Source organism: Notolepis coatsorum, assembly GCF_963971535.1.
Source record: "Notolepis coatsorum genome assembly, chromosome: 9".
Taxonomy (NCBI): domain Eukaryota; kingdom Metazoa; phylum Chordata; class Actinopteri; order Aulopiformes; family Paralepididae; genus Notolepis; species Notolepis coatsorum.
Window position 1 is genome coordinate 122,592,555 of NC_140173.1, and position 125,101 is coordinate 122,717,655.

Genomic DNA, 125,101 nt, shown 5'->3' on the forward strand with positions numbered 1-125,101 from the left:
GAAAAGTTACCAATAGCCAGGAATGACCCGGATACCAAGATACTGATACCTGCCAAGATACTGGCCTGTAGTGCGGTCTCTAGAAATTGCCTAAATGTATTTACAGACAATATACATTTTACAAAAAATGAAACGTCCTCCATTGTCATCTTTTGCGCCATATATAGGCATCTATTTAGCTGTAAAAGGAAAACAGGGCGTTATACTACTACTGCACTTTAAGCACTTTGAACTGCAACCTCTGTATGAAAAGTGCTATACAAATAAAGTTATTATATTACTGTGTAAAAGAACATGCAAAATGTTGAACCATTTCGATTGTTTCTATGTGTGCGAGAGAGATGAAGCCCCCCTCCGAGTATTGTGATGCGTGTAAAGTATACATTCCTGAATATCAGTGAGTTTCCATAAGTATGCAGATTGCACACACACACACACGCACGCACGCACGCACACTCCACGCCGCTACACTCCCTGACTCCCTCCTCTGCCAGTCCGATTCAACCCTCCCGGCTCTGACCCACAGCCCCCCGATGCTGTCGTGAAGTGTAAGTATTGGCTAGTAGTCGGTCATATGCAGATTTAGTCGACATCGGATCCGGAGGAGGAATGGAGGTTGGGCCAACGAAATGCTACGTGTCTTGGAAAGTCTTGTTTAAAAGCCCTCGTCCATCGATGAATATCGCTAAAGTTGTCAAATAAAGTCGAGCAAGCGACACATTTGTTGGATCCAGACAGACGGAGCTATATCTATGCCAAGGGTCCAGAGTCCACTGGGGCCAGAACACTAGAGCACAATGTCTGGAGTCAAGAAACTAAGAACGGTAAGTTGTGCTGGAGGTTAGATTGCCACCGGTAATTGAAAAGACACTTATTTAAAGTTGTCATCTGGCAAATATAGTTCCTGACTAAAAGGAGAGAAAAGCGCAATGTGTAAATGTTAGAATAAGAATCACCCCTTGATGTGAAGTTCTTGCAAGTGTCTGGTTCAGTTAGTTAACGGTTACATAACAACAAGTGACTTGTGTGGAGAAAGTGCTCTAGTCGACATACTGTAACGAATGTATTGTATTGAGCTGTAGCCTACTGTACTGTCTGTACCCATTCTGCAATCTGTTAAAGTTTTCAATCAATCAATCAATCAATCAATCAATGAATCAACATATCCGCTACATTTTATTTCATGATGCTAATAAGACAACGGATGCGATCAGCGAGTGAGTTAATATGGAATCGGAGGAAAAAATACACTCACCCTCTTTTCCTCGAAGGCAATCAATAGTCTATTCATAAAATAAAATAAAATGCATATCAAATTGTTTAAATCTTCACAGCATACCGCTCCTCCAGGTGAGTATGGTCAGAACCCTGGTTTTACAGAAATGTCTGCAGTGCTGGATTTAGCAGATTTTTTTTGTACTTGTCTGGCATGGGGCAAAACCCAGTCATTAAAACATAACTGAGAGGCCTGCTCTAATAAAGTGAGGACCAACCAGAGAGAGGCCTGCGACCCATAGTTTTAAGAAACCCTGCAGTGGAGAAGACTATGCTTGCTCAATTTAAAGGGAAAGTCCAACCTAAAACAGAATTTACATTGTGCTATTATTACCGGACTGTCATTATTGTTGTTATTATTATTTCTGTTATTGTCCTGTGAGTTATTGTTGATTATTACTGTTACTGTATTGTTTGTCTTGTTTCATGTAAAAAAAAAAAGAGAAAATAAAACATTTGATAAAAAAAAAAACATTGTGCTATTCAAATGATCTTGGGACAGTTAACACCTGTCTCCCTAAGATGGAAGTCAGTGCACCAGGAGTTGCATTTGTGATGTCATCAAGTGACACTTTTTGGCGTTGGAGACCCCTGACTTTGTCGGGTCATATAATGTTGTTTGGCTATTCCATCCAAATTAGTTGTGTATTATGTTAGTCCATGATCAAAACGACAAAACCAGTCCGTGTCTACATATGTGAGCACTGCTGCTTTGATTTCAGCCATATCTTGAGTCCTCTGCTGAAGACGTTGGCATTGGACTCCAGTTTTAAGCCAGTAGGCAGAGACTTCCATATGTTTGCCCTGTTAACAGAGAAGGCAGACGAACTCTTGCACATGGGAACAGTACAGTCACCATAATTGGAAGCTTGTGTGTTTGCTCTACTAGAGCTCCAACGTCTAACCACCAGTCCAGAAAATAATGATGATACATGATTGTGCAAACATTTAAAAACTAGTCTAAAAATATTACAGAAAATTACAAAATTGTCAAACGTGAAAAGATGTATATTTGTTAGCTGGCAAACTGTCTGAGCTAACTATATTTATTGCACACACAAGCACACCCCTAAGCATAAGATTTGTGACATGAGATCAAGAGAGAACTAGAGGGGTAAAAAGCAAGGATGACATAGAGTGATGCTCTGTTGTGAGGAGAAGATGACTTTTGACCTAAATCTAGCAAAGTTGTTTAACCTTCCAGTTAGGTACATCGTGCCAAGGTTGATTCTCCTAACTGGGCCATTTTCATCTGCTTGAACAATCTTATCACACTTTTTACTGTAACCTTGCTATTTACATTTTTTATTTTTATGCTCGCTTATGCCTGTATTTTTTACTGTTGTTGTATGTCCGTTCTATTTTATAATTTTTAGACTAATTTTTAAACTTAATCATTTTAAACTATTTTATTATTTGTATTACTGAATAGAGAGCCTATTAGGATGTTAGATCCTAATGTGAAACACTGTGATTTACCATACCTTGCTATGCTAGCTCATGCCTGGATTTTTTTTTACTGTTGTGAAGCACTTTGAACTGCAACCTCTGTATGAAAAGTGCTATACAAATAAAGTTATTATTATTATAACAGAGACTTGTGGGGGACGGGGCAGAGACCTGTAGGTAGAGTTGTGTGTCAGAATGAAATGGCTCAGCAGTTGTGGAGACGGAGCTCTAAGAACAAGATTCAGCAGCTCACAAACTCACAGGTTCAGCATGTGGTACATCGTGTCCATATGACTCTAGGAAGGAAGGAATCTTATGTTAACCCTTTCACTGCCACACGACAGACGGTTAGCCCTTTACTATCACACAACCGACGACGATGCTCCATCATTAGCATCATTAGCTCCGCATCCGCGGAGCTAATGATGCTAATGATGGACCATCGCCGTCGGTTGTGTGATAGTAAAGGGCTAACCTTCTGTATTGTCACAGTGAAAGTTAACCGGCTGTCGTGTGGCAGTGAAAGGGTTAAACAACAGTATTTGATGGAGGCGGGAGTCTTCGGTGTTGGCTGGACTAAAAAGTGGGTGTCTACGATGGTTGAGTGAATACTACTATTAGTTTAAGTCAAGAGGTGTGTGTGTGTGTGTGTGTGTGTGTGTGTGTGTGTGTGTGTGTGTGTGTGTGTGTGTGTGTGTGTGTGTGTGTGTGTGTGTGTGTGTGTGTGTGTGTGTGTGTGTGTGTGTGTGTGTGTGTGTGTGTGTGTGTGTGTGTGTGTGTGTGTGTGTGTGTGTGTGTGTGTGTGTGTGTGTGTGTGTGTGTGTGTGTGTGTGTGTGTGTGTGTGTGTGTGTGTGTGTGTGTGTGTGTGTGTGTGTGTGTGTGTGTGTGTGTGTGTGTGTGTGTGTGTGTGTGTGTGTGTGTGTGTGTGTGTGTGTGTGTGTGTGTGTGTGTGTGTGTGTGTGTGTGTGTGTGTGTGTGTGTGTGTGTGTGTGTGTGTGTGTGTGTGTGTGTGTGTGTGTGTGTGTGTGTGTGTGTGACAGAGCACGCCATCATGCTTTCTGTGGTTTAATCTGGTATTTCTTTTAAGAGCAATGTGTCACCTTGTAAGTGTTGCCTATATGGCTACAAAGCCAACTTTACATCCTCATCAATTTCAGCCTATAATGTCTATAAAGACTAGGCATGCCTACTTAAGCTGGACCTGGCCACGACAGTCAATCAGTGAGTCAGTTATGGATATTCCCTATTGTAGGCCGGCATAGTTTCCATGTCCAGCAAAAATCACGTTTTCTTTTTTTTGAAATGTAACGCACTTCTCCTCTGTTGGTTGAGGCATAAAGTGGTGTGTGTGTGTGTGTGCGTGTATATGTGCTCACTTACAGCAAGTCGGCAAACTAACCGATCCTTCCCATCCTGAAAGAAGACAGGGTTTTTTTGTATGTGGTCCTCTCGCCACACTCCTGACAGAAACACACCTTTATATATGATGGCTGACAGCCGCAGATGGTGGAGGGGGTTGGCTGGGTGTGGGTGTCCATGAGAGGGAGAGGAGAGAGGGACCTCTGTTTAGAGCAGGCTGACGGGGGATTGAGAGTGACCCGTGAGGGCTAATAACAGGAGCTTGTGTGTGTAACCAGTGCCAGTGGGATGGGTGGGGTGAGAAACATTTCATAGGCAGAATTCAGTACACTGCAAAAAGTATTGGTAATTTCCTCTTGTATTATATCTGCCAGTGTGGCAAAATGATTTCCCTTTTTTCGATACGGTTCTCAAAACGAGCAACATCATCTCAAAACAAGTGGGCGTGATCTGCCTCATTGGAAGAGACTCGTCAACCTGTTTTCAAGAGATTTCCTGAAACGAGTGACTCGTCTTTTAAGCTTTCTTTTTAGATTCGATACTGGATTATAATAACTTTTTGAGATGGAGATATTTGCTGTGTTGAGAGACCTTTTTTACAGGCATAAGGGGTTTTGAGAGGGAGGAGGTATAGTGCATGGTGGGAAGGAATGGCTGGAGGGATGGAGGGCGAGCGGTTGCACAGGACGAGCATGTGGGCACTGAGTCTGCCACATCATCGCTGGGCTCCAGGCAACACACTGGTCACATTGTCCGGTCCCCTCCCTCCCTCCCTCCCCCCCTCCCCTGCCCTCCCGCCTAGAAGCCAACGAAGCCCCAGTGAGCTGCTGGACCATCCGTATAGGAACAGTCATACGTAGTCTGAGCTGGCTGGATGAATGGAAGTCTTGTGCCATTATCAGTGGTGGAAAGTAACAGAGTATTTTTTACTCGAGCGCTGCAATTAAGTACAGTTTTGAGGTGATTGTACTTTACTCGAGTGTTTTAACCCTTTCACTACCACACTACCAACGGGTTAACCCTTTCACTGAGGCAATACAGAAGGTTAACCCTTTGTTGTGTGGCAGTGAAAGGGTTAACCTTCTGTATTGCCGCAGTGAAAGGGTGGCAATATTATATTCGACATACCACAGAAGGCTTGTATTATTGCTTAAGTGGTATGTGGTCCAGTTATGCTGGTTTACATCCTCCTGAAGTTGGCGGCCTTCAAATTTGAAAGTACATAACTGTGAGAATGGGTTTTAAGCAGAGCCCAATCGCTGAACACAGGAGAGGAGAGAATGGAGCGTTTCAGGATATTTAATAGTATTCCCCAAGCAGACAAGAGTTACATCCAGAAATGTACAACAGACAGGAATTGGGAATGTTCTTGGGGCAAAGAGAGCAGGTGCACTCCAGTGCTCCTGCGGACGGAAGACACAGGTCTGTGTCGAGAGAGTGAGCAGGAACTCCTTAGTAAAGCTCCAGGGGTCCAGACAGGGGCTCGCTGGAACGGAGGTCCTGGGCACAAGAGAAGGAATGTTAGAACAGGGAATAATCACACGAGAGTGTCTAGCAGGTCTTCGGACTGAGGCGTCGTACCTAGGTAATGATAATAACACCACAACGACTTCTGGTCAGCATCCTCCGGTAGAAGTAGGGTCTTGGGATACAGCTGTGAAGAGTGAGGTGTCTGGCAGCGTGTGAATCAGGAGATGAGGTGCAGCTGAGTTGAGTGACAGGGGGTGAAGGAGTGCTGGCCATATATGGGCGTGAGGCTTCCGTGGTGGATGGAAGGGAGGATGAAGAGGAGTGAGGAAGGTGTGTGGTGAATGTGAAGGGGGGATGAGGAGGAAGAATGCTCTTGCTGTGATTATGACAATAACCGGCTTCATACATTTAAAAATAGTTCCTAAAGATGTCTCGTTGCTATGGAATTTCAAATGGAGTAGGCTATCAACAAGCTTGACAAGGCAAGCTAATGACGTATTAGTCTAATGCAAGCGAAAGTCGGAGAAAGTCATCAGCACCTTGGACAGTTCCGGGAGTTGGGCCAGTTCAATGCCCAGGCCGCGGACTTGGTGGCGTTGACTTCAGTGCCGGTAGATGTAGGCCCGTCCTCTTTATCTATCCACTCGTTTATGGTTAACGGGTACGTTAAATCAAACGTAACGTTGTCCGCGGAGTAGGTCATGTTGACACAGTTTCCGTTTGATGAATGGCAGTTGAAACTTTCTACAACATTCTAAAGCCAGCGCAGTAGTATATTCATGGTGATTTAACCGTGAGTATATCATGAATATACTCACTGTTTAGAACGCTCTCGACCAATCACAATGCGTGATCGGAACTACCTGTTGTATAATTCAACATAACCTTTAGAGGTCAATGGTTCTGATGACTAAAGCAATATTTACACTCAAACATCTGGTTTGACAAGTGGTAACACTTTGGCTACAGCCGTTAGCAGTGTAGGCCAAAGAGGTATGGCTACGTGCAGCTGGCCAAAGATTTTACTGCATGTCAAGCTGACAGGTGACCATTGTCAGGGTAAATGGTGCCACTTAAACACGTTGGAAGTTACCATCTGCATAAAAACACAGTATTTTTGCACTTTTCTTTCTGTTGTGTAAATGGAAAGTAGTCTACATTATGCACTTTGTTTTCACTGTATCTCTGATCCCAATTAAGTGTTATCTTTTGCAATAATTTCTCTTCATTTTGTCCTAGACTACTGTATATGTTATGTAATTGTGTATTACATTGCAGATATTATTAATATATATTACTTTTTTCAAGTAACTTTTAGTTACCAAACTATATTTCTCCTCAGGGTAGCTATTGATGTAGGTCAACTTCTTCCAGTGTGAAGTCATTGCTAGCTTGTAAAGCTATGGTTTCAGAGTAGCTTGCCCCGACATTGACTATGTGAGGTCTACTTAGTCTCTACATTATTCTGTGCTAATGGATAATTTAAATGTTTTCATACTCATCCAGGATTTACATTTAGTCTTGGGGGGAAATGCTTTGCAAGAACATTAGCATAGAATTTTCTTCAACTGTTTATTTAAAACATAGTGAAAAGTACTGCTAAGCCTCTGGTAAGTCTCTCCATTCATCAGAAGTCATACACAAGAAAATCTCCTCTAAGCCAGGGTAGAAAACCAGTCTGCTGAGTTTGAATTACAAATTAGAAGGGAGAGAGAGGGAGAAGTACAGACGATGACATCAACGTTGTATTTACATGGCATCTTGAGGGTTAACCCTGTCCTGTCACCTGTTTGTCGTGGTTTTACGTGAGACAGGAACAGTTTACACAAGTAAATCACAAGTCCGCTCCCCCACAGTCACATTGTCATAATGCCTGAGACACTGGGGAAATGACCACCTCGCTTTGTCATCACATATCAGTATAGAACTCATTTTTACTCACTGTACTTAGATTGTACTTAGGCTGTACTTTTGATTGTATATTGTATTTTATATTCCTCTTTTACTTACTTTTTTACTGTATGAAGCACACTCTCAGGGGCTCATACAGAACCAAGCATTTCACTGTAAAGCACATGTATTTTATTGTGACAACTAATAAACGAACTTGAGAACCCCATCGCTTGCTATACTCTTTTTGTTAAGGCTGACATCTGTTTGAGAGGTAAATAGTGGGGTACATCCTAGACTGAATATGTCATGTTTTCTATGTGTTCCTTTTATTCCAGGACCTCAACAGATCCACCAACGTAGTGTACCAGGCCCACCATGTCAGTCGCAGCAAGAGAGGACAGGTGGTGGGCACCAGAGGAGGCTTCAGAGGTTGTACCATCTGGCTGACAGGTAAAAATATCCCCACTGTCCTGTGAGGATGTGGTACGTAAAGTATCCCTTACAACTTGAAAAAGAAACAGACAAAAAAACGATCAAAGATGTGTTGATGTTGTTGGGGCATTCAGATTCAGTACAATGAAAATCTTGTTTTTCAATCTTGTTGCATTTTCTAACGGAAGGTTTGTTGACATAATATGACCCAAAATGTTAGAACTTTTGCTGATTAAAGCCCTTTGATCTCTGTCGTCCCCCTGGATATCAACCAAATCAATCAGATATCCAATCTGCTTCCTTTATGTTTCCTCCATAATATACACGGGTTACTCTGTGATTGGCCCATCAGTCACATCTCGCTGAGTGACAGGACGCTGAGGACAGTGGTGCATCTATGGTGTCAAGTGAACAGAAGGCCACACCCCCCCAGCCTGCTGAGAGAGGGTGCACTAAAACACTTCAAATGAATTAAAACAATCTGAAGCTGACTAAATGATGCTCATAACATTAATATTCCACAATAAGAAATGTATGCCTGAATTAAAACATCATTGTACTGGGCGGTCAGGTGGCGTAGCGGAGATTGTGTTCGTCACCAACGCCGGAGACGCTGGATTCGCCTGTTCTAATCCAGCTCCCGGTGTTGTCACCAGCTTGGCTGGCCGTTCACACTAATACAATTGGCAGTATTAGAGGGTGGGAAAGCTGACGGGGTGGGTCCGGGTCGTTGTAAACAGCGACGCCTACAGTTCGGTCGGGGCGCCTGCTCAGCGCGGATAGGATCTAAGGGGGGTAGTGTGATCCTTCCACATGTTACACCCTCTCAGTGAGAGTCCGCGCTGCCAGGTGAAAAGAAGCGGTTGATTGGCTAGACGTGTGTCGGAGGAAGCATGTGATAGCCTCCACTCTCCCAGACCGACTGTGGGGGGTAGGTGCGCAGCGACCAGGAAGGGGATTGGGAATTGGCATAACGACTAACATTGGGATGGGGGAAAATCGGAGGAAAAAGGAGGGGGGGAAAGATCAATAGAAAAAGAAAAAAAAACATCATTGTACTGGATCTTTAAGCAATCGGGACCTTAGCTAAATGTAAAAGGGACTCAGTGTCTCATTCGTAAACCATTTATACACTCGTTGTCATCCCTACACACATCTCAACCGCCATGTCCCACCCCAGGTTTGTCTGGTGCTGGGAAAACCACCATTGGTTTTGCTCTGGAGGAGTACCTGGTGTCCCACGCCATCCCCTGCTACTCGCTGGACGGAGACAACATCCGCCAAGGCCTCAACAAGAACCTGGGCTTCTCTGCCGTGGACCGCGAAGAGAACATCCGTCGAATCGCTGAGGTGGCCAAACTGTTTGCTGACGCTGGCCTAGTCTGCATCACGAGTTTCATCTCTCCTTTCACCAAGGTCAGTGGCCGCTCAGAAGATATCTCCATAGCTGTCCATCGGTTTGATACGATATAAGAATTCATATGAGGTGATGATTTATTTAATTTAACCTTTTATTAACCAGGCCACACTATTTCTATTATTATTATCTATTTTGGGAGGGTGACCTGGAGCCAATGATGTAGTTGGTAGAAAGTAACTGGGGCAGCGGTATCCCAAAATATATATTTTTAAAAAGGCATTGGATTCAAAAAGGCACTGACTAAATAATGGTTACACATTTGCTGAAGGTGGATATTAGACAGCTGTTAGTATAAATCCTCATTCTTAATTAGCTCAGTTATACAGCCTATTAGCGCAAGGTTATTAACAGATCATGTATCTCTGATGACATTTAATTGGTTGGTTGGTTCATTGGCCGGTCAGTCCACAAAAACGTCTCCACTCTATAGCCACAGGTTTCACCCTAAGAGGCTGAATGTGTGTGTGTGTGTGTGTGTGTGTGTGTGTGTGTGTGTGTGTGTGTGTGTGTGTGTGTGTGTGTGTGTGTGTGTGTGTGTGTGTGTGTGTGTGTGTGTGTGTGTGTGTGTGTGTGTGTGTGTGTGTGTGTGTGTGTGTGTGTGTGTGTGTGTGTGTGTGTGTGTGTGTGTACAGGATCGCGATGAGGCTAGGACGTCCCATACGAGGGCCGGACTCCCTTTCTTCGAGGTGTTCATCAATGCCCCTCTTGAGGTGTGCGAGAGCAGGGACGTGAAGGGACTCTACAAGAAGGCTCGCGCTGGAGAAATCAAGGGTATGTCCCTCATGTCCACCTCAGTATACTTTATACCAGGCGCCAGCAACCATCTTGATACACAAGTGCCATTATAAAATGTTCTTGTTAACCAGTGTGCCATATCAACATTAACACATTCAGCGCCAATCACGACTATAGTCGGGTTATCTCGCCATGCGTTGAGCGCCAGGACCCCCGAAAACCAGAGTATACTCGGGTTTTCATAATTTTTTCTTTTATTCGATTTTAATATTCTATACAGTCTCACGGACCTCGGTGTATCATTGGGACTCATTCTGAGACCTCGAGATTGCAATGCCAGCCGAATCCTGCTAGGTGGCAGTATTGCCTACCCTTTGAAACCTGTGTGTTACATTTTGGTCCGGGTGGAGAAATGGGACCCGGTTAAGTGAAAGGCTTCATTCGAGCCACATGGAACGTGTCCAGCACACTTGATGCATAGTTTGTCCCATTTCATGTCAGGGACCCGATGGACATCAATACTGGAAATCGCGATCAGACAATTGGAATATTCATTTTGGAATACCTCCTAGCAAAGGTAAGGACTATATGACATCAAACCTACTTTGATCCTACAATGATTTCACATCGATCGCAACGATCATATGTCACATACTCCAAAACGTATGCCGTTGCTGATGATCAGAGCATCACAAAATGACCCCCCCCCTTTGATGCCTTCATAATGAAACATAATACCTATTATATACCTTTGATTTGGAAATAGTATCGTGTCCAGGCGAGCAACGCGAACGACTTTAGCAAAATGCACATATCGCTCCATAACTCCGCTTCCAGGAATTAGCCCGGATCACTCTGAAACTATACAATATTCACCACGGGATAACACGAGAACGTATACATGAAAAAATTTACTATTTTTTTTTGCACGTTGGACGAGAGATGGTGACTGTCAAATGAGCCATAGTATTGTCTCCATAGCTAGAATATAGATATAGCTCTGCAAACATCGTGAAGCACCGTGAAAATGACCATCTTTTTAAAGCGTGGCCCACGGCAGCGCAGATGGGGATTTAGCGTGGCGCTGAAAGTGTTAAGGTTAACATTAAGTTTAATTATGACACTACATCAAAATGTAAATCTTCAACAGATCTGTAATTCTATTCCATCCATATAGGCAACGTGCATAGCAATAGTTTTAATAAACATTTTCCTCTCATAATTATATAAAAGCGCTATACAAGAATGCTGTCGTCTTTATGAGATGCTTGCTTGCCATACCTGGACACATTCAGCCTGGTCTGTATCATCCTTTAAAAGTTGTCTCATGTATGGTCTCATAATGGCGTTTAACACTCAATGTTCGGCAAACAACAACAACAACAACAGACTGACCCTTCTGATTGGCTCTGACCCTGAAATATCCCTGATATATCAGTCAACCTACCATAAATAACAGGCCAATGGCTGTGAAAGAGGTAACTCTGCATGGGGATAAGAGGACACTTCAACATTTCCAAAAAGGTTCCTCTCTTACACACTTGCTAGCGTGCCATTGGTTAGGATACCACGTGCCAATGGTGGCACTCGTGCCTAATAAATGCTGACCTGCTTTATACCATTGTTTTTTAAGGCTCTATCTTACCTCTGGCATGGAAACCTTATAGTCTTCAAACACAATGACACGATACCTAACTCCGTTCACCTGAAGACCCAGTGAAATGACATGGCGGGAAGAGCGCACTTTGCCTCCATGGTGTCTGAAGGCAACAGGATGTTTTGGGGGCTAACATTGGGTGGGACAAGATTGTGGAAAGATAAAGTAAAAGTAGAGGAAGAAAACGGTGTGTTAAATAAATCAAATGTATTTGTAAGGAGCAATCACACGTTAATATCCCCATGGGGCTGGACAAGTCTTCTTTAAACAAGTCAAGAAGAAACATCACAATAAATCAAGAACAAAAAACCCATGAAATCCAAAACAACACTGATTGATTGATTGATTGATTGATTGATTGATTGATTGATTGATTGATTGAAAACTGTATTAACAGATTGCGGAATGGGTACAGTACAGTACAGCTCAATACATACAATTGTTAAGGGGACACTCCCAGACATACCCCAGTGAAGGTAAGGAAAAACTCACTAAAAACCTAGCAATAGGAAAAAAGCACCACAGGCAATGTGGAGGAGAGAAACCTTAGAAGGGCCGTTCAAGGAGGGATCCCCCGTGGATGTAGGTGATAGTAGTGTTGCTATGGATGATCGATGGATGGAGAATAAAACATGCAAAATAGTTGGTATGTATGAACATATACCTGTAATAAAACACAAATATGTACATGCTATAGCAACTGGGGTACATAAGAACATTTTTGAAAGAACAACAACAACAAAAAAGAAGTGTTTTTCAAGGACATTGCCTCGTTGTGTTTTTCAGGATTCACTGGTATTGACTCAGTTTACGAGCGGCCTGAGGCCCCAGACCTGGTGTTGAAGACCGGAGAGCTGACTGTGAACGAGTGCATCCAGCAGATGCTGGAGCTGCTGAAGGAACAGGTGTGCATGACAACGTGTCTCCTACACAAACCTCTGAAATTAATCAATCACTAAATAACAGTCTTTGTCGTCATTGTATTAGTTAAGACCATTTGTTATATTTGTTAGCTGAATGTTATATACGGACATTTGTGTGCATATTGGGATTTCCGAGGTCCTGACTGAATTCGATTGTTAAAGAACCCAAGACGCCTATCCCAAAGAGTAGGGGGTTCCCCGACGTTCCTGGCCAAATTCCCAAATCAGGTCTCTGACATCAAGGCCACCTAATCATCCCTCCCCCTTAATTGTCTGATATCAATCCCTGTCTCCTGAGCCGTTCAGCCATTGTGTAGTGTGATGTGTGCCTGGTGCCAGTGTATGGCAGCCATTGACATTTACATTTACATTTACATTTAGTCATTTAGCTGACGCTTTTATCCAAAGCGACTTACAAGTTCTGTACGACAAGCCATCAGGAAGAGCACAACTCTATCAGCTGAGTAACAATGTTCATCAAAGTGTTGAGTGCTACAGTGTAGGTTAGTTTATTAGGACAAGTGCATGACAGTATGGTTAGTTAGGGTTAGATTTTTTATTTTTATTTTTTAATTCAGATAATGGTTGAAGAAGTGAGTCTTTAGTCGACGGCGAAAGATTGGACGTGTTTCGGCTGTCCTAACTGGGGTGGGTAGTTCATTCCACCATTGTGGGGCAAGGACTGAGAATAGGCGACTTCTCTTTGATGACCCTCCCGGAGCTTGGATAGGAGTAGGTCTGAGGCGGCCAGAAGATGCAGAGCGTAGGGGTCTTGAGGGTGTGTAGTTAGAGACCATTGACCGGAGGTAGGCGGGAGCAGTTCCCTTTGCCGCACGGTATGCTAGGTCAAGGGCCTTGAAGCGGATTCGTGCAGCAATGGGGAGCCAGTGCAGGTCCCTAAGAAGTGGGGTGACATGGGCCGACTTCGGTAGGTTTGAGATCAGGCGGGCCGCTGCGTTCTGAATGAGTTGAAGAGGCTTAGTGGCAGTGGCCGGGAGGCCAGCGAGCAGTGCGTTGCAGTAGTCGAGGCGGGAGATGACTGTTGATTGGACGAGGAGTTGGGTGGCTTCTTTTGTCAGGAAGGGGCGTATCCTTCTGACGTTGCTCAGGAGGAATCGGCAGGTTCTGGTTGTCGCTGCGATGTGAGCAGAGAAGTTCAACTGGTCGTCGAGGACAACACCAAGGTTCTTGGCGGTCGGGGACGCGGTCACAGCTGCATTCTCGACTGTGATGGAAAGGTCGGTCAGGGGGGAGGATTTGGCCGGCAGGTGGAGCAATTCTGTTTTGCTTAGGTTCAGTTTGAGGTGGTTGGTCGTCATCCAGGCGGAGATGTCGGACAGACAGGCCGAGATCCGCTCAGAGACGTGGATATCTGAGGGAGGGAAGGAGAGGAAGAGTTGAGTATCGTCGGCATAACAGTGGTAGGAGAAGCCATGAGACGTGATAATGTTACCCAGTGATTTAGTGTAGAGGGAGAAGAGAAGGGGTCCTAAAACCGAGCCCTGGGGGACACCCGTCCGCAGGGGGCGGGTGGCCGACAGGGTCCCTCTCCATGACACTTGGTAGGAGCGGTCATTGAGGTATGATGACAACCATGTCAGCGCAGAGCCAGCCACTCCCATTCCTGCGAGGGCCGCGAGGAGGATCTGGTGGTTGACTGTGTCGAAGGCTGCAGATAGATCTAGGAGAATCAGGACAGAGGAGAGGCCTTTCGCTTTTGCTAAGTGAAGTGCCTCTGTGACCGCAATGAGGGCTGTCTCATTGAGCCTGCGTAGCCCAAGGTTGGGTGCTACCAGTGGTGGTGAAGGAGGCAATTTCCACCCTACATTGTGGGGAGCGCTTTGAGTGTCTAGAAAAGCGCTATATAAATGTAATGATCATTCATTCATTCAAATATATTCACCACGTATACTTAATATAGTGACATATGCCTATATAGGCAGGCTATTATGTATGTTCTATTACCGTATATGCACATATGTTGAAATATGGTGGAGAGTGACTAGTGCCCTTATCTGACAGGATACAGATTTCTGTATGGGATGTTACGCTTCATTTTTACAAAGTCTCATGACTTATCGAAGTAGACGTTGACAATGCTCGATGCATTAAAGCGGCAATGTGTCTTTTTCTATTAGGTTCTGGAGCGTGTACAGAACAAATTGAGAGCACCGACGCTTCCGATGCGCTACTCACTTTCGCTGCTCTGGCCTCAAATGGTCTGGTGTGACCAGCTTGGCCGGCCTTCTCGCGATACGAGACACAGGCCTATAGAATGCACAAGACTTGAGACTTTCTTTGTGCACAGAACGCGTCAATGGAAAACAAACGTGCAGTCACCTAGTGTAATGTATTGTAAACACAGAGACGGTATCGCTCGCGGCCGGCAGGCACCACAATTGCACATTATCGCTTTAATCCTTTGCATTATCATTCACCAATTGAATTCGTTGATAATTGTAAATTCTGATTTTAAATTGCCATTTGCGACTAAGATCAAGTCATCCCATGCAGATAGTAGTAGTAGTAGTAGTAGTTTTATTCAGTCATCTCACACAATACAATATATATACACCATCATTTAACAATATTTGATTTTACAGTGACTGAGAAGGTACAGACTGAAGCATAATGCTTATATATGCCTGTCCTATATTCTTAACTAAATTAAGACTCCAAAACAGTATTCTAAAAGAAAATAGCACATAAAAACAGTATTATTCACCCTTGTAGTTTTAAAAAATAACTTTACAAACCATTTTCTTAAAAACCAAAAGCGAATTACTCATTCTTAACTGTATATCAGCATTGTTCCACAGCGATACAAACAGCGATATAAACATTGTATTGTACAGTATTGTAACATTGTTTTATTGTATAGTATTTTATGTTTCTCTTTTATTACTTTTTTATATTTTATATTTGCTTCCACCAATGCACCTTAAGTTTGAGTCCCAAATCTCGTTGTATGCAAATATGATGACAATAAAGTACAATCTAATCTAATCTAAACTGATGACTAATAATAATATCATCCTTACATGGCATGCATTCTCTTTGTCTTTTCTTTGGGATGTAGAATATCGTACCCAACGGGATCATGGAGGAGGTGAATGAACTCTTTGTTTCGGAGAACAAGCTGCATCTGGCTCTGGCTGATGCAAGCACCCTTCCCACCATCAGCATCACCAAGGTAACGCACCACTCCAGTATACAGGTGCGTTTTTATTACGGGAATAAATACGAAATATGATGATGAGCTGCTCTTAACCCTGTAAGGCCCAAATTAAATCGACAGTATCAACTTCAGAGCCCAGTATTTTGATCATGTGTTTAATGACCCAGTGCAAATCTCGCTGGGCACCAATAAAGAAATAAACCTACTGAACAACCGCTTGTGATTTGTGAGGGTGTGGGTGAGGAGTGACCTTACAGGACAAGAGTGTCTGTCACATCACTGTTCAGGTCATTGCCCTGGATATGGATAAAGGCTACTCCTGGGCAGAAATTGTTACTCTATAATCTCCATAGATGGTGCTTTTTAATACAGAGCTTGACTTTTAGGCTGTGGAGGAAGGGCCATTTTATACTTGAAATCGCAGTAAGTAGTGAATGCATGCATTTAAAATGCATGGTTGCCCAATTCACACATCTTGGAGACTCATTAATCCCACAGAACAATTGAAACGTGGCATTTTTCGGACAAATGTGAAGTGTATATGAATGGAGAGTTAGACAAGCAGCACCCCTGGAGCAGGCGACACTCAATCGTCTTGACATGGGTGGACTATAAATGAACGTTGCAGGGATCACAGACCATCTGACCCTGGGATGGTCTCTCTAACCACTAGGCCGGCATCCTACGTTACATGCAGCACACGTGCCATACATTTTTTTCCTTTCGCTCTATGCACTATTGAGTGTTTGTGGTTCTCCCCTCCATCTCCAGCTGGATCTCCAATGGGTGCAGGTGTTGGCAGAGGGCTGGGCCAGCCCCCTGAAGGGGTTCATGAGAGAGAGGGAGTTCCTCCAAGTGCTTCATTTTGGGAACCTGCTGGATGGTAAGAGACATGTTGTCTCCTAGTCTCTCATCCCAAGTGTAGTTTACCTTGAATTAAGTCCAAAAGGGCTACGAATACAATTCCTATAAATGATACTCTGGCACGTCATCCTACACTGGAATATCTCACACTTAGTCATCTCCCTGCGGTTCAGGTGGAACTATCAACCAGTCCGTACCCATTGTCCTGCCCGTGAGCACAGAGATGAAGCAGCACCTGGATGGCTGCGCGGCGATATGTCTGGAGTTCCAAGGATCCCGGGTGGCCATTCTCCGGAACCCAGAGTTCTATGAGCACCGCAAGGAGGAACGATGTGCCAGGCAGTGGGGAACCAACTGCCCACAGCACCCTTACATAAAGGTGACTAACACTGATCACACACCTAATGTCAGCTAGCGTTTGTTTACCACCATGACTTATCCACGTTGAAGTGCAAAAAACCTATAATAATAATGATGAATTTAATTTGTATGTGAATACTTAGTGGAATTAAATAGTTGATATTGTGTTTGTAATAGCAATTTCCGTATTCGACACTTTTGCAGATGGTCATGGAGGGAGGTGATTGGCTGGTGGGCGGTGACCTGGAGGTGCTGGAGCGAATCAGATGGAACGACGGGCTGGACCAGTACCGCCTGACGCCACTGGAGCTCAAGCAAAAGTTCAAAGACATACAAGCAGGTTTGAAAATTCCTGGGCCCTCATTTATCAACAATTCTTAGAAAGTGTTCTATTTTAGTACGTAAGCACATAATTTAGAATGTGTGTACGCACAGAAATATCCGGAGTTATCAACCGTGCGTACACGGGTCCTACGCTCCTCCGTGTTGATAAATACCATTAGGTTCCACGCTCGTGCACGAGTTTAAGTATTTGCATATAGCACCGCCCGTAATTAACCATATACGGTAATGGAACACCCCTATGAAATGTGGAAAAGTGGACTAAGCCGAGGGAAGCGTGTTATGGAGAAATATGTGACAGGCTGACAGACATGTACACGTACGGTGATTTCGGATATGATATCTATTAACTTGGGCGGCTACGTGGCGTAGTGGGCAAGGCGCTCGCCACAAATGACGGAGACGCTGGGCTTGCCTGTTCGAGCCCAGCGCTCCACATTGCTTTCAGTTTAGCTGGTCGTTCATACTAATACACATTGGCCGTATTAGGGGGTGGGAAACTGATGGGTGGGGATCGGGCGTTGTGGACAGCGACTCCTACAGGTCGGTTGGTGCGCCTGCGCAGTGGAATCAGGAAGTGTCGGGGGAAGCGTGAGCCTCCCACGCGTTACTCCTCGCCACTGAGAGATCGAGCTGCGCAGGTGAAAAGATGCGACTGCTGTTACCTCAAGTACCGGAGGGGACTTGTGCTATGTATGACTTAGTCCACATTGCAGCCGGCTTGTGGGAGGCAAGAAACAGCGTTCGTGACAGGGGAGGGTTGAATTGGATGATACGAAATTGGGATGGGAGAAAATATATAGAAAATGGGAGAAAAAGTGGATCCAAAAAAGAAAAATTATATCTATTAACTTAAAGACCATATTAACTAATAAAGACCGTGCTGGAATATGACTGCCTTTTTCCGTTTTGTTCGATTAATACCCAGGGATTAAAGTTCTCCTCAATTTTATTCCAAATTGCTACGGATTTTCCGTCAATTTTCTACCTGCTGCATATGATTTCTAGAGGCATACAATCTATTTTGATGTCGGTATTGGGTAGCCTATATCAGTGGTTCCCAAAGTCGGGGTCGCGACCCAAAGGTGGGCCGCGAGCAGCCACGGGTGGGCCGCGAGATGATTTCCAAAAGATAAAAATTTTTTTTGTCAGGCCACTGAACTTAGAAGCAGGCCAGGACAGTGTTTCTAGTTGTATTCTAAAATTCTATTCGATTGTATTCTAAAATGTGACTATATGGTTTTATATTAACTTAATAAATAAACAAAAACGGAAAATCTACTTATTTCAACGAACATTTCAAACTAAATAACAGATTATGCACATAAAACGCTGAAAACAACCGAAGCAACAATAGTATTTTAATGAGGCTATAATTATTATCATTATTATTTTGCAACAAGTTAGCCCTCTCATAAATAGCACATATAAATGAATAACTAACTTGAACTAACTTAATAGGATTGAAGTGATATTTGGCTTAAAAAATCGGCCGCCTGGCAAAAAAAAAAGAAAAAAGAAAGCCTGACGATGTGCATTGGGCCGCGGCTCTCTGACGCCTTATTTTCTGGGTCCCGGCCTGAAAAGTTTGGGAACCCCTGGCCTATATAAACAATAATACGAGAGCATATACAAGAACAATGAATCTCACTGCCATGTATGATGTAGCCTATACGCCATGTGTAGCCTGCCTATATGTGATCGATACAAACATGAACTTGAATTCCATCATGTCTGTGTGCGGGAGCTCACAAGGCTGTTGTCACAATGTAAATAAGAACGTGCACTGAAAAGTTACAGTATGTAGTTGGTTTTTTTTATATTTAAAGTTTTTTATTTTTCTCAAACAAGACAATACATACACAACAAAACAAGACAAGAAATGATAATAATAACAATAACAACAAGGGGCGAGGGGGGGGGGGTAGTTGGTTGATTATTTGTATGACAGTCATAAACCCTTGCAAAAAGTATCCGTTTTATTTAATGAATTGAAAACATGCAGCATGCCTTTCCTCCCGGCAGCAACGACAGTGGAATCCCTTTCTATTCACATAACTGCATTTGTGATGGAGCTTTGACAGCTACATGGGTGGTACAGTAATAACAGTCTATTACTCGATCCATCTACAATATCACGATGGACCGTGCCATGTAGCCTATGTATAGCCTGCCTATGTGATCAATAAAAACGCGAACTTGAATCCCATCATCATATTTATATGTTGTGTCTGTCCACTATGTTTATTATTTTGTTATTTCCCCCGCCTATCTATGTAAAGCGACCTTGGGTCTCTTGAAAGGCGCTATATAAAATGAAGCTATTATTATTATTGTTATTATTATTATTATTATTATTATTATTATTATTATTATTATTATTATTATTATTATTATTATTATTATTATTATTATTATTATTATTATTATTAAATGTTATTATTATTATTATTATTATTATTATTATTATTATTATTATTATTATTATTATTATTATTATTATTATTATTATTATTATTATTATTATTATTATTATTATTATTATTATTATTATTATTATCACGTCTGTGCGTGGAGCTAAAAAAAAAAAAAAAAGACTGTCTTACTTTTAGTCTCAGTGAAGTTTCAACGGAGCGAGGTAATCTATTCTAACCAACAAATTGAAGTAGAAAGCATTTCGTTGTGGCCAATCTTATTTGGAAACATGACACAAAATAATAGTACAGTATGTCGCTTTTTATTTGAAACAATATTTAATCGCGTTTGGAGGTGGGTGTTCTGCGTCTGCCCCCCGTGCCAAACAAGCAGGCCAACCTCTTGTTCGCGCGTGAGCCCGTTATAATTACACTACTGTCGCTATTTTACAATGAACTATAATGAATTACGGGTCATACAGAAGTTGAACACGCCAGTGTTGGAAGTAATGCACGGAAGCTTATTTCCGCGTTGCAGACTGCAATAATTCTACCACCGGGCGCCCAGGTACGCATATATATACGCACAAAGCACAAGTTCAATTTGATAAGTCCCACACTTTGCTTAGAAATGATCGTACGCACGGGTTACGCACATATCTGTCCGTATGCAACGTTGATAAATGAGGGCCCTGGTTCTTACGAGGAGACAACAGGATCTGGGAAACTTACAACTTGCAATGCATAGGTCCAGATGTAACTCACGGCCTCATCCTACAAAAAGTTGTGCTAACCAGAATGAATGTACAGTTATTATTATTTTGCTAGCTGTGTGCTCCTAGTTTCACCATTCTCTGTGCTTTTGTTGTGGGTGTAAGTGTGTATGCATGTTGTAATGTGCACCTGCACAAATGATCCACAGGCAATTTTCGGAGGTCCAATTCACGACAAATGGCCAGTTTCAATTACATGCTATTTATAATGTGTGTGTGTGTGTGTGTGTGTGTGTGCGTGTGTGTGTGTGTGTGTGTGTGTGTGTGTGTGTGTGTGTGTGTGTGTGTGTGTGTGTGTGTGTGTGTGTGTGTGTGTGTGTGTGTGTGTGTGTGTGTGTGTGTGTGTGTGTGTGTATGGTGTGTTCCATATTCATGGTACTATAAGTCTAGGCTTAACATGCCCCAAAAACAAATAATAGTCGTGTTTATCTTTTATCAACTCCCTTTGTAGCTGAGGAGGTGATGCTATATGCGCAAACTACTATGTAAACAAGCGTTCACTTTCCTCTCTCTCTCTCTCTCTCTCTCTCAGACGCCATATTTGCCTTCCAGCTCCGTAACCCGGTCCACAATGGCCACGCCCTCTTGATGCAGGACACCAAGCGTCGCTTGCTGGAGCGCGGCTACAAGAACCCCGTCCTCCTGCTGCACCCGCTGGGCGGCTGGACCAAAGACGACGACGTGCCGCTGGAGTGGCGGATGAAGCAGCACGCCGCCGTGTTGGAGGAGGGCGTCCTGGACCCGGCCAGCACCATCGTGGCCATATTCCCCTCTCCTATGATGTACGCCGGACCCACAGAGGTGAGGATGGCTGAACACCAGCTCATTGTTTCTCATCAAGCCTGTGTTGTTGCACAAGGGTGTACTGAAATAATGTGTGTATTGTAACGTTTACGCAGGTACAATGGCACTGCAGGGCGAGGATGATCGCTGGAGCAAACTTCTACATTGTTGGGCGGGACCCTGCTGGGATGCCTCACCCGGAGACTAAACAGGATCTGTATGAGCCAACCCACGGGAGCAAGGTCCTCACCATGGCCCCAGGCCTCACCTCTGTGGAGATCATCCCCTTCAGAGTGGCCGCCTACAACAAGACCAAGAGGGCCATGGACTTTTATGACAAGGAGCGGTAAGCAAGAGAATATTTTAAAGATTAATATTGATATGCAATGACTAATAATCCATCAACCCCTCTCCTTCGGCGTACGGTACACTTGAGGTCAACAGGAAAGTGTTTGTTAACCGTCTCCCAGTGCTCATTGTAGAATTCACTGTGCGCGGTTTTAACATAACCAGAGTTGCCCAAAGAACGGTCTTGTCATTGTCACTGGTTGTAATGACCTATACAACGCACACACACTGAATCCTCTCTTAAACCTGAAAAGTGAATTTTATAAACAAGATGGAGAATAATACTCTCCCATTTTGGACTAAACACCCAATTAACCAGAGCTGCCAACTCACACAGTGAGTGTGAGACTCAAACAAATAACCCTCTTCACATGATCTCCTTTTTTCTCACTGTCACAAAGAAAAGTGTGTTGGGGTCTCATCGTGCAATGGATTCCTGGACATGTCATCACATGATGAAAGTATAGGAATAATACTATTTTCTCTGTTTCTCTGACATAGAGCATATGTTAGCTAGCCACAAACCTTGCACATGTACGTTTATCACCATGCGCAAGCCATAAAATCGTCTTTTCCTAACATTACTTGAATGACATTGTCAGGAATTCATTGCATGATGATGAGAGACGAGACCAACACACCAGCATGTTAAGTCGAGACCAGCACACCAGCATGTTAATTCAAGACCAACACACCAGCGTGTTAATTCAAGACCAACACACCAGCATGTTAATTAAGTCATATGACCGCCAGTCACTTATGGACCTAAACTCCGGACTGAAAGAGGAGTTTAGGGACACTTTATGCCAAGATTGGCCATCGGCGATTCGCAGAGACAGCAAAACATCACTGCCTGGTATGGAAACAGCAAGGCACAGGACAAGAAGGCCCTACAGAGAGTGGTGCGCTCAGCTGAGCGTACTACAGGTATTGCACTACCACCCCTACAGGACTTATATAACAAGAGGTGCAAATCCAGAGCCTGCAGAATAATGAAAGACCCTCACCACCCCAACAACAGCCTGTTCAAGCTGCTGCGGTCAGGCAAACGCCTGCGCACACCAGCAACTAGGACAGAGAGACTTCGGCTCAGCTTCTTCCCCCAGGCCATCAGAGTCTTGAACACTGAACTCTCCACACACAAGCACACATGAGCACACACACAACACACATACTGTATACCAGTCGCGGACTGGGACCATAATTCCTACCGGGAATTTGACTCAGGCAGGCCCATACCCAATCCATACCCATACCCCCCCCCCCCCCCCCCCCCCCCGGACAAAAACTGCGTTTTGTATCTTGCTGCGTTGTATCACGTGGTGGCACCGTAGAGGCTGTATACACTAGTATAAATGCGACTTTCAGCACCATGGACAGCGACGCTGTCACAAAATGGACCATACAAGTTGTATACACTACACCAACGTGTAGAATAACTACTTTCCAAATAATGGATTGTCCAAATGTTGGGTTATAATACGAAAGTGTCCTTTATAGAAGTTTACCGGTGCACATTACATTATATTTCTCTACTTCACTGTGATCTAGTCGATTCATTATAGTATCACTCACCCTCGCGTGTCAGTTCAACATAATGACGCGCTCCTTATACATCTCTGCGGCTTCAATATCAGCATCCAAATCATCCATCAGACTTATAGCTGTTCTATTTTACGGTCAGGTTCCAACAAACTGTCTTCTTTAACTCCCAGCAGTACATCCAATAAAGTGATCAAGTGATCAACATCCGGAGTTTCCACGTCAATTTCAATGTCCATCTGATTCAAAACTTGTGTAGTAACACCTCTGATTGCGCCCCGCTTTCGTCTCATTCTTTCAATTTTAGTCCGACGTTCGTCTTCACCCATTCTAGAGCGATCCAAAACGTTCATATCTCCCGGGTTTCGGCAGAGGCCAAAGCATAACCACTTCGAAGCAGAGAATATTATGTACAAGGCGGAAGAGCCCTTCGGAGCTAAACCAATCAGAGAGGGTCTTCGCTGTACGCGGGCTAGCCAATCAGAGAGCGTATTTGCAAACTGCGGCTACGAAAAAAAATCACGCTGTAGTCCAAAAAAATCACGCATCCCTGCCTGCTTGCCTGAACTTATATATGCGCAAATAGAAACATGTATACCGACCTGGCCTGCCTCGGAGTTCAGTGGCCTGACTGCGGGCACAAACAAACAAATTTTAAAATAAAAAAAAGCATCTGCCAGGGCAGCCAGGCCATGCCAGTCTGCCAGGCCACCAGGAAAACTCCCGGTGGTCCCGATGGCCAGTCCGCTAGTGCTGTATACACTCACACACTAACAGTCACTTTAGCACGAACACACACACACACACACACACACATGCTGCACACGCTCACACTAAACGGTCACTTTACACAATGAAAAGGTCACTTTAAAAAAAAAAAAAGAAAAAAAAGAACGGGAGTGGTTCTTGTATAGTAATAGATGGATATAGCAAGATAGCATAATGATATATAGTATAACTGTATATTGTATTGTATAGTAGTGTACTGTACATAAGACCCAGTGCCTCATCCGTAGCTTAACACTGTATTGCACTATCGCAGGACCTTAGCATGTCTTTTACCATGCATTTTAAACTTTATGTACATTATACCTGTTATGTCTTATTCTTATTACTTGTATTATTGCACAATCGCTGCGGGCTGCGTTCTCAGGGCGACGGAAACACAGAGGAAAAAGAGGGGGAATTCGGAATAGGTTAAAAAGCTCAGCTTACCGGGCAGCGTTACCATCGATGCTCCTGGCAAATGTTAGATCGCTGGAAAATAAAATGGATGATCTCAGGGCGAGGATTAGATTCCAACGGGACATGAGAAACTGCAATATCTTTTGTCTGACAGAGACATGGCTAACGCCATTAACACCGGATCAAATCATCACCCCGTCAGAGTCATTCTCCGTCTCCCGAGTGGACAGGACAGCTGAATCGGAGAAATCCAAAGGAGGTGGGGTATGCTTCCTTACAAACAACAGATGGTGCAGCCCCGAGGCGGTGAAAACCCTCTCCCGCTCCTGTTCGCCGGACCTAGAACGTTCTTTCTGTGTCGTCCGTTCTATCTCCCCCGAGAGTTCACAGTAGTCATCGTCACCACAGTTTACATCCCACCGCAAGCAGATACCGACAAAGCACTGTTGGACCTCCAGGACTGAACCAACACCAAATCAAATATCCAGACGCGGCCATGGTGGTGGTTGGCGACTTCAATAAAGCAAACCTAAAAAAGGTTTTGCCAAACTTTTATCAGCACATCAAATGTACCACCAGGGGAGGGAACACTTTGGATCACTGCTATACTCCTTACAAGCAGGGTTAAGGCGACCCCGGCCTCTCCGTTTGGCAAAAGTGATCATGACGCCATTTTCCTCATGCCCGGATATAAACAGAGAGCCCGAGAGGCTGTAGTGTCACGAGAGGTGACGCGGTGGTCCGAGCAGACAGAGGCCATGTTACAGGACTCACTGGATGACGTCGACTGGGACATGCTTCAGTCGAGTTCCAGTGACGTCGGTGAATACACGGATGTGGTTGTTAGCTTCATAGCAACGTTAGCTAACAGCGAAGAAACTGGGTTGATAACTCAATCCGTGTTGCCCCGAATGCTCGCACCGCTGCTTATAACTCGGGCAGTGCATCAGGAAATATGGACGAGTACAAGGCGTGTTGGCTGCAAAAAATAGATATGCGAACAAGATGGAGGCACAGATGGCCCAAAATGACACAGGAAGCTTGGGGACTACGAACGACAACTGACTATAAGGTCAGCCCCTCCTCAATCGGGAGTGCCGATGCCTCCCTTGCGAACGATCTTAACTCCTTTTACGCGAGATTCAGGGCAAACAGTGGCGACGTCAGCTCACCGGCTAACGCCATCACTGGTGCGCCGGTTGTCGGGGAGGGGAGGGGGTCCTCCGCGGGGGAAAAGCACACTCTCCAATCAGGGTTTCCGTTAGCCGGTAATTACCTGTATTTGACCGGCAAAATCTGTTGAAGTCCGAATATTTAAATCTCTCCGGTCATAATGTCCGGTGAAAATAATTCCCTCTAAGCACAATTTGATTATTTGAATTGTATTAAAATAGGCTCAAATTAAATAGCCTATGCGATGAACGAAACAATCATTACATTTGTTTCATTGATGCTTCACCAAGCAGGTCTAATAATGACAACGATGTTGTCAGCGGGAGCTTGGTGCTGGATTTGCGAGAGCATGCAGCTGCAGAGCCAGAGAACCCACAGAGTTGTGCCCGCACAGTGCAGTACTCCAATTCAGCCATTGGCAATTCAGCTGTTGGGTGGGGGGCGCTGCTGAGCGGTCCCCAGACCGGACCTGAAAACACAGCTGGCTCTGCGGCTCTGCAGCTGCATGCTCTCGCAAATCCAGCACTGAAGTCGTTGGGAGGTGGAGATAGTCATCACGCAAACCCACGATAATGTTGCCGTCTCTCTCTGTCAAATTTCTCAGTTCTTCGCTTGATATAATTAATACAAATGTCCAATATAACGGAATTCGTTAGTTCATAAAAATGTGATTTATAACAGACTGCTGTTTATTAATGTCGGGCAGACTGCCCACCGACACCTCAAGTCATGTGATTTATAACAGACTGCTGTTTATTAATGTCGGGCAGACTGCCCACCGACACCTCAAGTCGGCAGCAGCACGCAGTCTCGAGGGACTTATTTTATTTGGAATATATTAATGACTGTATATACGCAAAAGTAGCCTAGTTTTAAGTTAAAATATTATAAATGCCTTGATGTCATTCTTTATATAGCCTGCCTATCAATTGTTTTTAAGCTCAATAAACTCTGACCGGAATTGATCCCATTTGTCCGGTAGATTGAAATCTACCGGACACTGAGACCGACAACAATTTTTTCTAACGGAAACCCTGTCTCCAATTGATGGAACACAGCGTGAGGAGAGCATTCTTGGGGGTGAACACTGCAAAAGCTGCAGGCCCGGATGGGATAACAGGACGAATACTTAGGTCCTGTGCCAATCAGCTGGCTCCAGTGTTCACTATATTCAACCTATCCTTGGCCGAGTCCGTGGTCTCTGCCTGCTTCAAGGTGTCCATGCACTATAATCCCTGTGCCAAAGAAACTCCTCCCCAGCAGGCCTAAATGACTACAGACCGGTGGCACTCACCTCTGTGGTCATGAAATGCTTTGAGAGGCTGGTCAAGGATCACATCTGTGCCTCCCTCCCCAGTAACATGGACCCATTGCAATAGATATGCGAACAAGATGGAGGCACAGATGGCCCAAAATGACACAGGAAGCTTATGGCGGGGACTACGAACGACAACTGACTATAAGGTCAGCCCCTCCTCAATCGGGAGTGCCGATGCCTCCCTTGTGAACGATCTTAAAACAGTGGCGACGTTAGCTCATTGCAGGATGTACATGGGATCCAGAACAACTGCACATTGTATAGGATGTACATGGGATCCAGTGCCTTTAAGCAATTTATTAACATGTCTATTTACCATGTCTATTCTAGATATCTTTTTATTGTTATTACTATTACTATTGTTTTATTGCACAATCACAGGGGGCATGGCCAACCACATTTCACTGTATTCCCTGGTATGTATGTGATGAATAAAACTCTTGAATCTTATACTACTACCATCATCATCATCACTATATCGGGTTGGTGGGGATTTCAGTTCTTCTCCTGCATCAGTCTGGACTAGACATAGGCCTCTGGCCAGAGCCATGTTGTGGCTCTGGAACTGAAGTATCACGCTTCATGTATGGAACTCGACTTTTCGATGATTGATCATCATGTATCTCATCAGATTTTGATGATTGATCATCATGTAGCTCATCATATTTTGATGATGGGTCATCCAGTATCATCAGATTTTGATGATTGATCATCATGTATCTCATCAGATTTTGATGATGGGGCATCCAGTATCTCATCGATCTTGCTGTAAAAAGGAATGATTCTGTAGACGTACTGTATTTGTGAAATGTTACTAGCCCTGGTATATTTAGGAGAAATTGCCTAACTGTTTCAGTGCCACAAATTCACGAGGTACATTCAGTTGTATGGTACATTTTTAGGGATGAGAACAATGGCTTGAATCTGGAAGAACTAATAAGTTCACAGAAATTAATAATTATTTCACACCTACGTACAATATAAGAGGATGTTACCCTCACTTAATCTTGAGGAAAAACTCCAAAGACTACATTCAATGTTTGTATCAGTTACATAATTAAAATGTAACATTGACATAACATCTACCGGTAACACTTTATAATAACACTCAGTTATAAGACCTTTATAAGGTATTTGTAGATAATGAACTAATCATGAACAAATCATTTATATACATTCGAATTATTATTAAATCATTTATAACTATATTTGTATAACATTTACAAATTAGTTCTACATTATTTATAACTTGTAACTGAGGGGTACAATTCCCTGACTGTATTACTAGATATGATACTTACTACCACTACCTTTGTACTTAATATTCGGCCACCCAGTACACGGCATAAATATATTATGATGAACACTGTCACGTAGATGAAACGGATCCAACACAAATGTACGAATTAGAAATAGGTCTTTATTTCTACACAGCGATGGTGTGTAGAGCAAGCACTTAATCAAATCAATCACATTTATGAATGGGAATTAGTATGCACTTTTATGGCAAGAGTATTCGTCGGTATATCAATAGAGAATGTCCAATCTCTGAAGGCGCAGGTGGTACATATACGACCTGGAATAGTTAAGGAATAACAGCAATGGTACTTTAATGATTATAGACTGGATACACTAGGGGGGGTTAATCCGGTCGCTTGTAAGCCGACAGGAGTAGGAAGGGGGGGGGGGTAGAATCCAGCTGCCTCATCCGGCCAAGGGTATCCCAGGTGAACCCACTGTAGTGCCGTTCAATGCGCCGGCGATCCTTGGACCACAGATGAAAGCAGGTGGACTCTTTGTGGGCCGGCGTCCTCCGGTCCACGGAGGAGAGACGTGAAGCGACCTCGTCTTGCAGAGCGTCTCCTCACCTTGCGTCCTCTCCAGGGGGGGGGGGGTTCCAACACACGGCAGTGTCGGGGGTCTTTATCCATGGAATAATCAACGTATACAAAGCATAATCCGTGCCGGGGAAGGCGGGCTGTCGTCGGTAGAATAATCCGGTATACAGGTCCACTCGCTCGTCGGCTCTGGGGCTCCTCGGGTGCAGCTTCACGTGGGGTCAACCACCCTGGATAAGCAGCCAGTTCTCTGCCCGAAACGATGGGGTACTGACTACGGTAGTATTCTCACCGCACGAAGCACTATATATTAACAGACTATTATTAGCTTAATAGACTACGTCCAACTCGACGATATAGTGCCAAATATGACTATTCAAATATTAATATACACGATGTCTCAATACCGATGGTAAGCCGAACTTGGCCTTACTCCCACACGTGGCGTCGCGGGGAGGCTTTACGTCTGTGACTCTATTGGAGGGTAAGAAACTGGACTGAAAAGGAAGTCCTACTTTAGTAGCGCAGTATATATACGCACTATGAACAAATAGTCCCATTAGTGGTGCGGTAGCCAGATTCCTACGCGGAACTAGGACTTGTTCGTACATGTTGAGCGGTACGTTTGAACTGGGTCTGGGGGGTATGGCAGCCTGGCACCAAGGTCTCGACCAATAGTAGAATGGAGACTATTATGGGATGTTCAGTAGGCTAGAATGGATATTCAATGCATATTGTACAAGGAATATACAAGGGATATCAGGGAATATTAGAGAATATACAAATACAATTAAATATATATATATAATAAATATATATATTCGGTTTAATCTGGCCCTTCACAACAGCCACCCCCTGATTGGTCCCAGACCTAATCAGTTAAACAGAGACAGATTAATCGCGTTGTCTATTTACACATAAGGGTTTGCTGTAGGGGTCAGTCAACTTCACAAAGTCATAGGGTTATAGGGTCATGGTCATCATCGATTGTGTCTGGGAGTCGGGGCGGTTCTATGAGCCTCGCCACGGGACGGGTGTAAGTGCGCCCCTGGACAAGCACTTCAGCTGCTCGGACCTTGCCGTCGGCACCGGTGATCACTTTGCTTACGCGGCCGGCCGGCCACATAGCTCTGGGCAGTGATTGATCAATAATCATGATGACTGTTCCTTCTGTCAAATTGTCTCTCTCCTTTACCCACTTCTGGCGGGTCTGTAGAGACGGTAGGTAGTGCAGAAGGAAACTGCTCCAAAACTTGTCGGCTAATACTTGGCTGTACCTCCACATTCGTCGGCCGTTCGCTTCTTCAGGCCGGTACATTGTCTGGGGTAACGCGGGATCTAGCCGCCCCATCAGGAGTGTGTTGGGGGTAACTGGGTCGATATCCGCCACATCACTGGAGACATATCCGAGGGGCTTCGAGTTAAGTACTCCCTCAATCTCCGTGAGGACTGTCATTAGGACTTCTTCCGCCACAGTCTGGGCCCCAAGTACTGCGTACAGGGCTGTCTTTATGGAGCGCACTTCTCGTTCCCAAGTGCCACCGAAGTGGGGTGCGTTTGGGGGGTTGAATTGGAAATCAACCTGTGCTGGAGCTAGGTGGGTCTTAAGTTCTGGGCCCATAGCTTGGAAGCTCTCTCTCAGCTCTCTTTCGCCGCCTTTGAAGTTTGTCCCATGATCGGACAATAGGGTAGACGGTCTTCCTTTCCGTGATGTGAATCTACGGAAGGCCATAAGGAATGAGTCTGTGCTCATGGTCGGGAGAAGCTCGATGTGTATCGCTCTGGTGGTCATGCATTTGAATACAATACCCCACCGCTTCTCGGTTCCTCTTCCTTTCTTTATGTGCAGCGGGCCAAAGCAGTCCATACCCGTTGAGTGGAATGGCTTGTCACCGATTCGGAGGCGACATGGAGGAAGGTCAGCCATCCTTGGTATGCTGGGCTGCGCGCGCCACTTGCGGCAGTCTAGACATGTTCGCTGGAAGCGTCGTACCGCCTCTCTTCCTTGTAGGATCCAGTAACGACGTCTGATTTCCGCGAAGACTCTTTCTGCTCCTGCGTGATGTACATCCTCATCGTATTTCTTTATAATCAGCTCTGTGACCTTGTGTCGGCTGTTCAATACGATCGGGTATTTAATGTCATCCGGTAGATTGGGGGCTCTGCGTAGGCGACCACCCACTCTGATGAGGGTATGAGCGTCGCTCTCGGGGGCCAGATGAATTAATCTGCTGTCGGATGGGACGGGCTTTCCTCCCTGTAGACAGGCCAATTCATCGGGGAACGAGTCTCTCTGGGCTCGCTGCAGTAGAAGCAATTCTGCTTCCTCGTAGTTAGCTGCTGACATTTCAGCGGGGGACTTACACTCCGGGTGGTGCCGCAGGAATGTCCTTTGTTGTGCACTCTCTATGGACGTGCAATCGTCTATGTTAGGGTCGGTGGAGGCTACGGTGCTCAATCCACAGAACACAGACTTCTTATTTTCCACCTCCTCTGGACTTGCTTCCCTCGGGATAGGCATGGGCCACTGTCCTTCCGGGAGTCTTAGGAATGCGGGGCCGTCACTGTAAGCATTGTGACGGGTGAGGTCATCCAGGGGCATCCCCCAGGTGATGACGTCAGCTGGGTTCTGTTTTGTATCAACGTAGCGCCACTCTGTTTCTCCGGTTAACTCTTCGGTTAAGTCTTGAATCTCGGTGACTCTGACTCCCACGAAGACTTTGTACTTGCATGAGTCCGATTTGATCCAGGCGAGTACTGTCGTGGAATCTGACCACAGGATTGTTCTAGACACCGGTATGGTGAGCTCGCGTTGGATGAGCGTGGCTAGGTGCGCTCCGGCTAGGGCTGCGCAGAGCTCTAGGCGTGGGATAGATTGTTGCTTGCGTGGGGCTATTCTCGAGCGGGCGAGGACAAATGCTGTGTAGATCTCTCCCCCCCTTTCTTGGGCCCGCAAGTAGGCTACTGATCCGTATGCGACCTCTGAGGCGTCACTGAAGACGTGTAAGTCCATTTTACATGTCTCTGGCCTCACCGTGGGTGGGAAGTAGCTTCGGCGCATATTAACGCCTGGGAGTGAGTGGAGCTCCATCTCCCACTCTCTCCAGGTGGATGCAAGGTGTGCGGGAATGGGGTCGTCCCAGCCCTGGTCCTTGTCCCACAATGCTCGTACAATCATTTTTGCCCTGGTGGTGTACGGTAGAATACATCCTAGCGGGTCATATTGTCGGGCGAGTGTTGTGTACACACTCCGTCTGGTGGTCGGCGCCGCCGCCGGCCTTCCCTGCTCCGTAGTCAGGGGCTTGTGTCTGTAGTGAAGCGAATCTGTTTTGAATCGCCACACCAATCCCAGGGTCATCTCCTGGGCTTCTCCCGGGATTGTGGCCATCCAGGTCTCGCTGCTGGCTGCCTTGTCCTCGGAGGAGAGGCTGCGCAGTACTTGCGGATCGCTGCTGGCCCACTGCCTGAGATCAAAGCCGCCTTTGATCAATGAGGCGCAGAGTTTAATCAGGAGAGCCTCGGCTTCTTCCTGGGTTGAAAGGCTTTGTAGACAGTTGTCTACGTAGAAGCTGTTCTTTACGCTGTGTCGGACCTCTTCGTCCGCTGCTGGGTCCTCTGCTACATGTTTCTGTAGTGCAAATGTAGCACAGCAGGGGCTGCACGTCGTTCCGAAGGGGAGGACTTCCCATTGGTAGATGGCTGGGTGCTCATCTCCTGGCTTCTCTCTCCATAGGAACCGTAACAGGGGCTTGTCCTCCTCTACTAATCTCACCTGCAGGAACATTCCTTTAATGTCCCCGCTGATGGCCACCCTTTCCTGGCGGAAGCGGAGTAGAACGCCGAGTAGGGAGGGGCCGAGTGTGGGACCGGGCAGTAACTCTTTATTCAGATTTTGGGATCCGATCTGGTAGCTGCAGTTAAATACTATGCGGTCTTTACCGTTGTGATGGACCTTGTGGTGAGGCACGTACCACGATTCAGTGGTCTGGTCAGCCTCTTTAATGTCCATCTTTGTGACGTGTCCCGCTGTGATGAGCTTCTCAATCTCAGCGCGGTATACACTCTCTTGGGCGGGGTTCTTGGCTAAGCGCCGCTCCGTGTTCAGCAGGTACCGTTCTGTGGCGTCTGTCTTGGCGTGGAAAGTAGGCATTCCTTCTCGCCGCAGGAGTGGCGTGGCGTATCTCAACACGCCGTTGACCGGGACTCTCTTGGTCCCTGTCTCGAGGAGGTGAATGGCGTAAATGTCATCTTTAGAGCGCATGTCTTTCCTTCCGTTCTTAAAGGGCATTTGTTCCAAGGTCCATAGCCGCTCTACGTGTTGCAGGAGTGCGGTTTCTCCCTCTGTGACTCGGGAGTGGAGACATCTAGTGGCTGTACTTCGGTTGAGAGATTTGGCGAGCGGGCCTTGGAGAGTCCATCCCAAACGGGTCTCGACTGCTGCAGGACAGCCTCGGGGTCCGGTATGAACCCGGTCTATCGGGACAATGAGGTCTGCATGGTCGGAGCCTATCAACAGGGTCGGCATAGCATTGTCTATGAGCGGGATCGGTAACTTGCGCAGATGTGCATATTTCTCCATCAGCTTGGCGATGGGGTATGTGTACCGCGACAGTCCTATTTCTTGGCTGGTGAAAGCGTCTGTAATCTGGTACCGTCGCTCAGGCTGGCCGCTTGCTGCGATAGAGAATGAGACATTCTCGCCCTTTATCGTCTTCAAATCTCGTCTTATTGTCCGAATTGTCATTTGGGTTTCGCTTCCCCGCAGCCCTAGCTGGGCCGCAGCGGAGGCGAGCAGAAGGGTCTTCTCTGACCCGTCATCGAGGACGGCGTAAGTGTCCAGGACTTTATTCTGGTAGCTTAGTGTCACACGCACTACTTTTAGGAGTACTCGGGCTCCACTGCTGCTGGCGGGATCGATGTACATGACGCTCGCTTTGCTGCTGGATGGTGCGGGTGAAGGGCGCCGTCTGTTACTGTCGTGAAGTATGTCCAGATGGGCTCCATCGCACTTGGTGCACCTTTTCTTTAAGCGGCATTCGGCTGCCATGTGTGAGCGCGCACAACGAAAACAGCGCTTGTTGGACTTTATCCATTGACTTGCTTCCTCCGCGTTAAGCTTGGGGAAGGAGTCACATTGCGCTAGCCAGTGTTCTTTCTCACAGTAGGGGCACACTATCTTCCACTTCTCCGTTCTGGAGGGGGTACTGTGGCTCCTGCTGCTCGGTACTGACTCCGATTGGTGCATCACAGTCACCGATCTTCTTCCATCATTTAGTCGTCTGGTTCCTTCTCTGGAGCCAGGGGTGCTCCGTCCGAATGTATCTAGCCATAGGCTGCTGACTTCTCTCGCCAGGAAGTCTGCTAGATCGAGGAGGTTCGGTTCGGGGCCATTCGGGTCGCGGTGGTCTCTCTGCCGCCTAAAACGCTCCTGTCGAGCGGGCGGCAGCTTCTCCAAGATCCTTTCCACATTTGAGTTGGCGTAAAGTTCATGCCTCCCCTTCTCTCTCTGCGCTCCCAACATCCCTACCAGGGACTGCACTCTGATGGACAGGTCGTCCAGTGCTCGATTGTCTATTGCTGGGGGTAAGCGGTCGATGTGTCGGATCTCCTGGATCACGTAATCCCATATGCGCCCATACCTCTGGTCCAATGCTACCAGCGCTGCTGTGTATGGGGTGGTGGAAGTCGCGTAGGCGAGCGCTATATTATGTGCGCGGGGTACCTTTAAGTGCTTCAGTAGGATGGCGTATTTATGGCGTTCATCCAATACATCCACCAACATGGTCTCCAGACACATGCGGAGTTCTGTATACTGGGCCCAGTTCTCTTGGGTGAAGTCGGGTACCATAGGCGTGCCAATGTATGACGCTGACTGTGGATACATCGGCGAGCGTTGGGGGAGAGGCCTCCTAGGCGAGTCTCCTCCCGCTCCTTGGTATGGGCTGGTACCGGCAGTGTACCATGGCCCGCTTGTCCAGGTGCTGTTCCTCGGTGCGGGTCGTGCGTCGTGCTCACCCGTGTATAGAGTCGGGGGTCTGTAGCGCAGCTCCGCGGGAGTATAGCCTGGGCTGTACCGGACCTCCTGGTCCGGTAGAGTACTGTGCTGTCGTCGGGCGTGGTTCTCCTCCTCTTCCTCTTCGTCTTCAGTTAGGTCATCCAGTGCTTGTAGTCTCTGGTTTAGCCTCTCCACAGGATATGCTGCTCCTTCCCGGTTGCTAGGTCTCGCTTGGACCGGTGGGGGGAGGTGGTCTGTGGGGGGTATAGACCTCGTCTGTTGGTCAAGTTCAGGGTTGTTTACTCGGCTAGGGGATGCCGCCCTGGAGGTGTGTCTAGACGAGTTCCTGGAGCCTCTGGCGGAGGGAGAGGGTGTTGTCCGTCTGATCAGCTGTTCTATTAGTTGCGCTTGCTGTCTGTCGCGCTCTGCGTCCCGTAGAGCACCAGCAGCTGCTCGCTGGCTGTCTGCTCGGTCTCGGGCCACATTCTCTTCCCTCTGAATGCGTCTTATTTCTAGACGTATATGCTCTTCTTCGCTCCGCTGCTGGATCTGCAGTCGGTCGCGTTCAGCAGCGGCGTTCAGGCTGATGAGGAAGGCCTGCTGTAGGGTCCTCTCTGCCTCGCTGGGAGAAGGCGGTTGTATAGGGGAGCCTTCCCTCGGGGTACTCCTTGCGGAGCCTTGGAGCTCTATCTCCACGGTGCTCTCCCCGTCTTCTTCCGTGCCAAGTTCTCTCTCGGTAGCGTTGTATTCCTCCCGGGACTCATCGGGGACTACTTCTTCAGTACTGGCAGGGTGTGAAGTCATGTCTGGTTCCCACTGGTCCCCACCGTGAACTTGGTCAGTTACATTAGAACCCGTAGGGGCCTCTATGGTCGGGGTAGTCTGGGCGTTGGGGTTAGACATACTTTTACTTTCTAGTTTTACCGCGTTTACTGTTAGTAGAAGACTAGGTTGTTGACTGACAGCGTAAGCCTCTAAGTACTGAGGGAGCCGTCGTTCGCGCTGCGGGCGTTGGTTAGGAGGATCGTTTCGTGGAGTGTTCATCATAGGCCATTTCAATATTAATAACACTATATTAATATTACACTGATTACCATCCGGCTCGAAGGACCAATTGTAACTGAGGGGTACAATTCCCTGACTGTATTACTAGATATGATACTTACTACCACTACCTTTGTACTTAATATTCGGCCACCCAGTACACGGCATAAATATATTATGATGAACACTGTCACGTAGATGAAACGGATCCAACACAAATGTACGAATTAGAAATAGGTCTTTATTTCTACACAGCGATGGTGTGTAGAGCAAGCACTTAATCAAATCAATCACATTTATGAATGGGAATTAGTATGCACTTTTATGGCAAGAGTATTCGTCGGTATATCAATAGAGAATGTCCAATCTCTGAAGGCGCAGGTGGTACATATACGACCTGGAATAGTTAAGGAATAACAGCAATGGTACTTTAATGATTATAGACTGGATACACTAGGGGGGGTTAATCCGGTCGCTTGTAAGCCGACAGGAGTAGGAAGGGGGGGGGGGGGTAGAATCCGGCTGCCTCATCCGGCCAAGGGTATCCCAGGTGAACCCACTGTAGTGCCGTTCAATGCGCCGGCGATCCTTGGACCACAGATGAAAGCAGGTGGACTCTTTGTGGGCCGGCGTCCTCCGGTCCACGGAGGAGAGACGTGAAGCGACCTCGTCTTGCAGAGCGTCTCCTCACCTTGCGTCCTCTCCAGGGGGGGGGGGTTCCAACACACGGCAGTGTCGGGGGTCTTTATCCATGGAATAATCAACGTATACAAAGCATAATCCGTGCCGGGGAAGGCGGGCTGTCGTCGGTAGAATAATCAGGTATACAGGTCCACTCGCTCGTCGGCTCTGGGGCTCCTCGGGTGCAGCTTCACGTGGGGTCAACCACCCTGGATAAGCAGCCAGTTCTCTGCCCGAAACGATGGGGTACTGACTACGGTAGTATTCTCACCGCACGAAGCACTATATATTAACAGACTATTATTAGCTTAATAGACTACGTCCAACTCGACGATATAGTGCCAAATATGACTATTCAAATATTAATATACACGATGTCTCAATACCGATGGTAAGCCGAACTTGGCCTTACTCCCACACGTGGCGTCGCGGGGAGGCTTTACGTCTGTGACTCTATTGGAGGGTAAGAAACTGGACTGAAAAGGAAGTCCTACTTTAGTAGCGCAGTATATATACGCACTATGAACAAATAGTCCCATTAGTGGTGCGGTAGCCAGATTCCTACGCGGAACTAGGACTTGTTCGTACATGTTGAGCGGTACGTTTGAACTGGGTCTGGGGGGTATGGCAGCCTGGCACCAAGGTCTCGACCAATAGTAGAATGGAGACTATTATGGGATGTTCAGTAGGCTAGAATGGATATTCAATGCATATTGTACAAGGAATATACAAGGGATATCAGGGAATATTAGAGAATATACAAATACAATTAAATATATATATATAATAAATATATATATTCGGTTTAATCTGGCCCTTCACAACATAACTCATTATCAACATTGTTTGTACTTGATTTGTTCATCATTAAATAATGTTGTTTAATGTGTAGTAACACATTTGTAGATGCTTTGAAAAATGGATATGAAAAAACGACTCGTATCACTCACCCGATACTTCCTCTACTCCTCCTGGGTCCTAGGTCCTAGTTACACTATATGTTATGCACATGTATTTTATATGTTAATAAAATTGCATTTATCTATAGTCCTAATTCTGTCACTGTTTGATGTCACAAAGAAGGGTGTATCCGAAAGCTGTCTACAACATTTGTAACAGGTGATGAAAAAGTAAACAAATAATTAACTGTATTAGACATTTGTTAATGATGAATAGGCTTCACTTCAGATTAGGGCACACAATAGCATCTGCAAATGATTTATAGATGTTTTATGAATGTCTTAACAAATCATTTGTTAAACATGAAAAGACAAGTCTGGTAATTGCTTTGTGTGTATTCATAAAAGTCCACAAATAAACACACTTATACATTTGTTAATGATGAATATGCTTCACTTTAGATTAGGGCACACAATAGCATCTGCAAATGATTTATAGATGTTTTATGAATGTCTTAACAAATCATTTGTTGAACATGAACAAATGGAGGTACAGTATAGTAGTTTTTTCATATCCATTTTTCAAAGCATCTACAAATGTGCTACTACACATTAAACAACATTATTTAATGATGAACAAATCAAGTACAAACAATGTTGATAATGAGTTATAAATAATGTAGAGCTAATTTGTAAATGTTATACAAATATAGTTATAAATGATTTAATAATAATTTACAAATGTATATAAATGATTTGTTCATGATTAGTTCATTATCTACAAATACCTTATAAAGGTCTTATAACTGAGTGTTATTATAAAGTGTTACCCATCTACCTTGGAACTGATTTCATGAGTCCATTCGCTGCAACCTTGTGTCATACCTGCTGCCTGAGGCTAATTCCACTACTGTACTTGGAAATATGTATTGCTAATGACCAGCCCTTCAATCTCAGCTAGTATTTTCAGGCATGAAAAGAAAGAAAGGCGCTATATAAATAATGTTTATTATTATTATCTTGTGTTTTAATCTTCTTGTGTGCAATTGTAAAGCAATGTGTATACGCTATTTGTTAGTATTCAAGTAGGTTAGTAGAAACGTAATTTAAAAACGCACACCCAATCAGGTCATCGGTTTGTAAGACTAGACAAAAGAATGTGAAGACTGCACACATCTCTCTTGCAGTTAAAAATATATTTATTGGACTATGTTAGCGTCAGTTAGCATCACCAACATGTTTCGTGGTTCATCACCCTGAAAGCAGAGTCCGAAACATGTTGGCAATACTAACATAGTCCAATAAACATATTTTTAACTGCAAGAGAGAAGTGTGCGGTCTTCACATACATTTTTCTAGCATTCAAGTAAAGGAAACACGAACAATCCATGAGCATGCTTTAATTTCTCCTGGTGAGAGAGCTGAATTAGCCAGTGGAATAAATACATTCTTGGACAATTCCCCAAATTCTAACTATGCATTCTGTAAAGCTCAATATAGCTTAAAAGAGCACGCCAACATTTTGGGAAATTAGCTTATCGTCTTCTCCAGAGAGAGACAAAATAGATAACAGTTTCCTCTCTGTGCGTTCAGTAGAAAGCTATTCTCCACTTGCACAATCTCAAAGTAGCCACTTCCGGCTGACTTCCGGTTGCCAATAGCACTTCCTGTCCCATCCAAATACATTGGTTTTAGCTACTTTTCTCCCCTTATTTAAACAACTTTGTCGTCACAGAGAGGCAATGAAACGTTTGTATTATTATAGTATAGAATGTATTTAATAAGCAAACGTTTGTCAGCAGGGTTTTTGGGCTGTATTTCATGTAAAAACGTTTACTGTTAGTTTCCTTGCTCAGCCAGCATTAGCTAACATAAGCTAGTGGTTAAACAGGCCGGATTAGCTTTGAGCTAACTATCTTTCCCGACCCATGTATTCATTCCATTATTATTATTATTATTTTTTTGTCTTTTTCCCCCTCCATTTTCCTCCGATTTTCTCCCATCCCAATGTTAGTCGTATGCCAATTCCCAGTCCCTTCCTGGTCGCTGCGCACTTACCCCCCACAGTCAGATCATCTGGGAGAGTGGAGGCTACCACGTGCTTCCTCCGACACACGTCCAGCCAATCACCGCTTCTTTTCACCTGGCAGCGCGGATTCTCATCGAGAGGGCGTAGCGTGTGGGAGGACCACACTATCCCCCTCGAGTCCTATCCGCGCTTAGCAGGCGCCCCGACCGAACTGTAGGAGTCGCTGTTTACAACGACCCGGACCCACCCCGCCAGCTTCTCCCACCCTCTAATACAGCCAATTGTATTAGTGCAGACGGCCAGCCAAGCTGGTGACAACCCCGGAGCTGTGAGCTGGATTCGAACAGGCGAATCCAGCTCACAGCTCCGGGGCTGGTGACGAACGCAATCTCCGCTCGGCCACCTAACCGCCCTGTATTCATTCCATTCTAAACATAACGTTAGTTTACAAAACATGACCCGTCTATATAACGTTGAGGAACAAATTATATAGACGGGTAATGTTTTGAACAACTAACGTTACGTTTAGAATGGAATGCATCGGCAAAGATCCGTTAGCTCAAAGCTATTCCGGCCAGTTTATCAACTTCCTGTCATTTAGAAATATGATTTTATAGTGAAAATCATTACCAAAACGTCCGGAAAAACCTAACGGGAGCATTATAGACTGTCATACAAATGTACAAATGCTATAAGGTGGCAAGAAATGCACTATGAACAATACTTTGCGGCGTCGTTTCTTGCGCTAGCCTCTGCTAGCCAGCATTAGCCTTAATAGCTTTGAGCTAACTATCTTTCCCGACCCATGTATTCATTCCATTCTAAACATAACGTTAGTTTACAAAACATGACCTGTCTATATAACGTTGAGGAACAAATTATATAGACGGGTAATGTTTTGAACAACTAACGTTACGTTTAGAATGGAATGAATACATGGGTCGGGAAAGATAGTTAGCTCAAAGCTATTAAGGCTAATGCTGGCTAGCAGAGGCTAGCGCAAGAAACGACGCCGCAAAGTATTGTTTATAGTGCATTTCTTGCCACCTTATAGCATTTGTACATTTGTATGACAGTCTATAATGCTCCCGTTAGGTTTTTCCGGACGTTTTGGTAATGATTTTCACTATAAAATCATATTTCTAAATGACAGGAAGTTGATAAACTGTCCGGAATAGCTTTGAGCTAACGGATCTTTGCCGATGCATTCCATTCTAAACGTAACGTTAGTTGTTCAAAACATTACCCGTCTATATAATTTGTTCCTCAACGTTATATAGACGGGTCATGTTTTGTAAACTAACGTTATGTTTAGAATGGAATGAATACATGGGTCGGGAAAGATAGTTAGCTCAAAGCTAATCCGGCCTGTTTAACCACTAGCTTATGTTAGCTAATGCTGGCTGAGCAAGGAAACTAACAGTAAACGTTTTTACATGAAATACAGCCCAAAAACCCTGCTGACAAACGTTTGCTTATTAAATACATTCTATACTATAATAATACAAACGTTTCATTGCCTCTCTGTGACGACAAAGTTGTTTAAATAAGGGGAGAAAAGTAGCTAAAACCAATGTATTTGGATGGGACAGGAAGTGCCATTGGCAACCGGAAGTCAGCCGGAAGTGGCTACTTTGAGATTGTGCAAGTGGAGAATTTGGCTGCATATTAGCCTAGCTTAGCACAATGAATGGAAGCGGACATGGCCGGTTAGCCTAGGCATTGTCCAACTAACACCTCTCCCGAAGGCTAACCGGCCATGTCCACTTCCATTCATTGTGCTAAGCTAGGCTAACATGCAGCCAGATAGCTTTCTACTGAACGCCCAGAGAGGAAACTGGTATCTATCTTCTTGTCTCTCTCTGGAGAAGACGGTAAGCTAATTTCCCAAAATGTTGGCGTGTTCCTTTTAAGTGTGCTTATAATCTGCTGCATGTTTCCATGCAAGGCGGAGCTTTGGTATTTTAAAATCAGATAAATATCTTGATATAAGCAGTAGAGTATTTCCTTGTCTGTTCCTCTGCCAATTCTACCTGCTCTTCTTACTATCTAACCCTTCCTCTATTATCTCACTTTTCCCAGACATACTGAGTTTGAGTTCATCTCTGGCACCAGAATGAGGAAGCTGGCGCGGAGTGGTGAGAACCCTCCAGATGGCTTTATGGCCCCCAAGGCTTGGAAGGTCTTGACTGAGTACTACACCTCTCTACGGAAGGACCAGTAATGGATGCAACATGGCTCCACAAGCTAACCGTAGTGACCTCCACAGGCGGTTCTTATGATGGTGCAAAAAGTATAATATTTTAGTAATTAATTTCGGTCTCATAGTATGTTTTGTGCCCATCCTCACAGAATCGAAATGACTCAAAACTTTTAATTTTATTATTAATACAATCAACTGATTTGATATGTGAACTGTTTTTTATTGTATGTATTTTATTATACGCTATATATTTTAATGAGCTGAAGGTAACAACGTGAGATATTTCTTTTTGTTTTTTTACATCCCAAATGAACTGGGGATTTTAGTCCAACATTTTAGACGTTTAGGTACTGTAGGCTATGTGACAGAATGTATGTTGCAGATGAGATTTTCCATTTTAACTTATCGCTACCTATATTTTTTATTACATGAAAGGAAATTACTTTATTGGTTATATTATTAGCATTAATGTTTCATATTATTCTGTTAAAAAATATCACAATGGAAGTGCCTTTCTAGATGAATGTAAACAATACTGTAAGTGTCTTGCTCATGTTTACCTGAAATTAGGACTGCCATTTACAGTACGATTGATGCCATATGAGATAACATGTTCTTATGTAATAAAGAGCTGGGGATTCAACTGGCAATGTAGGAAAAAGTTGGGTTGGGGAAATGGAGAGATGGGATTATATTATTTATTACCAATCAATTATCACTGCCTCATTATTGGAAACTGTATGTCCTTTTAATGTATAGGTTTTAAATAAATATTACTCTCTGTGACACTCTCTGGACCTTGTTTTGTGATAGATAACAACAATATAAACGGCCAGTGGGCGGAGGGAGATTATGCGTTTGGTTGCGTGTGTCTGTCTTCCTGTCTGTCTATCCACAGCGGCCGATTAGGATGAAACGTTGCACATACTGTAGGCTGACAGCAGGCCTCAAATATTTTTTAAATCAATCAACGACAAGTCTTTTATTTTAATGAATTTCCATCATTGTCCATTGAAATATTATATTATGTATGCGGTTACATCTCTTGAACACAAGAGCACACAATACTACACGGGTTCGCTGCTTAGAGCCTCCTCTTTTCAACGTGGACATGCCATAGTGAACCTATTGTCGTTGATATACCTGCACATTAAAAGCGTTTATAATTGAATTAATTTCCATCATTGTCTATTCAAATAAGCCCCACCCCTTTTCATATATCATGAACCGGTAGAGACTTATGGCAGTTATGGGAGGTGTCAATGAACTTGGTACAGACTACTACTTGCATTGGTCTACTCTAGGTTAACCACGGCCCCATGCTTAAAGGTGTAATAATACGTGATAGTCATATAGCAGGGCCCTGGATTGACAAAGAAAATTTCACTGTGTCAATGTGGTTAACTGCTTGAAAAGGCACATCACCAATAGTTCTTATTTTTTTTATGAAAAAAAAAAACTTTATGAATCATAACATCAATGTAAGTGATTTGACTTGCACTCTTATAGCCTTCTTGCAGCTATATGTATTGTTTTTTCCTCAGAGCATGGGTTTCATACTGTATCATGGGGTTGATGAACCAAAAGTACAAGTCCGCCATCTGCTGGTGAGATGTTTGGTCAAATATTATGGCTCACTCACTGTCCTTGCAGTTCAAAATCAATCACAGACGCTTGGGGGTGCTCTGACAGTACACACGACAGTTCACACGTAGAGGTTTGATTGATTGATTGATTGATTGAAAAGTTTATTAACAGATTGCAGAATGGGTACAGTACAGTACAGCTCAATACATACAATTGTTAAGAGGATGCAGACCTGAGAAAGACTTTCGTCTTGTTTCCATCAGGGTCCCCCATTTAATTCATCATATGACACACATGACATACAGATAGACAGTACTGCTACATCTATACATTTATGACATACCAGATTTTCAAATACAGTACTGTTTGTGATACTAAAAAAATCCAGAGGAAGAGTATATACATTTGACATAGAAACTGTGCATTGGGGGAGGTTGGGTAGATGGGGTGGGGCTGTACATTGGAGGTGGGGGGGGGGGGGGGGGGGGGGGGACCAGTTATCTGTGGAGATGCCTATATGCTGTGCAGTAATTTAGACCTGCTTCAATAATCCCTAAAACTGACTAAATTGATGAGATACGATGTGCATAAGGAACTTTGATTACTTCCACCCTTCTATTCACACAGTCACAGTCTCGTTGTTTGAAGTGTCCCTCATGTTGGTCTGACATCTGGTGCACATGATATCCAAAGTGCAACAATATGATTTGGTAAACTGGGTCAGTGCATTTTTTTTGGAACAAACATTCAACACCAATACACAGTACTTTGTGAACATGTGCATAGATTGTAAAGAAGCATAAGGACTTGGTTCAGCTCTTGACACTCACATGTTTTGTAACAGCTTGATGGATCAAGGAGATCTTTCTTTCAGATTGGCTTGGAGAGATGGTCCGATGTACTTGAGGCACTGATGAACCACGCCAGTTAAGCTGCTGGGAGGGCTTACATTGCTATGAGATGAGAGTTCTTCCATGAGGAGGACCGGTCTCTCTTTTTTAAGAGCAGGATTTCCAATTAGCATTACAGGGGATCAGATCATTTAATCTGCTGTGTTCCAGGTAACCCTGTTTAAATCTACTAACTGCACCCCTCAGTGCTTTATAAAACCCAACTACATCCAGCATGTCGGTAAGAATGTACCAAATGGTTGTAGTAGGTGTAAATCCCTGAGGATGTAAATTTTATTCTGCAGGTCTGTGGAATACTTTGCCAGTTTGAGATCCCTTTTGATTATATCACAGCATCTCCCCTTTTCAAACTTTTTCCATCTCATGATAACCCACCATACCTCTGCAACCCAAGTCAAAACAGGTGTGTAGTCTTTCAATTGGTAGGAATAAATTATTACTCCAATTTACCCCCCCCCTCCCAAAATAAGACAAAATAAATAAAACAAGGCACCTGCTTTGTATTTTCTAAGGTCAATTTCTTTAGTGATGTCGCTGTGCAGCTGCTGTCCCTGCTTCATGATAGCCTTTGCCTCAGTATACGACAGTCAATTTCTAATAACAGTGACACAGCAACACTTCAAGTTCAAGCTCAAGTTCAAGTTTCGAGTTCAAGTTTCTTTTATTTGTCATAATGTGTGTTCACGGGTCAGCTCAGTAGTAGGAGCACTAGACGTATTTAGAGCACTAATCATATAAAGGGAGAATAAAGTAAATAAACATGGAATAAGTAAGAGATATAACACTATGTACAGAGTGTATACAACAGTATTGCACAAGTGATATGAGATATGGGAGAATGGAATGATATAAATAGAATGTGACACTATATCTGACTATGAGGATTTGTGTAAAACAACGTGCAAAAGTGTTGCACGTTGTATGTAGCAGATACCTAGGTATGTTGCCAGTGCTGTGGGAATTTCAAACCTCAGTTAGCCAGATGCTATTTTTGCAGAATATAGCTTTATTGGTCTGCAGGAGAGTACATAAGAGTCAAGATGTCACCTGAACCATGCAACACTGATGTCTGGTGTCTGGGGGACTCATTCTTGATTGGCGATGGGCCTATAGCCTACTAAAGGCAAATCAGGCCTATCAAAATATGTATAGATTTGAAATAATAATTGGATACTCTTTTGTTTAGAAACGTATAACCTTTAAAAAAAATTGGCTACTTGAAAACACAAGCAGACTGTAAGCTACATTTCCCCTGCCACCAATATTTTGTAGTTGATACATGCCTTGAAGGAGAGCAAACTAGCCTACTGTGGGAAATTGGGACTATAGTGTGTGTGTGTGTGTGTGTGTGTGTGTGTGTGTGTGCGCGCGCGTGAGAGAGAGAGAGGGGGGGCAATTTAATTGCGATATTGATGTAATAACACAAAAAAGGTCTGTGATTAATTACATGTTATGATCTATTTTGTATAATTTATGATTAATTTGCAGATGCTTTCAAAACAGCAACTATTCTATCATTTTTTTTGTTTTTTTCTTTTAGATTAAAGGGATGCAAGAATGACAAGAAGATACATAGATACTTTGTGTGAGTAAAGTTACAGCCTGAAATGACAGTTTAAACCGCGAAAAGTGACATTATGTTGGAAACTTCCCTAATTACAGACACACCACGTGATCACTTTGACAGAAGGGAGCGTTGCATATACGTCCTGACTGTGTGTTCATCCGCTACGACAAAATAACTAACTCCTTTATCATCACCCATTTTTATGATTTAATTTTTTTTAAACAATCACTTGTATGGCTATTTTATTGTCAAATGGGTAATAAATATGGACGAAAATAGCATTTTTTATAACACCAAGCTCTGCTGTGTGGAACTATAATACCCAAGGCGGCGGGATATTGTTCTAAAAATCATAGCCGGCTCTATCTTCTTTTTTCCTCGGTGGGAGCCTCGGCCATGATGGGAGCCTGAGAGTCCAGCTGGAGAGAGAGAGAGAGCGACGCGAGGAGAAACAAGATGATTCCCCGGCGGGACCTAACTGTCAAACGAATCCGTGCCGATTTATTGTGATCTTTATTGTATAGTCAAATATACATTCACGGTGGAGCCTGTCACTTTTTTCCCAGATGTGTTTTTTGGGCAATCAATCGACGACCATGTTGATTCGTTAGGGAGGCTTTTGGATAATAAAAAAAAGGGGGCTAACGTCGTTAGCTATTGTCGCTAGCTTAGCCGTGCTAGCTGGTTAGCTTAGCTAGCAGGCGGAGCTAGCTGCCGTCCGAGTGACTGGAGACGGGCTTCTCTCTCGCCCCGCTGTGTCACAACCACGGCGGCTACACTCGAGCAGGGGGCCCAGTGCTGGAGGACCGTGTCGTCTAACGAGGTTTGCCGGCGGGAGGATAATTGCATGTATTTTCTTTGGACGCGTTTTTTCGGGGGGGTGTGTTTGCAGCAAGACAAGAGATTCCAGGATTTGGGGGAAAGTCGGGCCTCTGCACGGAGGAGCTGCAGCAGCGCAAGGCCCGTCTTTCTGATCCAGAAGAAACCGTTCTAATCCCGACGACAACCCGCCCGTCTCTCTGCGAGGAGCCGCACCATCCAAACCCAGTGAGAGAAAGAGCGAGAAGACGGGTGAAGAGCACTTAGCAACGCACTTCCTTTCACAATTTCACACAACCACCATAAAGACTCCTCTGTCACTTTGCTACAATGGCTGCGATTATTAAAGAAATGGTCAGCCGGAACAAAAGGAGGTATCAGGAGGATGGCTTCGACTTGGACTTGACGTGTATCCTTTATTATTATATTCCTGATTTTCCACAACACTTGGCATATTCGTTGACTATATTTATTCTACGATTATTACACAAGCAAAATGTCATCTGGCACAGCTATAGACCTATAGCTAGTTAGCCCCCGTTGCTACTTAGCCGTCGGTAGCTAGCTGGCTAGTTGATGATTAGACAGCAGCACAGCAAGCATGTTTGAAAGATGGTGGATCTGTCAAAAATGAGCATTAATGTTAGAGAGTCAAATTATTGCCAAAACAGGCTGCCATTGAGCAGGATCTAAATTATATTTAATTCGAAAATACAACAGAGAATGCAACTTGACTGCTGATCACTTTAATATTTACACAGACATGGAATACATAGGTTATGAAATTGTATTTCCCCAAGTCGCAGCAATTAGTCTTATTCCAGAGTTAAACTGAAAAAGCAAGTAGCTTAGTCCTTTCCCCATGTTCCTAGGAACATGCCATCACGTTCAGTGTGTTATGCAGTATAGATATGCAAGCATCAAATATTCTGTTTTAGCACGAGATCATGTCCATAAGTCGGTGAATAGAAGTGGACACACAACTTAAACAAACACAATTAAAATGTTACTTTATTCTTGGCCTTTTACAGAGCAAAGTCCTGTATATTCAGGCAAATAATATGACCCCCCACACTTCTGATATAACGTCATTTCTGAAGTCCCTTGTTTGCAGGACATGTTCATTCCAGTTTATGAATGACTATGCATGATTAATATAGGGTTAACTGAAGTTGGTTCTTCTGCTACATATTGCTTTTCAACCAAACGGGGTCTAGTGTGGCTTACCAATATTATGCATAGTGTAATCTGTGACTAGCCTTGATGGGTACTGTTTGCAGCTTGTATCAGGTGGGCTAGCCACATGGAAGATATTAATGATGTTCATTTGACATAGTATGAGGATATCAGAACACCTTGGCAGGGTGTTTGAGAGACGTTTTTGGCAACAAAGGTCACACTTAGGCGTTTTCTAGCTTGATTGTGGCAAGTAAAGAATTAAGTAGGTCAGAGCACTTATTGGCATTATTTGCTCTGGTCATTATCAGTTTGGCACTATGAACTAGTTACCTAATTCAGGACCTGACTTGTGTTAACGTTGCAGGGATGTCGTTTATTATTTGTCTTCTTTGTATTCATGGGGAAACTATACTATAATAGCATTCAAACAAAAGACAGCCGGATTATCAATGTCACTCTTATGTAGGGAAAGAGAAAAAAACACGATGCAATCAAAGCATGATCTTTGTCTGGCAAGGAGACGGCATGTGAATTACAACACTGCCCTACATCTCTGATCCGTCACATGGTTTTGATGAGTCTGATTGTTGTCACTGGTGTGATTGTTAGATGGGTGTTGCGGTGTGAGAGGTGCGCCATTCAAACCCAAGTGATGCCTGTTTTAGCGGTTGAAGACTAGATTACAGGCGGTCGCTGTGAAAGTTTCCTTTGTTGAAATTTGGGCCCTTTTGGACTATGCTGTTTTTTAATCGTTTTTGGCGTGGTGTCTAAAAACAATATGGGTCCTCTGCAGTTATGTAATGCAGTATCACAGTTCTGGGAATTGCCCTTAAAATAGAGCACCAGTGATCTTGTATCAGCGTTGCTGCCTGAGTGCTCTCTCTCCTCCCTCTCTTTCTCTCTCCCTCCCAACATCTCTCTTGCTCTCTTTCTTTACAGCTCCCACTATGATTCTCTTGCTCTCTCTCACTTGCCCCCTTTTCCTCAGCTCCTCTCCTCCTTTCCTGTCTCCCCACCCCCTCCTCCCTCAGCTCTCTCGTTCCCACTCCCTTTCCCCTTCTCTCCCTTTCCTCTTCTCTCGCTTTCCCCTTCTCTTGCTCTCTCAGTGGTGAATTTGGCGTATATGCACAGAGCTGAGGCAGGGCTGGCTTTGGAGAAAAGGCGTGCCTGAAACGGCAGATTTTTTTTGATTTATTTTTTCCCAAGGAACTTCCGTCGGGGGTCCTGCGTGTGCGTTTCCTCCCAGCTGCAGAGAGCGAGCCCCCTGTGCCCTGGGCCGAAGCTCTCCAGGGAGGACTGGAGCTTTTTAAAAACACTTAGAATAGTCTGACTGGAATCACTTTGCCAGTAGGTCCAAGGATTGTGGCAGCCTATTAAATGGCATAGAGCGCTTGCATTTGGTTCCTAATTAGGTCTTTGAGGCATTAATGTAGTTTATTATGATGCAGTATGTATAGACAGGCTCCTATGTTGGGAGCTACAGGGAAGTAGTGAGGCAGAGGCATTATGCAAATAATAATGCCATAGATTTGCTCCTGAGCTCCTTTGAATTAATGCAATAGTTTGGTATGTTCCCGAAAGCATTAGGATGGTTATTGAATCCATCTGACATTGTTTTATTGAAGGCAGTCATTTGTTCAGTTTTCTTTTCCAAGTGACTCTGGAATTGTATTGATCCTTGTAAATGTGTCCATCTGATCACATGTCCAGCATTAATTAATTTTCTCTGCAGCAGCAGATCTACTGATGAAACTATGCTCTTATGCGTGCAGAGTCTCTTGTGTTCTTGCATCATCAGTGCAAACAGGCGAAGTTGAGGAGATGGCCATTGTAAAATCTTTCCGACTAGTTTACAAAACAAAAAACGTTTTGGCATCGGAAAAAGAAGTTCTGCTGGAAATGAAAAGGGACGCATCCAATTAGAAATGTGGGGCCGGGGGGGGGGGGGGGGGGGGCGGTCAGGTGGCGTAACGGAGATTGCGTTCGTCACCAACCCCGGAGCGGCTGGATTCGCCTGTTCGAATCCAGCTCACAGCTTCGGGGTGTCACCAGCTTGGCTGGCCGTTCACACTAATACAATTGGCAGTATTAGAGGGTGGGAGAAGCTGGCGGGGTGGGTCCGGGTCGTTGTAAACAGCGACTCCTACAGTTCGGTCGGGGCGCCTGCTAAGCGCGGATAGGATCTAAGTGGGATAGTGTGATCCTTCCACACGCTACGCCCTCTCAGTGAGAATCCGCGCTGCCAGGTGAAAAGAAGCGGTTGATTGGCTGGACGTGTGTCGGAGGAAGCACGTGGTAGCCTCCACTCTCCCAGACCGACTGTGGGGGGTAAGTGCGCAGCGACCAGGAAGGGGATTGGGAATTGGCATAACGACTAACATTTGGATGGGAGAAAAATCGGAGGAAAAAGGAGGGAGAAAAAGATAAAAAAAAAAATAAAAAACTGGGGCCGGGTGGTGCAGCGGACTAAGCACTCGTCACCAACGCGTGAGACACTGGTATCGAATCCGGCTGTCAGCGTTGCCTCCGGCTTGGCCGGCCGTCATACTAGCTCAATTGGCAGTCAGCCGAAGGGTGGTAATCTGGTCGTTGTAAACAGCGACTCCTACAGGTCGGTCAGGGCGCCTGCACAGCGAGGAAGGGAGATGGTGAGGGTAGTGTGAACCTCCCACACGTTACACCTCACCAATGAGAGTCCGCGCTGGCAGGTGAAAAGAAGTGGCTGGCTTACTCCGCATGTATTGGAGGGGACATGCGATAGTATCTATCAACCCTCCCTAGACCGACCAGTGGGGGCACATGCGAGCAACGACCAGGAAGGGGAGGGGGGAATTGGCATGACTAAATTGGGATGGGACTATATGGGAGAAAAATACAGAAAAAATGGATGAAGAAATGTTGAGCCGTTTCTATTTCTGACACTGACACAGGAAATGTAAGAAAAGGTTGCCCTTTAGTCAGTGGTTAAAGTGTGGAATCCCACAGCTTATGTCGACGAGTGCACTTCAGTTATAGGTAGGGTGCAGCAATGTCCTGTCGTGTCTACACCTGTGATTGCAGCAATGTCTTGTCGTGTCTCTCTACACCTCTGATTGCAGCAATGTCCTGTCGTGTCTCTCTACACCTGATTGCAGCAATGTCCTGTCGTGTCTCTACACCTGTGATTGCAGCAATGTCTTGTCGTGTCTCTACACCTCTGATTGCAGCAATGTCCTGTCCTGTCTCTACACCTCTGATTGCAGCAATGTCCTGTCGTGTCTCTCTACACCTCTGTATTCTGTGTCCTGGTGTGGGGTCTCCTTGTAGTGCAACGTGTGTATTCAACTTAACCAGTTACTTATGAGAAGACATGCATACCAGCTCCATTATTCTGTTCACTGCATTGAACGCAACGCAATATTGAATTGGTTGTGTGTGTCGGCCTTAAACATCATATGAATATCCCAAAATAATTTGTTACGATGTTTCTGCCTAGCCTGGAATATGGCCCCGGGCTTGGTGATGTAAAGCATCTTTAAAGCATGCTGACAAGGTGTAGCGTGAGCAAGGAGGTGCAGTTGGGAAAGTGATTTGTGGTGGCAATGTGTGTGTGTAGTTTGTCAAATGCAGACATCCACTCATATCTCGTCCATCCCAGAGTGTGTCAAGACGGCTGCAACAGCTGCATTCAAACAAACTAACTAAATTGTGCCTTTATCCCATATAAGTACTCACACTGGTATATCGCGTTCGCGTTAAAGGATTTCCAATCTTTTGTTTTTAAAAAGCGTTCTCAAACTGTGCGGAGACCCTGACGCCTCGCTGCGGCGCTCGCATTCAATCTGTTCGATTAGTCCCTGTGATTTGGCTGAGCTCGCAGGAGGAGAGATAAGCCCAACATTTGCGATCTCAATATAACTTTGGGCTCTAAAAATACATGCAGGTCAAGCAGCGGAGACTCTCCTAGTGCACCCACATGTGGGCCCAGCTCCGCCTGGAGGACTGTACTCTGCCTGCTCTCACAGTCCAGGCCATCTGTCACAACACACACACACGCACGCACACACACACACACACACACACACACACACTGACTGATCAGTGTGCCCCTCCCTCCTTGCCTCTCATCTATCCATATCTGTACAATGACACCCCCTGTATTGACATTGGCTGAAATGCGGCTTTCACATGGCGCTGCACTTGGCCTGTGTAATTATGTTGTAACGGCTCTTCTTACAGCACGCGGTGGTTGTAGCTGCGTGGCAAATCCGGGAATTAATATTATATTAGTGTCTGAGTAGACCTGTGTGTTCGCAGTGTGTGTAAAAAAAAAATAATAATAATAATAATAAAATATATTTTTTTAATTCTGTAGATGTGGAACTCTCAACTGCATCAATCTGTACAGTTAATTGGAATTAATTGAATGTTTGATCTAATCTATAAACTGCTGTAAGGGTTTAGGCAAAACATTTGCATATATAATAATTGCTGGTTAACATTTGTATCCTTTTTAATTAGACTAATCTTTAAAAAAAAAATTAAACTGGTCAAAATGGAAGAATACGATCTGTTGACCTTTTTGACCCAAGTATTCAAATGGGCTCACTTTTTTAATTGTTCCACCCTTACCTACTCTGACCGCGGCGTTGGGAGATGCTGCGTCCGGTGCCTCTGCAAGGTTCAGCAGCCCTGGTGTTATTTGTGATCTCTGAAGAAACAGCTTTTCCTTTTCCGCACATACGATGCACAGTGTCCTTGTCTTGTCTCCTTGACCCTTCGTTAAACAGATATCTATCCAAACATCATTGCTATGGGCTTTCCTGCAGAGAGACTCGAAGGGGTGTACAGAAACAATATAGACGATGTTGTACGGTGAGTTGTGTGTGTGACCACCTCTTCAGCTATGTTTTGGATATTGTCATAGGAGAAATGAAGCGGGTTGAATGTTAGCTAATGAAGGCTGGACAATATATCCATATTTAAATGTATGTCGTATTGTGGCATTTAAATTATTTCTTACATTGTGAATTGTGATTTTATAAAAATTATCAAAATTTCAGGATAAAAAGTTATGTCAAACATGTTAAATTACTCATGGTGTGATCATAAATGGCATCATCTTGCATTGATTTTCTACACCTATAACTCTATTTTGATATACTGTATATTAGGGCTGTTCTTGAAGCCTGTTTTTCGGATTCGAACTTCGTCAGGGTTTTTCGAACGGACGTTCGAACCTTTGTTTTTGATTAAAAAAAAGTTCAAATTATTTTTTAATTTTCTAAATAAATATCCTCAAACTAAATCCTCAATTTGAATAAAGTGATTACCGGTAATCTGATTAAAATTAGTATTTTTTTAAATAAAAAAATTCAAATGTTGATTTAGAATTCGAATGCCAACGTAACGAACAAAGGTTCGAACGTTTGGGCTCAGCCCTACTGTATATATTATTGAGGAGAATAAATCTCTGAATATTGTGATATATTCGATATATCATCCAGCCATACATCAAACTTATCAAGAAAGGTTTGCTTGGGGCGGTTAGGTGGCGTAGCGGAGATTACGTTCGTCACCAACCCCGAAGCTGTGAGCTGGATTCGCCTGTTCGAATCCAGCTCACAGGGGTTGTCACCAGCTTGGCTGGCCGTTCACACTAATACAATTGGCTGTATTAGAGGGTGGGAGAAGCTGGCGGGGTGGGTCCGGGTCGTTGTAAACAGCGACTCCTACAGTTCGGTCGGGGCCCCTGCTAAGCGCGGATAGGCCCTGAGTGGGATAGTGTGATCCTTCCACACGCTACGCCCTCTCAGGGAGGATCCGCGCTGCCAGGTGAAAAGAAGCGGTTGATTGGCTGGACGTGTGTCGGAGGAAGCACGTGATAGCCTCCACTCTCCCAGATGATCTGACTGTGGGGGGTAAGTGCGCAGCGACCAGGAAGGGATTGGGAATTGGCATACGACTAACATTGGGATGGGAGAAAATCGGAGGAAAATGGAGGGGGAAAAAGATCAATAATAAAAAAAGAAAAAAGAAAGGTTTGCTTATTGACTTGTGTGGTGGACGTACCTGCAATGCTTGTTCTGACTGGCTGTGCTCTTCCTTTCTGCGACAGGTTTCTTGACTCAAAACATAAAAACCATTACAAAATCTACAACCTGTAAGTATTTCCACAATATATCCCATGGCCTCTACCTCATGTTTTATTTTTTTTAGATAACTAATCTGTGTGAATGCTAACTGGTTTTTGTCCTCCTTTCAGCTGTGCAGAAAGACACTACGATGCTGCCAAATTTAACTGCAGAGGTAGGCCGTCCCTCACATGCTACACACCACACACTGTTCTACCATCTCACATTTGGCCTGTCCTGAAAGCCTGACCCATTGACCATATTCACATGGTTCCCGCCCCGGGAACAGGGTGGAAAATAACCCAACCTGAGCATGACATTAGAGCAAAATTGCCACCGTGTGAATATGGTCAGTGCAAGGTCGTTTTCTAAGTCTAAACTCCCCTCTGCACTCCTGTCCACTTTCTCACTTTTCTTCCCCAATATGTGGGTTACTTTCTGTATCTCCCGATGTTCTTGCCTACATCATGGTGTCTCTGTGGATTTCCAATCCTGCTGTGTCTCTCCTCCTCGTCAGTTGCACAGTACCCCTTCGAAGACCACAACCCGCCTCAGCTGGAGCTGATCAAGCCGTTCTGCGAAGACCTGGACCAGTGGCTCAGCGAAGACGACAATCACGTGGCGGCCATCCACTGTAAGGCGGGGAAGGGCCGCACGGGGGTGATGATCTGCGCCTACCTGCTCCACCGCGCCAAGTTCCTGGAGGCCCAGGAGGCACTCGACTTCTATGGGGAGGTCAGGACAAGGGACAAGAAGGTCGGTAGTTCATCTATGAGAAGAAAAGAGAAAACGGGCGATTTCCTTTTCCAATTGTAGCAACGGTGTGTTCTGTGGCCATCGCTGTTGCTCTTAACTTTGTTTCTGGTGCCTAGTGGCTAGTGCATCTCGTAGGTTTGAAGCAGTTTGTGTTTGAATTGTGATTTAAAGCACTGCTTCTAAGCGGCGAGTCCTATGCTTGTTGGGAGCTTTTTGAGGAAAAATAGTTGATTTTGCCTAGTTGTGCTGGTTGTGTACTTGCTGTGGTCCACTGTGGCTGAATGAATGTGGTAGAAATAAAATATTTGTTGTTCGATTGTGAGGGAATCCCAAAGTGCGAAATTACCATTGGCTTGATCTTTTGTGCCACTGAAATGGGTATTATGGATGTAAAGAAAAGGATTAATAATGTGGCGACTCTCCACATATTGATTCACAATGGTTGCGTTCTTTTAGTACAAGTACTACTCGAAGCACTTTACAATGGAACGACTGCATAATTCTTCTGTATGGGTGGCCCCAGTCAGTGGGAATCGCACCCCTAACCCTACCAGCGTTGTCGCTGTGCTCGGAGCACCAATCGCTCTACCCATTGACCTACAAAGACGGAAGACCCTCTACAGAAAAGCAGACCCCCTACAGAAAATGTACATTTCCTAAGCTGCCTAAATGGTTTTTGCTGTTTTTGCAGGGAGTGACGATCCCCAGCCAGCGCCGCTATGTCTACTACTACAGCTACCTACTGAAGAACCAGCTCGAGTACAAGCCTGTGGCGCTCCTCTTCCACAAAATGGTGTTCGAGACGCTCCCCATGTTCAGCGGAGGAACCTGCAGTGAGTCACTCTTCATATTCAACGTAAAACTCAGAAAGCACATATCACTGCTGTTGAAATGGAACCAGGGCCTTGGATGCTCAGCGCTGGGCCCACCCACACTACCGTCTAGCACTAGGGCATAGGTCAACTTCTGTAGTTAGTTGTTGTGTGCCAAAGTTGTGAAGCTAAAGTCAGAAGTGCCTTTTCTTAATGATTAGAATGGAGCAACTGTTTTCAATTCTTTACCGCAATCAGAAAGGCCAGGGTTGGTGAAAATAGTTTTTAAGAATAGGGGGTGAATATTGACATTGTCTGAAGCACATGTCAAGTTATCATGTTGGAATTCTCACAACAATAATAATGATTGTCGACCATATCACTTTGGTCTATTCCTTTTTTTTACACCCTCATTCATCCGAATTAAATTTGGCTTAACACCCACGTTATTCATTGAGCTTGGACATTTCCTGTGTGCATTACAGTAGCCTGACTAGGTGTATCCCTTACAGGTCTAGAAAAATGGAATTTGAGCTATATTGTATCATTATCAAAGGGTAGGGCTATATTGTGATTTTAAATTGTGATATTGTTGCACACAATTCTGTCATTTAAATGAGTGAGAATTCATTTTAACTTGTATCCTACATATTAAAAAAAAATTGATCTTCAATATTTGAGGTGATATTATTTGAAAATGAGTTTTGGTTTGATATCACACTTTTGCACGCAATTGGATTATTTATCTTGTGATTTTTGCACAAATATATATATCGGGACGAAAATTCCATTTCTTTCATATCGCCCTGCCCTTTGAATGGAGTACAATGTCCGAACAGATGTTACAAATTGTCTAGTAGCTAATTGAATCTAATAGTCAATATCCTTCATTCCTTGTAATCGAACGCCATGCATGTTTTTTTCCTGTGCAATGTGGCCACCAGCTATATTCTTCAGTGCAGTAATGAAATGAATGTTGCTCCATTTTGGTCCAAAAGGGGGGGAAAAAGAAAATCCCATTTAGATAATCCTGTCGGTCACAGATGCTTTATCATGTATTTGAATATATTGGTGTCGGACATGCACCTCGTCCTCCTCTTTTGATATCTCTGGTCTCTTCTCCTCTAACACCTGAATGTGCTGGACCTGCCCTTGCTGTATTCCCCCTTTCCCCCTCTTAACACTCCCTCTAAGAAGAAGAACCCTATTCTGAGTTTGACCTCTAGACGGACACGTCACTCTGCTAGCTTCCTGCCGTAGCCCACCATGGGCAAAGAACTTGAGGCCTGTTTTTGGAAGAGAAGCTCATTTGATAGCATGATCAGTCTGTTAACGAATGCCTTGACATCTCACGTTAACCGCTTGTTCATTCAGTCAGCACACATTAAATGAAAAATAAAATGTAAATTAAGAATCCTATAAATACATTATTCACCCTTATCTTTTAAAATATGAATGCATCTTCCAATATACCAGGGGCCTTTTTGTTTAATAGATTTGAGTTTGGATGCCTGTCTGATTTAGAACCACATAATATGTCCTTTTTTTTTTTTTTTTTTTTTATATATAAACTGTGTAGGTGTAACTATATAACTGATATCTGTATATATACATACATGTGTTCCTGCCTGCTGTGTTGTGTGAGCCCCCCCCGCGAGGCCGAGCCAGGCCATTTGTGACCATTTCCTTCTCTCTCTCTAAGGGGAAGGTACCGTTAAAAACAGGAGCGAGCCGATCCCTCAGGGCTTCAAGAAAGGGAATTGGCATTGGGGTAAATGAGCCTTTCATCCGTTCTTATATCATCTCATTCATACTCGGCTGTCATTTGGCCCCAGAGCCGCCAGGACCAGCCTGCAGTAGACATGATCATGCTACCTGTGGGGAGGATAAGGAGGTGTAAAACGCTAACGGCTTCCCAGTATGAAGACCCACCAACCCAAGCACCCCTCCCAAGAGGAAGTTCAAACTTTGTAGATGTTGCATTGGTCTCTGGACCAAAAAGCGTGACTTGTCATCAGAATAGGGTCCCCATGTCTTTTGGTGCTGGGTCTCTTTTGGGTGTCATATTTGTGTTCTCTTTACTTTCTCCCTCTCCTCCTTTTTGTAAAAATATAGGTGGGTTGATAAGATGGGTTTTTATTGGGGTTGCTTTGTCCTGTCGAACTCATTATACTAATAGCGGTTTCCCCATCTTGCTCTCTGATTCCCTCCCTGCTCCTCTTTTGTCTGCTTCTACCTTTCTTTCTCTATCTCTACCTCCATCTCTTGATGAACGTGCACCCCCCCTGCATCATTGCAACATTGACCCTTTGCAGATCCCCAGTTTGTGGTGTACCAGCTGAAAGTGAAGATTCATACGTCCAACCCGGCTCACACGCGGCGTGAGGACAAGCACATGTTTTTTGAATTCCCACAGCCACTGCCCGTCTGTGGCGACATCAAGGTGGAGTTCTTCCACAAACAGAATAAGATGATGAAGAAGGTTGGTGGTGTTGTTGTCTCCCCCCCCCCTCCCTCGTCTGTTGAGTTACAGAGGCTCTGATTTGCTTCATTCACCTGGCCGCCATGATATGTCATAATTAAAACAAAACTGGGTTAGGGAAAAACCTAGAATTACAAAGCGATGTGTCGGTGAGAATTTTTTGATAATGGCATCCACTTTTAACACTGGGAGACCAATAATGCTGTAAGAAGTGGTGTCTCCTAAGAACCTTTTCTGTGAGAATATTGAGGCTGCATTGCGTCCTCTACTAAATCTACTGATGCACCAGGAGGGGCTTTGTTCTATTGACCTATCTCAAACCCTGCACTCTTTTCTTGTTCCACGTTGACCCTTGGGGAAGCAACTACTTGTGATTAGACGATTGGGGAAAAAGAGGGTGGCGTTTGAGATGGGTCCATTCTTGTGATACACCAGGTGTTGCTGAGAACTGCATGGACTCTCATAATATGACTGTTGATAATTTCATTAAAAAAGAAATTTACTAAATCAGTTAAATATTTTGGTGCCACTATTTTCATAGATGCCTATGAGCACATGTCAATCAGCTAATCATGTAATAATTACTATATTGTGTTCTCTTTGGATTATTTCGATTCTAGAAGTGTTTATTCATGGCACAGTTTTATGAATGGGTGTCCTAGCGTTCCTATGACACCACTTCATGTGTCCACTAGGGCTGCAACTAATGACTAATTTGGAAGTCGACTAATCTGCCGATTATTTTTTCGATTAGTCGACTAATCGAAAACCAATGTAAACAACAAACAAAAAAAAAGGATTTTTTTTTTTTTTTTTTTTTTTTTTTTTAATATATTACCTATCTTTGTGAAAGTGGCTTCTCAGCTCTGGTCCAGCTGAAGACAGAGCAGAGGAACAGATTGGACATTGAGCATGACCTCAGAGTTGCTCGTCTACCATCACCCCAGACTTTGAGACTCTTGTCAGGACCAAACAACAACATCATAACATGATGATCCCATAGCAAATTAAAATAATGACTCATGAAACATTTGAATTTGGATCTTTAAGCCACTTTAAATGAAAATGTATTTGAAGAACAATACAGCAATCACTCATAACAAGATAAATAAATTAAATAATACAAATTAAAGTGGAAGTGTACTTTAAATAACGTTTGTTTGTGTGTGAGAGGAGTCCGTGTGTGTGTGTCTTACTCTGATCGCTGTGTGAGTGAGAGGAGTGTGTGTACTGTGTAATTTGTGTGTGTGTCTTACTCTGATCGCTGTGTGAGTGAGAGGTGTGTACTGTGTAATTTGTGTATGTGTGTGTGTCTTACTCTGATCGCTGTGTGTGAGTGAGAGGAGTGTGAATGTGTGTGTGTCTTACTCTGATCGCTGTGTGTGAGAGAGAGGAGTGTGAATGTGTGTGTGTCTTACTCTGATCGCTGTGTGTGAGTGAGAGGAGTGTGTATGTGTGTGTGTCTTACTCTGATCGCTGTGTGTGAGTGATAGGAGTGTGTATGTGTGTGTCTTACTCTGATCGCTGTGTGTGAGTGAGAGGAGTGCGTGTGTAATGTATTGTGTGTCTAGTCTGATCATCATCTCCTGCAGGGGAACAATGTTTTCAATGTCCAGAATTTGCTATGGGATCAGCATGTTATGATGTTGTCTGGAACCCTGAGAAGCCACTCTCACAAAGATAGGTAGTGCACAAAAAAAAAATTAAATAAATTTTTTTTTTTTTTTTGAATTTTTTTGAATGACTAATCGACGCAACAATTTCTCGTCGACGATTTTTTATAATCGACGTCGTCGATTATGTCGACTAATCGTTGCAGCCCTAGTGTCCACCAATATATGGCATGTAGTGAGTAGTACAGACTCGTGCAGCAGGGCATTATCTGTAGTAAAATGTCCTTGCTGCAAGTGTATACAATTCCCCTGAATTTTGGTATTATAGGTCAAAAGAAATGCACCTGGTGTGGGGGGGGGGGGGGGGGGGGAGGACAAAAAGGACCATCAAAAGAACTTAAGCTTAAGTTACTGTAGGCCACCAGAGCATGTCATAATTCTATAATTAATGAGATGTTACGTCATTTTTTCAAGGATGTTTTTTGTTATTTTTTTGCTAAATGGCCCCATAAATGCTGAAAGGCTATAGAGAATAGCTCATTTGGGTAACAAAGAAAACGATAGAAATGGTTAATTTCCTACCGTTGTGCAGCCCTAGTCCTAGAAGTCCATACTCTATGATCTGGTGGAGGGGCTTTTGCCACATGTCAGTCACTTAACCTCATTTGATTAATCCATGTCACTGATGACTGCTTTATGTCGATCACAAAGGGGCTTATTTCTCCTTACCCTAATTTCCACGATCTCCATAAGTGCGAACAACATTGTGCAACACTTGTCTAATGTCTGGTTAACCACAGTGATTCAGTGCTTTTAATATGGATAAAGTCACGTGGCACTCATCCACCTCTCTTCCTCTCTTCCCCCCTCACCCAGGACAAAATGTTTCATTTCTGGGTAAACACCTTCTTCATTCCCGGACCAGAGGAGGGTGGGGAGAAGGTGGAGAACGGGACGGTGGTGAACGACGTGGACAGCCTGGCCAGCCAGCAGGCCGGGCCGGGCCAGGGACAGGGACCGCCCCAGAGTGCAGAGCGCAGGGACAGCGACAGGGACTACCTCATCCTGGCGCTCACAAAGAACGACCTGGACAAGGCAAACAAAGACAAAGCTAACCGCTACTTCTCACCCAACTTCAAGGTGAGTGAGGAAGGTCTTTACAGGCTGCAGAGCCGCTCCCCACCCCTGGTTCAAAGTGCCTTACATTTAACATTGGTCAGGGAAAACTTTTGACTCCTGTAATTTTTTTTAAGTAATATAATCTACAACAAGTAATTAGACAGTAATTTAAGGGTGCAAATTATCATCGCTTATTGGGTGCACCACTACTTGCTCCCTTGTGTTTGTCTCTGTGCTGGTGGCCATGTCTGCTCATTTGCATACAACATGTTCTGATTTCGGTATATACTGCACCTTTTTGCGAGGGCATTATTGTCACAACTAAGATATTCATTTTCCGATCTCATTATATACTGCTCTTTGTTCTGAGGGCAGTATTGTCACAACTGAGATATTCTACATTTTTACTTGTATACATTTTGACAGTTCGCCCCTGCTGTTGGGCCACATAACTAACTAACAGCCGTTTCACTGGGGGCTGTTTGGCTAGATCAAGTAAACTGGATAACAGCCGTCTGTCTCTAAGAAATGCACACAGTTATTCTTTTATTCTTTTAAACAGAATGATCAACGCCAACAATGTTTTCAAACTGATGCAATGTGTTATATTGCAAAATGTCATGGTGAACAGGGTTCGCACAAGGTCCTTTCAGTGCTTAACTCATTCAGGGCCAACAACGTATAAATACGTGTTTGCGCGCCAACCGTTAACACTATCAGTGCCGACCTTGTTTACCTTTTTACCCCGTTGAATGCCATCATCCACTTCAATGTTAGCGTTAAAAACGCCTAATCTATGTTTTAAATTATGGCTATGTGTCTAATCTGCCCGTCGCTTATCAATGACTTGTTTGCAGTCAACATTGTCGAAACGAATTGTTTTTTAATCGGTTCATATCCTTTTTATAGCATTTTGAAAAGCTATCGTTCTCTAGAAAATTTTCGGAAAATTGAAAGATTCCCCCATAAACGGCATTTATTGGAATATTCTCGAATACTCTAGACACGTTGTCATTTATCGGCCTATTTATGAATAGTTTTCAAATAAACGCTAGATTATTGATGGTATATGTGTACTTATGCACGCTATAGAGGCGGGCTGAAAAATCTATTCTCTCGTTTCCTCAAGATCACACACACACACGCATACACACATAGGGACACACTGTTATCTCAGTGAATACAGCTCCGATTACCCCAAGACTGGTAACATAGACTCCTTACCTTAGATCAGATGTTCTCCAAAAAGATTATTCCAATTCCTGATCGCCATTCCAAATATCGATCGCGTTTATTGATTGATTATTGGCTGCTGTAAATATATATTCCAGGCTGCTTTCCGTCTCGCGATCAGATCCCTCATCATCAGACGGCTCGCCAGCACAATGGAGCCAGTTGGCTCCACCTCTACAGATCCCACAGGGATCTCCCAGTCTAATCGACTGACCTGCAGTTACACAGAGATAGACGATAGGGGGCGGTTTTTTCCCATCTGAGCTCCCGGAGGGGCTGCTGTACCAACGGGAGACTCGGTTGATGAAATATGAATTCAGATCGCTAATAAAAAAAATCAAACAACATTTCTCGTCGTCGGCACTCAACAGGGGGTCTGATAAAACGAGAATAGTCATCGTCGGCATTCAAAGTGTTAAGGGCCAAATAACGTATATATACGTTTTTGGATAGTTTTTCCTTTTTTTCGATTTTAATATTCTATTCAATGTCACAGACCTGTATGTTGCCGTTAAAAGGCATACTGGGACCCGAGGGTGCAGTACCGGCCAGATCCTCCTAGGTGGCAGTATCGAGAGTTCTGTTCCAGACCGTGTGTTACATTTAAATCCCTCCGGGCGCAGAATGTTAGTACAGGGAAGCCTAGAGGTTCACTCCATCACATTGAAAAGTGTCCGGGAAGCTTGAAGCCTTTCTCCAACGCGTTCGTGTTTCCGCGTCTCTGATTGGCCAGGTCATGTGACATGTACGCCCAATCGTGGGACCGCAAGTTTCTACACTGGTTAAGCTTAGGCGCTCTTTCGAAGTTGGTTAAGGTTAGAGTTTGTCTTAGAGCATGGCGATAGAACGCCTGCCCTGATTCCAAACTCTTACCTTAACCAACTTCGAAAGAGTCGCCTAAGCTTAACCAGTGATAAACTAGGCGTTAGGTCGTTTGCAGGCTGTTCGACCCGGAAATAGGCGCAGAACTTGCCGTCCCACGATTGGCGCACATGTCACATGACCTGGCCAATCAGAGCGCAAAACGGGAACCCGGAAACACGGACGCGTTGGAGAAAAGCTACACGCGTCCGGGACAGGTGCGGCTGGGTAGCGCAGCGGACTAAGCGCTCGCCTACCACCGCACAGACTCTGGGATCGAATCCAGCTGTCAGCGGTACCTCCGGCTTGGTCAGTCGTCCCTACTAACACAATTGGCAGTGTTAGCGGGTGGGAAGCCGGTGGGGTATGTAATCCTGGTCGCTGTAAACGGCGACTCCTACTGGTCGGTCGGGGCGCCTGTTCAGCAGGGAAGGGTTCTGGGGGAGATAGTGTGATCCTCCCATGTGTTACACTCCCCCGGTGAGAGTCCTCGCTGTCGGGTGAAAAGAAGTGGCTGGCTGACTCCACATGTATCGGAGGAAGACATGTGGTAGTCTTCTCCCTCCCCAGGCCGACAGTAGGGGGCAAAAGTGTGCAACGACCAGGAAGGGAATTGGCATAACGACTAAATTGGGATGGGAGAAAAATACGGAAAAAAAAGAGGGGAGAAAAAGTAGATCAAAAGAAAAAAACTGTCCGGGACACTCGATGCATGTGTTGTGCCGGATTATGTCATGGACCAGATGGTGATCAAACAATTGGAATATTATTTTTGGAATAGCCCTGGTCAAAGGTAAGGACTATCTGACGTAAATTCCAGCTTGATCGTACAATGTTTTCATACCGATCCAGCTGATCAGCGTGTGTAGTGTTCACAACGAATGCCGTTACTGGCATATCAAAGCATCAGAAACGACCCCCCTTTCATGCATTCATGATGAAACATAATACCTATTATATACATTTGATTTGGATAAGTAGCGTGTTGTCCAGGGATGAAACGCCAATGCTTCACGATGCGCCCTATAACAGCCTCCCAGGAATTAGCCCGGATCACTCCGAAACTATACTTATATTCACCACGGGATAACGCGTGAACGTATTCATGAAAAAATGTATTCTTTTTTGCATCTTGGACAGAAGATAGTTACTGTCAAATTACCATAGTATTGTATCCATAGCTATAATATAGAATATAGATATAGCTCTACAAACAAGGTGACACATCCCTATCTTTAACTGGTTCTGCGCCAAAAACGAGTATACTCGTTATTGGCCGCCAATCTAATAACGCCAAACAACGAGTTTACTCGTTTTTATGATTGTTATTTCCTTTATTCGCTATTGGCATTCATAATTCATCCAGCAAGGCTGTGGGAGCCTCTGGACTCTGTCTGATATTGCAACGCCTCAATACCGCCGCCTGGTGGATTTCGGGCAAGTTGCACTCTACTCTAAACCGGATGGGGCGCTCTGTGCATCGGGGAAAATCTTCCGGGCAGAGCTATCTTGTTATGTGGATCCAGACAAACACTAGAGTGTTGGATCGCTTTCGAGACGCAAGAATCAATATGCATTCGGCGTTTATTGCGTCGTACAAAAAGATTTTTTTTCTTTTTAAACAGATACCGATATTTTCTGACATCACATTTTTAATTTTAATATCGGTAGGCCGATAATATCGGACATCCCTAATATTATCATCAATACGTTATAGGGGTGTAACGATGCATCGATGAATAGAAATGCATCGATTCTAATGTGTTTGATTCGATGCATCGATTTGAATATGTTAGAATCGATTATAATAATAATAATAATAAGGTTGGCAGTTAGCAGCTCCGGGTACAGTAGGTAGCAACGTTAGCTCTCATAACGTTAGCCAGTTAGCCTCTCCGGGTACAGTAGGTAGCAACGTTAGCTCTCATAACGTTAGCCAGTTAGCAGCTCCCAGTTTGCATCTCCGGGTACAGTAGGTAGCAACGTTAGCTCTCATAACGTTAGCCAGTTAGCAGCTCCGGGTACAGTAGGTACCAACGTTAGCTCTCATAACGTTAGCCAGTTAGCAGCTCCGGGTACAGTAGGTACCAACGTTAGCTCTCATAACGTTAGCCAGTTAGCTCTGGGTACAGTAGGTACCAACATTAGCCTGTTAGCAGCTCCGGGTACAGTAGGTACCAACGTTAGCTCTCATAACGTTAGCCAGTTAGCAGCTCCGGGTACAGTAGGTACCAACGTTAGCTCTCATAACGTTAGCCAGTTAGCAGCTCCGGGTACAGTAGGTACCAACGTTAGCTCTCATAACGTTAGTCAGTTAGCAGCTCCGGGTACAGTAGGTACCAACATTAGCTCTCATAACGTTAGCCAGTTAGCAGCTCCGGGTACAGTAGGTACCAACGTTGGCTCTCATAACGTTAGCCAGTTAGCAGCTCCGGGTACAGTAGGTACCAACGTTAGCTCTCAACATTAGCCAGTTAGCAGCTCCGGGTACAGTAGGTAGCAACGTTAGCTCTCATAACGTTAGCCAGTTAGCAGCTCCGGGTACAGTAGGTAGCAACGTTAGCTCTCATAACGTTAGCCAGTTAGCAGCTCCGGGTACAGTAGGTAGCAACGTTAGCTCTCATAACGTTAGCCAGTTAGCAGCTCCCAGTTTGCAGCTCCGGGTACAGTAGATAGCAACGTTAGCGCTCATAACGTTAGCCAGTTAGCAGCTCCGGGTACAGTAGGTAGCAACGTTAGCTCTCATAACGTTAGCCAGTTAGCAGCTCCGGGTACAGTAGGTACCAACGTTAGCTCTCATAACGTTAGCCAGTTAGCAGCTCCGGGTACAGTAGGTACCAACGTTGGCTCTCATAACGTTAGCCAGTTAGCTCCGGGTACAGTAGGTACCAACGTTAGCCAGTTAGCAGCTCCGGGTACAGTAGGTAGCAACGTTAGCTCTCATAATGTTAACCAGTTAGCAGCTCCCAGTTTGCAGCTCCGGGTACAGTAGGTAGCAACGTTAGCTCTCATAACGTTAGCCAGTTAGCAGCTCCGGGTACAGTAGGTACCAACGTTGGCTCTCATAACGTTAGCCAGTTAGCAGCTCCGGGTACAGTAGGTAGCAACGTTAGCTCTCATAACGTTAGCCAGTTAGCAGCTCCCAGTTTGCAGCTCCGGGTACAGTAGATAGCAACGTTAGCGCTCATAACGTTAGCCAGTTAGCAGCTCCGGGTACAGTAGGTAGCAACGTTAGCTCTCATAACGTTAGCCAGTTAGCAGCTCCGGGTACAGTAGGTACCAACATTAGCTCTCATAACGTTAGCCAGTTAGCAGCTCCGGGTACAGTAGGTCGCTCTGACTGGGACCCGTTGAAAGAGACGATACGCATTCCGTGAAGACCCGCCCTACTCCCCTACTCTGTTTCTGATTCGCAGACTGTGGGTGGGGGGGGGGGGGATGCTGACGGGACGCTGAATGTGATTGGACCAGAGTAGACAGACACAGACAGTAGTGCAGCCGGACAGGCAGAGCACTGCTTGCAGATGAGATAGGGGAGAATTTCGAGGATGCCTGCCATACGCACTGGATATATTTTCTTTCCACTTGGTATCACTCCAGAATCACGTTTCAACCAAGTCACTAACACACACACACACATATATATATATATATAGTTATTTAGCACTGCATTCTATACATGCTGTACATAGCACAGGCAGAGTACCACAGAACAGGGGTCATAATCTGTAGTGTGATAGTAAAGGGTTAACCTTCTGTAGTGTGGTAGTCAGGGGTGCGTTGCTGATTTCAAAGCTGGTTGCATGGTGTTTTAATGACGCCATGTGCACGCGCGCTCCCGCGCATGCGCATAAAACTAAAGACAATGCCCAATTGCCTCTACGAATGGAATGTAACACATTTCATTCACAAGTTGCATTTGAACACACCTGACGACCTGCGCTATTGTTATGCAAAGTAGCCAGGTGGGTACTTAGCGAGTGCAGCGCATCAGAGTGCAGCGCATTCCTGTGTGCATGCGCGTGCACATCCGTGCATGTGCTTCTGCTCACATAGCCGGTTGCACAGCGTGCAACCCCGTCCCATGAGCAACGCACCCCTGGTGTTAGTGAAAGGGTTAAGCCTTTGCCGTATGGCAGTGAAAGGTTTAACCTTCTGTATTGTCGCAGTGAAAGGGTTAACCATTTGGTAGTGCGGCAGTGAAAGGGTTAACAAGAGAAAGAAAAGGACTAGGACTAGGAGACCTGTGTCAGCTCACTTTCAAACACCCTTTGATGGGACCTGCTGCCATTCACAAATTTTAGAGGGCTTTCTCACTAGCCATCCAGGGTCGAATCCGAGCACAATCGCCCCAAAATACCTGATGAGAACGCTCCGCTCCGTCACCGGGGACGCTGATTCGCTCCATGCCGGGACGCGTGTAGCTTATTCCCAGCGGAAGAGTGCGTCGCGTGCTTCTGCGTTTTCCCTGATTGGCTGCGACGCCCATGTGACCGCGGCAGCGCGAGAGAGCGGCAGTGTGGAAATAGGCTGTCTATTGCCATTCTCTAAGACAAACTCTAACCTTAACCAGCTCCTTAACAGCGCCTAAACTTAACCCTTCTAACCTTAACCAACTCCGAAACAATGCCTAACCTTAACCTTAACCATAACCAACTCCGAAAGAATATTGCCATTCTCTAAGACAAACTCTAACCTTAACCAGCTCCTTAACAGCGCCTAAACTTAACCCTTCTAACTAGGGATGTCCCGATCCGATCACGTGATCGGAATCGGCGTCGATCACGTGCTTTTCAGAGTATCGGGGATCGGGAAAAAATAATAATAAAAATCGGCAGTCAAAAAAAGAAAAATTTTATTCAACAAACATGACCATGTCCACGTCTTAAACTCATACGGAGGCCTTAGTTTTGGTTTTAAATTACATATAATATATCATCATTAATGTATTTATTGTCACACAGAGCAGAATAATTATCCACAACAAACACATTCCCCTTTAATTTTCACCGTTGCAACAAACATTCCCTTTAATTTAGACGCTACACGCTACACGCGAGTCGCGACCACATCACAACAACAACACGTCGCTCCCGAAACACGGTTAATATCCACTGACTTGAGCAGCTAGACTTAATGTCAGAGGTTTGGAACTAAGCATTTTAAAATAGAGAGTCAAGCCAGTTGCAATGTTTGCAAGGAGGAGATTCCGCGTGGAGGAAAAACTCATGAAGCAGCAGGCTGGAGGCGAAGTTTTCAGACTAACTTTTCAACTGGAGGATAACGTTACGTGACTGAGGATTATCATCGGCGTTTCAGACCAGAATGGACCATTACGTAAGTCGAACACTGAATGTATACTAATGTGCAAACATATATTGAAACTTTTAATATTTCTCATATGAAGCAGAAGCACATTTCTCAGGGTGAATGTAATAACAAAAGCCTCCGCTCTCGCGCCCTATTATAGGCAACAGATGGGCTTGTCTCACTCTGCCAGTTTCTGACAAAAATGCGTCAAAATTGATTACTAATGTGAAAGATCGGATCGGAAACGATCGGATCGATAGATATTTAAAATCATATGATCGGGATCGGATCGGAAGCAAAAAAAGGCGATCGGGACATCCCTACTTCTAACCTTAACCAACTCCGAAACAATGCCTAACCTTAACCATAACCAACTCCGAAACAATGCTTAAAGTTAACATGCCTAAACTTAACCGGCGAAAGAATGCATGTTAAAAAAAGAAAGAAAAAAAAAATTGAAGGGAATCGAACTTGCCACCAACGGACCGCAGGATCCACAGCACGGCGGCATACCAGTTGAGCTAAGCGTCGAATGAAAAACATCGGGGATTACGGCTACATAATGTCGCAAGCTCTGCGGCTGCCGTGGGGCGTGTCGCAGCCAATCAGGGAAAACGCGGAAGCACTCGGCAGCACTCTTCCGCTGGGAATAAAGAATAGGCTGCCGGGACCACTTGAAAAGGTGGTTTTGGGTGCGAATCAGCGTCCCCGATGACGGAACGATCGCAGGTGTGCAAACAAACTAGGGGTGGACGGTATGGTCTAAAATTTATATCACGGTATAATTTGAAGCATAGACGGTAACGGTATATATCACGGTATCATCGTTTTTGATAAAAAAAAATTTAATTTAATTTTATATAATTTTTTTTATTTTTTTTATAAAATATATATATTATATAATTAGACTTGTACTTGTATTATCTGCGAGACATCGCCACCACGCAACAAGCTCCACTGTCTGTGTGTACTCTAGTAGCCTCCAGCTACGGCCAGGATTCTCCGGAGCTGCACCTGGACCTATACTCGAGTAGCCTCGAGCAGAGCTACGGCCAGGATTCTCCGGCGCTGCACCTGGACCCTATTGTATTGGTATAACGTTACCTAACTGTGCTCAGCAAGCCCTCAGCTCGAATACGCATCGAATCAGTGTTATAAGACATTGATATCAGGAGCTATCTGTAGCTACTGCTAGCCGGATATATAACGTTAATACAACGCCTCAGTGAATTATTTAGTTCAATGGGACATTTCGTTTTGAACGGTGAACTAACTTGCGTTAACGTGAGCTAACAGCTAGCACACACGTCTCTACTAGACTTTGTGGAGCGTTTGTTGATGTCAGGAGCTATCGGTAGCTGGCCGACTAGATACCGTTCGGTTAGACAATGCCTCATCATGTATTAAACTAAAAGTGAATAGTTGACTGGGTCATTTTGTAACGGTAGCTAAGCTAACGTTAGCTCAGGGAGACGCCGCCGTCCTTCCGTGTCCCGTCCCACTAGACTACTAGACCCGTGTTTGCATGCGTGCGGTAGGGGCTGGCACGCCCACTGCGCGAAGCCTCCTAAATAACTTTTCCAGTTTGCACATATCTATTATCTATGACTAATTCTATCTATTTTTAGGGGCAAATGCGAGTGAAATAGTCGCGCTGTGGTTACATGACGTCATTGCTATTTTAGAGCTGCACTACCGGTTACACGGTATAGTCAAAATCCATACCGTAGAGCAAATTCATACCGTTTATACCGTATACCGTTTATACCGTCCACCCCTAAAACAAACTGTACCAAAACACGGAAGAGGCTTGCTTTAACAAGTGGTTCTGTTGGTGCTAACCGGCTTGCCCAGCCTGCACCCAGTTAAGGTGGTATTGAGAGAGCACATTATATCTTATCATAAAATATAATGTGCCCTCTCAATACTACCTTAACACTTTCAGCACCAGCCGTTTTATCCATCCTTGTAGTCCGATAAGGAGATGGATAGATTGTTAAGATAGGGATTCTCACTGTGCGTCACGATGTTTGCAGGGCTATATCTATATTCTATATTATTATATATATATTATTATATTACAGTCACTATCCCTCGTCCAACATGTAAAAAAGAGTAAATTTTTTCATGTATACGTTCGCATGTTATCCCATGGTGAATATTGTATAGTTTCAGAGTGATCCTGGCTAATTCCTGGAAGCTGCGTTATGGAGCGATATGTGAATTTTGCTAAAGGCGTTCGCGTTGCTCGCCTGGACACGTTACTATTTCCAAATCAAAGGTATATAATTAGGGATGTCCGATATTATCGGCCTACCGATATTGGCATTCAAATGTGATATCGGAAATTATCGGTATCTGTTTTCAAAAAAAAAAATTTCTTTACATTTATTTACCCAGGCAAGCAAGTAAGAACAAATTATGATTTTATTTATTGTCAAAAGTATGCATAATGTTGTATTAATTCCACGACAAGAGATATGTAATGTTAATTACCTGAAATTATTATTATTATTATTATTATTATTATTATTATTATTATTATTATTATTATTATTTATTATTATTATTATTATTATTTTTTGAACCACTCTGATTTATTTAAAAAAAATTGCAGTAATACACAATCTTTCGTGCACTGTTAAAAACATGGAATAAACACAAAGTGCAACAAAAGTGCAACTAGGGCTAAAAACCCAATGAAATAAAATAATAATAAATAATATATGCTTCTTAGCCGATTTCTTAGCTTAACATAACAGACCTAGGTTTGGGGAGACTAATGGGATAACTGGGGTTGCAACAAAAGTGCAACTAGGGCTAAAAACCCAATGAAATTAAATAATAATAAATAATACATGCTTCTTAGCAGACTTCTTAGCTTAACATAGACCTAAGTTCTTAGCTTAACATCCCAGGGAACTAATTGGATAACTGGGGATGTTGTTTGCTCCTGACAAGAGTCTCAAAGTCTGGGGTTGTGCTCAATGTCCAATCTGTTCCTCTGCGTTGTCTTCAGCTGGACCAGAGCTGAGAAGCCACTTTCACAAAGATAGGTAGTACAAAAAAAATATATATATATTTAGGATTTTTATTTTGTATTTTTTTTTCGCACGACCCACCAGTTGAGAAACACTGGTCTGAAGACCATGTAAACCTGTAGGTCCAGGTGGATTAGGGACAGAGAGGCTGTTGTTGTTGTTATGGTGATGCTGATGAGAAACATGAGTCATGTGATCCTTCCATCTGTCTGCCGTCTCACTGCCTTTGTTTCCTCGTTACTTAAGTCACAGGAGCTTCAGATGAAGGAGCCGAACACACACACGCACGCACACACGCCAAATGTCCTGATTTTTTTTTACCTGAAATTATTATGTTTTTGGGGGGGGGGGGGGGGGGGGGACCCTGCATATATCGGTATCGGTTGATATCGGTATCGGAAATTAAGAGTTGGACAATATCGGTGTATCTGTAAAAAAGACAATATCGAACATCCTCATCATGAATGCGGGGGGTAGTTTTTTCATGCTCTGATCGTCAGCAATGGCATTTTCTTTTAATACCACATACGTTGATCGTTGCGATTGATGTGAAATCATTGTTGGATCAAAGTAGGATTGATGTCATATAGTCCTTACCTTTACTAGGAGGTATCCCAAAAAGAATATTCCAATTGTCTGATCGCGATTTCCAGTATTGTTGTCCATCGGGTCCCTGACATGAACTGGCACACAATATGCATGGGGTGTGCTGAACGCATTTCAAAGTGCTTGGATGAAGCGATTCACTTGGCTTGGTCTAAATTCTACGCCCGGTCCATATACAATGTAACACAGTGTGAAATAAGGTTTCAAAGGGTAGGCGATACTGCCACCTAGCAGGATTTGGCCGGTATTGCACTCTCGGGGTCTCAGGATGAGTTCCAATGGTAACACCGAGGTCCGTGAGACTGTATAGAATAAAAAAATCGAATAAATTAAAAAACTATCCCAACGGTTGGCGAGATAACCCGACTATAGTCGTGGTTGGCCGTGAATGAGTTGAGGCTCTCTTCCCTTCTCACACGCTTCTCCGTCTCTGTGTGTGTGTGCGTGTTGGGCGAGTGTCTGACAGAGCCTTGGTGTCTGAGAGGGAGAGACGATAGAGAAGGGCTGCCGGTAAAGCACGTCATTCTATCTCATTTGATCCCGAAATGCTTTATCCGAGAGCAAGAAGGGTTGAAACGCCAGCTATAGCAAACAAACTAGGTGCATACGCCACCTGCTGTATTGGAGTGTTGCTCTTCTCTTGTGCTTGGGAAACTAAACAAGATTGTAGTGTAGAAGCAGGCCAGGGGGGGGGGAGTGGGAGGGGTGGCTATCGCTCTCGAGGACGGAGCGAGGACTGAGCGGACCAACCGTTCCTAATGAGAAAACGCCCTTAGACACGCGTTCACCACAACGGAACAAAAGCAAGAATTTCGAATGGGTTGACTTTAGGGCTGGGCGATATGACGATATTATATAAATATCGGGTACAGTTCATTAACAATACACTTTTTAAACGTATCGTGGATATCGTGATGTTTTGCCCTCGCGTTAGAGGCGGCTGAGATGAGACTTACAAGCGCAGCGCTAAATGCTTTCCTCTCCCTCTCACAGGAAAAAAAAAGTCAGTCACACACACACTTGCCCAAATTATGTCATCTACACGCACATACACGCACGCAAGCGCACACACCTAGCCAGAGACAGAGAGGCGGTGGCTCGGTGCTAGGGATGCCCCCTGAAACCCAGGAGTAAGCTCCGACGTTAACGGTACTGCAATCGGTAAGTTAGTCTATGAGCGGATTAGCTACGGAGCTAACAGAGTGTACCATCCATCTGCGACGCAACAGTGGCAGCAACAGTGGACACGGAGTAATGTTAGCGTTATGTCGAGTTCATACTACACTACACGTATGAACTCGACATAACGTTAACATTACTCCGTTTCCATGAAGTGTTTAATTAGCAGCAATCTGTTGTTGAAAATGTAACGTAAACCGGAAATGGAATGAGAGGACAGGAAGCCGTCATGAAGTCGGCTTCTGGCCCTTGTAGTCATATATATTGTAGTCTTTTAGTCTTATTAACTAAAAGATTTTAACAAAATAAAAAGCAGCAGCACTATTGGATAACTGAGTCATGTTTGCTATGTATTTCTTTCTTTAGGGGAGTAGGACATTTGTTTCAGTTTTAGCATGATGTTTTATAGATGGCTAGGTTAAACACAGGTTTTTGTTTTTAAGAGGGGGGGTTTGATTTGATTTGATTGAAGTTTATTTCAAGTATGCAACACAACAAACAAACATCAAGTACAGATATAGCCTTAAGCCGTTCAAATAATAAATATATACATACATGTAAATAAATAAATAGTTACAATATGTAATCTAATCATCTAAATCTAATCTAATATATAATCTAAAAAAACGAAAGGCTAAAATGCTAAATATATAATCTAAGAATCCAATAATCTAAATCTCATATATAATATAAAAATGCTAAATGCATGAGTCTTTTGTCTTTAATGTTCGCTTGCAAACTCAAATACTGTCTTGGTAAGCCTCATAATGAATTGTTTGGGGAAAAAAGGAAAAACATCGTGATGTGTATCGTGTATCGCCGAAAGGTCAGAAAATATCGTGATATCATATTTAGGCCATATCGCCCAGCCCTAGTTGACTTCAACTCTGAGGTCTACATTTAGATGCCTGCGGAGAAGGATCGGAAATGGTATAATCCAGTAATCTAATCACGCCTTGAGAAGCTAGCAGGTGTTACCTTCTGATCTAAGTACCATTTGATGCTTTGATCGTCACCAACGGCATACGTTGTGGAGTACCGTTACACACACACACACACATGTTGCGATCGGTGTGAAATCATGGTTGGATCAAAGCAGGATTGATGTCATATAGTCCTTACCTTCACTAGGAGGTACCCCAAAAAGAATATTCCAATTGTCTGATCGCGAGTCCCAGTATTGGTGTCCATCGTGTCGCCAACATAATCCACCACAACAGATGCATCTGGGGCATTTGACGCTTCTCAATGCGATCGGGATAATCACTCGACTCGCCTGACAAAGAAAACTGCGCCTGGAGACATTTGAACATAACACGGGGCAAGATATAAGGTTTCAAAGGGTGCTCGATACTGCTACCTGGCAGGAGGCGGCTGGTATTGCACTTTCTCAGGATGATTCCCCATGTTAACCCCGAGGTCTGTGTGCCTGTAATGAATAGAAATATCGAATAAAAGTAATAACGATGGAAACCCGACTATACTCGGGTCTGGCACTGAACCGCTGGCGAGATAACCCGACTATCCTCGGGTCTGGCGCTGATTGAGTTAAGAGCGATACATTTCCTTGCAGCTACTAGTGCAAGAGCAACATTTTTTGTGGGCTTTTTCTTTATTTAAGTTTTTACCTTTTAAGTTTGTTTATTTATTTTTTACCCAGGGACAGTGCACATTAACACTTTGGTCGCCAGGCTTATATTCTTAATATACCATCCTCCGCCAGCTCTATTTGTCTATGGAGAAGTTCCCCTTCTTTGCAGGGCTATAACCTTTTAAATTGTATTGCTAAATTGACATTACTATGGCCCATTCAACATCAAGTATCTATTGTTCAGGGTGTAGCAACGTTATACTTTTTCATTCACATATTCATACTAAAATACGGTCTAAAGTATAAGTATGTTTTTATTGTTTTCTGCAGCTTTCTCCAGAACGTGATTTATAGACCTAAATGCATTATATTGTATAATATAATGCATACAGTTATGCATAATTGTATACAGTTTGATAGCAATCTGCGCGAGATAAAAAATTCAAATGGACGTGCTTCTAGAACTTCTACTACTTATCATCTGATGTTGACCGGATGGGGGGGGGGGGTCGTTTATAATTCCGTGGCCAACGTTAGATGATTCATCTAGTGTGGGTGATATGATCATCAGAGCAGTTTATATCGAACACGTTAAAAAAAAAAACGCTGAATCTTACCGTAGCTTCCTCATAGCGTGGAGCATAAATATTCCTATTATGGGATGTAGAAATATGCGATCCATTTCCAGGTTGTATAATAGTATATACGTCCAAATCATGTTGTTTATTGAGTTATTGGTAACTGATTGCTATCCGTTGTGTCTAGCTCGAGTCCTGGGACTATTACCGAGTGATCGGACCGAATTGGAATGAGCACCAGCTTCCATTTCCTGTTTCCGCTCTGGGCGATCCGCCGATCGGCCACCAGATGGCGCTCTTGAACCGTTGGAGAGTTGAGAGGGGATCAACAGTAGATCTCAAGTCTCCGGGGGAGAAATATGATTTCGATCACAGATTTTTGAAATATTGATATCAAAGACGTGGTACGGCGTCTTTGGCAGAATGAGCATGGCGGGGAATGACGTGGTACAGCGTTTTTGGCGACCATAGTGTTAATGAACATCTTCAGTTTCCACATCAATGTAAATTTGCCAGATTTTTTGCTAATTAGCTAGTTTCCATCTGTAGTCCCTGCCTACCATGTAGGGCTGGACGTTATGGTCTAAAATTTATATCACGGTATAATTTGAAGCATAGACGGTAACGGTATATATCACGGTATATTCATTTATCTTAAAATGTCTATATAAATGCTTCTATTACTGTACTCTTGTATTACTAGGACATATTTCACATAGTACAGAGGTATCTAAAGAACATTTATTGTGCAAAACTGCAATAGAAAAATGCAAAACCTTTTCTCAAGTTACTTCCATCTCTGAAAAACACTTTTTTCATGAAATACAATAAAATCAAGCGGCACAAAGTGAAAATAAAAACTACTGCAGGACAGGAGGTTTCTTTCCCTCAAACACAATAAAACTCCAACATAACTTAACTTTAGTGTACATGTTTGACAACGTAGAGAGAGAGCGAGAGCGTGATGTAATAGGTTTGAGTTTGAGCGTCCTAAGTTGCCGTAGTTGATGATGTCACACCAGGATGTCATTGTCAACACACAGAGTTGGAAACGAGAGCAGCCCGATGGATAAAGCGATATAAAGAAACGAATAGCCAATAAATGTGAAGTTATCTTTGAACCTCTGTTGTCAAGCCTCGTCAATATAACCCCCCCCCCCCCCCCCCCCTCCTCACTATGAAACTGGTGCCACGGAGTCACGTTAGAACGTTAGCTTAGCGGCTAATGTTAGCCCGTTGTTGCGCTAAAGCAAGTCTCCTCTCAGCCTCCTTAGCCAAATTGAAATGCCCAAACTATATGGCAAGGTCCGTGAGCAAGTGGAGAAAAACTCAGTACAATTAAACACTATGCAACAACCACTGCAAATGTCGAGTGAATCGTCAAGTAACATTAACGTCATTGCTACTGCTGTGACTAGCTGCTCTAGTCTACCGGTCACAAGGTATGAAGGTATAGTCAAAATCCATACCGTAGCGCAAATTCATACCGTTTATACCGTCCACCCCTACTACCATGCATGTCTTTATGGTGTGGGAGGAAACTGGAGTACCCAGAGGAAACCCACGAGAACACAGGGAGAACATTTAAACTCCACACAGAAAGGCCCCCTGCTGGGGTTCGAACCCAGGACCTTCTTGCTGTGAGGCAGTGGTGCCACAACTTAAGGGTTCAATAGTACATACAAGCAAACAAATGAGGTGAGAAAGTGATGGAGATACCAGAACTGTATTTTGAACAGAGGGACATGAACAGAGAGGGACATGTCCAAAACATATGAAGGAATGTGCCTTTATATATTATATATATTAGGGATGCACCGAATGGGAAATTCTTGGCCGAAACCAAAACTGAAAATAGGAAATCGTTGGCCGAAAACCAAAGGCCGAAAATGATTAATATAAATATATATATAATGTATTTAAAAAAGAATTTAGCTACCTGATTATGGCAAAAGACATGATTATGGCTAAACTTAACTTAAATAATATTAATAATCACTATTATGGGCCCATAAAACATTTATTCAGCACTTTTGAATGCATACATTAATTCCAGACTGACTGCTGAAAGATTGTACAATTTAAACATTTTCTCTTTGCATACAACAAAATGTGCATTAAAGTCAAGTGCATTTTCTTTTCTCTGTAGGATAACTACAACAAAGTGCATTCAGAACAAAGCCAAGGTGCTTTAAAGGAAAACTCCAACATTTTGGGAAATTAGCTTATTTAACATCTTCCCTGGAGTTAGACAAGAAGATGCATACCTTTTTTGTCTCTGTGCGTGCATTTAGCTTAGGGAACAGTCGCTCCGTTAGCGTAGCTTAGCTTCATCACTGGAAGTGGGGGGGTTTTAGAGCCTGACGTTTCCTACAGTCATCAAATACACTCCAAATACAACTCCAAAACGTTCCTGTAAACATGTTGTGACCTGTGTATTTACCACGTGGAGAAATAAAAAATAATTGAATTCGACAATTTCGTTTTCTAAGCAGATATACGCGGAACAATTTTTTGCCGAACGACTCCTCTCTGAGCGCAGTCAGTGATTTCTACGTGGAAGCCGTGTTTATTTACATTCTCATTCATTCAAAGGATCCGAACCGATTGAAGTTTATGGATACCATGACCTAAAATCCTCTTACCTTGACGATTAAAAGCCTCCCCAATTTAGAAAACAGTAATCCAATGGCTGGTATTGATAATATACTACTAACTACTGCACGCTCGGAGCCAACCAGAGCTAATACTAAAGCTAATATAATGACGTCCTTTTTGGGGGGTTTCAAAATAAAAGCGCAACGTCTATAGCAGCGGAATATGTTTATTTTGTACATTATCTAACGTTAACACGAACTTAAACTAACTTTAGGTTAGTTGTAGCGTTAGTTTAGGTTTGTGTTAACGTTAGATAATGTACAAAATAAACGTATTCCGCTATAGACGTGAAAAAAGCTCTGATTACCCCAAGACTGGTAAAATAGATTCCTTACCTCAGATCAGATGTTCTCCAAAAAGATTATTCCAATTCCTGATTGCCATTCCAAATATCGATCGCGTTTATTGATCCAACACTGGGTGCTTGAAACACATATTCCACGCTGTTCTGAGTAGGGATGCACGATAATTATCGGGCCGATATCAGCAATAATAACGTCATCCCGATAAACCCGATAAACCCGATAACGTTATTGATAGCTCCGATAATATATAATACATTTTTTGGTCAAAAGAAATCCGTTGTGGGTGGATTGGGTTGAAGGGCGCTTGTTTTTATTATAGCCTCCTCCCGTTTTGCCAGTACTGTATTACGACTGATAGCGTGTGGTTTAGGAAGAGGGAGTTTTTCACAAATCCAGCGCTCCCTTTCTTGGCTGTGACGTAGTCAGGTGACATTCAGACTGACTGAGCCGGCAAGATAGTAAAAAAAGATGGCGGCGTCGTCGGACTTTTTCAAAGTTTCAGAGGAAAACAGTTTGCTTGCTATTTGTAACAAATGCAGAAGTTTCACGAGGAGGAAAAGGGGCAACAAGCGATAACACATCCAACATAATAAGTCACCTGAAACATCACCACCGCTACGATGGTGTATTAAAATCCGACAACGCCGAGCAGCTAAAGGCTAATGCAACGCGGCATAAACTAATCCAAAACCAGCTGCTGGCGGGCGGCGGGACATTTACCGAGGACCAGCACAAAGTGTGGATATTATGATTTAAAAAGTCTATCTGTCCAGGACGATGACAACATTATTGCAGGTAAGCAGGCAGCCTAGCCGTTTCTAACTACTAACGTTATCACGCTAGCTTGGATGCTAACTAACGTAATTAAGCTTGTCATGGTTCATGGTGAGCTGTTTGTGTTATAACGAGACAGCAAATGAATGAATGAAAACTTTATTTAACGGATTGCAGAATGGGTACAATACAGTACAGCTCAATACATACAATTGTTAAGGGGATGCAGACCAGAGAAAGACTTTCGTCTTGTTTACATCAGGGTCCCCCATTTACAATTCATCATAACATAATGACATACATGACATACAGATAGACAGTACTGCCTACATCTATACATGACATACCAGATTTGCAAATACAGTACTGTTTGTGATACGAAGAGTCCAGAAAAGAGAGTATATACATTTGACGTATTATTATTGTATTGTGATATGTTTTGTTTCATGTTGGAAAAAAAAATTGATCAAAATATTTTTTTAATAATACAATAAATATCGGTTATCGGCTTGAGGAGCATAAAGTTATCGGTATCGGTGTCAAAAAATCAATATCGTGCATCCCTAGTTCGGAGGGACCACAAAGACTGTAATCGGCTCGGATTACATGCCTGACAAGTAAAATGTGGATTCCGGATTTTCTTTTCCCCATGCGTTTTCATTCAGTCCAATCCAAAGGGTGCATTACCATCCGGGAGACGATAGGGGGTGGTATGTTCCCTGTTCGAGCTCAGAGAGTCCCAGTGGTAGGGCTGTCTTAAATACTTCGAAGCTTCGAAGCTTCGTTCGATGGCACAAGCTTCGAACATTAAAAAAAAATCGAAGTTTAAAAAAAAAAAAAAAAATTGTCAAATTTCTTCAACTTTTTTTTTTTTTATTTATTTTTACTTCTGTGTGTGTGTGCATGGGGCCATTGGGTGGGGCCGGGGGACAAATACACTGGAGGAAAGTAACCCAGCTCAGCACTGCCCAAATTATATCATCACTATTGCCTGTTTGAAGGATATCATCCTCAAACACATATACACCACTTACACGCCTATTCTCAGTCCTTGCCCCACAATGGTGGAATGAACTACCCACCCCAGTTAGGACAGCCGAATCCCGTCCAATCTTTCGCCGTCGACTAAAGACGCACTTCTTCAACCATTATCTGAAATAAAATAAAAAAAATAAAATAAAAAAAATCTAACCCTAACTAACCTTACTGTCATGCACTTGTCCTAATAAACTAACCTACACTGTAACATGCAACACTTTGATGAATATTGTTACTCAGCTGATAGAGTTGTATCCTTCCTGATGACCTGTCGTACAGAACTTGTAAGTCGCTTTGGATAAAAGCGTCAGCTAAATGACTAAATGTAAATGTGAATGTAAATGCCTTGTAGAATTCCACACATAAGAAAGAAAGATACTGGGATGAATAAACAAAATAGGAAATAAAATGTAGAAATGCATGCAATACATAAATAAATATGAATCTCCATATATGAAATAGAACATTTAGATACGGTGCTACTGAGATGTTTTGGTGAGTTCTTTGTTTTTTTGTGGAAGTAGCCCTTCTTAAAAATGCATGAACATTCACTGATAATTGGTCTGTAGTGGAGTCTACAAGGTCTACATTGCCGGACCTTGTAGACTGACATAATTCTGTGCATAGTTTAGTCTACACAGGCCATATTTCAAATAATCAAAATCTTACTTCATTCATCTTAAACATTCTTGATTTGGGGGATTGGTAGTTCCATGAAATCTGAAGTTGTTCAAACGACAACAGCGATCCACCTTGAATTAAATCACACAGCCGTGTTGGCTGTGTCACAGTCACGAAAGGGGCTACTTAATTCATTAATCCAATCCACTTTATTTATAGAGCACATTTAAAAACAACAAAGTTTACCAAAGTGCTGTACAAGTCCCACAACATAAGATAAAAAAATGAAAAATAATTTTATTAATTAATTTTTTTTTTTATTCGAAGCTTCGAATTAAAATCGAAGCTCTGCCCCGAAGCTTCGATTGCCAAAAAAAAATTCGAAGGTCAGCCCTACCCAGTGGTAACGTGAGGCTAGATTGATGAAAAATAAATGGAAATCGCTAATAAAAAAAAAGATTAATAATGAGATTTCTTGTCGTTGGCACTGAACGGTTGGCATGAAATAACGAGAATTCTCATCGTTGGCACTCAAAGTGTTAAAGACAAAAGACCCATGCATTTAGCATTTTTTTATATTATATATTAGATTTAGATTATTGGATTATTAGATTGCATATATTTAGCATTTCGTTGTTTTAGATTATATATTAGATTAGATTTAGATTATATATTGTAACTATTTATTGTAGGGCAAATATAACTGAGGGCATACATAGTACTTGTCTTATTAAAAAACAAAGCATTGATTAGCAAAACATGTCAAACCACATTGTCGGAATTGTAATGTTTATTGTTTACTGAAATGTTTGACTGTTTAAAAATAGTGAACCACCACACTCGCACATGGCGACTAATTTCTTTAATTGTTACATTAGATATTAATACTGATATCTTTTATGTAAATCTACAAACTATTAGCTTATAACTGGTAATCGAATGCTTTTGCATACATTTATATGAACTATTCCACTTATCAATGGCCAGGTGAAGCCTGTGCCCAAAACACTGGAGTCGAGTCCACTTGTTCAAAGCCAAGGCTTTGACAACGTTGGCTCCGCTGTCTTTTCCACGGTTGTCAATGGAACCATGTCCTTTCCTATGTGGAACGTTACCGCATCTGTGATCTCCCTCCATCGCTTGCGCTTGTCATAAGGGATGCTGCTGCTGGCAAATGATGTAGTTAGCGTCGTCTGTTTTGGCTGTGGTTTAAAAACACTCAAGGTAGTAGGGCTACCGTGCAACTTAATGCTTTCGGCAAATTCTTTTGGGTGTTTTCTTTTCAGATGTTGGAAGAGGTTGGTTTCCTCCCGTTGCCCCGACTTTAGCTTTACAAAGTTTGCACAGAATGGTGCTTTGACTCATGTCTGTTCGCTTGTAGCCGAACCAGGTCCTTATCACTGATGTAGAACCCTTTTTTTCGAAATAATTCTACAGTAGAGTCCTCGCTTTAGTTTTCACTCATGTTTTGGCACGAGCCACCGCCTCTCTGTCTCTGGCTAGGTGTGTGCGCTTGCGTGCATGTATGTGCGTGTACAGTGTTTCCCAGCAGTGGCGTTGCGTGGGTAAAATAACAGAGGATGCCAAAAAATATAGGTATTAAAAAAAAAAAAAAAACATTTATTAATATATTTCTTTCCCTAAAAAAAAAAAGAAGATATTTAAGCCAAGCAGTCACCATGTACAGTATGACTCGGCGGCCAGTCAAACCAAGCAGTCACCATGTACAGTATGGCTCGGCGGCCAGTCAAACCAAGCAGTCACCATGTACAGTATGGCTCAGCGGCCAGTCAAACCAAGCAGTCACCATGTACAGTATGGCTCGGCGGCCAGTCGAACCAAGCAGTCAACATGTACAGTATGGCTCGGCGGCCAGTCAAACCAAGCAGTCAACATGTACAGTATGGCTCGGCAGCCAGTCAAACCAAGCAGTCAACATGTACAGTATGGCTCGGCGGCGTTACTACTATGAACAAAACAAAGCCAAGAGAACAGTTTTGACTCTTCAAATAAAGTGACTATATTTATTTTTCCAAATAAATATAATTTGAGTCAATCACAAAATTCACAATCCGTCAATGTCATTAACACTTTGAGTGCCACATACGTGTTATCTCGTTATTTCATGCCCCCCGTTGAGTGCCACAGACGCGAATTGTCGTTTGATTTTTTTATTAGCGATCTGAATTCATATTTCATCAACCGAGTCTCCCGTTGGTACAGCAGCCCCTCTAGGAGCTCCGATGTGAAAATACCGCCCCCCATCATCTATCCTTGTGTAACTGCAGGCCATTCGATTAGACTTGTGGAGGGGGAGCCTACTGGCTCCACTATGCTGGCGAGCCGTCTGACCAAGAGGGAAGTGATCGCGAGATGGAAAGCAGCCTGGAATATATATTTACAGCAGCCAATAATCAATCAATAAACGTGATCGATATTTGGAATGGCGATCAGGAATTGGAATAATCTTTTTGGAGAACATCTGATCTAAGGTAAGGAGTCTATGTTACCAGTTTTAGGATAATCAGAGCTGTTTTCACTGAGAAAACCGTGTCCCGTATGTGTGTGTGTGCTGTTGAGGAAATAAGAGAATCGATTTCTCAGCTCGCTTCTATAGCGTGCATAAGTACACATATACTATCGATAATCTAGCGTTTATTTGAAAACGATTCATAAATAGGCCGACAAATGACAATGTGTCTAGTGTATTCAAGAATATTCCAATAAATGCCGTTTATGACGGAATCTTTCTATTTTCCTGAAGTTTTCGAGAGAACGATAGCTTTTCGAAATGCTATAAAAAGGATATGAACCAATTAAAAAAACAATCCATTTCGACCATGTTGACTGCAAACAAGTCATTGATAAGCGACGGGCAGATTAGACACATAGCCATAATTTAAAACATAGATTATGCGTTTTTAACGCTATCATTGAAGTGGATGCTGGCATCCAAGGACATTAATCAACGTTATGGCTGGCACTGAAAGTGTTAACAATGTGTTTCCCTGAACAATGAGTGAACTAAAAACCAGCAGATATAACATTTGACGCTATAGGAGAGGAGACTGTTGTGGTCTTGGTCCATGAAACAACTATTACTTGGCATTTATAGGACAGCACGCCTCAAAAAGAATTAAATAAACCAAACAAACATCACACATACATATTATGTCCGTGGTGAAACTTACGTGCTGTGGTTGTCACGTGTCTGGTGCGCCCAGCAATCCTACTGTAAAATGCGGAAGCAGCCATTTTAGCGATAGCTCAGTGATTATTTTACTCGTTTATAAAAATGATTTAAAATGTTTAACAACGCCGAGCTTTCAAACCCTGCCGCTTGTGTGTGTGAAACCCTAATGGAACGCTGGGTACCTTTGAAATTTATATCTGATATATTTTGGATCCACCGCTAGCTTTTAAGCAGTACTTGGTGGTGCTAATTAACCTGGCTACTATGGAGGAATAAGTGACTGTGTATTCGAGCCCCTGGCTCGCTAGCTTGGTTACGTTAGTTAGCATCCAAGCTAGCCTGATAACGTTAGTAGTTAGCATCCAAGCTAGAAACTGCTTTGGCTGCTTACCTGGCCAATAATGTGGTCATCCTCTTGGACAGATAGATTTGTTAAATCATAATATCCACCTCAGTAAATGTCCCGCCGGCGAAAAAAAAAAAAGTTGCTAATAAAGTGCTAATGTTTGATACACTACTACTAGACGATTCGAACGTGCCCGCGAGGGGATGACGTTCAGACGTTGTTTGTCACGTTAGGTGGACGTCAGGTGGAAACGTTCTGGACTGGCCCGCCTCTAGTGCGGCAAATTTGAAGACGCTAGACTACTTTGCTGTCAGACGGACCCGTGTTAAGACGTGGGAACCCCTTTATTAAGCTCTAATCTTATTGGCTAATAATTGGTTGTGGAGTCCATAACCATGAACCACATGTGGAAGCTAGAAAAAGACACCTCCCCCTCCCCTCTGTTCTATATTCTGCCTGAGCTGCAGTGAGCACAGAGTGACTGCCAGCCTGCCTCAATGAGTCTGACAGTGTTAGAGAGAGGGAGAAGAGGGAGAAAATTCAAAAAAATAAAATTATAACACGGATGAAAAATAATGAGTTTTTATTATTATTTTAAACTATATAAAAAAATTATATTTTAATTTGTAATTTTAATTAAAAATGTTTACTGTTCATATTTTTCTGGGGAAGCCTGGCTTCCCTTGGCTTCCAGGAAGATTCGCCACTGTTTCCCAGAGGATTTTGTGAGACTGTGGTGGGTGAACCTCTCCCCCCCCCCTAGAGGGGCCTGGGGGCGTGGCCCCCGGGATTTTTTTTTTACATTTTAAAGTTAAATCCATAAATCTGGTGCACTTTGAGAGCACAATAAAGAGGCTAGATATATGATGAACTTTGTGTTCAAAACACAAAATCGACTAGACTAGTGCTTCCCAATCCTCAACTCGAAGCACCCCCAGCCGTTCAATGTATTCGTTAAATTCCACCACCAGCACACCTGATTCAACTTAACCTAGCCCTTTATTAGTTGAATCAGGTGTGCTGGTGGTGGAATTTAACAAATGCATGGAATGGCTGGGGTGTCTCGAGGAGAGGTTTGGAAACCACTGGACTAGAGCATACATTTGAGCCATCAAAGAAATGAAGCAAAAGTGGTTACCTGTGTTGAACTGGTTTATTTTTTAGAAAATAAAAAAATATACTGGATTACTATTACGACTACTACCACTGCCAATACTACTGATACATCCCTAAATATATATATATATATTTTTTTGGTTCATTATACAACTGTGGCGGGCCGCCACAGTCTAGGTAATTAATGGGAAACACTGGTGTAGATGACGTAAATTTGGGCGAGTGTGTGTGACTGACTTTTTTTCTGCAAGGGAGAGGAAAGCATTTAGCACTGCGCTTGTAAGTCTCATCTCAGCCGTGGTGGCCTCTAACATGAGGGCAAAACATCACGATATCCACGATACATTTAAAAAGTGTATCGTTAATGAACTGTACCCGATATTTATATAATATCGTCATATCGCCCAGTAGGGCTGAACGATTAATCGATTTTAAATCGAAATCGCGATTTGAAATGATGCAATTAACAAATCGCAAAGCCTGCAATGTCTTTTACATTTTTATTTATTTAACCAGTAAGTCCCATTGAGATACAAGATCTCCTTTGCAAGGGAGACCTGGCCAAGATGACAGCAATAACATTTGCAATACATCACACAGCAATAAAATGTGCGATACAGCACACAAGAACATAATAAAAGGAGCCTGTCTCTCTCTCTCTCTCTCTCTCTCTCTCTCTCTCTCTCTACTGGTTTAATTAATGTTTAAGTAGAAAAACGTTGCACTATAAAAACGAACTGGATAGTTGATGATAATAAACATTTAACTTCATTAGCTGAAATATTCTAAAATAATTCTGTGTGTGCACGCGTCTCATATCTGGTCTGATCTAATGTCAGATAATGTTGATATTTAAAAAAATAAAAAATTATCATGCAACATAAAAAAAATTGTTGTAGGAACGGTTTGGGAGAGGGAGGTAAGGGGTTTTAGATTGTGTGTTGTGAAGTTTAGACTTCAGAGTAAAGTACAGAAAAAAAGGTATCGTTGGGTACCGGTATCGATTCCCAGGTAAAAAGAAACATTTTCAGGCTTGATGTCCCGAACAGACCCAGCGCATAGGCCAGATGCAAGCCGCATTTGACAATAAACATCTGTGGGGCTGCTTAAAAAAAAAATTGAAGCAATTAGATTATTTCCTAAAATCGTGTAGCCCTATCGCCCAGCCCTACTTCCTAGTGACTGACATCACTCAACTACAGCATCCAAGAGGCTCAAACTCAAACATAATACATCACGGCGCGGGTGGCTGAGCCTCTCTCCCTCTCTCTAAGCTCAATGTTCATGTTCAATGATTTAAAGTAGCCAAACGTTATACTATTTTAGATTTTTGATTTGAAATCTTTATTTCGAACATGTAAATAAATACAAACAATATAAAATCAAAACAAATCATTGATCTCAAGAAATTAAAATGGAATTTCTTTTATAAATAAACAAAAGCTAAACATAACTCAATTTACATGTTCGAAAAGGAGTAGGAAGAAGTATACACTTATTTAATCCTACCCCTTTCCCACTACTCAAATTAGTGTACTAATTTAAAACTTTACAAAACAAATATATATATATATATATGCAAAACTAAAAACAAAAACTATATGTAAAACATGAAAGAAATAAAATTAAAATGTAAACACCTGTGAATGTCAAATCCCTTCCTCATCCCTGTACCTCGTGAACATCATTTCCTTATAATTCAGTTTGAATTGTCTCATATTTGAACATTGCTTTAGCACCACATTCAGACTGTTCCACAGTTTCACTCCACATATTGAAATGCAGTGTCTTCTCATGGTAGTGCATACACTAAGAACTTTTAAACTGAGTTCTCCCCTCAGATTATAACCCCCCTCTCTATCAAAGAACAGTTCTTGAATGTTTCCTGGAAGTACATTACCTTTTGCTTTATACATTAATTGTGCGGTTTTAAATTAATTTAACTTTAATGTTTTTGACTTTAAAAATAATATGTTTGATCACGATATATATACATGACTATAAATACTACTAGATAGTTCATGATATAAACATTTATTGTCATTATCAATTTATTCAATTTCTGAAATATTCTAAAATCATTAAGCCTGCTATGAGCCATTCTCCCTTTGTGTGTGTGTGTGTGCGCACGTCCCATATTTGGAAAGACCAGATGAGGTCAGAGGAGTTTGATAGTATTTATGGCCAGATAATGTTATTTAAACTTAAAAAATAATAATACATAATAAATGTATACATGCTCATGCAACATTAAAAAATCATTGTAGGAACGGTTTGGGAGAGGGAGGTAGGGAGGGGTTTTAGTTTATGTGGTGTGATAACAATGTTGAAATTGGGAAGTTTAGACTTTAGTTTTACAACAGAAAAAATATTTTTGTTATAATGAAAGTACCGGAAAAAAGGCAACGTCGGGTACCGGTATCGATTCCCAGGTACCTGTATCGGTTCAAATGTGAACGGTACCCAACCCTAGTACCCACTCCTCTGGTCCTCTGGCTCTCTAGGTAAAGTCAGGTAGAACGTAGGGGTGTGGACATTTCTCGGTTCTAAGATGCATCGCAATGTGGATGTGGACGATTCAGCATCGATGCAGTGACGGAACATAATCGATTATTAAAATGATACTTTATTATTATATATTTTTTTACTCTTGCTAGCTTTTATGTTCTTTTACAATGTAGCGCTTTGGGATTTGCTCCACAACTATAAAGCACCCTACAAATCAAATATATTATTATAAAAAAGAAAAATAGACGGCATCAGGCTATTCTAAAAGTATTGATACTAATACAAAGAGTATTGAACCGTTTTTAACAGCTGGGTATCGAGATACCTTTCTAGTATCTATCATGCAACACTAGTAAAGACATTTATTTTGACATTTTATTTAGAAAGTTAATTTATCTGACTGCTTGTATTAATTGATGAAAAAGTGGCCCAATTGTGGTGCGGCGTCATTTATCAGACCTATCAAATTTCACAGCGTTTGAGCTGAAGCCAATCAAATTGTGACCCATGGCTCCCTTTTGGTCCAATAACCCTGTCTTTTTTTAACATGAATTTCTCCAGATCTCTTGGCAGGAGCCAGAGAGACTGTGTGTGTGTGTGTGTCTACAGACAAGATGGTGAATTCAGTCATCTTAACAAGGTCACACAGACTGACACGCGTTTTGTTGTTATTTCCTTTCTTTTCCTCCCCAGGTGAAGTTGTATTTCACGAAAACCGTGGAGGAGCCTTCGAATTCCGAGGCGAGCACTTCGACATCCGTCACTCCGGACGTTAGCGACAATGAGCCGGACCATTATCGATATTCCGACACCACTGACTCTGATCCGGAAAACGAACCTTTTGACGAGGAGCACCACACGCAGATCACAAAAGTGTGAACTCTTTTTAAACGGGAAGAAAATATATATATATACACCAGAGAGAAAAAAAAGAAAAAAGGAGAAAACTTGAATATGAACTCAAAAGAAGAACCTTTGCCCCTCTTCCTCCCCCCAGACGGCAATAGAATATCATCCTGTCAAAATGCCAATTTTAGGGAAAAAAAGAAAAAAGAAAAAAAAGATGAATATCCTGACCAATATATTGTTTTTATTATTCTTTTCTTTGGCACGGCCGTGTACCATGTGCAAGGTATCGACACTGTTGCCCCATGGGAAAAGGTGCTGTAGCTCTTAAAAAAAAAGAAAAAAAAAATGTGTTTATATATATACATATATGTATATGTATATACATATATACATGCATATATAAAACAAACGTTTTTTTTTGTGTCAAAGACAATGGAAAGAAGAGTATCACAATCAGCAGACGGGAGTTGAAGTGTGGGAGAAGTTAGAATGATATAGAGGACTATGCTGCTCCTTCTCCTGTTTAAACCAAGGCCAGTGCTGCAGTCACTTTGTTTCTCCCCTCTCCTCCCTCCCCTTCTCCTCCTCCTCTTCCTCTCCTCTTCTCCCCCCCCCCCCCCCCCCCCCCCCCCATCCTCCTCTACTGTGAATGCTTCTCGTGCTCTTTGCAGGCTGTCTCACGTGACTTTTTGGCCTTTGTGTGCAGTGGAAACTGCATGCGGGCAGTGGGTTGGGGGTGGGTGGGGTCACGAAGAGGCTGTGATGATGTCTAAAGCATTGCCATTCCCTTTCCCACTGTGTATACGTTTAAATTATGCAGAACAAGGCATCCCATGTAATTGTCAATGTTTTTTTTTTATCCTAAGATAATAAAAATATAATACACGAAAAACAGCAGGGAGATGAGTGTTTGCAATAATGTCAACACTACATTTGAAGAAACCCCCCCCCCCCCCCAAAAAAAACTAAAACAAGCAGAAGGACAATGGTGGTGTGCATGTATTGGAATTGGCGTCCATCCCTAATAAATGTATGCAAATGTTGTCTTTTTCTTCAAGAAACGAGCTCTTGAGATGTGTCTTCTGCGTGGGGTTCCCCAATGCTTTCGGTGAGTCATAAAGGGCTTCCTGGTGTGCAGCCAGTGACATCACAGGGGTTTATGTAATACTCCCCTGTGTCGCTGGCAGCCACCGAAATGAATTGTACTGTACAACTTGTTCTATACCAAGTGCAAGTACAGTAACTGCTCTCAAACAGGAGTCCTTGTAAGTTTCGACTCCCATCAGTTTTCATCTGAAACCTTGATGAGGCACCTAGACTTGGGCACCAGTGAGTTGTGTGTGGGGTAAAGGCCAGGAGGTAAATGTGCATGAGCGTTTTGCGCGGGAGGATGAGAAAAGAAAAAGAAAATGCTGTAAAGCAGGTTGTCATTGCAGCTGCTGGAACTATGTTAACAGTGACTTCCTGCTTTAAAGGTCAGCGCTGCAAATAAAGGGTGCGACCAGACTAGGTAGGGAAGCTATGGAGGGCCTATTCTTAAAAGTACAACTCAAGAGAGGGAGAGGAAAGAGCCAAGTTTTGACAGACTAAAGAAAGAACACTACGTTTATGGCCTCAGGCGTTTAGTCAGTGGGGTAGGACGACTAATTTAAATCGGTCTATTCTGGGACGGAGATGCACTGTGCAGCGAAGAGAAACCAACGCGACCACTGCTGATCATTAATGGTGATGAGCTTCGGTCAAACCCAAAACCTACATCTCCACCCTTCGCAAAACAAACAGTGGATCAAAGACGGAACAACTGCTGTTTGACAGCGAGTGTAAAAAGACATTTGCATAGTTATTTGCATGACAATATCGCATCGATTTCATAGCGAAGCGTCGGCGGTTGGTTACACGGGCGTTCTCCTGCTGAGCCGTGCGCAGGAAGGAAGGGAGAACGTGGAGTCCCCAGCCCCTGGAGGGAGGCGGCCGGGGCCCGGCGTGGAGCGGCTCGCAGAAAGAGTAACAGGATTACCTACCATGTTACTGTGATGAGAGGCTAGACCCTGGCTAAAGCACAGCCCAAAGTCCTCTTGATAATACAAAATAAAAATATGAATAAGAAATATATATTAGGAAAATGTGTTCCGCCTCCAGAGGCAGTCAGTCAGTCACATAATCCCCTTCTGCTCCATTAAGACTCGGCCCCTGGTCCTCTCTTGTTGATGGAGACATCAAAGCACATCCAGCAAAGTGAGACGGGCAACAGTCGCAGGGGCCTTGCTGTAATTGGCTGAGCTGGGAAGGAATGAGAGTCTCTGGTAGATGAATAATGAATGTGCAGTGCAGCTGTGTTTTGAGAGACCAGAGCGATGCCTTCGCTCTCCACAGACGGGACTGGAGCGGCTGAAGGCCCTGGCTTTGGCTGGACGAGAGGCTCAAGTTGGAACGTCTGTTGTTTTTGATTGCCGCCGCCTTCCCGCCCAACATGGCAGCGCCATCTGAAATATTAATCAAATCCAATGTACGACGCGTTCATATTCTGGCAGTTGAATTTCCTAAAGTAAGGATTCGTTTAGAGTTTTTCAGTGAGGCAAATCATGTTTAGGAAATGTGAATAATTTATTATTGTACTAGCTCACTATATAAGCAAACAATACGGTAAAACTGCCCATAAATGTGTTCTTACTGAGGAAATGGATCCATTCTAATCTTCTGACGTTCTATATGTTGTGGGTTGTGTACTGTATATAGACCCAGCAGTATCACGTTGCAAGGACAAATGGATGACGCCACTGTAAGTGTTATTTCTCACCCTCAAGTCTTTGCACTGTGTTCATTGAGACTGATCAGACACAGGGGCGGACCTAGCACATTTGGCGCCCTAGGCGAGGTTCACCACTCGCCATCAAAGAAAAGTAAGAAGAAATGTAAAGTGCACACTAAAGAATTAAAACAAACAACTTAGCTAACAATCAATAATAACTAACAAACAATAAAATAACGTGCACATTTGCTTTAAAAGAAAATGATTTATTGTAAAATATGTTGCACATATATAATAAAAATATAATATGCTAAATAAACAAACAAATAAATAAAAATTACAAATTCACTTTGTCTAAAGAACTACCGTACTTTTCGGACTATAAGCCGCGGCTTTTTTTTCAATGCTAATTACATATGGTAATAAAACATTAAAACACCTGCGGCTTATAGTCCAGTGCGGCTTATATATGTACACATCATTCAATTTAGCTGCTGCGGCTTATAGTCAGGTGCGGCTTATAGTGCACTCCCTATCATCACACTTCAAGGTTAGCCTGTAGCTCCTACTGGTTTCCATTTACAGTGCAATCCTTCTGGCCTTCCTCGCTGCAAAGTCATCAATCACATCAAATTTTCCAACTCCTGAGCCAGCTCCTTCCCATCCAAATCAGATTGCCCTCCATGGTTTAAGGTGTGTACAGGTGCCTCTGCTTGCTTCATCAACTCTTGGTGTGGCAGGTCTTGGAAGTTGTACAAAATTGCATACCTTTCACCTTGGCACGTTTCTCGTCTTCTTTTCTTCTCTTTTTATACTGGATGGCCGGATGGCTTTTGCCTCTTCATAGTTCTCTAACGTTAGTCTTTCTTTCCTCAACGCTCAATTCTATAAACACTTGACCGATACCCATCAATGCACAGCGCTCTAGCATGTTCTGACTGTGAACACCTAAAGCTGAGACCGTTTTAGATTTTTGGCTCATTTTCCCTTATGTTAGACATTTTTTTATGTAAAAATAATGGTTGCAGATATAGAGGAGGGCGCCAAAACTGCGCGGAGCAAATTCTTTTTTCTTTTTAACTTTTTTATTTTGGCAACCGCCTATATCGCCTGTAGGAAGCTCCGTCCCTGATCAGACGCACTAATCTCTGTAGGTTTGGTACTGTATCACCCATTCCCCTCATCTGACAACTCTACTGTGAAAGCCAACACCAAATACACAGATTTAAAGGGGCACTTCACCAAAAGATAATGCTCATATTTTGCACATGATCTCACACACATCCAAAAACTCTATAAACCGTTTTTGGACACATTCATTCAGTTTGACGACTATTGAGAGTAATTCGTTTGAATATAGCCACCAGTGATGTCATCGGGAACATTTAATCCTTGTGTTGTGTTAATTACAGCACCATGAATGATGTAGATGGAAAAAATGGCAATACCTTATTCCATGGAGCTGTAATGAACAACACAAGGATTTAATGTCACTGGTGACCATATTCAAACTCATTTACTCTAACTGTCAAAACTAAATTAATGTGCGTTAAGAGTTTTTGGATGCGTGTGAGATGTGCAAAATAAATCTGCATTGTTTTTTTTGGTGAAGTGCCCCTTTAAACAAAGTATTATGGTTAAATGGGGGGTCAGTTTGGCCTACAAAGGGGAGATAAATCCAAGCTGTAGCCCCATTTCCCTTCCATCTGTTGGTAGCAGAGGATGGCTGAGATCACCAGGACCTGGCAACCCCTCCCCCAGCTCTCTCTCACAGCTGTGTTGCGTTTGGATTAGGCCAAGAATAAAACAGGAAGTAGAAATTAAACAAAAGCTTAAAAAAAAAAACAGGCGCTGTAAGTTACCAAAGACTCAGCAGCATGTCTCCAACAGCCTGTGGAAAAAGTGCACGTGCGCGCACACACCCATATACAGATGTATGTGCGTGAACACACAGAGAAACTGCATGCAACAAAGTCATACTCTACCTCCCACAGACACATAAACCCACTCAGAAGCACCAGCATGTCATTTCTGCCTTCCCACACGCTCTCACGTATCCTCTTTTCTCATGCAAAGTGCCCCACAGTGTCTCTGCATGGTGGTTTGTGTCGTAGGTGGCGAGGAAGAGCTGATTAGTGAGGCATTCTGATTAAGAGACGATACGTCTAAACACCATTAACCCTTAGAGCAGGGGTTCTCAAACTTTTTTTACCACAACCCTATTTTATTTAGAATTTTTTTTCTGGCGACCCCACACTTAATGTTTCGTGTAATTTCAACGCAGAATTAAGGAATATCAAAATAAAAGCACACGTTGAACTTGATCAAGGATACTGTATTTATTAGAAAATTTTATTACAGCACTGTTATCAATTCACATTTATAAAACAAGACATATTTAGCCAAAATATGTTGCCAGAACATAATATATATATTTTTTTACTTGCCAATGTGCGACCCACTTTGGGTCGCGACCCGTAGTTGGTCTAAACACCCTTAGAGACCTACCATAGACCCATTGTTGTCTTTTTCTTTAGGAGGGGACAGGATATTTAGGGGGAGATGGGTCAACAGTAGATGTGACATAGCAGTGGTGTAAATCATCTGAAAGCTTTGCAGCTCAGCAATGTGTTTTTCTAGTCATAAATCTGTAATAAACATTGTGTTTTGTTTAGGCGCCTATTCAAATTTAGACTAGGGTTTAGAACATTATGATGGACGTGTATGATGTTTCATAAGTTGTTGCCGCAATTCATGGGTTGATACCATTTGGTACAAAATGTAACCATGTTTGACCACTTGAGAATTGATGAACATGATTGAAAATACCACATTAAGACCTTGAGGAATACCATAGAAAATGTTATTCTGTGATTTGGTATAAAAAACCATTGTCTTTTTTTTTTTTTCACTTTTTCTATATTTTAGCTCTCATCCCAATTGAGTCGTTATGCCAATTCCCTTCCTGGTCGTTGTGTGCATTGCCCCACTGTCGGCCTAGGGAGGGTGTAGAACTACCACATGCCTCCTCTGATACATGTGGAGTCAGCCAGCCGCTTCTTTTCACCTGACCGTGAGGACTCTCACTGGGGGAATGTAACGCGTGCGGAGGTTCACGCTATGCTTCGTCCCATCCTTCATTATGCTTCCTATCACCTTTCATCAGATGATGCACTCTGCCACTCTGCCCCTAGTGGCAGCTAACGGGCATGGCACTTTGTGTAAGACCAGTTCAATCGATGTGAGAATACTAAGGCTGTCAATCGATTAAAATATTTAATCTGATTAATTGCATGATTGTCCATAGTTAACTTGTGATTAATCGCAAATTAATTGCATATTTTGTATCTGTTCTAAATCTACCTTAAATGGATCTTTTTCAAGTTTTAATACTCTTAACATGAGGACAACAAATGCTTGCTTTATGCAGCCATTTAACACAAAAGGATGACCTTCATGCATTGCAAATTTGCATCAAATTCAAAACAGTGATGCACAAAATAACTTAAAAGAAAATAATAATTTAAAACAATGAAAAAAATGCATGAAATGGGAGAAAGAAAACGTTAGGAACTTGTTACATTCACCCACACAAGGGCTGAGGACTCACCCCCCCGCCCCCCTCTCACACACGCACACTCTCCCAGCTCTCTTTCTCTCTTGCCCCTTCCTCATCTCTCACCCCCTCTTTCTCTCTTGCCCCTTCCTCATCTCTCACCCCTCCCCCTCTCTCTCTTTCTCTCACACACACACACTTTGAGTCAGAAACAAACATAGTATCAATGAGAGTTTCAATAATACACCTGAGTGAAGTCTAGTAAAAACTTTAATCTTAACGCATTAAAAAAAATAGTGGTGTTAAAAGAATTGTGCGAACTTTGACAGCCTTAGAGAATACATAAACATTGTGTGTTCTTGTTCAGCAATGCACTGCTACACTCATCTGGAAGCTCCCAGTGTTTCACTGTTGCATTGAATAGATCCACTGGAGAAATTGTGGGTTAAGATCCCTGCTCAAGGCTACTTGAATGGTAGTTGATGATAGAGGGAAGTATATTCATTCACTTCCTCTGCCTAGATTTCCCTGCCATTCTGGGTCAGTTGCCCACTTAACTAACCTTTGGGCTTTACTGCTGCAGTTCAGCACAGTGTACAGTACAACCGCCGTGTGCTTAACTGACAAACTGGCATCCGTTTTTCACAATGATAAATGGCAATTAGTTGGAGGGGAGGAGTGTCCTCGGGTTTGTCTCTTTATGTAATTGTCCCACTCCCTGATTGCAAAGAGGAACTAGGCAGAAAGAGGAAGGAGATAGATGGCTGTGTATGGGGGAGTACGACACTAGTTGGCACGCTGCATTCAGTCTTGTTGCAATGCTCAGTAAGACTGTTGGATGATGTACAGTAGATATACAGTATGTCAAGAACAGGAAAAGTAAGGGGGACAGCTGTAAACAATGTGTTGACTGAACGGTCAGGAAGGCCTTTGTTTGATTGAAAACTTTATTAACAGATTGTAGAATGGGTACAGTACAGTACGGCTCAAGACTCACTCCTGTCCTCCACTCCCTCCACTGGCTCCCGATCAAGGAACGCATCAACTTCAAAACACTACTCCTCACCTTCAAAGCCCTCCATAGCCTGGCCCTTCCCTACCTGACTGACCTCCTTCTCCCCTACCGCCCCACCCGTTCCCTCCGGTCCTCTTCCACTCTTTCCCTCACTGTCCCGTCATCCAAACTCAAAAGTTTTGGTGACCGGGCATTCTCACGAGCTGCACCCCAACTCTGGAACTCCCTCCCTCAGACCATCAGAGACTCTCCCTCACTCACCACCTTCAAATCCAGACTCAAAACCTACCTGTTCTCCCTAGCATTCAACCTTCCTTACCCATAACCACCCTCCTTCAACCCGCCACCATTTTTCCCTGCCCCACGTTCTCTCCTCTCCTGCCCCCCCCACCCCCCTTGGTTTTCCTTTACTCTCTTCCTGACTGTCTCCCCTACCTTTACCTTTTACCTATCCACTTCGTGCCTAGTGGCACATAAGGCCTTCACAGAGCGTTTCCACTTCTCCCGGTCAGCTGCCGTTGTTCTTGCTTCAGGCCATGAGCTCCACCCTGCCTCTTTTCTTTCTTTCTCTACTGTGCGTCTCCAGGTAGTCTTTGGTCTTCCTTTTCTTCTTTTCCCTTCTGGTGCCCAAGTCATTGATATGTTGCAGTCGTTGTTGTGGTCTTGCCTCAGTATGTGTCCTATCATCTTCCATCTTCGCCACTTCACTTCCTTGCTCAACGGCTTCATGTCGGCTCTTTCTAGTAGCTCTACGGTGCTGATGCGGTCTTGCCACTGGATTCTGAGGATTCTTCTGAGGCATCTGTTATGGAACACGTCGACTGATTTGTTGTCTCCCTTGTTCATCTTCCATGTTTCGCATCCATACAGTAGGACTGGCACAACCAGTGTTTTGTACAATCTCAGCTTTGTTCTTCTTGAGATGCTGTTGGAGTGCCAGATCTTTTTGAGTTTGATGAATGCACCTCTTGATTTGGAGAGTCTGTTCTTTAGGTCTTTCATACCTCCTCCCTCTTTACAGATGGTGGCTCCCAAGTATGTGAATTGGTCTACATGGAAAAACCTGATGGATCCATGAGGCTAGGATAAGCCTTGTGGACCCAACTTTTTAGATGAAGGAACGGGTACATAGGAGACACGCCTCCAGTTTTTCAAAAGTTTTTGACACGCCTCAGCTTCTGAGCTGAAGGCGTGTTTTTGCGGACCTCCCAAACTTTCAAACTTTTTAGATGAAGGAATGGGTACAATAGGAGACACGCCTCCAGTTTTTCAAACGTTTTTGACACGCCTCAGCTTCTGAGCTGAAGGCGTGTTTTTGCGGACTTCCCAAACTTTCAAACTTTTTAGATGAAGGAATGGGTACAATAGGAGACACGCCTCCAGTTTTTCAAAAGTTTTTGACACGCCTCAGCTTCTGAGCTGAAGGCGTGTTTTTGCGGACCTCCCAAACTTTCAAACTTTAGACTGTTTTCTTTATACGTTTTTCTTTTTCTTTCTTTCTACCACAATACACGGCCACTGATGGATCCATGGGACTTGGTAAAGCACTATGGACCCAACTATGACCACTGATAAAAACGTAACTACACTAGCGTTATAAGAGCTAAACATTGCTACCTACAATACAAGTGCATTGGTTTAGTGCACTTCCGGTTGCCACTGAGCGGAAATGTTTGTGCGGACCTGTTCTCCCAAACTGGTAAGCAAATGACTGTTTTTACGTTATTTTCATTTTTACGTTACTATTATTATTATTATTATTTTTTAAACATTGATCTTAACTGATCACTATGACTTTATTGCTTTTATCGTTATATATGCCTATAATTGTGTACAGCACTTTGAGCTACATGACATGTATGAAAGGTGCTTTATAAATACTTACTTACTTACTTACTTACTACTTACATCCTCAATCTCTTGGTTGTTGATGTTGTCATGGTTTCTTGCATTAATTCTCATGGTTTTTGTCTTTCCGGTGTTAATCTTGAGTCCCACTCGTCTGGCTTCTCTCTCCATTCTTGTCGTTTTTTTCCTGGATTTGGTGTTTGGTAGAGGAGAGTAATGCTACATCATCTGCAAAATCCAGATTGTCGAGTTTTGATGTCAACTTCCATCTGATTCCATTCTCGCCTTGTCCAACTGTTCTTCTCATTATCTAATCCATGATCATTAAGAATAAAAAACCTGACATGTTGCATCCTTGTTTGACACCGCTGTTGATGTTAAACCACTCGCATATTCCTCCTTGGTCTTCTAATGCACACTGGAAGTCTTCATAGAATATTTTCACTATCTGGACAATCTTCTCTGGGATTCCATATTTCTTCATAATTAGCCATAGGCTTTCATGGTGGACTGAGTCGAAAGCCTTTTCAAAATCTACAAAGTTCAGGTGGAGTGTTGCTTGCCACTTGTTTACTTGCTCAATGATGTTCCGCAGTATGAAGACTTGTTCTGTTGTTCCTCTTCCTCTTCTGTAACCGGCTTGTTCTTTTCTTAGCCGTGAGTCGATTCCAATTCTGATTCGGTCAATGATGATCCTGCCAAGTATCTTCCCTACGACTGGAAGTAGGGTGATGCCTCTTGAGTTCTTGCATTCTTTGAGGTTTCCTTTCTTTGCTAGTTTGATGATAAACCCCCTCTTCCAGTTCTTCGGGATCTTTTCCTGCCTCCATATTTTTTCCAACAATTGATGTACCTTCTTTGCTGAAAACTCGATGTCTGCTTTTAATAACTCAGCTGTGATGTTGTCGATTCCTGGTGCTTTCCCATTCTGAAGTCCTTTAATCACTTCCTTTACTTCACTTAGTGTTGGTTCATGTACACTAGGAATCTCTTCAATCATGTTAGTGAGTTCACATTCTTCCTCATCAGTTATTGGGTTTTCTGGTGGTTCCCTATTCAGTACTTCCTTGAAGTGTTCTGTCCACCTTGCCTGCACTGCATCTTTTCCGCTGATGAGGTTGCCATTCTTGTCCAGTACTGCTCTGTCTAGGTCTCTTGTTGCACAGTGCCTTCGTAAGACCGTACAGTGTCTTCATTTGTTGTTTCCTTGCAGCTTCTTCTGCTTCACTTGCAATGTTCTCCACCCATTTCTTTTTGTCTGTCTTTATACTTCTCTTTGTTTCTCTATCCTTCTCTGTGTACTTTGCTTTTAGCTGTTTCTTGATTCTTTCCGAGTGTGTGCCAAGGATCCTCTTGTTTGTTGTTTCCCGCTGGTCTACAAGGTTCCATGATTTTTCACTGATCCATGGCTTTTTTATTCTTCCGTGGTCTACCCAGGATTGCTTCAGCGACTTCTGTGTAGGCTTTCTCCAGAACCTGAGAGTCACGCTCCACCTCTTCGTTGTCTTCTATTCCTTGCCCTTCATCTTCCAGCACCTGAAACCTGTTTCTCAGGTTGATGGTAAAAGTCTTAAGGATGGCTTCATCTTTCAGCTTTGTTGTGTTGTACTTGACTCTGGTGCTTTTCTTTTCCTTCTGCTTCATCTTCAGTCTTAACTTGACCGTTGTGCACACGAGGTAGTGGTCGCTTCCAATGTCTGCAGATCTGCATACTCTTGTGTCTTTCACTGAGTTCCTGAATCGTTTGTTAATTAGCACATGGTCTATCTGGTTCTTGGTCTTCCCATCCGGAGATACCCACGTGGCCTTGTGTATATTCTTATGTGGGAATAGTGTTCGAGTAATGACTAGCTCGTTCATGTCAGACATTTCACACAGTCTTTCTCCGTTGTCGTTACGCTTTCCGATCCCGTGCTTGCCCATCACTCTTTCGTAGCCCTGGTTTTCATCTCCCACTTTGGCGTTCATATCCCCGGTGATGATCAGCATGTCGTGTATGTTCCTGCTGTCTAGGACGTCTTGCAGTCAGTCTCCTGTAGAACTTATTTTTTACTTGATCCTCTGCATCTTCTGTGGGTGCATAGATGTGGACAACTGTGAGCTTGATGTGTTGGGAATGGTACCTAGCTTGAATGATCCTTTCACTGACTGGTGTCCAATCTATCAGTGCTCTTGCTGCTTTTTTAGACATCACTATGCCCACCCAGCATCATCATCTCTTCCTGAGTAAATTATGGATTCTCCGGTTGCAAGCTCCACTTTTCCTTGCCCCGTCCAGTGTGTTTCGCTGATTCCTATGATGTCGATTCCTCTGGTTGTCATCTCTCTTGCTACTATGTCTCCCCTACTCACTCCCGTATTTGTTATCCGTTACTCGTGGTTTTATGTTCCTGTGTATTCTTATTGTTCTCCGTTTCCCTGTGGTTCTTTGTTTTCTTCGTTTCTTTTTTGCCTATTGTCAGCGACTTTGGGTCTTTGAAAAGCGCTATACAAAATAAATTAATTTTTTTTATTATTATTATCTTTCTTCCCCTCTTTTTCCCCGATTTTTCTCCCATCCCACCCTTCCTGGTTGTTGCGCACTTTCCCCTACTGTTGGTCCGGGAGACCGGAGACTGTCACATGCTTTCCTCCGACGCATGTGCAGCCTGCCGGCAGACCAGCCTGGCCGCGCAGATTCTCACCGGGGAGAGTGTAGCGTGTGGGAGGCCGCACTATCTCTCCCTAGATCCTACCCTTGCTGAGCAGGCGCCCCGACCGAACTGTAGGGGTCGCTGTCCACAACGCCCAGGACCCACCCTTCAGCTTTCCCACCCTCTAATACTGCCAATTGTATTAGTGTGAACGACCAGCCAAGCTGATAGCAACGCCGGGAGCTGGATTCGAACAGGCGAATCCAGCTTCTCCGGCGTTGGTGACGAACGCAATCTCCGCTACGCCACCTGACCGCGTCTAAATAAATGAATTATTATTATTTATTATTAATACACACAATTGTTAACACTTTCAGTGCCGTTCACGTAGAACTACATTTCTGTCGTCCGATCGTTGAGTGCCGGAAACGTAGATCTACGTTTCTGTCATGGTATTTCTTTTATTATCTATATCCATTCATAATTCAGCGGGGAACCTTGTGCATACTGTTCTGAGTGTGTCCGAGCTGGCAGACGGTATTATACCGCCCTCTAACGCCTTCGGCCAGTAATACACCCGGTTAGAAACTGGTTAGTTTATTTTCTATACTGAGCTGCGGCGTCGGGGCGGGTCCTAAACACTCCGGCAAAACACACGCTTTTAGGGATGGTTTGGACAACTGACCCCGCCCACCCGTTGAGTGCTGCCCAATAACGTCGGAGGCACGATCGCTGTGGATAACTGGAATGGCGATGAGATTATTGGATTCTTCTTTTTCCATTACTTCAGAGACCAGGTAAGGACACCATATATGAAAGCTTGCGTTGATCTGATATTTATTTCTACTGCGATTGAAGCTATATGTGTTTATGTGTCTAGCTCTTCTGCCGTTGGGTTGCAGGAGGGGGGGGGGGGCGCCGGTCTAAGCCACATTGCATGCGTGCACGACAAAGGATAATAGTGATGATCTAGCGTTGATTTCAGGAAGATCCGATAATCAGGGGAAAAAAACGCTGTTTTCGTGTCTTTTCCCTGGAATTGCTCAGAAGCGGCCGGACTATGTTCATATTCAAAACGGTATAAAATGGAAATGTACGGATGAAAAAATAATCTGTTTTTTGCACGTTGACCAGAAGCAGCTCGAGACTCGAGGGCGTTATTAGACCCATAGCGATACTATAAAATATAGGTTTAGTTCTACAAACTACAACTACGTTTACATGGGGTTAATGGGCGGCACGGAAGTGGTCACTTCCCGGAAGGTGTGTTAAGGGGATGCAGACCAGAGAAAGACTTTCGTCTTGTTTACATCAGGGTCCCCCATTTTCAAGTCATAATGACATTTATGATGTACACAACATACAGATATATATCATGACATTTATGACATACAGGTATACAGTAGGCCTACTGTTACATTTGTGACATACAAGCAGGGGCGGACCTTCCTACAGGCGATATAGGCGGTCGCCTAGAGCGCCACCCAGAGGGGGGCGCCAAATTTATTTATTTATTTTTTCTCTGCACAGTTTTGGCGCCCCCCTCTATATCTGCAACCATTATTTTTACTCAGACCGACCAACCGTTTTAGATTTTTGGCTCATTTTCTCTTATGTTAGAATTTTTTTATGTAAAAATAATGGTTGCAGATATAGAGGGGTGCGCCAAAACTGCGCCGTGGTGCGCAGTGGTGAATCTCGCCTAGGGCGCCAAATGTGCTAGGTCCGCCCCTGCATACAAGATATGCAAATATACAGTACTGTTAAACAGAGATCCTAACAGAAAATATATACATACGGGCGGCTGGGTGGTGCAGCGGAGATTGCGCTCGTCACCAATGCAAGAGACTCCGGTCTCGAATCCGGGTGTCAGCATTGCCTCCGGCTTGGGCCGGCCGTCATACTGGCTCAATTGGCAGAGTCAGCGAGTGGAAGTTGATGGGTGGTAATCTGGAAGTTGTAGACAGCGACTCCTACAGGTCGGTTGGGGGATGCCTGCACAGCAGAGACAGGAAATAGCGGGGGTAGTGTGAGCCTCCCACACGTTACACCTCCCCAATGAGAGTCCATGCTGGCAGGTGAAAAGATGTGACAGGCTGCTTCCTCGTGTACCGGAGGGGACACCTGATGCAAGGCTTCTATCCTCCCTACAACCGACCAGTGGGGGGCATATGCGAGCAACGTTCAAGACAGGGGAGGGGAGAATTGGAAACACGAAATTGGGATGGGAGAAAAATAGAAAATAAAGGAGAAAAAGTGGATACAAAAAAAATATATATATACATACGAGGGAGGGAACTCTACATTAGGAGGGGGTGGAAGGGGGGGTTTGGACATTTACGGGGGCCAGTTTCGAATTGCAGCCTCCCGTAGGTGCTCTTTGAGAGCGGTTTTGAAGGTGGGTAGGGATTCACATTTGTTTACGGCTGTGGGTAGTTGTGGCATAATTCCAAAATGAATTTAGTCCCTTGTTTGTGCCGAATCTGGGTTGAACATGATTTGTGGAACTCCCTCTGGTGTTGTGGTCATGGTATTCACTGACCTTTGGGAAGTATTTTGACATGTACATGGGTACCTTAGAGGTGTAGTGTATCTTGTAGACCAGGCCCCCCATTGCAAGTTGCTATACTCGTCGTCTACTCTAAGCCATCCTAGGTTGTCAAAATGGGCAGGGGTGAGGTGGGTTTTAGGAGTAAGGTCAAACAGTAGTCTGACCAGTTTGTTTTGTGATGTTTGTAATCTCGTTTTTAGTGCCTTTTGAGGTGCTTTGGTACCATGAGGTGCAAGCATAGTCATAGTACCCTTGAATGAGTGCTCCTGTTAGAGTCTTCAGGGTATTCTTGTTTACCAGAGAGGAGATCCGGTACAAGAATCTTGTTCGTTGGTTGACCTTTTTGATTACATTGGATGCCATTTTGTCACAGGAAAGATTTGCCTCTAGGCTGGAACCCAGGTATGTAATTTAATCTTTCCTTGTGACAATATTGTCACCCACTGTAACAGCCGTTGGTCTTGCTGAGTTTGTTATTTGATCCGAAGAGAATGGACTCTGTTTTACCCAGGTGTAATGATAGTTTGTTATCAACATTTGACTTGCCTGTTAATAAATATACAGTAAATGCTCTTTGAAGTTAGGCTATTTCTTTTTACTGTAAAGGCCTGAGTCACCTAATGACTGTGTGTGTGAGATTGGCCTGTTCTATTCTGTAATGTTACGTGGTATATTGTTGTTTTATGGCTTTGCACAATGTAAAGCCTTTGTATGGACCCTACGAAGATAGCTGCTACAATGCTTTAGCTAATGGGGATCCTAATAAACTACACTAAGTAAAATGAATTGGAGGAGCATATGGAAACAGTTACTGTATTGTCATCCCAGCTGACCACACCCCCCTCCCCAACACACATGCAAGCTTTGTGTGATCAATGAAGAGCACATATGTATAGAATAATACACCATACCAACGACATGCAGCTTGTGTAAAGAATCATATAGGCTTTATCATACAGAGCTCTACACACACACACTAAATGCATGTGCATTGTGCACATACACTCCTATGTAAACATATGCATGTATATGTGCATGCACACAAAAGCACACTTAGTCTAGGACAGGAACTTGCGCTGTTTGGCTTGGCTTTCTCTGACAGGAGCACAGTAGGGAAAAGGTTGTGTGTGCGTGTGTTCACGTGCATGTGCGTATTATATACCCTGTATCCTCGAGGGGGGAGTGAAGCCTCTGCATTTATCAGCCCTGTTTTCTACCTGACGTTTACCCTGAAATTTTAGAGCGGGTGTAATCCTTCCCCTGAGCCTCCTCATCGCTCTTTCCTCTCTCTCTCTCTCTCCTCCCCTCTCTCTTCTCCTCTCTCCTCTCCCTCTCTCTCCTCCCGCTCTCTCCTCTCCCTCTCTCTCTTATCTCCCTCTTCCGTCCCTCTTTCTCCTCCCTCTCTCTCCTCTCCCTCTCTTATATCCTTCTCTCTCCTCTCTATCTCCCTAGAGATATCCTTCTCTCCCTCTCTTCTACCCCTCTCTTTACTCTCCCTCTCTCTCCTCTCCATCTACTGTCATCGGAGGGATAGAGGAGGCATGGCTGCAGTCCCTAATCCTCACACCGATAGCGGAGAGTGACGCTCACACCTCTCATCCCTATACGAAGATATGGCGAAAGGAATGAAGAAAGGGAGACACTATATAAAGAAAGGCAGACACTATAAAGAAAGGGAGACACTATATAAAGAAAGGGAGACATTATATAAAGAGGGAGACACTGAAGAAAGGGAGACACTATATGAAGAAACAGAAACTATATGAAGAAAGGGGACAATATATGAAGAAACAGACACTATATGAAGAAAGGGAGACACTATATGAAGAAAGGGAGACAATATATGAAGAAACAGAGACACTATATGAAGAAAGGGAGACACTATATGAAGAAAGGGAGACACTATGAAGAAACGGAAACACTATAAAGAAAGGGAGACATTATATAAAGAAAGGGAGACCCTATATGAAGAAACGGAAACACTATATAAAGGGAGACACTATGAAGAAAGGGAGACACTATATGAAGAAACAGAGACACTGAAGAAAGGGAGGTGCTATAGAAGTGTGTCAACTGATGCTCTCTCCATTAACTGTTTACACGGCAGCCATTTTGCTTTTATGTCATGCCCAGGTTTGAACACCTTTCCACCCTGTTCCCACCTTGGGTGGAAATACCCACATACCCCATCTGTGCAGAGTACATACAGTATATACTATACAGTATATCCCCTACTCCTACTAGTTATACCACAGTGGCCAGTATGGCTTACTACTGTAGTGTGTTATACTTGTACATGATAATACTGTACTTACATCAGATTAGCATATTTACGGGTGGCCGGGTAGCGCAGCGGACTAAGCGTCTGTCTACCACCGCAGAGACAGTGGGGTCGAATCCAGCTGCGGTACCTCCGGCTTGATCGGCCGTCCATACTTTCACAATTGGCAGTGTCAGCGGGTGGGAAAGGTTGTGGGTCCTGGTCGTTGTAAACAGCGACTCCTACAGTTCGGTCGGGGCGCCTGCACAGCAAGGGAAGGATCTGGGGGAGGTAGTGTGACCCTTCCACACGTTACACTCCCCCAGTGAGAGTCCGCGCTGCCAGGTGAAAAGAAGCGGTGGGCTGGCTACACATGTGTCCGAGGAAGCATGTGATAGTCTCCGCCCTCCCAGACCGACGGTAGGGGGTAGAGTGCGCAACGACCAGGAAGGGGATTGGGAATTGGCATAACGACTAATATTGGGATGGGAGAAAAAAAACGGAAAAAGGACGGGAAAAAATATAATACAAAAAAAAGAAAGATTAGCATATTTACTGATTCGTTTTGTTATATATATATTCCATTTAATCACTTGTTACACTGTATATTGTTATGCACTTTACTATTACTTTGCACTGTGGTTAGATGCTTTTCGTTGTACTGTACTTGTGCTGTACGATGGCAATACATTTTAATCTAATATAATCTAAGAGGGCGGAAAGGAATTCCAAATCGAGCATGACATAAAAGCAAAATGGTCGCCATGTGAATATAGTAAATTCTGCCTTTGTGTCCCTCCCATCTCATTGTCTCAGATGATGACTGACGTGTGTGAGAGAGAGAGTGGCTGATGAACTGTAGACTGATACTGGTTTGCGTACAGAAAGAGTGAAGGTCTTTTCGGAGAGCTTCTCCATCGTGGACTTCTGAATTTTCATAGGAGGGAAATAGCTTGAGGGTTTTTCACCTGAGACACATCTAATAAATTCATGAGGAGCGTTGTGCAGAGTGTGTAGCATCTCTACAAGCTACATGGACAAAGTACCATAAATGTAACACTGTCTGGCTCAGTGTTCTGCTTCAGCAAAGGGCCCTGGTGGCTCTATACTGGTGTATGGGTGCTTTTCCTGACATGGAATCAATCTAATACAGTGTACTGGGTAGGGGTTCTTTCTCAACCTTTCTGCTGCCAAGGCACCCCTGTGTTCAATAAAATATTCCAGGGCACCCCTACATACGATAAAGACTTTTCCGGTCCTGTCTTTTTTGCTACAATGATGACAAAAGTGCTTGCTTTCAAAAGAATGTTTATTTAAGAAACCGGGAAACACATTTGTGTGTATATGCAGGCTATATAATGCATTATTAACAGGTGTTTCAGGTCTAAATGGCTTAGTACTGTTGACATTACACTGCTTGTAGTAGTAAATCAAATAGCATATTTCTTTAAATAAAATTACAGAAAATTATCACTAAGGCTACGTGGTGCAGTGGGAAAGGCGCTCACCACGAATACTGGAGACTGGGCTCAAACAGATCATCTCCCTGTTCGAGCCCAGCGCTCCACATTGCTTTCAGTTTAGCTGGTCGTCCGTACTAATACACATTGGCAGTATTAGGGGGAGGGAAACTGATGGGTGGGGATCGGGCGTTGTGGACAGCGACTCCTACAGGTCGGTTGGTGCGCCTGCACAGTAGAATCAGGAAGCAACGGGGGCGGGGCCCCTCCAAAGCCCAGACCCTTGACGCTGAAAGATCGAGCCGTGCAGGTGGAAAGATGCGACTGCTGTTACCTCGAGTATCGGAGGGGACTCGTGCTATGTATGACTTAGTCCACATTGCAGCCGGCTTGTGGGAGGCATGAAACAGCGTTCAAAGACAGGGGAGGGTTGAATTGGACAATACAAAAAGTGGACAAAAAAAATAATTATCACTAAAGTGCTATCTGTTGCAGCTGCACTCTTTTCCCTAAAAATAGCATATTTGGATAAGTGTGACCATTTCTCAAAAACTGAAAATCATGTATTTTTTTTAAATACAGAAAAGGATCACTAAAGTGCTATCTGTTGCAGCTGCACTGTTCTCCATAAAAATAGCATATTGGGATAAGTGTGACCATTTCACAGAAAAGGATCACCAATTTCTCAAAAAATATAAATAAATACAGAAAATAAGCACTCGTTCACTCAGTGGACATTTCTAGCTCAATGCGAGGTCTGCTGCTGCTGGCTAATAATACGGTCAATACGTGGGGAGATCTTTGACAAGGCAACACGCATGTCATCCTCAAGGCTCAACTTGGCCCTATATTTTGTTTTCAGAGCTGTCATGGATGAAAAGCCAGCTTCAAACAGATATGTGGTGCTGAATGGTATCAACACCTAAACTGCTGCATCATGAGATACTTGGTACTCAGCTCCACACTCAGACCAACATGTTTCCAGGGGCACTTCACTGAAACCAGCTCTCCAGGTGGTATCAGATGAGATTTCAATTAGTTCTTCCAAGAGTTTGGATGGAGATGTGTCCGGAAGCTTTGTCTCAATGTTGTCTGTAAAGTTTTTTTTTTATCCAGAGTAACTTGGTAATCCTTTTCTGTGTTTTATTAAATAATGATTTTCAGATTTTGAGAAATGGTCAAACTTATCCTATGGTATTTTCATGGAGAACAGTGCAGCTGCAACAGATAGCACTTTAGTGATAATTGTCTGTAATCCAAAAATAATTTTTTAATCTCAAGGCACCCCTGGCAGCTCTCTGAGGCACCCCTGTTCTAAGCACTCGCCTACCACCGCAGAGACCGGGGTTCAATTCCCGGCAGCAATACCTCTGGCTTGATCCGTTGTCAGTGGGGTATGAGCCCTGGGCGTTGCAACAGCAACTCCTACTGGTTGGTCGAGGTGCCTGTTCAGCAGGGAGGGGTTCTGGGGGAAATAGCGTGTTACACTCTCCCAGTGAAACTCCTAGCTGTCAGGTAAAAAGAAGCGGCTAGTGACTCCACATGTATTGACCAGGAGGGAATTGGCATATAAAAAGAAAAATAATCAATCTAGTACAGTACTCTCTGTAAGAGCTTTGAACACTACTAACACAATATTGAGTGGTCATGTTCATGTAGTGATGTCTTTCTCTCTCTTGATGAGAGAATTTTCTTTCATGATAATTAAAGCCCCTATCAACTAAGGTGAGCCTGACAATGATGTTGGTCATATTCTGAGGGCTGGACTGGAAAGGCTCCACCATTGGATGTTGCAGAAGAACAGCACTAACTCGCACTCGGAAATGAGTGAATCTGAAATGTAGCCTAGACGATTGACCATATTCACATGGCGGCCATTTTGCTTTTATGTCATGCTCAGGTTGGGATTCCTTTCCGGGGGGGGGAAATAATCCCAACCTGAGCATGACATGAGAGCAAAATGGCTGCTGTGTGAATAGGAATATGGTCAGTCTTTGAGCTCACTACTACATACTGTTATATACTGTGGGAAGTGTAAATGTTAATGTTCTTACATCCCATGTGTGTTTGGTTATCACATCAGAATGTTTCATCAAACATAATTTATGGCGACAGAAGTATAATGTCGGAGATGTAGATCTTTATTTGCTCTTTTCAAATTAAGTGTACAGCTTGACATGAAATCCATTAGATTATTTTTAGCAATGAGTTTTTGTACAGTATGTGATTATCTGAACCCTTTGAAGTCTGGTCCATGGAAGCTGTAACTAAGTGTATCAGTTACATCAAGCATGTCTTTCTACTGTATTACATGCTTACCAGTTAAGCAATATCACACTCAAGGTCATGCTGTTATACTGACTCAGCATGGCTGTAATTCGGTCGGTAGGTACGAGGCCACAGGCTGAGTGCTGAAGATAATCACAGCTATGCTGAAAGTAGTTCCGCAACTGGACCGGGACTGGACTGTTGCCAAGCAACACATACGCATTTTCCTGCACACTAGCGTGTAGGTCTACATGGTACCGCAGGCTTCTTTCTTTTTATCCAGGCTTCTTTCCTTCCCTTCATCCTCTTCTGACGATTCTTTGTGGAAATATTATGTTCATCTTTGCGGTGCAACGTTTTTTACAATCTAAGATAGATATGACCTAGAACACCTAGAACACAGAGTGATCCATGTATTGGCACTCGTGGAATGCCTCTTGTCCAATCAAATTACTTGGTTGGATTTGGAACTAACTGTTGTACAATATATAATGATGCACAGAGGGATTTTCTGGTTTGGCTGTGTATGCTAACAAAGTGACAGTTTTCAGAGGCCTACTAAATGTCAGTCACGAGAGTGGTTTAAGTGTGGTTTGTCCTCTCATTCACAGGCAGTCAGCCAGCCACTCAACCAGCCAGCTACAGTAGGGCTTTTTAAAGGGCCTGTGATTTGACAGAATCCCGTAGGGGGAAGAGGGAGGGGGGATTAGGATTAACAGCTGTTTCCCTTCAAACACTGGAGACGATACGCTACGGCTACGCTACGCTGACGGCAAATTAATAGATGAATAGAACGTGCGTGCGTTGTCTCAGATAATGTCCTAAAGCTCCCCCGCTTCATAAATAGCGAGGAAGGTGTCCTTTTCTTGAACCCAGCTATGTGAATCTCCGGTCTCACACACACATACACACACACATCCACACTCACACACAGAGCCATGCAGAGAGGCGAAGGCATTGGCCGTGAGAAAGGTTTAAAACATCATCGCTTTAATCTGGGAGCACAAAGCCAGCGACAGATTACGCTGCTGCCTCTCAAGCGACTCTGCTGCCGATCAGGTTTAGATGACCCTCACTAACCCCCTCAGAGAAGGGCTTTTTATTTATAATATTTTTTATTATGTTTTTGGTAGATATATTTTTTTTGTCCACTTTTTCTCCCCATTTTCTATTTTTCTCCCATCCCAATTTCGTATTTCCAATTCTTCCCTCCCCTGTCTTGAACGTTGCTAGACTATGCCTCCCACTGGTCGGCTGTAGTGAGGATAGAAGCCTTGCATCACGTGTCCCCTCCGGTACACGAGGAGGCAGCCTGTCGCATCTTTTCACCGCAGCAGCTCGAACTCTGTGGCGAGGAGTAACGCGTGGGAGGCTCACGCTGCCCCCGATACTTCCGGTTTCCGCCGCACCGGCGTCACCCAACCGACCTGTAGGAGTCGCTGTCCACAACGTCCAATCCCCACCCACCGGCTTTCCCACCCTCTTAACACTGCCAATTGTGTTAGTATGACGGCCGGCCAAGCCGGTAGCAACGCAGAGAGCTGGGCTCGATACCAGCATCTCCTGCGTTAGTGGCGAGCGCCTTGCCCACTGCGCCACTCAGCCGCCCCATTTTTGGTAGATTTTTTTTTTTTTTTTGGGCAGAGGGAGAGAGGAAGTATGGGAGGATAGATGGGGGAAAACATTCGGCAAAGGTCGCCGGGTCCGGGAGTCGAACCCGGGACGGCCGTGTTGCACCGCAGTGCTGTACGTGGTGCGCCACCCTGGCGCCCCCAGAGAAGGGCTTTTTAACCCCCAAACACACAGTGATAGCAACCCAGCACATGAGAACACTCACAGCAGTCTTGCAAACACACACACACGCACGCACACACACACAGCCGATTAAATAAGACACCAAAAACTTCAAACTGTTGCTTTATGCCACAGTAAATGTCAGTGTTTGAAGACACAATGTCGCCATGATCCACTACCACTGCTACACACACCACTCAAGTGCCAAGATTTATTATAATTTTTTTTTTAATCCTCTCTTTCTCAAAATTTTTCTCTGTTTTCTCCCCTGTCTAAATTTTTTGTCGTTGTGCCAATTCCCCCCCCCCCCTACCTGTTTTGTTGTGCGCATGTTCTCCTACGGGTCGGTACAAGGGAATCCTGAAGTCAATCGCACGCTTCCTCCGATACGTGCGGCGACAGCCAGTGATGCTTTTTTCACCTGGCAGCGAGGACTCTCATTGGTGAAGTGTAATGCGTGGGAGGTCACGCTGCCTTCATCAAGTCCTGTCTCTCGCTGAGCAAGCGCCCAGACCTGACCTGTAGGAGTCGCTGTCCACAACGCCAGATCCCCACCTGTGACTTGCCCTCCCCCTAACCCAGCCAAATGGGTTAGTATAGCGATCAGCTCCGAGCCCCAAGCAATGCTGACTCCGGGAGTCGAGACCGCAGCCTCTTGCATTGGTGACGAGCGCAATCTCCGCTACGCCACCTGACCGCCTCCTCAAGTGCCAAGATTTATGGGTAAAATAAAAGAACACAAAGAAGACACAATTGACTTACCTAACATCAAGCCACTCATCATCCAACAGATCCAAAGCCACTCATCATCCACCAGATCCAAGGGCAGGAGGAGCCAGACAGTTTATACCAAGTTCAATTGATGATCCAACTGTGACAAAGTTTATCCACTGACACTAAAGTCTCCCGCTTCTGACAAAATGGCGGGAACAAAACAGCTCCTGTTACCTGCATTTAAGAGCCCAGATATACACTCAGACAGACAGGTCCTGTTAGCTGCATTTAAGAGCCCAGATATACACTCAGACAGACGGGTCCTGTTAGCTGCATTTAACACATTGAATCCGGGAAACACATTTTGTGTGTATATGCAGGCTATATAATGCATTATTAGCAGGTATTTCAGGTGGCGGGAACAAAACAGCTCCTGTTACCTGCATTTAAGAGCCCAGATATACACTCAGACAGACGGGTCCTGTTAGCTGCATTTAAGAGCCCAGATATACACTCAGACAGACGGGTCCTGTTACCTGCATTTAAGAGGCCAGCTACACACTCGGACAGACGCTGTCCAGTGTGAGCAGTGTTGTCGTCACACTGCCCCATAAAACGAGGACACCACACGGTTAGCTTTGTGTGAGTTACTGTAGCGACAAGCATTTTCTCTTCTACTACTCTTCTCTAGCAAACATCGTAATGTCCATTAGCCTACACTAGAAAGAAAAAATAATTCACAGGGAAATTCACTGTATTATTTTACAGATTATTTTTGTTTTCTACTTCAAGTGTAAATACCATAAAAAATTGTGAATAACCTTTGATACAAATATTAACCATTAAATAAAGGTTGTAATCTGTAAATTGATTTAATAAGAAATTATCTTTTTTTTTACAGGATTATTCCATCGCTTAATTGTCTTGAATGTTAAATTACATGTAAAAACACCTAGAATATACATACTTTTACTGTATGTGAAAATAAAGCAACTTTCTGTTTTTTTGCTGTTAAACTTTAAATGTAATGTTACATAATGTTAAAAAAGAAAATAATATAATTAAAAATAAACAGTAAAAACCTTCAGTTATTCTACAGGTAATCTTTTTTTTTAAATACATTCACTTAATTGTGTTGAATGTTAAATTACATTGAATTATATGTAAAAACACATAAGATACTCATCATTTTACTGTATGTGAAAATAAGGCAACTTTCAGTATTTAAAAAAATATATATTTTTAATACAGATATTTGCTATATACCGGTATTCTCTGTATTTTTACAGCCCAACTTTGTATAAAAACTCAAAATTACATTCAAATTAACCTATTTGAAATCCCTTTAAAAGTATCTTGTCAGCATTACGCTTTTACTTTCCCATCTATTTACAGTAAATTCCTATTAAATATTGTGATAATAATAATAGCTTACAGAAAGTTAACAAACTTTACTTTATATAGACATTTGATAGTAATTACTAGAAAGGGTTGTCATAGAATCCCTAAAAAGTTGTCTGTGTGCTTTGGTGTGGCCTTCACTGGTGTGGAGCTCTATAATAGCAGTTCATTTAATCCATCATAAAGTGCAAAAGAAATCATCAAAATGAAATTAATAATGTGTTTTTTCCCCCTAAAAATTTCTGCTTTGCCCCACCAACATTTACATATAAAAACGCCACTGCCGCCCTGTACCCATTTAGACCGGATGCAGCGGTTTTGTATTTACCTTTAAGACCGGATGCAACGGCTAGGTAATTTCAGACGCCGTCGCCATTTTCAAGACATGTGACAAATAAAATGTACTGGGATTCGCTGAAATACACATGGAGGGAGTGGAGCAGCTGTGTGACTTTTCTTTTCACAAGTTGCTCTGAGTCTTCCTGGCTGCCGGATGCTACAATTAGTTGCGCTCTGAGTCAAAGTTTGACAGCTACGATGGCCAAAAGAATTGACTGTTCCAGACCAATGTCTGAATGACTATATGATGGTGATAATTCTAAAAATAATCACAATGTCTGATCATAATGATGTCTGATTGCTAAGTAGACATGTGTCATATGCTTTCATCCAACTTACTTATATTAATTTTCAGGTATCTCCACCTACAACATAATCAGGCAAATGACGTGGACCGCTCTGACAAGCGAGGAGGCCCGGGGCTTCCAAAATAAAGCAGTTTTACAATCCTGAGCGTTTGTTAACACTTGAAGCTTTTTGTTTCTAACAATCTGTACAATAAAAGTGTTTGTCTGCTTAACTTTTAGTGGTGCCACTTTATTAAAGATCAACTCGGGGGTGGTCCCCACCTCCCTAAAACAAGCCAGAGTCATGCCCCTCATAAAAAAACCAACCCTGAACCCCACCGTCATAGCCAACTATCGTCCTGTCTCTCTTCTCTCCTTCCTTTCTAAAACACTTGAACGTGCTGTATCCAACCAACTTACTGCTTATCTCTTACAGAATGACCTCCTAGACCCCAATCAGTCTGGCTTCCGGACTGGCCACTCCACAGAAACGGCCCTCATTGCGGTCACAGAGGCACTTCACTTAGCAAAAGCGAAAGGCCTCTCTTCTGTCCTGATTCTCCTAGATCTATCTGCAGCCTTCGACACAGTCAACCATCAGATCCTCCTCGCGGCCCTTGCAGGAATGGGAGTGGCTGGATCTGCGCTGACATGGCTGACATCATACCTCAACGACCGCTCCTACCAAGTGTCATGGAGAGGGACTCTGTCGGCCACCCGCCCCCTGCGGACGGGTGTCCCCCAGGGCTCGGTCCTAGGACCTGTGGTATAATGTGTCCTCATGTAAATATATCCCCCTCCCCTGTGTTCCCTTTACCTGTGCCCCCCCCCCCTCTCTGTGGAATAATCACCCCCCTCCCCTGTGTCCCCAAACCTGTACCCCCTCCCCCCCATCTGACCTATCAAATGGGACCACACCCCCTCCTGTTAACTATATAGATCTCCTCTTGAGATCTATCCAGGGCTTCTTACCTGGGTAATTTCAGCTGATCACCTGGGGCGAGAGCCTCAGCCATTCTCTCTATGTATTCTATCTGTTTGGTTAATAAACCTTGTTATTATCCAAGCCTCGGTTGACTGAGACATTCTTCATCAGGATATCCACAAATATCCCACAATTGGCGTCTACGAACTTGTGACGGACTTTTTGCGTCCTCCCGGCGTGCTGTATCATTCAACTATACAGAGAAAAGTGAGTATAATAGGATGGTCGACCAAAAATGTATGGAAGGAATTAAAATCTTCCCGCTTTTCTCTGTGCCAGGTGAATATTACAGAATGTTGTCCAATATTGAGATCATGGCTGAGTAGAATAATGTGCATTAATATATCTGATCTGTATTGAGAATCGTTACCAGGGCGCGCGTGCACCTGGGTCCTTTATCAGGCGGTTCTGAGAGGATGGGTTATAGTGCTATTCCCAAAAGTTTAGGCACAAAGGTTGAGGTGCTATTCCTGGTCGAGTCGGAGCCGACCGAAAGCTAAGGCACACACAGGTTGTTGGATTGCTACCCCTAGTCTAGCTGATGCAGACTAAAAATATAGGCAACAAAATAGATACGTGAGCTTATTATGATGTGATATCCTTGGAAAACGCTACTCTGTTAAAAACGTTCTGTGATTCCTTTGCAAAGAGGCGGGAAGTTAGGACCGAGAAGCTGATGGAATCATAATTAGAAATTACCAGAGTAGCGTCATAATATTCATTGTTTCAACCTCAAACTAAGCCCACAATCTCATTCCTGAAAACGATGTATTTTGGATTAAATTAACCAATTGATCAATACAGATAGCGGGAAGATGATCACGCGATGTCCTAGTTAGTACATGATTACGCGATGTCCCGGGAGTACGTAAATGTACATTAAACGGGACATCAGTCGCGGAAAGTACATTAAACAGGACGTTAGTCGCGGGTTAAGAGGCCGAGAGTATGATTAAAAGGTATATATAATCTAATATATCGCTGGTAAATTTCGAAGTCAGGTTCGGTCGTTATGATTTTAATAACGATGTGTAGTTATATATCAAGGGTATTAATGCCTTGTCGCAACAGATGTTGGCCGACTAAACGTAAAGCGATCCAATACAGTCAGATATACACACACGTTAACTTATATGTATTATTGTTTGTTTGTCTGTTTAAGTCTCGTTTGTATGTGCACAAGTATTATAGGACCCGTCGCGTTGCTTTATTGAGTCAAGAACCGGCTGCGGATAGCGCGACGAGCATTGAGAAACGAGTTACCGTTATACAAAGAATAACATTGAAGTGCAGTTCACGGGAACAAACTAGGATAGTAATTTCCGGATTCCGCAGAACACCGGCCCGCGGGAACGGCCATTTGGGGAAGTATAGTTTTATCGTTTCAGTTTGTTTACGTTTCACATATGCACAGGCGCGTTCATTCGGTAACAAAACGCTGGTATAGGAATTCCAGGCTATTGAGAGCTCGTGGGAAAAATACTGTATGAATTACAAAGCGTTATTTCCGAGGCGAATGAGAACACACGAACGTCGCATGGAGCAATGACGTGACGCTATGCGCGCCGTGAAGTTATTATTTTATATTAAACTATCCATAAGCGAACGTAAAGTGTAATGTACCCAAAGCCAAGGGTGCGTGAAATCCACGTGTAGTATATGTTTTATTTGTATATGTATGTGCGCGCTGCTATTGGAAAATGTTGAGTTGAGGTGGTGAGATGCGGGTTGCTGACGACACGTAACGGATCCAACCCAACACAACAGCTGTCCCCGGTGAGTATGACAATCATAAATATAGATGCATTGATTGATTGAAAACTTTATTAACAGATTGCAGAATGGGTACAATACAGCACAGCTCAATACACAATTGTTAAGGGGATGCAGACCAGAGAGAGACTTTAGTCTTGTTTACATCAGGGTCCCCCATTTTCAATACCAGATTTGTTTACATCAGGGTCCCCCATTTTCAATTTATCAGAACATATTATGACATACATGACAGACAGATAGTCAGTACTGCTACATCTGTACATTTATGACATACCAGATTTGCAAATTCAGTACTTTTTGTGATACAAAAGGAGTCAAGAAAAGGGAGTCATTTGACGTAGAAACTGTACATATACACAACTATCAGTTAAAGCAAATTACAACTATCTCAGATCACTTGAGTGTTTATGTGCTTTAATTTACACATTATAAGTCACATAAAGCTAATTACAATGTCTGTTTCAGAATTATAATACATCTGTGGGCGTACCGGTCATACTGACCATGGGAGCTAAACAAACACTTCCGGTTCCCAATATATGGCAGTACAGGAATTGTAGTCCACATAAACAGCGTTAGATTAGACTTTATAAGCTTTCAATGTTGAAAACTTGGAACACAAACAACATAGATCATGTTTAAAAGTAAGATGTTTAGGTTATATTCACTTGAGTTAATGTGTTTATCTAAAGAACCAATGAAAGATAACTAGCCCTTTCCATTAAAAGACATTTTAAACATGATTCAAAATGTGTGGGTCCACATTCATATGCTTGTGTACATATGCGATATGATTGATAAATGATAACACTATCATTACATCCAAGAACGGGATGGATGAGATCTAGCTAATGTTTGTTGAGCACACAGACAGTCAAAGAGGATTCACCCAGGTTTTAGAAAAGAGTGGAAAATTAACATGTGTTTGTATTTACAGATCTGGCTCTGAGGCGAGATGCAAAACAGTGAATGACTACACCCAAATTGTATCACAAAAGACAGAAAATCCAACAATTTGCATGTCAACCGAGAGACAGTGCAGAGCTGAGAGACAATCGATTGACCATTTGGAACAAATCTACATCCAAAACACCCACATGTAAATTTCTTCAGAGTGGGCACTTGGGAGACAAAGCAATGCAAATGCCTGCACTCGTGACCACAGACTTGATGAACTCACCTAGCGGTGGATGGCAACAGAGAACCACTTAATTAACATGAATTAGACACCGGTGATGAATTTGCAGTTATGAAAATCTACCTAACTCCCATACTAACAATAACTAACCAGTCGTTTTCATCATCTCTTTTCAAAAGACACATGAATTAGAGAAGTGCCCGAGATGAAAGATTAATGATGAAAACAACTACTTACAATCCCCTCCTTCTATTCTCTGTTTATAACCAATAACATGCATGACTTTCCTTAGACTATTCTTTTAACAACTAATACTTTCCATGATTGCAAAATTATCAACCACCAAAATTGCAGCACAATTATCTAAATGTACAAGATATCAACAACATTGATCATTTAGCTGACACTTTTATCCAAAGCGACTCACAGGTTCTGTACGACAGGACATCAGGCAAGGCACACCTCTATCAGCTGAGTAACAATGGTCATCAAAGTGTTGAGTGCTACAGTGTAGATTAGTTTATTAGGACAAATGCATGACAGTAAGGTTAGTTAAAACGTAGATGACAAAACAAATGATTGTTTTTCATGCAAAAATTAACTGGCTACCTAGATTTTATGTTTTTTCCCCATGCTATGCTATGATGAGCCATACTGAGATGTGAAGAACAACCGAGAAGTCATGGCGAGGTAAGTATCTTGAAGAAGCACACCATCGTACGCGGCCTGAGGTAAGATCAACTTCAATTTAAGACCATCAGAATATGAAGACAAGGAGCTATTTTATCTGATTCAAGACTTTGGCCATTCATTTACAAATTTTATTTAAAGTGTAATGCTGGAAGATCTAGTTAGATACAAGATCTGATAAAATTGTAGTGAATGTGACCTTCTTGACGTAAGGAATCACTGCTAATGCAATTGGCTTGCATTTCCTATTGTCAATTAAGTGATTGTATTTAAAATGAAATGAATTAATCCCAAAATGATTTTCCACTTTAGCAGAAAGGCGTTGAATCATTTATGTGAGGAGTTTTCTAAGGCAGTGTTTATCACCCTCAGATCACAAATTGGTGAGAGGACAGGACGAGTGAGACGATGCGCGACCTGAACCACGAAGCTGCGGACACAACCAATGACGATTCGGACAATAAGAAGAGATCTAAAGACGATAAAGGGCGAGAATGTCTCCTTCACTATCGCAGCAAGCGGGCAGCCAGAGAGACGGTATAGGATTACTAATGCTTTCACCAGCCAAGAAATAGGCCTGTCGCAGTACACCTACCCCATCGCCAAGCTGATGGATAAATATGTGCACCTGCGTCAACTACCTATCCCGCTCATAGACGGTGCCACCCCGACCCTGCTGATAGGCTCCGACCATGCAGACCTCATAGTCCCGATAGACCGGGTCCACACAGGGCCCAGAGGCTGTCCTGCAGCAGTCGAGACCCGCCTAGGATGGACATTACAAGGCCCCCTCGCTAAGTCTCTTAACCGAACAGCAGCCACTAGCTGCCTCCACTCCAGAGTGACAGAAGAAGACACCACCCTCCTACAGCATGTCGAGAGGCTATGGACACTAGAGACAATGCCCTTTAAGAACGAAAAGAAAGACATTCGTTCCAAGGAAGACATTTACGCCATAGCACTCCTCGAGCAAGGGACAAAGAGAGTCAAAGTCAACGGAGTGATGAGATACGCAACTCCACTCTTGAGGCGAGAGGGTATGCCCACCTTCCACGCCCCAAAAGAAGCGACGGAGCGGTATCTATTGAACACAGAGCGGCGCCTAGCCAGAGACCCCGCTCAAGAGACTGTGTACCGCGCTGAGATTAACAAGCTAATCACAGCGGGACACATAAAGAAAATTGACAACCAGAGGCGACGACAACAACCGTGGGAGAACCATCCAACCCAGCCCACAGACATCCCCAAGAAAGTGGAGCAGAGGACCACGAAGGAGACTGACCAAGGAGACACTGACGAAGAGGAGATCAACCTTTGACGGCCTCCACCCCGGCACTGCAGACCAAACCCATCACCTGCAGAAGGGAACCAAAGCCCCGACCATCAAGGTGGATTCCCATGACAAGATTGTCATCCGTGTGAGAGAGAGCGTCCTACTGACTAGCCACTACACCGGCGGGCCCTCGCCCTCCATCAAGTGGTACCGCAATGACGAGGAGAGGACAGCGAAACCAGCACAACACATTCAAAAACGCCCGCCCCCTCGCCCCTCTAGTACCGCGATGACGAGGAACAGTTGACTGCTACCGGTGACCCTTGACAAGGTACACAGGGAGCGGACGGCGACCTCCTGTAGGCCCCCTCTGAATGAAGGACGACCAGTGAATGTTCCCGACTGCATCGTCAAGAAGAGACATCATCAGAGACCTGTAGAACAAGATACTTCTGAACACACATTGTCCACATTGTTATGTATGTATTGGCCCTGCCACACGACAGACCGAGAACAGATGATCAACACTTCACAGCAACTGTCAGATTCACAAACAAGAACTGTTTCACAGAGTTCATATGTATCTGGAAAATTATTGACTAGGAATATGATGAAATACAATCAGTAAGATTGCATTAACCAATTTTATAATGACAATGAGAAATGATCACAGAGTCACATTACAAAATGGTATTGTTAAACAGGGCAGAACCAGTTGGATTGTTCCAAGACACCAAGTTTGTTTTGACCATTGATAGTATGCACCACAGAACAATGCATAACGATTATCATAATCACCTTTTATATTAACCACTAGGTTAACGGTTTTCAATTTTATTTTGACACATTAGCCACTAAGGTAATGTCTATTGTATATATTTATTTAATTTTTATGTGTTACTGTTTGGCCCTGCCACACGGCCGACAGAGAACACCTTGTCAACAACGACGCAACATCATTCAGATTAATACCTTCACAAGCAGGAAACTTTTCACACAATTGTATGTATCTGCAAAACGATGAACTAGGGATGTGATGAAAAGAAATCAATAAGAAAACATTAACAATGGTTAGTAATAATGAGCTAAAATGTATTGCTGAAGGAAGAAGTGACCACATGATCACATTACATCACATTAGAATTACTTAGGTTACAAAATTGTATTGTCAGACAAGAAATAATCAGTTGTTTTATTCTCTCATAGAAGAGGACATGCAACGTTGTTTTGCACCTGTATGGTGAACCATTGATAGTATATGCACTAGAATTACATACAGAAGCGATGCATAAGACGTTTTATCTCCTCATTTATAGAGAAGAAATGGAGAAAATTGCCTGATTCTAAGTAAAGACCAACAAAGCTGAGGCAATCACAGATGAAAGTGACACTCAAACTCAGATTAAATACAACTGGATCCTAAGTAATTTCATCAAGAATCATCACAAAATGTGCAAATATATATATATATATTTGTGAACAATTTCCCATAATCAATCATGTTAGTTTTATTAACCACCAGGTTAACGGTTGTTAAAATGTTTTTGTACACATTAGCCTTATGTGTAAATCCGATTCCTAATAATTATGAACACAATTTTGTTTTTTCACCATGTGCACTCTGACCACACAGACAGTGCATGTATTTAATTGGTTTATTACGATGCCTGTATGCACAAACGATCACATTAGCTCCCCAGAGTCACGACATGAACGACTGAAGGTATGCCAAGATATTTGCACAGCGATAGCTTCTAATGATTATGTTAATTGTTGTTTGATATCAGAGATGAGGACCACTCATTGATATAGGTATTTTGAGCGATTAATAAAAGAAAAGGGTGATATCTATTCCCACATCTCTGATATCAAAATAACACAGACCGCAGTCCAGTCGATCATGTCATGAATCATGTATGTAAATAATTCTATTAATCATGTATGTAAATAATTCTATTTTAAACTATTATCCCCACTTTTACCTGTTCCAAACAATCCTGGTATATTATACATTAATCTCACCCACATTATAAGAAAGAAAAGTGAGTATTGTGGTATAATGTGTCCTCATGTAAATATATCCCCCTCCCCTGTGTTCCCTTTACCTGTGCCCCCCCCCCCTCTCTGTGGAATAATCACCCCCCTCCCCTGTGTCCCCAAACCTGTACCCCCTCCCCCCCATCTGACCTATCAAATGGGACCACACCCCCTCCTGTTAACTATATAGATCTCCTCTTGAGATCTATCCAGGGCTTCTTACCTGGGTAATTTCAGCTGATCACCTGGGGCGAGAGCCTCAGCCATTCTCTCTATGTATTCTATCTGTTTGGTTAATAAACCTTGTTATTATCCAAGCCTCGGTTGACTGAGACATTCTTCATCAGGATATCCACAAATATCCCACAGACCCCTTCTCTTCTCCCTCTACACTAAATCACTGGGTAACATTATCACGTCTCATGGCTTCTCATATCATTGTTATGCCGATGATACTCAACTCTTCCTCTCCTTCCCTCCCTCAGATATCCACATCTCTGAGCGGATCTCGGCCTGTCTGTCCGACATCTCCGCCTGGATGACGACCAACCACCTCAAACTGAACCTAAGCAAAACAGAATTGCTCCACCTGCCGGCCAAATCCTCCCCCCTGACCGACCTCTCCATCACAGTCGAGAATGCAGCTGTGACCGCGTCGCCGACCGCCAAGAACCTTGGTGTTGTCCTCGACGACCAGTTGAACTTCTCTGCTCACATCGCAGCGACAACCAGAACCTGCAGATTCCTCCTGAGCAACGTCAGAAGGATACGCCCCTTCCTGACAAAAGAAGCCACCCAACTCCTCGTCCAATCAACAGTCATCTCCCGCCTCGACTACTGCAACGCACTGCTAGCTGGCCTCCCGGCCACTGCCACCAAGCCTCTTCAACTCATTCAAAACGCAGCGGCCCGCCTGATCTCAAACCTACCGAAGTCGGCCCATGTCACCCCACTTCTTAGGGACCTGCACTGGCTCCCCATTGCTGCACGTATCCGCTTCAAGGCCCTCGACCTAGCATACCGTGCGGCAAAGGGAACCGCTCCCGCCTACCTCCGGTCAATGGTCTCTAACTACACACCCTCAAGACCCCTACGCTCTGCATCTTCTGGCCGCCTCAGACCTACTCCTATCCAAGCTCCCGGAGGGTCATCAAAGAGAAGCCGCCTATTCTCAGTCCTTGCCCCACAATGGTGGAATGAACTACCCATCCCAGTTAGGACAGCCGAATCCCGTCCAATCTTTCGCCGTCGACTAAAGACTCACTTCTTCAACCATTATCTAAAATGATAAAAAAAAAAAAAAAAAATCTAACCCTGACTAACCTTACTGTCATGCACTTGTCCTAATAAACTAACCTACACTGTAACACGCAACACTTTGATGAACATTGTTACTCAGCTGATAGAGTTGTACCCTTCTTGCTGTCTTGTCGCACAGAACTTGTAAGTCGCTTTGGATAAAAGCGTCAGCTAAATGACTAAATGTAAAATGTAAATGTGATGGTAATCATTTAGGAGAAATCTGTAAAATAACAGTGTTTCACTGCTGAACTTTAAGTTCTGTCACTTTATTGAAGGCGTTTGATCGTAATAATTTAGGAACAACCTGTAAAATAACAGTGTTTCACTGCTGAACTTTAAGTTCTGTCACTTTATTGAAGGAGTTTGATTGTAATAATTTTGGAAAAACCTGTGAAATAACAGTGTTTCACTGCTGAACTTTAAGTTCTGTCACTTTATTGAAGGAGTTTGATTGTAATAATTTTGGAAAAACCTGTGAAATAACAGTGTTTCACTGCTGAACTTTAAGTTCTGTCACTTTATTGAAGGAGTTTGATTGTAATAATTTTGGAAAAACCTGTGAAATAACAGTGTTTCACTGCTGAACTTTAAGTTCTGTCACTTTATTGAAGGAGTTTGATTGTAATAATTTTGGAAAAACCTGTGAAATAACAGTGTTTCACTGCTGAACTTTAAGTTCTGTCACTTAATTGAAGGTGTTTCATTGTAATGTAGGAAAAAACCTGTAAAATAACAGTGTTTCACTGCTGAACCTAACCTGTGAATTAACAGTGGTTCTCTGCAAAAATAATAAACACAATTTTCTGTAAATTAATTGCTTTTCCACTTTATTTAAATTCTGGTATTTTACTGTGATTTGACAGTAAATGTTTGGCAGCCGTAGCTGCCAGACATTTACTGTTTTTTTACCGGTTTTGTTTTTACAGTGTAACTGTCTATTGGCTGAATTGCGCGTCTGTCACAGGTAGAGGAAATCCACCCAGACTAATTTCCACAGTGTTAGATAACAGTGTTTCTAGCCTTTAATCATTTCTCTCACTCGTCACCTGCTGTTCCGTGACTGGCCTCCGCGTTGTGTCATTTTACTTGGATATCTCATTAGCTGTCTCACACTGTATCAACCCCTGTTAGTACATCCGTGGTCAGAACAAACAACATTGCAACGTGATCTCTTTCCTTAGATCCTCATGTTTATTTTCATAAACATAGCTCCGTACCAGATGTAACCAACTCTGTAATGTCCTTGAACAGTCTTAATTCATTCTTCTCCACCGTCTCTTATGCTATTAGTCCAATGGTTCTGGGCCTCGTCGTAGCCAACAACCATTCCCTGTTAGCCGAAGCTAGCGATTATGTGTCACTTCCCCTCCCCCACCCAGCGAGGGTGAGGAGGGATCAAAGTCTCTGATCAACGTGTCTGCTCGCCTGTGCGTCGTGTCTCAATCTAACTTATCCCGGAAGAAACTCACATCATAACGTCTTCCCCCTAGCAACGGGGCCCGCCCCCTTTTCTCGTTACTACGTGACATGCTACCATGGCAACAGCTGGTCTTTGACACACTAAACAATGTCTCTATCGATGTCAAACTCTCCCCGTAGCTCTGACCAAACCTGCCTCCACCAGTGCTTATCAGTGTTTGTTAACAAGCTGCCGATGACCTCGGAGCCCAGGGCTCTATTAGAACTGGCTTCCCAGTCTAACTTGAAAACACACACCACTAAATACTGTCCTCCTACAACTAATAGCTAATAGCAAATGCTGTCACCCACCGATATATACATTATATACACATTGAAAAACATAGATTCCTTCATTCCTCCCTTTGATTCTTAATCAACCTTCAGAATCAACAAACTACCTGTTTTTTTCAATTTACTTGGCTGTCGTTTTAACGTACACGGCCCCCCTCCCTCGTGCCCGAGGAAAGAAGACAGCATCTCGTCAAAACTGTGATCTCGTTGGTTGATGCCTACCGTGCCTCCCCCGGGGCACCAGGGAACACACAGCAGTCCATCGACACCCAGAGAAACCCACAGCCACCTAGCACTCCCTTGGTCACCCCTTGTTGTCGTTGGGATCCCTCCCCAAAATAAACTCACCTCTCCCCTCCCTTGATCCTGCTATAGAAATGGTGTATCTGTCCCGAGAGGACTATATTAACATACTACAGGAAATTGTCATAAATCCCCCCCCCCTATATATATACCTTATATATCTATATCTTATATTATCTATATCTCATATATCTATATATAAATCCTCAATAAGGTTTTCAACCTATCTCTTACTTCTGTAAATTATTATCAATGAACAGTACTGTATATTGGAATACCGTTTATGTCACAAATGTATCAGTACTAAATACCTATATGTCCCTATGCCATAAATGTCATGTATGTTGTGTATGTCATAAATGTCTATATGAATTGAAAATGGGGGACCCTGATTGAAACAAGACAAACGTCTTTCTCAGGTCTGCATCCCCTTAACAATTGTATGTATTGAGCCGTACTGTATTGTACCCATTCTGCAATCTGTTAAATAAAGTTTTCATTCATTCATTCATTCATTCATTCATTCATTCATTCATTCATTCATTCATTCATTCATTCATTCATTCATTCATTCATTCATTCAACACACAGGACTTCACGCTGTCGTCTTGTCTCTCGATCT

At 43.4% G+C, this 125,101-nt stretch overlaps 2 protein-coding genes across 3 annotated transcripts; both read left to right on the forward strand.

Annotated features, from left to right (window-relative positions):
• The first annotated feature begins 610 nt into the window (after positions 1-610).
• Positions 611-42,369, forward strand: LOC311234492 (bifunctional 3'-phosphoadenosine 5'-phosphosulfate synthase 2-like). The gene is made up of 12 exons (XM_084321705.1): positions 611-824; positions 7,783-7,897; positions 9,060-9,295; positions 9,932-10,070; positions 12,478-12,596; positions 15,694-15,807; positions 16,564-16,675; positions 16,830-17,035; positions 17,221-17,356; positions 21,078-21,346; positions 21,445-21,674; positions 41,463-42,369. The coding sequence occupies exons 1-12, from the start codon at positions 798-800 to the stop codon at positions 41,602-41,604; spliced, it is 1,845 nt and encodes a 614-aa protein (XP_084177831.1). The 5' UTR covers positions 611-797; the 3' UTR covers positions 41,605-42,369.
• A 3,669-nt stretch (positions 42,370-46,038) lies between these two features.
• LOC311234221 (phosphatidylinositol 3,4,5-trisphosphate 3-phosphatase and dual-specificity protein phosphatase PTEN) lies at positions 46,039-89,272 on the forward strand. Of its 2 annotated transcripts, XM_084321346.1 has the most exons (10): positions 46,039-46,876; positions 52,416-52,500; positions 53,744-53,788; positions 53,891-53,934; positions 54,277-54,515; positions 55,207-55,348; positions 57,030-57,098; positions 57,643-57,809; positions 60,299-60,562; positions 88,193-89,271. In XM_084321346.1, exons 1-10 carry the CDS (start codon positions 46,798-46,800, stop codon positions 88,376-88,378), a joined length of 1,320 nt encoding a protein of 439 aa, XP_084177472.1. In that variant the 5' UTR covers positions 46,039-46,797; the 3' UTR covers positions 88,379-89,271. The 2 variants fall into 2 exon arrangements, with proteins under 2 accessions (XP_084177472.1, XP_084177473.1); XM_084321347.1 differs by lacking the exon at positions 57,030-57,098 and having other exon boundaries at positions 88,193-89,272.
• The last annotated feature ends 35,829 nt before the right edge of the window (positions 89,273-125,101 follow it).

Coding starts and splice junctions, on each gene's coding strand:
- LOC311234221 (XM_084321346.1), top strand. CDS start 46,798: ATGGCTGCGATTATTAAAGAAATGGTCAGCCGGAACAAAAGGAGGTAT. Junction 53,935..54,276: donor TGCCAAATTTAACTGCAGAG/GTAGGCCGTCCC, acceptor CCTCCTCGTCAG/TTGCACAGTACCCCTTCGAA. Junction 57,099..57,642: donor GAAAGGGAATTGGCATTGGG/GTAAATGAGCCT, acceptor GACCCTTTGCAG/ATCCCCAGTTTGTGGTGTAC.
- LOC311234492 (XM_084321705.1), top strand. CDS start 798: ATGTCTGGAGTCAAGAAACTAAGAACG. Junction 7,898..9,059: donor TTGTACCATCTGGCTGACAG/GTAAAAATATCC, acceptor GTCCCACCCCAG/GTTTGTCTGGTGCTGGGAAA. Junction 16,676..16,829: donor TTTTGGGAACCTGCTGGATG/GTAAGAGACATG, acceptor CCTGCGGTTCAG/GTGGAACTATCAACCAGTCC.